General features: G+C 50.3%; 8 protein-coding genes, 1 non-coding gene and 4 pseudogenes across 9 annotated transcripts; 10 read left to right on the forward strand and 3 right to left on the reverse strand.

Moving 5' to 3' along the window:
* Window positions 1-371: 371 nt before the first annotated feature.
* LOC102564252 (olfactory receptor 52B2) lies at window positions 372-1,322 on the reverse strand. Its single transcript, XM_006259091.2, has one exon. It carries the CDS (start codon window positions 1,320-1,322, stop codon window positions 372-374), a length of 951 nt encoding a protein of 316 aa, XP_006259153.2.
* Window positions 1,323-7,659: 6,337 nt separating this feature from the next.
* Window positions 7,660-8,202, reverse strand: LOC132249603 (olfactory receptor 51L1-like; annotated as a pseudogene).
* A 5,108-nt stretch (window positions 8,203-13,310) lies between these two features.
* On the reverse strand, window positions 13,311-13,393 carry TRNAL-UAA (transfer RNA leucine (anticodon UAA)). The gene has a single exon. It is a non-coding gene; the product is annotated as a tRNA-Leu (tRNA).
* A 1,892-nt stretch (window positions 13,394-15,285) lies between these two features.
* On the forward strand, window positions 15,286-16,239 carry LOC102564023 (olfactory receptor 52D1). Its single transcript, XM_006259090.3, has one exon. It carries the CDS (start codon window positions 15,286-15,288, stop codon window positions 16,237-16,239), a length of 954 nt encoding a protein of 317 aa, XP_006259152.3.
* A 9,077-nt stretch (window positions 16,240-25,316) lies between these two features.
* On the forward strand, window positions 25,317-25,954 carry LOC102563563 (dynein light chain Tctex-type 1-like; annotated as a pseudogene).
* Window positions 25,955-33,116: 7,162 nt separating this feature from the next.
* LOC102563321 (hemoglobin subunit epsilon) lies at window positions 33,117-35,608 on the forward strand. Its single transcript, XM_059723475.1, has 3 exons — window positions 33,117-33,263; window positions 33,361-33,583; window positions 35,371-35,608. The coding sequence occupies exons 1-3, from the start codon at window positions 33,172-33,174 to the stop codon at window positions 35,497-35,499; spliced, it is 444 nt and encodes a 147-aa protein (XP_059579458.1). The 5' UTR covers window positions 33,117-33,171; the 3' UTR covers window positions 35,500-35,608.
* A 3,929-nt stretch (window positions 35,609-39,537) lies between these two features.
* LOC106739356 (hemoglobin subunit beta-like) lies at window positions 39,538-55,364 on the forward strand (annotated as a pseudogene).
* Window positions 55,365-68,212: 12,848 nt separating this feature from the next.
* Window positions 68,213-69,927, forward strand: LOC132249068 (hemoglobin subunit beta-like; annotated as a pseudogene).
* A 16,234-nt stretch (window positions 69,928-86,161) lies between these two features.
* On the forward strand, window positions 86,162-87,605 carry LOC106738221 (hemoglobin subunit beta). The gene is made up of 3 exons (XM_059723476.1): window positions 86,162-86,318; window positions 86,434-86,656; window positions 87,363-87,605. Exons 1-3 carry the CDS (start codon window positions 86,227-86,229, stop codon window positions 87,489-87,491), a joined length of 444 nt encoding a protein of 147 aa, XP_059579459.1. The 5' UTR covers window positions 86,162-86,226; the 3' UTR covers window positions 87,492-87,605.
* A 59-nt stretch (window positions 87,606-87,664) lies between these two features.
* Window positions 87,665-90,613, forward strand: LOC132249606 (hemoglobin subunit beta-like). The gene is made up of 3 exons (XM_059725104.1): window positions 87,665-87,759; window positions 88,406-88,781; window positions 90,373-90,613. The coding sequence occupies exons 1-3, from the start codon at window positions 87,665-87,667 to the stop codon at window positions 90,499-90,501; spliced, it is 600 nt and encodes a 199-aa protein (XP_059581087.1). The 3' UTR covers window positions 90,502-90,613.
* Window positions 90,614-108,116: 17,503 nt separating this feature from the next.
* LOC102576565 (hemoglobin subunit beta-like) lies at window positions 108,117-109,808 on the forward strand. The gene is given in 3 exon segments (XM_014606761.3): window positions 108,117-108,208; window positions 108,329-108,551; window positions 109,680-109,808. Coding segments are annotated over 3 exon segments (444 nt in total).
* A 3,476-nt stretch (window positions 109,809-113,284) lies between these two features.
* LOC132243239 (hemoglobin subunit beta-like) lies at window positions 113,285-114,727 on the forward strand. Its single transcript, XM_014605417.2, has 3 exons — window positions 113,285-113,440; window positions 113,556-113,778; window positions 114,485-114,727. Exons 1-3 carry the CDS (start codon window positions 113,349-113,351, stop codon window positions 114,611-114,613), a joined length of 444 nt encoding a protein of 147 aa, XP_014460903.2. The 5' UTR covers window positions 113,285-113,348; the 3' UTR covers window positions 114,614-114,727.
* A 984-nt stretch (window positions 114,728-115,711) lies between these two features.
* Window positions 115,712-119,212, forward strand: LOC102559263 (hemoglobin subunit beta). The gene is made up of 5 exons (XM_006272068.4): window positions 115,712-115,995; window positions 116,261-116,421; window positions 116,805-117,050; window positions 117,128-117,350; window positions 118,976-119,212. The coding sequence occupies exons 3-5, from the start codon at window positions 116,959-116,961 to the stop codon at window positions 119,102-119,104; spliced, it is 444 nt and encodes a 147-aa protein (XP_006272130.1). The 5' UTR covers window positions 115,712-115,995; window positions 116,261-116,421; window positions 116,805-116,958; the 3' UTR covers window positions 119,105-119,212.
* Window positions 119,213-125,757: the final 6,545 nt, after the last annotated feature.

Consider the following 125,757-nt stretch of genomic DNA (forward strand, 5'->3'; position numbering starts at 1 on the left):
CCACCTTCTGGCAGGAGTTCACATCTGGCCTACATCAGGAGGTCATGCATCAGTCAGGTTTGCTGGTCAGGTTTGCTTTGGCCAATGCTTTAGCAAAGCCTTTGTGTGAGCAATATATATGAATCAGTGCTCCAGTGAGGCTACACTGGGCTTTGGATTTGTGACCACTGATTCATTTTCTTGTCTGAAGACCAGGGTTTAGACTTAGGAATGAGTCAGGTAGCTGCAAGTGTCATTTGCTGAAGCCCCAGACAAGGCAGAAACCCCATGACCTACAGCAAAGTTTCCATTTCTTGAACTTCCTCCCCAGCTCTGGTGCAGATGACTTGCATATGGCTTATTTTAACAGGGGTCATACCTTACCACCCCATTCAGAACCACCGTGCTGCCTTGACGAACATGTGGGCCACTCTTTCCCGAATGAGTTTTGTCTTTACTGCATAAACAATGGGGTTCAACATGGGTGGAAGGAGCACATAGAGGTTGGCCAGTAGGATGTGAATGTGATGGGGGATGTTATGGCCAAACCGATGGGTGAAAAATGAGAAAAATGCTGGCAAGTAGAACATGACGATGATACAGAGGTGGGATCCACAGGTACTGAGAGCCTTGAGACGGGCCTCTTTGGATGGGAGCCGGAAGACGGCCCGAAGGATGAGGATGTAGGATACAACGATAAGCACAACATCAACCCCCGGTGATAAAAGCGTGGTTGTGAAGCCATACCAGATATTGACAGCAATATCCGCACAGGCCAATCGGGCAATGCCCATGTGCTCACAGTAGGTGTGCGGCATGATGTGGTGCCCACAGTAGGGCAACCTCCGGAGGAGGAAAATGGTGGGGAACATGACGCAAAAGCTTCTAGCGATGGCAGCCAGCCCTATTTTTGCTATCACCGAATGCCTGAGCACGGCCGTGTATCTCAGCGGGTTGCAGATGGCGATGTATCGATCGAACGCCATGGCCAACAGGATTGTGGACTCCGCGATAAAGCTGATGTGGGTGAAGAACATCTGGGTGAGGCAGGCGTTGAAAGAGATTTTGTTGGAAAGGGACCAGAACACGCTCAGGGCTTTGGGCACCGTGGAGGAAGATAAGATGAGGTCAGCCACTGCCAGCATGGCCAGGAAAAGGTACATGGGCTCATGGAGACTTCGCTCCGTGGCGATGACAAAGAGCAGGGTAAAGTTTCCCAGCAAGGCGATGAAGTACATCAAGCAGAAGGGGATGGAGATCCAAAAATGCAGGTCTTCCATGCCAGGGATGCCGAGCAGAATGAAAGAAGCAGGGTGAAAGCTGGTTTGATTGGCAGACGACATGATGTGATGAGGTTTCCTGCCTGCCTTCCCGTTGATCCCCTTCCCTGCAGATAAAGGCAGTGCTATCACTTGCATTTATAGCTTCTGCTTTGGAGATCATAAGGGCTTTTTCTCTGAGGTCCCCACAGCAACTTCCAAAACCTGCTGAACCCTCCACCGCTACCACCAAGGAGAGGAAGCACCATCCTGCACATTTGTATTGAATACAATAGCAATAAATGTATTTTCCAGGGTGAGCAACACAGAGATGATGTCTGATTTGCTCTGGTTCACATAGCAAACTAGCCCTTCACCTTGGAGCACAACCCAGGAGTCCTGACACCCAGCCCCCCTGCACCCTAGCCAATGCTGCTATTTATTTTATTCCATTTATTTTATTGCACCCAAGCAACAGTGTGTCCTTGTTGCCAAGAAGGCTAACAGCATCCTGGGCTGCATTAGTAAGAGTGTTTACAGCAGATGGAGGGAAATGATTTTTTCTCCTGTATTCAGCACTGGTGAGGCCACATCTGGAGTCCTGTGTCCAGTTGTGGACCCCCCACTACAGAAAGGATGTGGACACATTGGAGAGAATCTAATGGAGGACAATGAAAATGGTTTGGGGGACTGGGGGACATGACTTGTAAGGACAGACTGAGGGAACGAGGTTGATTTAGTCTGGAGAAGAGAAGACTGGGTATTTAACAGCAGCCTTTGACTCCTTGCAGGAGGGTTGCAAAGAGGATGGAGCTGGACTGGTCTCAGTGGGGCCAGATGAGAGGACAAGGAGCAATGGGCTCAGGTTGCAGCAAGGAAAGTTGAGGTTGGATATTAGAAGAAACTTTCTTGCTAGGAGGGTGGTGAAACACTGAAACAGGCTCCCCGGAGAGGTTGTGGACTCACCATCCTTGGAGGTTTTAAGACCCAGGTAGACGAAGCCTTGGCTGGGATGATGTAGTCAGGGACGGACCTGCTTTAAGCAGGAGGTTGGACTAGATATGGCCTCCTGAGGTCCCTTCAACCCTCATTTTCTATGTTTCTATAATCTCACATATTCTTGCCTATTGCTTCCCCATATGGTATGACTCTCACAGATAGTGCCCTCGTCAAGGCAGGGCCTGCATCCCTACCCTATGTTCAGGAGGGTCCCAATCATTAAAAAACTGGCTGTCAAGGCTATTACACAATAAGTGCCAGCTAACAACAATACAAGATGCTTTACAGACCCTGTAGAAGAGGAGACCTATACCCTTATAACCGCATGCCTTGATCCTGGAAGGAGCAGAAGCCAGGGGGAAAATAGATGACCTTTAAGGGCTGGGTAGTGCCAGTGTTTCCAAGGCACAATCCAGCCAGCACAATGAGTGCAGCAGCACTTTACTCACCTCCCCTAGTACTTTCCTTGCTTCCCAGCCAGGTTTCTCTGGTCTGTGCTGATGTTGAGGCTGTTCAAAGGTGAAGCTAGATCAGGTACATCCATGCTGTGCTGCAGTCAGCACAGAGGCTGCAAGGGAGAAAGACCCTGTCTGGAGAGTTTGCATAGGTGATGCTGCTTGTGCAAAGTGAGAGGAAGCAGCTTTTGCTGCTGTCCCATCCCTCCGAAGTGTGAGTGCTTGGAAACAAGGCAGCTCTGGAGATGCCTGGCTGTCCTGACAGTGCTGTACATCTGGTTACATAGCAGTAATTCAGACTTTCCTGCCTTTCACTGAACCCATTGACATGCCCTGCCTCTGAATGGGCTTTCGCTGATAAGACCCAATCACTGCCCACACAAGGTGAGTGTCATAACCCACCTGGGTTGCCAGAAGATAACAGCCTACTAATGCACTGACTGCATCAGCTGAGGGGACCTACAGACAGAGAATCACATAATCCTAGAAAATGAGAGCTGAAGGGACCTCAGGAGGTCACATCTAGTCCAACCCCCTGCTCAAAGCAGGACCAGCCCCAACTCCATCATCCCAGCCAAGGCTTTGTCTACCCGGATCTTCAAAGTCTCCAAGGATGGAGACTCCACCACCTCTCCGGGTAACCTGTTCCAGTGCTTCACCACCCTCCTAGTGAGAAAGTTTGTCCTCAACTTTCCTTGCTGCAACTTGAGCCCATTGCTCCTTGTCCTGTCATCTGCCCCCACTGAGAACAGATTAGCTCTGGTCCAAACCCCATGCAAAGATGGGCAACACCTGCTTCTCTTGAAGCCACACTCAAATCCTATTAGATCTGGTCCCTAGTGCTCTGCTGTCTCCCCTGCGGTCACCTGTCATCTCCCCAAACAAATAGCAAAGCAAACATGACAGGCAGTACTTAAAAAATGAAGGTCTAATTAAAAAAAAAATAGGGCACAGAAAGGGTCAATGACTAGACCAAGGCTGCATAGCAAGGCAGTGGCAGAGTCATGGCTGGCCAATAGAAGATCCTAGCTCCTGCATGAGAAGCAAAGCTGGAAATGAATGCTACCACCCACTTTTTGCCTTCACTGCAAGACACATCCCCTTCCCTTCACTGGCAACTTCATCTGGAAGGGGCTGGGGATGCTTTCCAGAGGTGTAAACATGTTCCCCTTGTGTTTGCACAAAACAGAGAAACACCGTCCCAATCCTATGGAAAGGCTATGTGCTATGAGGAGGTTTGTGAGGTCAGGAAATGCTTGTTGCAGCCAGGTACAGACATTGCACTTTTACTCATATAAGTGATTAGAAACTGGTCTATACCCATAACAGAAAAGAAAGCTGGTGCACATAAACTGGATTAAAATAGCAGAACCCAGTCTAACACTTCCCCCCCTGCTACCAAAGGGCAAATGTGCGCTGTGTTTGCAGATCTAAACTATGCCACTTACAGAAAACTGCATAACTTAGATCAAATCCACCTTGGACTTTTTGAACATCTGTCCCTAGCCTGTGTGTCCTCTCCCCCAGCAGCAATGCTACCAGAGAAGTCTTCTCTGAGTGAGTGGCATCTCCCCATCTCTGAGGCTTGAAGCTGCTTCATCCAGGGCTGCAAATCTCCTGCCTTTTGTTCCCATCCTACCTTAAAAAATCCTACAAAACCCTATATGTATGGTATGATGGGAATAAAACATACCCTACAAAACCCTACGTGTTATCCCTGAGCCCAGACAACTCACCCAGCTCCTGCCCTGGTTGAGAATGAAGAAAACCTCTCTCTGATGCAAGGGGAGCAATAGATGGTGGGGAATCTGAACTGACTCGGTTTTGCAGCTGGGGATATTTATGTTTCCAATTGGAGAGTCCCCATAGGGGACTCAGAGCCTGCTGGGATGCAGAGGGGTCTGGTCAGTGTGATTTTAAACCCTGAGCCAGGTGGTGAAGTACAGCAAGGAGTTAACTCAGCTAGAGTCTGGACTCCTTTCCTGGAGCCTGGCTGGCAATGCATGGAATAGGAGTCACAAAACCACTGCCACCATCACCTTACCTTGTGCTTCACAGCAGGGGTTGGAGATGTGATTTACTGGCTTCAAATGCGTCCTTGATAGAGGCATATGGCTCTTTTCATCTGGGCCCACAGAGAGGCTACACAAGACCCATTTCTAGCCCTAGTCACAAGCCAAGCCCTTTGTCTTATGAGCTGGGGGCTTAGGGGTCTGGCACCACAGGTCCCTAGTCCTACTTTCACTTCCCTCCATGGATATGTGCAATTCAGACGGTACCTGGACCTGATCCCTTGAGCAGGCAGCTGTGTCACAGAGAATATATTGGTTTAAACATTCATCGGCCTTTGCTATTTAGGTGAAACTGAGTGCATTTCCACGGGATGCTTACTTCATAGTAGCCTAATAACACTGTGGAGTAGCGTGCCAGTAAAAAAAAACCATGGTAATACATTATCATGCAGTGTTATTAGGCTACTGTGCAGTAACCTTCCCGAAAAAAAGCCATGCAAGTACTAAACTAAATGCACAGTGACTACTGTGCATTAATGAACCCACTGAGACAGGAGAAGGAAATTCCCACTGCCTGCCTGGCGTGAAATGTGAGGAAGTGAGAGCTGAGCTAGGAATCGGGAAAGGAGAAGATAGACTATGAGAAACAATTGCAATGAAACTAATTACATTAAAATAACTCTCTCCTTGAATATAAGAGCCTTGAGTCAGGAACCCCAATACAAATAGCCTGACTGTCATTAGCTAGACTGTACTCTCTCTTTCTGGTCCTGGGTATGACTGTAAGATGCATCTGATGGGAGGGCTTGTCAGTGGGTTACTCATGGTGGGGGAGCTCCTATAAAATACCACAACGTTGCAGCCTCCAGAGTAAGGAGAGTCTAAGATGCCTCAAAAACTTAGCCGACACTGCCTTGTGGGTACTCCTTGGCTGGAGGAAGGCTAAGGGACATCACCCTGATAGAAATGCACCCTTGCTGATGTTTTAGGCAGGCAGCAGCAGTTCTTATCCATTGCAGAAGCTATGATCATTGAGGCACTGAACATCTGGACTCAATGTGACTTTTGGATTCTGTCTCAATGGTCTAGTGGGGAGACATGGTAGGTCTTGGGCAGCCTCCACACCTCCATATCTAGGTGTATGCATTAAAGGTCTTAGCATGATGGTCCCGGGTCTCCTTACAAGTAGATTCATCAAGCACCTGACTAGATCTCTTATGCATACACATGATCAAGGACTGGGAAGGATAACATGTAATCCCAGCTCTACTAGTGATATGCAATTGGACAAAATATCAGCCTGACACTGCGTGTGATGATGGATGTTAAAAGGGAGGTTCATCACTGGGACTCTCATTGAATTGTTTTAAGTGCATTAGAATCAGGAAGCCTGCCAGAGACTCAATGGGGCCATTGGATGAGCAGAGTGCAAAAGAAGTGTGAAGAGATGAGAAGGTCATTGCTAAAAACTAAAGAGCTCTTTGATTTAGTCTTTACTATGGAAGATTTACTAGAAGCTTTCAACTCCCTGCAGGGGGGTTGCAAAGAGGATGGAGCTGGGCTGTTCTCAGTGGGGGCAGATGACAGGACAAGGAGCAATGGGTTCAAGCTGCAGCAAGGGAAGTTGAAGTTGGATATTAGGAAAAACTTTCTCACGAGGAGGGTGGTGAAGCACTGGAACAGGTTACCCAGAGACATGGTGGAGTCTCCATCCTTGCAGGTGTTGAAGACCCAGGTAGACAAAGCCTTGGCTGGGATGATGTAGTTGGGGCTGGTCCTGTTTTGAGCAGGGGTTGGACTAGATGTGACCTCCTGAGCTCCCTTCCACCCTGAATTTTCTATGCCTCTATGATGTTGGGGAGTTTCCCTCACCAGCACCTTTCATCCCAAGGCACAAATCAGCAGAACTGACCCACACTAAGGTGAAAACAGATAACGTTTTAGATAAAATCAACCAACTGAACTGTAACAAATTGCCAGGATCTCATCGCATTCATCCTAGAAGCCTGAAGGATCTCCAATCTGAAATTGCAGGATTATATACTGTAGCAGGCAACATATCACCAAAAAAAAACCTTAGAATTGGAGGACCTGGTGCCTGTATTTTCATGGGGCCCTAAGGAAGGATGACCTGATGTCCACATGCCCCTCACTAGGCCTAATCATGTGTGTTTTATATCAGTCTGCAGACTGACATACAGATGTACATACCTGTCTGTGGTTATTTCTGTGGTTGTCCAAGGCCTGCCCAACAATTAAAACCTGGGGCAATGGAGCTGGTTGCACTTCTAGCATACAGACTGGGATGGATTCACTTCATTGCAAGTAGGCATGCCTGATTGTGGCTTCTTATCAGTAGTTCATAGGAAGGGTCTAAAAGTGATAGGTTACCATCTTACCAATGGCTCTCACTGCTAGTCATGTCCTGGACCACCCTGGGCATCCCCCTTCTACTCCAGTGCTTCTGCGATGTGCAATGCACATGTGACAAACCAACTCTTGAATGAAATCCCAAACAGGGAGAGCACAAGACATGTAGAACGAGTAAAGGCACCTACATTTATTTTTTGGAGTCCATCATTGTAAAATGCACCCACTCATCTCTTTACAGGGAATTCCTCTTAGAGCCACTGTGACCTCTCCATTTTTCATCCTGACAATTTATTCTCCTCCATTACCAGCAGCATCAGAGGGGACTTGTTTTTATTATTATTATTATTATTATTATTATCTGATTTTTATCTTGACAGTGTCATATCAGTAGTACAAAATCAAAGTAAAGGACATGAATCATAGAGAAAATAAAAAACAGGTCCCCTGATAATAAGTGTTCATTAATAAGGGTAATAGCCTACTATTGCTGCCAGCCAAAGTAGCTAAGGGCTGTACTTTGATACTGCAAGTCCCAGGGGCAAAATGCGTTGAGGAAGGGTGCTGAGGGCTGTCACAGAGGCTTTACAGGGCATCGAGTGTACCAGGCTTCTTGCCTCTTCTGCAATGGAAAGTGCTCAGGATCCCCCTCTGGATCATTTTGGTTTTCATGCTGTAGATGATGGGGTTGAGCACGGGAGGGAGCAGGAAGTGGAGACTGGCCAGGAGGATGTAGAGTTGGGGGGGAAACATGCTTCCCAACACGGTGCATCAAGGACAAGCAGATCATGGGAGTGAAGAACAGCAGGAGGATGCAGATGTGGGAGATGCAGGTGTTCAGGTCTTTGCGAAGCGGGTGGTGGGACGCGATGCTGAGGACAGTCTTCAGGATGAGGACGTAGGAAAAGCGGACAAAGAACAGGTCTAATCCCAATGTGGAGGTCACCACGCAGAGCCCAAGATGCCGTTGACTCTTATGTCTGAATGGGCACGTTTGATGATGTCCGGGTGCAAGCAGTAGGGGTGGGCAAGCTGGTTGGACATGTCGAAATGCAGCCTGGTTAGAAGGATGGGCAGTGGGAGGAGGAAGGAAGGTGCCCGGGAGGCAGTGCTGTTGGGCTCTGCCATGGCGAGCAGCGCAGATCTGCCTCCGTGCCCAAAGAGCAGCCCTGGGATGGAGAGCAGCACAGCAGAGCTCAGGGACATGCAGCATCTTCCTGAAATCCAACCTCAATTTCCTTTTTGGCAGTTTAAGGCCTTTTTTTTCTTGCCCTGTGTTTTCTAGGATCCGTCTCATCCCACCCTACCGAGTAACGATCCACCATGGGATCCACTATGGGATCTCCAATCTGTCCTTTCCCTACCCAGGCCTATTTCCTTCTCCCCCAGTCCTTGCTCCTCTTTCTTCCTTGATCATACTCATAAAGATTGAATAGAAAGTGCATTGATTACTTCAGTCTTATCCTCTCTTTATCCCTTATTTAATTGCCCCCGTCTTCACTAAGGGACCTGCCCATTCCTTTCTTGTCCTCTTACTCCTGTCATGCCTGTAGAGTACTTTCTGCTTGTATTTTTCCAAACTTTGCTACCTGTGTCTTCATTCATGTATGATTTTTTTTCTCTCCATCCTCACAGGATACTGATCTGCTCATCCATCAACCAAGCGACCACTTTTTTGCAGGATTCCTGTCTGAGTTTCAACTCATTGAAAAGTTCGGTGTTCAGCCAGGCCTGTCTTTTGTTCTGCTTGTATCCTTCCTTCCTATAAGAAGAGCTGTTGTGTCATGTATAGGGCCTCCTCAAAGCACAGCCAGCTCTCCTGGGCTCCTTTTCTCCTTAGACTTGCCAACCACTTGCTTGAGTTTATTCAAGTCTGCTTTTGGGAAGATTCCCGCCCCACACCCCAGTTGGGTTACCCACCATCTCTATCAAAACGTTATCCCTCAACAAATCTCAGGAGCTTGCTGGACTGCCTATGCCCCGCTCAGGTCCTGGTAATTAACCTCCCACTCCCCCATCAGTACCAGATCCTTCAATTGGGACACCTCTGTTAGTTGTTTGAAGAAAGTCTCATCCTCTCTGTGGTCCGGTGGTCTACAGAAGACGCCCAACAGTCAACACCTCTGCTGTTCTCCCCTCGTACTTGGACCCAGAGGCTTTCAACAAGCCAAACTCCTGCTTTGTAATGCACCTTGGAACGAGTGGATGTCTCTTAAAAAATAGAGCAGCACCCCCTCCATATCTCCCTTACCTGTTCAAGTCATTCCCATCCACGACAGCAAGCTCGTCATGTCAACTACCCCACCCACTCTCAGTTATCCCAATAGGAACATGATTTTGTGTTGCTATTAGGATCCCCCCTTTTCCCTGCCTATTCCTTACGTCTTTTTGTTGTTCCCTGGATATTATACAGGAGCATTTGCTTAGGATCCTTCACTCTGTATAGTTTCCTGGAGGACCCCTGAAGCCTGCCCAGGGGTAGCTTCTAGCATGGATGGGCTCCCAGACTTGGCCCCACTGGTTTTCCATGCTCCCTTTGCAGAGCTGCCTCTTGGCTTAACTCCTAGAGAGGAGCTTTACCTTGTCCAGGTGATGGAGAGCACCCAAAGTCCCATGCAGGGAAGCAGACAGCTCTTCTGATGGAAAAACAGCATTGATTAGTCCAAAACAATACAGTCAGCAGGGCCCCGAAACCCAGGCTAAGTCCCAAGAAGTCTGTGTCATGTAACAGCCCTCAAGCTTCTCAGGTCTCTTTCCTTCTGCCTTTCTCTCGCATGTGCTATATGTTTGCTCCTGCCCTCCTTTCATCTGCATTCAGGCACTGGGGAGAGCTGGGCTATTGCACCCTGGACCCCAGCTCCGGGGCTGCAATGCAGTCTCTTTTGCATGTCTTTTGCTGCCTTAACCTATGACTAGTCCCCCTGATTACTGAATCCAGGTCGGATGCTCTCACATCCCCCTGCTCCAGCGATGGGAAAATCCTAGAGACATTTTTGGAGATGAAAGCAGTAGGGGCCTATGGAAATGTAGTGAGGGGCTATAGAAATCATGCCAAAAGCCCCTTGGATTTATGATAATGATGAGGGTCTTTTTAGGGAGTTCCCTGTAGATGTCATAAGTGTCTAATTTATTCTCTTCCAAGGTTTATTCTCCTCCAAGCAGTAATCCACACCCTGGACTGCCCCACTCCAGACATACCCCCACCCCTGGGTGCGCACACCTTGCAGGGGTGGGTTCACCTGGGAAGAAGCCAGCAGCGCAGGTGGGACAGGTCTGACTCTATGGGGCCAGACCCTCTTCTGGCTGTGCCAAGGACCAAGCCTGGGACATGTCCCCTTAGCAAAAAGTGCTTCCCCACAGGTGTGAGCGCTCTGCAGCCTCCCCATCCCACACCCTGATCCAGCCCATAAGGGGACAGTGACCACAGCAGAGCCCAAGGGCCATCAGAGGGGACTGCAGGTCCCCAGGGCACCATGCATTACCCCAGCACCTGGGGGTGCAGAAAGCAGCCTTTATTGGACTCATTGCATGGTCTCCTGGCTGACCCCATTGCTATCCCCTTAATCCCAGCTCCACCGCTGCACTGCTGCTCACAGGGTGGTTTTGAGGTCTGTGCTAGGGGGTAGGGGGACAGGATGTGGCCTAGGATGGGTTGGAAGAAGATAAATCTCTCTGTGAGGGTGTCATGGTGCCCAGGGTGCTGGGATGGGGCCATCAGAGCCTGCCTGCTGGGTGCAAAATGGGTAGGGTTGGCCTTGAAAGCTCCCTGCCTCAGTTTCCCACCTCTCACAGGAGGGTGGTGAGGGATCACTGCCTCTCCTTCTACACTGACATCAACTAGGAGTATTGGGACATGCAAACAGGGGACTGAGCCCCAGGTACTTAGCATGACCCAGGGTGCTGAGCAGGGCTCCCAGGGGAACAGCCAGTCCCCTTCCCAACCAGCCAAGCATGGTGTCCTGCTCAAGTTGGCGGCAATACCCTGGGCTTGCCTGGGGCTGGGAGGGGACTTTCCCACCATCCTCCCAGCTCGGGGCTGAGATCTCTGAACATGAGAGATCCTGCAGCATGCCCCAGAGGACTGAGACACCTTTGCAATGCATGTGGGGTCCCAGCACCAGCCCCCCCAGGCCTCTGGTATGCAGGAAACCAGCCTCAAAGATTGAGAAAGGAACCTTATGCAGCACTGCATTATACCTCCCTCCTGCACAGGCCCATCAGGACTGTGCAGTGCATGGTCCAGCCCCAGCTAAGCTCCCAGGAAGTTCAGGACGGAGGGATTTCCCCGCTATGCATCCCAGTCCAACAGTCAGAGACGGTGCAGAGAGTAGGCAGCTCCCCTAGACCCTCAAGCCAAGGCAGACCCCTGGATGTGCCCCCAGCCCTGCCCCTGCTGAGCTCAGGAGAGGGGAAGATACACTGCCTGGAGCGGCATCAAGCTCCAGAGCTGTCCTGTTGGCCTTTGGATGCTGCCTCTCAGGTGCGCACAGCAAACCCTGCCAACCCCAGGGCTCTGGCTGTGGGGGCTCAGCACAGGGAGCAGGTTCTCCCAGGGGCCTGGGGGATGTCTGCTGCCTGGACCAGGCTCAGGGGAGGAAGGCTCCCAGCTGGGGACATGCATATAAACAGGCACCAGGCCACGGAGCTGACTCTCTTTGCAGTCGCCTGGCTGCTGATATCCAGGGTGCCTTGCACACGGGGTCGGGAAGCTCTGCCTAGATCTGCTGCTCCATGGAGTTGGCTCATGCCAAGACGGAGGGGATGCACTGATGGGTAAGTGCTCTGCAGTGATGGAGCAGGCTGTGTAGTGGGTTACTTTGATGCTTGCTCAGAGGATGGCAAGAGCAGGGATGGGATGGGGCAGGACCCTCTTTACTGCTGATATTGCTAATGAACTCCTGAGCATCGTCCCGGGTGATGGCAAGTGATCAATGCCCCATCACGTGCAGCCGGGCGGTCTCTGCCCCAGCAGGAATCACACAGCAGCGGGGCTGGCGGTGGTCACATCGAGTCCAATCCCTGCCGGAGGCAGGATCAGCCCTGTGCAAACCAGCCTAGACACATCCATCATAGAAAACTCAATGCAAGACGACCCTCAAACCTGATACAAGACATTGCACCCAAACCGAATGCAGGGGGATCGCAGCAGCCAACATCCTGCTTCTGTAAAAGGTTGTTAATAGATGCTCGAGAGAGCCTAGGCAGAGGCCATGCCCCTGCTGCATACAAAGCCAAACTCCTCCCTAGTCTGTACCAATCTGACCAGAGGGGAAAATCCCTTCCTGTCCCAAATGTGGCATTGGTATGACCCTAAGAACAGCAGCAAGACCCTCCAGCCAGGACCCTCCAGGTTGAGTCCCAGCAGGATCATTGGCATAGCCCAGTCCCCATCCCCATCCCGGGCTGCAGCAGCACCCAGCACCTCTGGAGGAGGCTTAAAAACTCCTTGATACAAGAAGCAGGGGTCCCTGCTGCCCCCTTTTACCCCCGAGCCCTGAGCATCTCCCAGCACAACCAGTGCTATAAACACCTGCAAAGACCTGTTGCATGCAGCCCTGGCTAGCACAGACCTTGCACCTGACATCCCCCACCCTGCTTCCCCTTACACCCAGTTCTGGCTCTGGCCCCCGCAGCCCCAGTTGAGCGGGAGCAAGGTGATGGCAAGGCTTAAACATGCACAGCTAAAACATGCTCCTGGCCAGGTCATCATCTCCATTTCTTCTTGTACCAACACCGTCCTTTAGTTTAAGAGCTCTTCTGTCTGTGGCCTTCCTCCTGCTGCTGGATGCCCAGGCGGCCATCCTCCCCTCTCCCTCCCAGCTTCCTTGCACAGTCTCAGTCAAGCCTTTTCCTTCTCCCCCATGAGCCAGGCTTTCCACCCCTGGCTCATCCCAACAACCCTTCCCTGTCCTGAGTGTCCCGTTTGGGGATGCAGGGGCCCAGCCCTGGGCACAGGAGCCCAGGTGAGTTCTCAGCAGCCATAAAGTCAAAGAATCAGAGACAACAAGGGCTGGAAGGGACCTCAGGATGTCACATCTAGTCCAAGCCCCTGCTCCAACTGCATCATCCCAGCCAAGCCTTTGTCTACCCCGGTCTTAAACACCTCCAAGTAACCCCTTCAAGTGCTGTACTATACAAATTCACAGATGTTTAGGAATCATCAGGGGCCTGCTCTAAGCAGGAAAGACCTCTGGGGTCAAATAACCCTAGCAAGGTGTGCATACAAAAGCAGGAGCTACCAGGAGTGGGGCTCGAACCCACGCAGGCATACGCCCATTGGATCTTAAGTCCAACACCTTAACCACTCGGCCATCCTGGTGTAGTGATAGCACCTTTTGGGAGAAAGTTTTTCCTAATATCCAACCTCAACTTTCCTTGCTGCAGCTTGAGCCCATTGCTCCTTGCTCTGTCATCTGCCCCCACTGAGAACAGTCCAGCTCCATCCTCTTTGCAGCCCCCCCCCTATAAAATCCCCCTCAGTCTTCTCTTCTTCAGACTGAATGAGCCCATTTCCTTCAGACTCTCCTTACAAGTCCTGCCCTCCAGCCCTGCAACCATTTTCATTGCCCTCCACTGGACTCCCTCCCATGTGTCCACATCCTTTCTGTAGTGGGGGGTACAACATGAACACAGGACTCCAGAGGTAGCTGGTGTGTGGTTGCATTGCATTGACATGCATTTGGGGCAGAAGGCAATTCTCAAGCTGTTAACACCTAATAAACCTAGGCCTACAAGGGACCTTAAGGGCCATTGAGTCCAACCGTAAATGAACAGGATTCCCTGCCTAATCCACAGAGAGACCAATTCCAGCACCGCCCAGTCGTGTCATTCAGCCCCTCTCCTTCTGCATCCACCTCTCTATGAATCAAGGCAGTGAAATCAAGGGGCGTTGGGAACCTCTGCAGCTTTTAGGATTGGGTTCAGGAGATGCCTGTGGTGTCTGAGAGAATGAAAATCACAGGATCATGGGAAAGTCAGGCTGGAAGGGACCTTGTGAGGTCACATCTAGTCCAGCCCCTTGCTCAGGGCAGGATCTTAACCATCTTAACCACATCTGGCCACGTCTTAAACCATCTTGGCCACATGTCCGGCCTACCTGCTCTTGAAAACTTCTAGGGATGGAGTTTCCACAACTTTTCTAGGTGCCTATACCCATGTCTGGCCACCCTCATAGTCCTCCTCATTTCTTGCCTCAGTTTCTCCTGCAGAAGCTGGAGGTCATTGCTCCTAGTCCTGTCCCCTGCAGCCACAGAGAAAAGCCCATCTCCATCCTCTCTGTCACCCCCATTGGGTATGTGAAGACTGTTACAAATCCCCCCTCAATCTCCTCATCTCAGGGCTCAATAACCTGAGGTCTTTCAGGCTTTCCTCACCAGCCTCTAATCCCTTGTGTTGCTCGGTGCTGGGCTCTTTCCACTCTGTCCATATCTTTCTGAAAACGTAGGGCCCAGCACTGGAAACAATAGGGGAGGCTTCCCTGTGCCTACTACATTGGGAGAATCACCGCCCTTGATTTGCAAGTGACCTCTGGTTAGTACAACCCAGGAGGCTATTGGCTTTTTTTTTGCAACCACAGCATACCGTTGGCTCATTATGGGTTTTTCATCTTCGTTATCATCGCTGTTGTTGCAATATCCAGGGGACAAGATTGGGGTCTGATGCTGCTGGGCCCAGGGTAAGAGATAGTCCAGAGACACAAGGCAGGGTCAGGGGAGGGGAGAGGCCAGTCCATGCCCCATAGATCTAACCCCGCAGAATCAGGCCTTCTCGGAGCAAGGCAGAGGGTTTAGGGCCTTCATCTCTATATAATCATGCACCCCCTCCACCTCCCCAGAAATCCACATACAAACCCCACTCCCCTCCACTCATTTCTACCCCCAAACTTCACGTGCGCTCCCAACTCCTTCCCAAGGGATAGCTCATGGACCTTGCACTGCAATTTTCCAAAAAGCTTCTCAACTTTCCAGGTGTGGAGGCAGAAGGAGATAATTTTTTAGTAAACTCCACCAGATTTCCACATTAGCATCTTGGAACATTTTAATTTGGGGAAAAAAGGAACATTTTGATGGGAAGAAAAGCATCCAACAGCCCAAAAAGCCATTCTTGGCCTAAAAGAAATGTCAGGAATATGCTGATTAAGTGCTCCCATTGTGTTTTACTTCCAGTCACATTTGGCTTTCGGTGGCATCTTGCAAGCCATTGGTGGCTGTTATGTCAGCTCTCAACTCCAGCCTGGCCACCCCTTCTGTCTTCCTGCTGACAGGGATCCCCGGGCTGGAAGCAGCCCACGTCTGGTTCTCCATCCCCTTCTGCTCCATGTTCCTGGTCGCGCTCGTGAGTAACACAGCCGTGATCCAGGTTGTGGTGAGGGAGCAGAGCCTCCACAAACCGATGTACATCTTCCTGGCCATGCTGGCCCTCAACGACATCATCCTCTGCTTGGTCATAGTGCCCAAGATGTTGGCCATATTTTGGTGCAACGCAGAGGAGATCCCCTTCGAGGGCTGCCTCACTCAGATGTTCTTCGTCCACGCTCTCTACCTCTCAGAGTCAGCCATCTTGTTGGCCATGGCCTTCGACCGGTACATCGCCATCTGTGAACCTCTGAGGTACACCAGCATTTTGACCACCTCCGTGATAGAGAAGATGGGAGCGGGGCTGGTAGCCAGGAGCATTTGTGTGGTGACACCTGGGGTTTTCCTCCTCAAGGGGTTACTCTACTGCAAGACCAACGTGATCCACCATACGTACTGTGAGAACATGGGCATTGCCAAGCTGGCCTGTGCCGACATAACCATCAACAGTGTCTACGGCCTCATGGCCGCCTTCCTGACTACGGGCTTGGATGCCATCTTCATCGTGGTGTCCTACATGCTGATCCTCAGGGCCGTGCTGAGACTCCCTTCCCAGGATGCCCGCCTCAAGGCTTTTGGCACTTGCGGGGCCCATATCTTTATTTTCTCTGTCTTCTATACACTGGCTTTCTTCTCCTTCTTCACCCACCGCTTTGGCCCCAATGTCCCTCACCATGTCCACATCATCCTGGCCAACCTCTACCTCCTGGTGCCACCCACCCTGAACCCCATCGTGTATGGGGTGAAGACCAAGGAGATTCGGGTTCGGGTGCTCGGCCTCCTTTGTCAGAAGCAAAGCGTCCCCAAATGACCCATGACTCTGGCAGATGAAGCCACACCGGCGTTGGGATCACTTATTTATCCCTGCTGTCTTGTCCTCCTGAGATCTTCTCTCCGAGTGCCTCAGTTTCTACTGATCTCTCCTTATCTCCCCCTTTCACCCTCCCACCACCTGAACCCTTCTTAGGTCAAGGATTTTGGATGCCGTGGCTTCTGGAGCTTACCCCCATTTGAACAAATCATCAGGCCTCCTCCACCATGTCCCTGACTCTCTAGGACCCAAAAGGACCTGCTGGGTCACCCCTTCCAATCCTCATGGACTCCTTCCTTGGAGAAGCTGAGGGTTGAATTCAAGAGCCACTGCAAGGCCCAGGAGCCAGTGGTGCTCCAGCAGGTCCACATGCTAACTGGTCCAGTGGTCCCTTGATCTGACCAGTTCCTAAGCAAAAAGTTTTCATAGTTTCCATTCAGAAGGGATTGGGGTGATGTCCAGCACCTCTTCTCTGATTCACCAGGCCACATCGAACCAGGGCCTGGTGCAAACAGGGAGACTTTTCCCTCTAAGGGCAGCAAAGTAAGAGGCTTCCCAACTGGGCCCTCCCCATGGGGTTTTGTTGATGTGGGCCTGGCAGTGGGGACATATACACTAAGGTGGCAGCCAGGGAGCCATGCAGACCTATCAGGTTTCCAACAGGTGTGGGGGGAGAGTCTGCATGTGTTTATAACACAGGCTTAAAGAGAGGAGTCGTGTCATTTCTCTGCACAATCTGAACCTTTCCAACCGCACCTAGGAGGCAGGGGGTGGCCAAGAACAGGACTTCACATCCTGCAACCCTTTTCATAGGGCCTGATTTGAAGAATTTGCTCAGGTTTTTGGTTGGATCCCTGTTGGTTAAGGACATAGGCAAGCAAGGTTCTTTGAGTAGATGTGATATCTTTTATTAGACCAACTGAGTAGTTGGAAAAAATGTTTTTAAGCAAGCTTTTGGGCGCAGTCACTCTTCTTCAGGCATAGGAAGTCTGCTCATGCCGGCTTCCCCATCTCCCTAGGGAAGGAACAGCTTTAGAGAGGGCCTGTTCTGTGCCTAATGGGTTTATCAGATGAGTGACAAGGGCTGTGTTACTTGCCAGTTATCTGTGCTGTATTATCATATGCAAACACAGCAAGAAAAGGAATACGGTGGAAGGAGACACTCTTTTTTGCTATGCAAACCATGCTTTCTTGGGAATCTTTCCAAATCTGTCTAGCAGGAAAAAACGGTGAAATATTGGGATGGAAGGGGCCACAAGGTGGTGCTGTTATGCACCAAATTGGGCATATTGTTTTTGTTGAGATCTCTCTGATCTCCCAGGTAGAACAACTAACAAATTATCACCCAGTTAAATTTTTACCCTCATTGATGTGCCTCTATCGAGCTCGAGCGTTGCTAGAAAGACCCGACCCCACCCCCCATTACAGACTTCACACCACGGAGAACCCACTGCGTTCCTGAGTCCATTGCTTGATGATGAATTCTCTTAACTAATAAACACAGAGCAGCTTATTTCTGGCTAGAGCCAGACAGAGTATTACATTCATCTGCTAGATTCCTCGTGGCATTATCTCTAGTTGTTTCGCTGACTACATGGGTCGTGCGGTGTTTCTAGGGAAGCAGTGGCTGGTTCTCAGCATTGTGACGGGGGCAGGGGGGAGCTGCTGTATGCAACCAGGCCAGTTGCTTTCTGTCTGCAGTTGTCTATCTAGGCTCAGTTTTGGGGAGCACGTTACTTCTTGGAAGCCCGTCCTTGAGGTTTGCTCTGAGACCTCTGAGAAAGAAGGTCACCTGCCTGCTCTGAGCTATAATGTCTGCTGCTGATTGGGGAATAGAGCATAAATAAATGAGCCACCTGAAGGAAATTCTCAGAGGCCAAGTCATTGTTTTCTCCTCCAAGGAGAGGAGGAGACCTGCAAAGCCCTGAGTGATGTTGTTGCTTGGCAGAGGCAAGAGGGTGCCATCTTCTGTGAAACTTCATTATTCATGTGCAGGAATCCCAGAGACCTCCATATCATTCACATCAGGACTTGTAGTAGAGATAATATCTTTTATTAGACCAGCAAGATTCTTGCAAATATATATATATATATATATATTTTTATTTTATTTTTTTGCAAAGAATTTGTTTTTTGGTTGCAAAAATCATGTTGGCCTAATAAAAGATATCATTTCTACAACAAGTCCTGATTGCCTTTTCCTCTAGACCAGTACAACTACAACCTGGATAACTATCATTCACATAGCTTTTCTTTTGTAGACGTGGGTCATTTGAGCAAGGCCAGCTAATGAATAAGATGTTGTTTCTTTGTTAAAGGTGGGAACCACTGTCAGCACCTTATAATGGAAAATAAGGAGTCATTGCTTTTATTTGCCATCTATTTAAATGGAGAAATAGGGGATAGAAACATAGGAAGGAGGGTTGGAATGTGGTTGCATCTAGTCCAACCCCTGGCTCAAAGCAGGACTAACCCCGACTACATCATCCCAGGATAAAGATCCTGAAAGCGAAGGCAGCAGGGCAGGCCAGAGTTGAATAGGTGTCAAAGTGCAGCAGTACAAAGTAAAACCCCTGGGATGCAAGACACGGGACTCTTCCTACAGACGGGGACACATTCCCAAGGAGCTGCAATGACTGATGTTATGAACAGGCTGATGGCCAATGCAGCTCTGTGGGCAATGAGGGGCCAGGCATTAAAGGAGCTGGGTGACATAGAGACCAGACTGAATATAATTTGGAACTTGTGAATGGCTATTAGATGCCTCCTAGGGATGCATGTGCACGAAGCGCTGCCTTCACCCAAGGGAAAAGAAAGATACTAGGGTTGGAGGCATTAGCTACCAGGAATGAAAAGACCTAGAGTTATGGAAGGACCACGTTATGGGCAGGGGTTGAAGAGACGAGCGACTGTGCTACAACGGTATGAAACCAAACAGTTGTAATAACCAGAGTGCCTTGGTCATAGCTCTGGGAGGTGTGAGCTGCATGTCACAGCAGCCTGGGGATGGATGGGATCACCGGGTCCATCCAATTCAGGGGTGATCACTCCAACACAGACAGAAAGAAGCACTAGTTAAAACCCAAGGAAGTAGCTTCCCTCCTGCCCCCTTCTCCAAATGCTCCGATGCACAAACTGTCCCAAGACCTCACTGCTCCCGGGTTCAGAAACCTCCTTTTATCTTCCATTTCTCTGAGACCAGCTTGGCCCCATGTGTTCGTGTGCCAACACTGCCCTTTAGTGTCAGTGATGCTATACCCTCCTTCGGGCTTTCACCCACGTCCCTGGGGGAGTTGTAGGCATCAGTCACAGCTCCCACCCCACTGCCAACCCTTCCCCTGGTAGCTCAAGGCCAGACCCAGCTTGTAAAGGTGGCAATGAAGCTCCAGCAGCCCTGAGTTGTGCAAACAGAAGCAACCCTGAGAGCAGAGGCTATAACCCCCACCTGTACCCTGACCCACAGCCTCAGGCTTCCTCCCTCTCTCCCTTCACCCTGACTCCTGGGCGGGCCAAGGGCTCAGGGCTGGAGGATGGAGCTGTGAACCGCTGGACTCCCCAGAGTCTGGAGTTGTACCGCAGGGAGTTTCTCTGCTCCCTCAGGGCTCCCAGGACACCTTAGCACAAGGTTTCTGCCCCAGGTAGATGCTGCCAGGGAGTTTGCCTGCAGGGAACAGCGAAGAGAGCTGGACTCAGCTCTTTGGGTGCTTGATGCATCAGCAGAGAAGCAGGGCCGGGCGGCTAAGGGTGCGTCTGGGTAGGAGAGATAACCAACCCCGCTCTTATCTCCCCATCTTTGTCTCTCTCAGTCCCTTGTTTCCCTACATTCCTCCTGCTCCTGCAGCTTCAAGCTTTTGCATCTCTCTCTCTCCTCTTTCCCTATTTTAATGGCAGTATAAGCCATTGCTAATGCTCAGCACTATGGCAGGAATTCAGCCACCCCCAACACAGAGCCAGGACTGATCTGGGCATCTTCCCAGTCCCATGTGGGTCCCATTTGCATGGGATTTCTGTCTTACTCTGTGCCTTGTGCCCTGCTGGCTCTGCACAGGGGTGAGTCTCACCCTTCATCCATCTCTAAGCATGTCCCAGTGGTGGGTGAATACCCCACCCCTCTATTTTACTGGTGAGACACCAAGGAACTGGGCCAGACGCTGCCAACAGGCACGTCCCTGCCCACTGGGGTTGTCCCCAGTGCTCCTGGGGAGTTACCTTGTGTTCACACAGACACAAACCACAGCAGGACCTGGTTCAGCTGGTTCAGGGCACTGAGCAGAGCCAGGTAACAGGCCCACCTTGCTGACATGAAAATGCTGGCTCAGCTGGAGCAGGCAACATGGGGATAGCACCTGACCCCTGCATCTCCTGACTCCCAGCCTGGTGCTCTGGCCACCAGTCCAGGGGGTAGGGTCCTGTCCTGCAATGTAGCTGCCCTCCTTGCTCCAGAGGCTGATACCCTGTGAATGCAACACAAGCCAGTCTGTAATCTCATCATATGCACCATATCCTGAGGAGCTGGGCAGGGTGAGAGGAGGGGCTGGTGAGTGCAGGGGGCTCAGGTCCAGGTGGGTTTCCAGGTGAACCCAGAGCAGTGCCTGGCTTCACCATCCCTCCCGCTTCTGATGCAGGGAGTTCAGCTGAGGGCCAGTCCTGGAGAAGCCCCTGAGAAGAGTGCAATCATTCGGGGAGGCTGATCTGGGCTTAAAGCAAGATGGGACACTTTTGGGGAGGAAGTTTCCTTTGAGAACAGCCTGCTTTCCATGCAGAAACACCACGAAAATCTATCTCTACCCAACCAGGGGGCCTTTGGGACTCTGTCAACCCTTGTCCATATTTATATGAGCAAAGCTCGAGGCTGCCAGTCAGGAAGCCAGGGCTGCCCTTCCAAATCTGCCACTAAGTTTGTACATGGCTTGGAGCCAGCCGGTGACTGCTCTGTGCCTCAGTTTCCCTACTCTTCAGCAGGGAGCAATCACCTCCCAGGCCAGCACCCCCATCTCTCTCTTTGCAGCCATGTGCTGATGGCTGTGAGGTCTCTGGAGCTCAGGCAGTGCAAGAGAGGACTCCATAGTCACATCTACATGTGCTTCCTTTAAGTGGGCTCAGCCTAAAATCACCATTTTTAAGGCATGTTAAGGGTGTGTGTTTACACGTGCATGTTCTTAATGCTCCTTTAAAAAGGTGATTGAAGCCTATGTGAGCCTAAATTTAATATGTGCATAAAATAGTTATCAAAATTAGATGTGAATAACTAAGTCATATTAGCTCATGTGTAGACGTGCTAATGTGCATTAAAGGAGTATGTATCAAAGGATACACACTGCATTGATGTGCTTTAGTGCATCTGCATATTCACTAATGCAACTTAGCTATTCACGCCTAAATTTAATGTGCCTTAATGCTCATTAGAATGTCCACAAGTAGATGCACACTTAAATTGCCTTAATGAGCCTTAAGCAAAGGTGCATTAAGTTTAGGCGTGTGTAAATACACATGTAGACATGCCCTGTGTTTCAGACCTTTGCTCTGTATTCGTTTATTTTCCTGTATTGCTAAGTGAGACCTCGGGTTTTCAAAGCAGTTGGTGAATGTGGGTGCCCACCTTGGAGCACCTGAAAGGCAGATTTTCAGATGGTGCCAAATCCCCTAGAAACTGCCCCCAAACTGCCATGCATTGACCCATGGTGACACACAATGGTGCCTCCTCTTTTAAGCGTGCAAATAATTCAGATGTTTGGAAATAACAAAGCGGCGGGGGGAGGGGGCACCACCCACCCCTGTAACAAGAAAAATAACATTGCTGAAAAATAGACGGCGTGTCTGTGTTTGCAGGGCTAATTTTGTGATGAGTCAGGCCAGTGACGCAGCACATCCAGCATCTGGGTACCTTATCTTCGCCTGAGTCATGTTTCTCTGCAAGCAGGCACGGTTATCGAGGGGCCCCAGGCTCACGGCGTCGGCCGGTACCCCCGGGGCCTGTGGATGGGGTCCCGTGACTCAGCAGGCTCTGCTTCCCCTGCTACGGCCTGAGTTTGCAAAGGCAGCATGCCTCCCCCCTGCCTGGCTGCCAGCAGTCTGTAGGAAGGGATGAAGAAATGACATGATCCCCGAGCAGGAGGAGGGTTGAGTCCCCTATTAAACAGATCCTTCCTGAATCGCGTAGGCAAGGATCCCAGAGTAAACCCCCCTCCCCCCCATGGCAATGATCTGCTGGGTGTACAAAGCCTGGGGTCTGCCCCCACTCCCCTCCTAGCTGGGCACATGGACATCCCTTCAGAAGTGGATACGATACAGACAGCATCAAACCAGCCCCTCTTGGCAGGGCACATGGAGATCCTTTCAGTGTGGGCTCATAAGAAGCAGGTACTATACAGAGACAGCATCAAAGCACATACCTCTAGCATGACCCACCCCTTCCCCTATTCAATACCCTCCCTGGCCTCCACCATCTCTGCGTCAGAGACACCAGAGGAAACCTCTCCAACCCTCTTGTTCAATAGCCCCGGACAGATCCATCAGCCATGAATTAATCCAGTCCCTTGGCACACCAGGCTCTGCTCCCTGCTTTCAACACCTCCTGCAGCAGTGAGTTCCACAAGTTAACGACTCGTTGCTTTTAAAAAGTCCTTTCTTTTGTTCATTTTAAACCTGTCACCTGCTAATGTTAATGGGTGCCCCCTTGTTCTAGTAACAGCTAGGAACAGCAGCTCCCAGGAGAAGAAGGACCCTGTGAGACCTCTTTGGGCTGTGCACAGCTGGGCATATGTACAAGCACCCTACAGCTCAGACCTCAGCTCACCCCAAGACCCAAGGGTCTCCAAGGTGGTTATCCAATTCTCATCCCTTTGAGCTGCTGCAAGCACACCTCAGCCAGGCCAGGAGGGCTGGGGACACCGATGCCCTCGGGAACACAGTCAAAGCAGGGGAACTTGGCTGGCAATAGGGTTTGTGCTACAGACGGGGATGGGAAGTCAGTTCCCAGCTACTCTAGCATGAACAAGGAGTCACTCCATTACTCCTCTGGGTTTGCAGAGGTGCTGGAGCAACAGCTGGGAAGATGGTCTCCCAGCAGGTCTCACCTGCCACCCTGAGCTCAGGGACACCTAGATCAAAACCCTGTCTGTGCCTCTGGCCAGCACAGCGCTGCCAGGTCTTAAAAATGAAGTTATCATATTGGAAGCTCAATTATCATATTTGCTGAAAAACTATCATACACTGAAAAAAACAAACAAACATTCAAATAAGTGTGCAAATAAGCGCTCTTCCTATTTACTTTATATCGCTCACTGTCACTCACCAGGGAGAGAGTGAGCACTGAGTAAAAGTTGAAGCGTCTTTTATTTCCAGGCAAGCAGCCATAAGAAAGTGCTGACAGCAAACGCAAAAGTCAGTTAAGACTCCCCGAGAGTGACTTGGGTTTTGCATGCATTGCATCAATTAGATGCATCAAAATGACCATACATTTTGGACACTTTTACTATTATTGATTGTAGATCATACAAGAGTTGAAATTACTGTAGAAATACAATCATTATTGTACACGTGGCAACACTGGGCCAGCCCAGCTGCTTGCAAAAAGGGGCCTGCTTCTCTGTGGTAGGGAATATGGGGTGGCCTCCCCATACAGACACCCCCAGGGAGGGTGAGGTTGGTACCTGCCCTGTCGCAGAGTTTAACCCTCTCTGAGCTCAGTAATGAAAGCCCCCCTAGTCCTCCTCTTGCTCTCCACAGCAGGGCTGCATAGGGCATGTGTAGGGCTTTGCCCTCCATAGGAGGTGAAACAGGGGCCTCTTTGATCATGGCAGCAGCTGCGAGAGACTTGTCCTAGCAACTGAATGGGTTTGCAAAAGTTATTTTCAGTGACCACTGAGGGATGCATCTGTGCACCGAGAGATGCCCCCCTCCTGAAGCCAGGGTCGTGCTGGGAAGCCTTGAAAGCAAAGACACCTTTGACTTTTCCTGGCAGGAAATGTTTCCCTTTCCCCCTGGACTGGCACAACGGGGGTTTCACATCAGGCGTGTGTAGCACTGGGGAGAGGATGGCCAGGCAGGAGGGCAGCTTCGTGGACACATGTTGAGCTGGACTTTGCATCTGGGAGCCCTCAGCTTTCCTGCATCAGGGGCCAAGGCTGGGGATGGTGCAGCAGGGACTGGTGCTGAAGAGAGAACCTGCAGAATTGGGGGAGGGGGGAGATGTTGCAGAGCTAAGCAGAAGACCAGCCTTGTGCACAAACACACACACACACACACACACCCCTAGTGCAACCTGCAGCACAGCAGGAGACAGGGCTGCATCCTGCTGCTCCTTTCAATCATAGGATCCTAGAGCCATGGGGCTGGAAGGGAGCTCTAGAGGTCCCATCTACTCCAACCCCTGCCGGATGCAGCATCAGCCCTGTCCAAACCCTTCCAGGGCTTCTGCCCTTGCAAGAGCTTCTCTAACCTATTTCTAAAACAACGAGACTGCCCTAAGAAATCCTAAATCTTCCCATCACAGCTACATCATGCGTACGCAACCCCTTACAGTGTTTCATGCACAGGGCTCTTTGCAACCCTAACGGGGCTCCACGTGGATGGGGGTAGCCTGGATCTTTATGAAGTGCACTGTACTCAGTGCTGCTGCTTGCAGACATGAGGTGAGCTGTGTGCTCAGAGGTGTGGCAAAATTCCCCAAGCCCATGGAGATCCCCAGTAACATCCTGCAAGCCACTCCCGCGAGGACTCACGTCCCAAGTTGCTGGGCTGCTGGTTCCATAACATTGCTCCAGACAGAGATTCGGAGACCTACCCAGGTCATGGGTGCTTCCCACCGGGACCATGCACTGACCCATGGGGACACACAATGGTGCTGTTTGGCCTGCTTCTGCCTGCAGTGCATTTATGTGACAATAAAGCAGTGTGCCTCAGTTTCCCCAGCTGACTGGTACACTGGGAAGGAATAGGTTACTAGTGGATCTGTACTGCCTCAGCTCCAGAGAAAGCAACGTGCCACTTTGCACCTGAGCCCCCTTTGAGCCCAGGTCCCAGCACGTGGAGACTCCCTGCTGTTTCAAAGAAGTGGTTGGCGTTGGTGGGGGGGGTAGTTGGAGTGCGGGTGCCATGGACGAGTTCCATTCGGGGGAGGAGACTGCTTTTGTGGTGGACAAAGCGAGTAACATCATTAAAGAGGCCATAGAAGGCGCAATAGGTGGCAATGCCTATCAACACAGCAAAGTAAACCAGTGGACTACAAGTGTGGTGGAATAAACTTCGAGTCAACTTACAAAGCTGGGGAAGCCATTCAAGTACATTGTGACCTGTGTGATTATGCAAAAAAATGGTGCTGGACTGCATACAGCAAGTTCTTGCTTCTGGGACAACTCCAGTGATGGAAACTGCACTGTGAGATGGGAGAATAAGACTATGTACTGTATCGTCAGTGCCTTTGGACTTGCAATATGATTGCCTTGGGATCATTCAGCCTCTTAACCAAGTCTCTTGAATATCAATACTTCCATTCCATGTCCACTCCAAACTATGAAAACACTGAAAAACTTGTTTTTAATATACTTTTTATGTAGCTTTTCAAGCGTAGAAATGTGAAGAACAATTTATATGTTGTTACATGGATTTTGTACTTAATATCACACCAGTGTTGACGCACGGTCTTAAACACTTCAAGGACCTTTTCAAGGTGCTAAAAAAATGAAACCTGCTGCACTGTAAAAATTTTCTTTAGATTTGATTTCTGACACTAACTTTCATACTTTGTACTCTTGGTTAACATTAAATTATTGAAGTTCATAAAAAAAATAAATAAAAAAATAAAAAAAATTAGACTTCAGGAAGGCCTTCGATACGGTATCCCACCCCATACTGGTGAACAAGCTAAGAGGCTGTGATGTGGATGACTACACAGTCCGGTGGGTGGTGAATTGGCTGGAGGGTCGCACCCAGAGAGTCGTGGTGGATGGGTCGGTCTCGACCTGGAAGGGTGTGGGCAGTGGGGTCCCGCAGGGCTCGGTCCTTGGACCGATACTCTTTAATGTCTTCATCAGCGACTTGGACGAGGGAGTCAAATGTACTCTTTCCAAGTTTGCAGATGACACAAAGCTATGGGGAGAAGTGGACACGCCCGAGGGCAGGGAACAGCTGCAGGCAGACCTGGACAGGTTGGACAAGTGGGCAGAAAACAACAGAATGCAGTTCAGCAAGGAGAAATGCAAAGTGCTGCACCTAGGGAGGAAAAATGTCCAGCACACCTACAGCCTAGGGAATGACCTGCTGGGTGGCACAGAGGTGGAAAGGGATCTTGGAGTCCTAGTGCAATTCTGGGCGCCACACTTCAAGAAGGATGCGGATAACCTGGAGAGGGTCCAGAGAAGGGCAACTCGTATGGTTAAGGGCCTGCAGACCAAGCCCTATGAGGAGAGACTAGAGAAACTGGACCTTTTCAGCCTCCGCAAGAGAAGGTTGAGAGGCGACCTTGTGGCTGCCTATAAGTTCATCACCGGGGCACAGAAGGGAATTGGTGAGGTTTTATTCACCAAGGCGCCCCCGGGGGTTACAAGAAATAATGGCCACAAGCTAGCAGAGAGCAGATTTAGACTGGACATTAGGAAGAACTTCTTCACAGTTCGAGTGGCCAAGGTCTGGAACGGGCTCCCAAGGGAGGTGGTGCTCTCCCCTACCCTGGGGGTCTTCAAGAGGAGGTTAGATGAGTATCTAGCTGGGGTCATCTAGACCCAGCACTCTTTCCTGCTTATGCAGGGGGTCGGACTTGATGATCTATTGAGGTCCCTTCCGACCCTAACATCTAATATCTATAAGCTCCAGTGCCAAGCGACTGGTTTGAAAAGGGGACAATCTGGGACAAGGGGGAAAGAGAAAGGCAGCAGAAGAGCTGAGAGTTTGGGGAGAGGACAACCAGGGCTGAGACTCTGCATGGGAGCTGGCTAGGCCCTGTGCCTGCAATGCTGCTGCTGCTGGGTAAATGCTGGTTTTGTTTAAATGTGGGCCATGAGTACCTAGGGGGGAGCAGGGACTGAAAGTAAGGACCTTGGAGTCCAAGGTGCCCGGGGCTCTTCCTCTCTGGGCTGGCATCAGGGGCTGCTCACAGAGCCTGTGCAAGGCTAAGGGGTCCAAAGCAAGTGCCCCCCTGGGGCAATATAAAGCTCTGGACCCACTTGGGGCCAGTACAGGATGGCATTTGGAAAGAACTGCCTGCTGTTGGTTGCAAACTTTCTACCTCCTGGTTTCATGTTGTGACCCCTAGTTCTTGTTTGCTGAGAATAAGGAATAAAACCCTACTGACTTTGTCTTCGCCACTTCGCATTTGTCAACCCTTCTCATGTGCCCCCCTCCAGTGTCTCTTGACCCTGACCAGCCCTAGCCTCTTTAGTTTCTCCTCATGTGGAAGCACTTCCAAACCCCAAATTGTCCCAGTTGCCCTTCTTCAGCTCTCCTATCTCCTGCTTGAGGTGGGCACAGCATTCAAGGTGTGGACTCTCCATGGATGCATAAAGGGGTATGATGATACTTTCACACACACCCCCGTGCTTTTGCTGACGGACCTCAGCTGCAGTGAAACCCGCACCCAGGGAGGTTTCCTCTGCAGACCTGAGTCCTGCTCCAGACCTGCCTAGGAGACCCCCGGTGCAGTCACATCCGGGTTACCTGCACGGGCAAGTGGGGGAAAGCCTCAGCCAGGCACTCGAACATGGCAGAGGGGACCTATTTCTGAGGTAAGGGGCAGAAAGGCACGCAGAAATTGTGGCAGCTTGAATCTGAACCCTTCGTTCAGATACTGCCACTGCAGCGCTCAGATGCAAAGGATGCCAGGTGCAAAGGATGCGATGCTCAGATGCAACCCTCAGGGATGCCTATCAGGCCTCATCCACCCACCCTAGAAGCGAGGGGAAGAAAAGGCACCCGCAATGTATACCCCTGAAGCTGACTGCTGTGAGCCCAGAGCCACGAGGAGGGAGGATCAGACCGTGGGCTACAGCTCAGCCACAGGGCTCAAAGCAAACCAGGAAAGCAACAGGCTGCAGCACGCTGTATCTCTTTGGGCGGCCGCATACCTCATCCCTGGGTCTTTATCAGGCTCTCCAAGGAGCATGGGTGGGGGTGTCTATCTGGCCCTCAACTCCCTGTGTGTGCGGTGCTGGTGAGCTGCTGACAAGTGATAGGAGCAACAGCAAGAGACTGATCTGGCTGCAGTCCGTAGCTGACTCCTTGCAACTGTTGGGTGGTCGCAGGCAGGGGAGGACCGGGGAGCCTTCATGGGATCCTCCGCTCAGGGCCCAAAGGATTTCCAGGCTTGGCATTGAGATCAGATTGAAGTGGCTTAGTAGGTGAAACTCTCCACATGCCCAAACCCATGTTTCTCCCAGGCTCAGGTTTGTCCTACGTGCCCTGAAAGCCAGGTCCCAGGAGGGTTTTCCAGCTGCGGCCCCCATAAACCTTGAATGTGGCCCTGGGTGCACAGGCAAAGAGAGCTGCAGGTGCTTAGCACCCCTGAGAGTCAAGTCCAGGGTGCTTAAACACAAGTTAGACACAAGACCGGCTCCTCTGGGCTTCGATAGACCTAGAGGGGGGACATTTGTAGGCTTGAGGTGGGCATCTGCGCTCTGCTCCTCTGTCCTCCTATTGCCATACGTCTCTCACCCAACGAAATCCATAGCTGGAGGCTTCCTTAGTTCTTTGCACCAGAAAAAAAACTGCTCTGTTATTTTTCTGGAGTCTAAAAAATGGCAACAACTAAAAGCTGGCATTTTCCAAGGGGGGGCCTGAGTCTTTCCAGGGGTGCCTTGAGTCTAAAAAGGTTGAGACCCACTGATCTACAACCTTTAAGGGCACTACAAAGAGCCATGCATTAGTAATAAAATAATACAATGATTTGTAGTGTGGGGGAGATGTTGTAGCCACGATGGGCTAGGAAAGATGCCAGAAGCAAGGATGTTTGTGGGTGATGACGTTTATTGCACCGACTGCTGCACCAACAAACATCCTTGCTTCTCAATAATACGCGTAGCTGTTGCTGTCAGTACCTTCTGGAAATGCAGCCCAAGGAGGGAAAGTGGGTATTTCTGCATCTGTTGTCTCCTAATGTTCCCATCACCATCAGCATAACGTCCCCACTTCGGCTTTTCCACGCTGTTACCCCAAATGTATCGGTGGGCGATACATACCTTCCTGCTATTAACTTAAAACTGACTGCCTGCTCATTTCACAGTGTGGCCCCTCATTCTTGTAGCCTGAGACAGTCGATAATAAATCCCTATTGATTTTCTCTTCACCCTTTAGTATTTTGTAAGCCCTTCCCATGTCTCCCTTCTCTAAACTGACCAAAAAGCCTCTTCGGTCTCTCCTCATACGCAAGCTCCTTTGGGCCACTCATCAGAGCCACTGCAGAAGGAAAAGGCAGGCTCAGGGATCCTTTCAGGTGTGCAGACTGATTTGGGGGCTGCTGTAGGCAGCAAACAGGTGCTACGGGATGAATGATGGAACAAATGGGAGAACCTCACTGTGTCCTCTAGTGCAGCATTGCTCAACCTATGGGTTGTGACCCAAAAGTGGGATGCAAAAATATACGAGACAGTTGCAAACAAGCTTTATAAATGGCTGCAAAAAATTTAAAATTGGATTTTCCTTTTAAGGAGAAAAAATGTGGGTAGCTGTGGCGATTTCCTTGCAGTGTTTCAGCTTGCAAGGGGCTGTTTGGGCCCTCCCCTGCCCTACACACTGGAGGGTCTGGGGGCAGCGGGTCAGGGCTGAGGGGCACTGGGTTGGGACTGGCCATTGCTGTTTACAAATGGGTCCTGGTACAAAAAAGGTTGAGAACCACTGGTCTAATGCAGTCAAACTGTGGCATGAATAGCTGTTCTGCACCGTGCATTTCTGTGTTTTACCCAACTCCCGTATGAGTGCCTGCGTTGGGGGTCATCTGTGTAGTGTAACTCTCTATGCCCTGTTCCTATAAACAACTCCTCTAAAGCCTGCAAGACAATTGAGCCCAGCGGGACGGGGAGCCTGCCTGCCCCATCCGCACAAAACACTGCAGCCAGCAGCAGCCAGCTGTTCAGTGCCCTTATCTGAAGCCTGCAGTCTCCTCTCCTCATCATTATCAGTGCAAAAAGGGGGCAACTGCATGCTTTCTCCTGCCTGTTTTATTTTTAAAACATGAAAGTGAAGAGACTGTTGTGCACAGCTGAAATGGAGAATGAGCATGAGCTGGTGGCATTGGACATAGCAAATGCACTTGCCCTGAAACAGGCAGGGTCCCAGTAGGGCTGAACAGGGGTCGAGCTGTGCAGGTTCAGGGACCCACGCTCACTAATGCGAGCTGAGGATGACTGCTTTTCTTTTCTTTTTAAGTGCAGCCCTTTCAATGTGCTAAATAGGAGGCCAAATCTTGAGGTCTTCCCTGGAGATCAACCCTGCCCCCAGTTCTGCAGGTCCCAAGCCTTTCCTGGGCAAAGCGGCAGATACACTGATTAAATCAATACAGTAAATAAACCCAGGGAAACTCTATAGCTTTCCGTGGCTTTTCTCTGCTGCCAGACCAGAATTCCTCTGACACTTTAACTCATCTCTCACTCAGGCAAAATGCCTGATTTGGCCCCAGGAAAGTCCAAAGTAAGTGATAAAGGTGATGGAGAGGTTGCAAACCAGGTTGCTTAAGCAGATTAGGAGGAACTGGATGGGTTTAGCTTGAAGAAAAGGACCTCTAAAGAGAGGGGCATAATAGTCTGCCATACAGAAGAGGGAGAACCCCTCTCCCTGGCCACAGAGGACAGGACTGCAGTAAAACAGACTGAGAAAGCAGCTGAGAAAAAGTCTTCCTCACCGTGAGAGCAGTGGGATGGTTTAACAGGGAAGCATCTCCTTCCCAGATGGGTCCAGACATAGGGTGGGCAGACATCTGCCTGGGATGGCTGAGGGACAGCATCCTGCATCTGGGCAGGGGTCCAAGCGTTGTCCACTTTCCAGCCCCAAGATCCTACTCTTCCATGCAGGAAGGAGATATAGAGAGGTGGAAACAGTACAAAAAAGATGGTCCTTTTGCCTTGGCCTTTGCATCTTTATTTTCACCTGTGCAAAATGGGTGCACACCACAGTCACTCTGCTCCTGTAGCATTTTCGACCCTCTTTGCATGAGATGCAAAGATCCACACCAGGTACAAAATAACAGAGAGCTGCTACCAATGTTCATGACAGAGCCAAGCTGGCCAGGCCCTCAGCTGCTGGCAAGGGGTCTTCCTTCTCTGATAGTCCTGGACTTTGCTAATTATTATACCAGCCAAGGATGTGGCAGAGTGCATTTTATCTTCCAGAGGGGTCAGGGGCAGCAAAGTGCCCACTCTGCTAATACTGGGGTTAGAAAGTTGTAGCTCTGATGGTCCAGGGAAAGCCCTTGTCTCTGGTATTGCTAATGTTTCCTGAAGTCAGAAAGCAATGCACTGGCCCCACCCGTGAGCACAACTGCAGTGGAGCCATCCATGTACATCTTTGGAGGACCCTTTGAAAGTCCCAAGCACACGGCTGTTTTGCTTTAGCCTCCGCTGCTCTGGGAGGCCGATGTCTGTCCCAGTCCTGTGCAGGATCAGAAACACAGGGCTCAGTCTGATTCACGTGGGGTGAGATCCTTCTCCGTGTTGAAATCACTACAGAGATGCCAAGTGATGTCATGTGAGGATCAGGACCATATGACCACAATGCTTCAGTGAGGCACAGTCAGGGTGGACGTAGGTGAGCATCTGGAGTTACAAACGTGCTGAGCTCCTAGTTGAAAGTGATAGGACCTGAAGGGACTCAGCATCTCTGGGGAATTCCCCCTGCAAAGAGGGCCAGCAAACAGCCCATGAAGCAGGGGGAAGAGATGCTGAGTCCCTTCAGGTCCTATCCTATGTGTACCTCTTTGGGCTTGCTTTCATTTACGAGCGTATCCAGCTGTTTTATCCCAGAGCTCTGGCTAACCACAATGATCAGCACATAGAGGTAAAAGAAAAGCAAATACAACATGCATCTCCAGCCATAGGCAAGAGAAACACGGTCCTCGTTGCATCACATGGAGACTATGAACGGTCTGGAGCAAGCAGCTGTGAGCTCTGCATGGTTTGTGCATTATTTACCCTGCACTTAAGCAAACCGTTTTCCAGAAGCCATTTCCCTGGTGACTTGTTTAACAGTGATTGGTGGTGAGATCAGTGTGGTTAGCCAGATCCTTGCTGGTAAGAAAGCACTTTATTCCCCTTAAAACCACATGTCCTTGCAACCACACACTTTGCCATTTCAGTGAGGAAAATATCTAGCCTGCAGTTTGTCATGAACCCGCAGGCACATTCTTGCTTTCACTTGGGACTGCGATGAATCCTTCACACTACAGATGAAATCAGAGCTGCTGAGTCTGCATGATTCCTTCACAGACACTGCCTCAAAAACAAAATGCAGGCAAAAATTCAATTTGTACCCTAAACTGGATTGCTTAAATGCATATTTGGATGTGCTGAAGTGTCTCACAGCTGCAAGTAAATCCTCAGCTGGAGACTTGACCATCAGAAAGGGAAGCCAAGGGTCAGGGACCTCGTAAGGAGCCACTATACAATGGGGCTGATATCTCTTGGAGGCAGCAGTGTGTGTGCGAGATCTCATGGATGTGTGCATGCACACACAGCAGGGGAAGGGGGAAGGGAGTCAATATTCAAGCCTAAGTTTAGCACATCTGTTGGGCTGGTCCTGAGACCCCCAAGTGCAAAGACCACACCCCAGCACACACTGCCTACTGACCTCTCCTCCGTCAGCGCGGACCCCACCCAGGCCTGACCAATGACCGTGTCAGCCGGGAGTGGGAGAGGGCTGTGGCCAGAGGATAAAAGTGACCTCGGGGGGTCTGCAGCTCAGTTTCTGCTTCCCAACATCACTGCAGCTGCAAGCAAGCTATCTTTTGCCACCATGGTGCAGTGGTCAGCTGAAGAGAAGCAGCTCATCACCAGCGTGTGGGGCAAGGTCAACGTGGAGGAATGCGGTGGGGAAGCCCTGGCCAGGTAGGCTGGTCCCAGGGACCTCTGCTCAGCCCTCACCAGAGGCTTTCTGCACACAGACGTGTCCACCGTGGCTCTGCTTGTGTCTCCCTCTCTCTAGGCTGCTCATCGTCTACCCCTGGACCCAGAGGTTCTTCTCCAACTTCGGGAACCTCTCCAGCCCCACCGCTATCACTGGCAACCCAAAGGTGCGTGCCCACGGCAAGAAGGTGCTCACCTCCTTCGGGGACGCCGTGAAGAACCTGGACAACATCAAGGGCACGTTTGCCAAGCTGAGCGAGCTGCACTGTGACAAGCTGCACGTGGACCCTGAAAACTTCCGGGTGAGTGAGATTTCCAGCTTCTCCCTGGCCCTCTTCAGTCCCCTAAATAGGCCCCTACCACCCTCTCTGGGTTATACAGGAGCTTATACAAGTGTTTGCATTCACATGGGGTGAGATCCTTTGCTGTGTTGAAATCAGTACAACGGTACCAAGTGATATTAAGTGAGGTTCAGGGCCACGTGGCTGATGCCTGGGATGGGATGGTTATGCCCCTCCCTTTAGATCTCCTTTTTTCCAGCCTAAACCAGAAGGCTTAAATGGCCATTGTGCATGTGCTCAACCAAGTGATGCCAAGTACATGCCTGTGTGAGATAAAGTTGAGGGCACTGGCATGGGGGTGAAGAGTGTACGGACCAGAGGCAGTGCTGGGGTTGTGGATGGGGAGGACCTAGCCGGGCCATGTGCCACAGGGATCCAGAGTCAGGAGGAGTATGAGGGGTAGAGGAGATTGGTGGGAGAGAGCCCTGTAAGACATCAAGGAGGGGGGATTAGAGGGCTGAGGAGAGGCACATGGAGACTGTATGATGAGTGGGGGTAGAGTGAAAGGTGGGAAAAAAGTGGTGGAAGGAATGGATGAACAGAGGTGAAAAGGAGGCGAGAAGAAGAGGGGAAGTTTGAGGGTGGTGGGTGAGAGGCCTGTGCCCAGCCCTAAGGAGCAGACAGCAGCCTGAGAACAAAAGGAGAAGAGCCACATAAGCCCAGGCCCCACATAGGCCAGATTCACACCCAACACTTAGGCCTGAGGTGACCTATTGGCCTCATCTTGGCCTACAGACCCCGTGTTGGCCTACAGGCCTTGTGTTGGCCTACAGGCCTTGTTTGGCCTACAGGCCTTCTGTCATCCTACAGGCCTCGTCTTGACCTATGGGCCTTGTTTGGTCTACAGGTCTTGTGTCATCCTACAGGCCTCGTCTTGGCTTATGGGCCTTGTTGGGTCTTCAGGTCTTGTATCATTGTACAGGCCTTGACTTGGCCTACAAGCCCCGTGTTGGCCTCCAGGCCTCATGTTGGTCTACAGGCCTTGTGTCACCCTACAGGTCTTGTCTTGGTCTACAGGCCTCATGTCTAGGGTGGTCATCATAGAGGATAGTCCGGTTGTCCTCTATCCTCTCTTAGTACAAAACTGGACATCTTTATGTCCTCTATTTTTCTCTTCAAGAGAAAAATAGAGGACATAAAGGTGTCCAGTTTTGTATCAACAGAGGACAGAGTAGCAGAAAACTGGAATGTCCTCTATGATGACCATGCTACTCATGTCACCCTTCAGGCTTCTCGTTGGCCTACAGGTCTCATATCAGCCCCAGGCCTTGTGTTGTCCTGGCCCATTGCCCAGGGTGGGGCGACTGGTGAACTTCACTCTGCAGCAATGAAGGGAAGGGTGTCGGGGACTGAAGCAAAGAAAGAAAAGGACGGACTCAGAAGCAGAAATGGCTAAAAGAACATAACCCATATGTGGTAGTGAGACAGCTCTGGCACTCTCGGCAATAGAGTATCTTTCCTGGCAGTGAAAATTCAGCTCTGAAAGGTCTCCTAAACACCAAACTATCTGTCTGTCAAGAGGGCTGGGCTTCTGACTACCTCTCTATTTGACTCTCCTCAAGACAGTATCTTAGCAGTAGCAGAAAGAGGGAGTTAGGGGGGCATATGGGAGACTAACTCATTCAGAGAGGCACCAGCTTCCATCGCCTAGCAGTTAATAGTGAATGCTAGCAGCCCAGACTGGCAGCACTTGGACACAAAAAAGCAGTGCTGATTCCCTGATGCGTCTCTTTTCTTCCCCCATCCAGCTCCTGGGAGATATCCTCATCATCATATTGGCAGCTCACTTTGCCAGGGATTTCACCCCCACTTGCCATGCCGCTTGGCAGAAGCTGGTAGGGGTGGTGGCTCATGCACTGGCTCGCAAGTACCACTAAGGCAGCGGGTGATGAAGAGATCCTGCTTCCTTCCAGGTCTGCTACAGGCCTGGAGATGCCTTCTGGGTACTTATGGGCTGTAACAGTCTAATAAAAACCATGCACTGAAGTGCACATGTCCTTGTGTCTCTGCTGGGAGTGGGAAGGGGCGGGAGGGTCTGGACTTCTGGGGGAGGCCTGATCAGGGAGCTTAGATGTGTCATTAATAGGACAGGATTTGCTGGCTTGCATTCCTGAGTTTTCAGGGTTCCCTGCATGCTAAATAGCATTGTCCTCAATAGCCAGCACCAGGCCTTTCCCAGCACAGCCCTCGCAGGCAGTGACATGCTGCAGAGAGGGATACAGTGCAGAAGAGAAGACTGAATTGAAGAGCCTTCAACTCTCTGCAGGGTGATTGCAAAGAGGATGGAGCTGGTGGCAGATGACAGAACAACGGCAGATGACAGAACAACAGCAAGTCTTTCTCTTGCTAGGGATTATCACCCTCTGCACCTCAGACCTACAAGAAATGTGCCAAAAAATCATGGCCTCTCAGCTGGGGGGACCCTTAGACATAGAGATGGCTGGAAGGGTTTTGATTAACTTGCATTTCATGGCAATGCCCTTTTCAAAATAACTCCAGGGGTATTGGACATTGGCTTTTTTGGGTCACTCTGAGAGTGAGAGAGAGAGAGAAAAGGGCATGCATAAGAACAACAGAGCTCCATCCAGCCCAGTCTCCGGTCCCTCAAAGTGCCAGAGGGGAAGAGTGTTTAAACAGGGCCTGCCCAGGCTCACCCATCCCCTGCCCCTCTCCCTCAACAGCTTCCAGCAGTCATTAGCCTGGGGAGTCCTAATTTGGAGGTTGCACCCTGCATTCCTATGTGCAACCCCTACCCCCGGCCCTGGAGTTAGGGTTAGGGTACGGAGCTGTGGAAGGGAGGGTCCAGCCCTGCACAGTCCAGGACTAAACTCTGCTCTGAGTCAGGCAGAGCAGGGACCTCAACCCACCTGCCCCATGCCCAGCCAGTGCCCCAGCCACCAAGCAATGGTACGAGCAAGCTCTCCAGTGCACAGAGAGCCTTGGACTGGGGCAGCACAGGATGTGGGGGACCAAGCCTATCGAGATTTAAGCAGTCAAAGCCTGTGAAGTGCATCCCTTTGCTCTGCCTCTTTGGGTACCAGCCCCGCCACACATCATAGCCATACCATGACTGCAAGCAGCACTCATGCTTCAGGGCTTTCACTGGTCAGCTGCAGGGGTCAGGAAGGAAAAATTACCCCCTGGTCATGACAGACTAGGTGTATCCTGTATGTGTGGGTGGTTGTGATGGACTATATTCCTGTTCTGTAATGTTTCTAAGTTAAATGGGTTCCCCCCACCCCTCCACACACACCACTGTGATAATGTTGCATGGCTCTGCTCCCCTGACTTTCTCATACACCAATAAAGAACACCTTGAATTGGACCTGGCATTGAAGGTGGGGCTTTTACTAAGTGATTTTTTACCAAGTGGCCCAATTTGTTTATGAAAACCCACCACAGCACCACTAGATTTAGGCCCCGTCACCTGGCCATGTCCTGCTGTTTCTAGTGCCCAGGGGGGCCATCAAAGCCACCCCAGAGCAAAGGACTGCCTTGAAGAGGAGATTCCCCCAGTGACCCAAGGTGGGAAACAAATGCAGGATAAGTCTCAAGAGTTAAAAACAGCCAGGACTGTTAGTTTGGGAGCTGGCCTAGGCATTCATTAATTAATGCTGATGATGCTGATGTGCTGCAAGCTTCACTGCATAGGACTCCAGGTGCTCTCTGTCCCCTTGAAAAGGCAATGCCTCTCTGCAGGAGCTGAACTAGAAAGCAGCTCTCGGAGGGGGCCACAGATGACCGGGGAGGTGCAGGAACTCGAAGGTTGGGTCTCAGAGTCCAAAAAGCCAGGTTTACCCTCTCTAGATGCTTTGCCTGCTCTGGCTTCAGGGGTTACTCAGAGGCTGTGGGGCTGGGGGACTCCCAGGAGAAACCTGCTGGGAAACTGTGACAGGGGATGATTTGCTTTCCCTTGAGATCTCAGAGATGCTCCCTGTCAAACCAATCTCTGCATTTAGGGGCTTGAAGGAGCTTGACTCACAGAGATTTTGGAGGTTTTGTACCTTCCTCTGTGGTGTAGGTTGCAGTTCATCTGCTGGGTTCATCTAAGTATCTCTCCCCTAATCAAGTCCCTGCCATGACAAGCACAGCGCCTTGATCTCTTGCCTTCTTGACCAGCAACACACCCAAAGCAAGGGAATTTGGAAGAGCTGGGACTATTTCATCTGGAGAGCAAAAAGCTAAAGGAGCATTTGCTAACAGGCTGCAAATACCTGATGGAGGGGTCACATAAACTTTTCTGCATAGTTGCAGGAGACAGGACAAAAGAGCAATGGTTTGAAATTGCACCAAGGGAAGGTTAGGTCCACCTATGATGGTGGTGATGAATTGCACCAGACTGCCTAGAGGGGTGGGAATTTGGGGGACATCTCCATCTTTAAGCATTTTGAAGAGTCGGTCGGACAGACACTTGATTGGGAGAGTTTAGACAGGGATGACCAGCCTGGACTGTACGTGAAGGCCTGAGATCCCTACCTGTCCAACTTCTCTGTGTTTCTAAGCTACTGTCAGATAGACCAGATCCCTTGTATTCCTGACACTGTCTTGCTAACGCTGCATCAAAACCTTATCTCAGCAAGCTGTGAGCTTCAGGCCTCCCTTACCCTTCACCCCTCTCTCCTTATTTTAAGGAAGTCTCAGTCTCTGATCAAGTTCCCCCCTTCTGCCTTTTCCTGCAAGGTAACAAGGCTCAGATGGGCTACCAAAAAATATAAGCAGCAGGGATATTCAAGGCCCTTGCAGATCATGCCTGGAAAATGAAAGGTCAAGTATCATGTCTTCCAGGCAGAGAGGTTTAAAGGCAGGTTCAGTGGTAAGGGAATAACTCATGGAGCACATACTCAAATAGTCAAAAAGGACACGGCTGCAGGGAGACCTGTATGGTTGCTGGTGATGAGGTTGTTTTTTTTTTATGTGGCCATGAGTTTCTGATTGGTTTCTATAGACATTCAATGTATAAGGAAGGTATAAAAGATGCACACATCAAATATGTAATGCCTGCATACTTTCCCCTTTGCTAGCCAGTCTGATTAGCCAGTTGGTAGTGGTTCAAGACTTGTCAGTTCAACAGGCAGCAAACCTGGGAAAAAGCCAAACCCTATGGGCCTGGAAAACCCTACCACTGCAATTTCCAAGGTTCATTAGAAGGAACCGATGAGATAATCTAGGCTAAAAATCCTAGGAAACAATTAAATATCATGCGTGTGCATGCTGAGAATGGGCCTGGCCACATGCATAATGCTAGTCCTATGTCATATGTGTCTGCAGGCTGAATCCCATGGGGAAATTGAGGCATGGAGCAGGGCAGGTATTGAACACCAGATGATATGGTGGACCTGAGGTCTCCAGGATGCTTTGGGTGAGCAGGGCATCTCCAGGGTTATAATGTGAGACAACTAGGCCAGAATTTTTCCTATAATCAAATGACTCCAGGAGCTGGAGTTTGGAAGACACCAGGCACTGTGAGATTTATGATTGAATCGAGAGAGCTGGCAGTACTGCAGGCAGACCCTGACTCATGCCTCTCTGGGAGAGGTCATGGGCTGATTTTATTCTTAAAGTGACCTCTACCATTCACAGACATGATGTTCCCATCACCTTTACAACACCTTTTATCTGCTGCTGTGTCCCCTGGGATAGGTAAGAGGTTGAAATGTCCAGGATCTGCAGAGGAGAGCCTATACAGTGCATGTCCTAGGGCCATGTGTGTGTGTGAACATGTGTGTGTTTGCACACATGCACAAAAAAGTGCAACTGCTGTACCGGCAGGTAAAGGGGAGTCATGTTGCCAGGACAGGAGTTCACAAACCCGAGAGAAACTATGGGTGTGTGTAGATGACATGGGTGTTAATGTAGAGCACCTGAAAATTTTAACATGGCTTTGTTTTTGGTGCGGTGCATTTTTTTTGCGCGACATGGCGTTTGTGTTTGCACAAACGGTGCTTTCAAGTGAGTTTAGCCTCACGTGTCATTCCCTGCAGATTTCGGTTGGGGGGGGGGGTCAATTTATACCCTGTAATGTTTTTCTAATGTATTACAACAGGAGGCGCATGTGAACCACCCGGGCTTCCCGGTCCCCGCCCCCAGACTCTCACTGGGAATCTCCCCTGGGCACGGTCATGGTCACCCCCAAATCCTTGTCACTTGCACCCACCTATGCTCAGTCAGTCTGGTGTTTCTCCATCAGTACGTGATCCCAAAGACCCCATCCCAATCCCAAAGACCAGCCACATAAATCCTCCCTCCCATTCCTTTCCCTTCCCATCCCACCATGTTACAAATGCATGTCTTTCATTTGCTGTATCTGCTATGATAACTGCTAGGATATCTTAAAATATTCAGGGTTTAGAGTAGCAGGTGGGTGGGTGGGTGTTTGTTGTCACATGGTTGACTGGCGATTGCTGTCATCAGTGTTGGTGGTGGGGAGCTCTCCTGTTTTTTGGGGGGGGTCCTGTTTTTTGGACTACATTTCCCAGCATTCCTGAGCCCATGGATCTTTGTACAGTTTCCAATAGGGGCCCTCCCATTTCATGCCCAGGTACACCATTAATCTGTTTGTGTCATGCCACATATGGCTTTTGGAGGTGCATTGTGAATTGTTTTATGAATGTTTTTTGAATGTTTTTGAAAACGTGGGTTGCTGTTTGGCTTATTTCCCCCTCCCTCCTACCTGCCTAGCCCACCAAGACCTATAGTTAACCTTCTCACCCACATAGGGGTGGGGATGGGGGGCTCATTCAAATGTGGGTGATGATGCGTAATGCCCCCCACCCCCAAACCACTCCCAGTCTGGAAGCAGCAACCCCCTAGCCCGGTCCAGATTTCCTCCCCCTTCCCCTAACCGTCCTCCCTTCTGCCCCCCATCCGCAACACCGCACGCCCCTGTAGACAGACACAGATTTAAAGTGTAAATGAATTTATTTTAACGTAACCAAGAGAAAGAACAAAGCACTCCTAGGTGCTGTTGTCAGCAATGTATCCTACAAGACAATCTCGCACAAGGGCCGCCCAACCAGCCTCTCCTTGAGGATATCTCCTCGGTCCCTGTGCTGCTGCTGCTGCCCCATGTCTCTGTTGTCTTGCCCCTGCCTGTCATGCTTCTCAGGGCACAGCACTGGGGTGGGAGTGCTGTCTAAACCCTCCCCACAGTTCAGGAACCCCTTCTCATTAAAGCCATCTATGACTTGCTGCAGATTCGCTAGGTGCTTAATTTTGTTTGCAGACATCTCCTTAAGCAGCAGGCATACCTCACGAGTTGCCAGCCCGACCGTGCAGGCAGCCACACCGAACTGGTTCACGAAGTAGTGGAGGCTGGATGGACTGGCCAGTTTCATGATGGCCATTGCAACCCTTGTTTGGTGGGATGGCCCGACACATGTTAGCATCCTGCCTTGTGATGTGTGGCCTCAGCATTGAGATGTTATGGTAGGACATCTCCCTTTTCATTCAGAAGTATCTCCAACCACTGCTGGTTGTTCCAAGTAGTCAGCACGATTTGCTGCCACCCATCCGAGCTGCTCGGGTGGGCCCGCACCGTGCAGATACTGGTCCTCCTCAGGTTTTTCAACAGAGCCCTGTCGGATCCCACTTCTTCTCTTTCTTCTATGTATTCCAAGTCCTCTGGGTACCTATATCTTACTCTTCTTATTGTCATCAATGCTGTTAAAGCAGGAACACAACTTGCCACTGAACACTGTAGCACAGTTCCTATTCTTCTCAAGCATTGCAGCAGTAATCCCCAGGTAAACTGCATTTGCAGAAGCAGTACTGCCAGCTCCTCCTCTTCCTCCTCACCCATGTCCTTCATATTCTCCATGTTGGAGGACTCTTCACTGCATTGTTCTACATCATTGCATATTTCATCCTAATTCTCCATTTTCCCCCTCTTCATCACTAGCAGCTTTTCACTCGTCTGCATCAAGCGGAGAGGCAGGGACTGTAGGTTGTTGTGTGATCTGGAGCTTGGTGTAGCTGCTTTTTCAACACTTCACCCCAGCACCCTGGGACTTTTGCATATCCTTTCATCCTGAGCTTAGCAGCCATTGGTGGTCTGCTGTAATCAGGCTTGCAAACAAAAAAATGTTTTGCCTACTCCTCTCCTGGTAATGTAGGCTACTCAAAACGTTTGCCATTTTAGGGAAAACAGGCTGTGCTTCTGTAATAAAATTATTTTTCACAAGCAGGCAGGTAGGTATCAATGTTTGCAACATCTCAGGCCATTGAGCAGCCATCCCAAAGTACAATGGCCTTATTTACCCCATCCCCAGGTCTTTTTTGTTAACTGGGTACTTCATCACCTTTGGGTGTTTTGAAACTTACAGGTAGTGACTTCAAAATCCTTGGGAATTATCCCAGACACTCCTGCAGGCACAGCTTGAATATAAAGGCATCCCCCCCCAAAAAAAATTGCCAGCCCCCTTTCACAAATTGCTTGTGCTGTTGACCATGAACTGCTTTGCCATGTCTCAGGAAGTCAAGGCCAGAAGTATGGAGTTGATGGCCCAGGAGGCTGATACCTCCATTGCCTGTGGACCCAACTGAAAACAGGAAAAAACTGGAGGACTTAATTGACATTTGGTTGGAGCAAAGGATCATAGACAGGCTTGAAAGTAGGAGGAATAAGCCTGTTTATGTTGAGATGGCAAAAGGCATGCAGGCATAAGGGCACAATCGTGACTGGACCCAGGTCCAGTGCAAGCTCAAGTCCCTGAGATCAGCATTTTACAGAGGCAAACATGCGAGCTCTCATTCTGGGGCAGGTTGCACAATTGCCCCCTTCTATAACAGGCTGGCCATCGTTCTCTCCAAGGATGAGGGTGACAATCCGGGTAGAGAGACTTTCAGCACTGGGGTTGGGCAGGAGGAGGAGGAGAAGGCGGCAGCAGCCCCTCCTGAGGGTGAAACCATGAGCGAGTCCAGCTATACGGAGACTGCTCCCTGCTCCCTGATGAGTGGCAGGAAGAACCATCGGTCACCTTACTCTTAGTGCCACTTAGCCCCTCCATTCCACGGACTATCACAGATGATGAAGCAGAGGAGGTGGAGGGTCAGGAAGAAACTCATGTGGCTGATACATCATCTACTGTTACTGAGACCCAAGACCACGCTGGACCTGATAAGTCTCTTGTAATGTGCCTCTTGCCACTGCCAGGCAATGCCTGGGTTCATGCTGGTTGGGTTTGGGGGGTCAGAGTGGGGAGGAGGAGAAATTAATGTGTAGCTGTAGGTGGGTCACCATGTCCTTTTGGTGGTGGTGGTGCATAATGGGTTCAATAGCTTGTAGTGTAACAGATGCCAAACTAATTATTTGTTTTAATTACTTTTTTGCAGCTAACACAGGCAGCCATGGACATGTTTCCAAAGCAAGTACTCATAAATTTGGGGCAGTACGAGTGGTGCCCCACTGTTGCAGGGTCTGTTTCCGTGCCTGCGGGCATTTTGTGCACTGCATGAGGGGGGTGAGGGTGTATACTTTCCTCCTCTTGGGGGGAAGGCAACCATTGTTTTTTTTCTTTGTTTATCAGCCACCGTGACCCATGGTCACCCAGAACAGTGCCCCGCTCACAGAGCACTGCAGAGATTTTCGCAGCAAGCAGAGATGGTCCCATGAAACCTCGCTCAAGGTTTTGGTGGAGTCCTCAGTAGCCAGAGTGGAAAGCACGGGGGGTGGGGGTGACATGGTGTTTAAGACCTGTTTTGCTTGCACACAAACACAGGGACTTTGTAAACTTTGCAAACTTTTCCTCCTTCTTTTTGCACTCTTTTCCAGCCAGGCACCAGAGTGTTTTTTTCCCCACACCAAAACAAGGCTGGTGGGGGGGGGAGGTGTTGCCCTGCTCAAGCACTATAAATTGGGGAGCAGAGGTCAGGGTGCACATTCGGTGTATCAATGAGGGAGGTTGGGGGTGGGTGAGGAACGACAGTGCAGTGGGGGTAGAGAAGGACTCATCCCAGTCATGAGATTTGACCCTTGGGGGACAGCAATGCGAATCCAGGGTTCAAGGAGACTGCAGGCTGATCAAGTGGGGTACAGGGAAGCTTTGAGTGCTATTTGATGCCCACACCTCTGTGATGTGCAATTCAAAAGAGGACATGGTGATGTGCTACATGCCACCTTTGGTAAGTGACACCTGACACTTGTCTGTGCCCTGAGGGTAGCAGGGTAGTCCTTAGTGGAGTGCAAATAGAAGTGGCTGCCACAGGCACAGCACTTTGGGGACCCCACAAAGATGGGCAGAGTGGATGGGATGACTCCTCAGTGCCACCACTGGCCTCGCATCTGGATGCTCACCAACAACCCTTCCCCACCACCGCAGTATGCAGGATCAGCTCTGTGCAGGGGGGCAGGTAATTTGCCTAAGACCCTGCACCAGTGGTGTACCACGGGTCTCCAGGGCCTGGGGGAGAAGCCTGGGGTGCCACCACCCTCACTCCTGCACACGCCCGAGACAAGATGCCTTCTGTGGTGGTTTTAATGGTCGGGGGAAGTGGGGGGATGAGCAGTGCGGAGTGGTGGTGCCCCTTCGCACCTGCCAATGGTGCTCCCTTTGCATCTGTGCTGGGGCAGCCACGCCATCCACTGCCATCAGTATACCACTGCCCCACACCCTGATAGGTTCATCTCTGTTGGGGGGGATGCATGGTTTAGTTCAAATTTATTGTAAATGAGGCTGGTGGACTTTTATGGGCATGAAGGAAGATGTGCACGGTGCACAAGAGGCACCAATACAAATTCTGATGCTCTTTTTATCCCCCTTCCCTCTGGTTTTTAGATTCCCTTCTACTGCTAGCTGCAGGCTGATTGATCCCTGTCAATGTGACAAGAGGCAGAAAGAGAAATGAAGAACGAGAAGATGAAGAGGATCACAACACTTCCTTCAGGATTCTCTCAACAACTGAACTATTATGCGTTGTAATTATAGTTGACTTTCATCCTGACTTATAATATAATAACAGGTAATACTAATAATAGTAGTCAATAATACTATTAATTCCAATGGTAATATATTAATAAGAGTTTGTAGTAATAGTAATGATGATTTATTAATGGTCAATAATAATTGCAATGGTTCAATTCCTTATCACAGCATTTCAAAGCAGGTAGATCTGCCTTATCACCACAACACATCCTTGGCTTCCAGCATATATATATATATAGCCAATATATGATATAGAGTTATGTTATATAGACTTATAATTACAGTTTGATTCCTTATGATGAGAAAGCAGATACTGAGTATAAGGCAGGTGATTATGCACTCTCCCTACCTCTTTACTCATGGGTTGGGGGAGGAAATGCCAACCTCCTAGTTCAAGCTCCTCCCTAGGTCCCTCTATTCCTGTAGAGAAGAGATATATACCCTTCTGCTTTGCATACTACCTTTACTGAATTTGTCTTACTTCCTCCTCTTGGTTGCTGGCCACAAATACTGCTGAGGCTTCTCTTCTGTGTACTACTTGAATTGTGGAAGTTTTCTTCACAAGCTTTGGCCTGAGCATCAGTTTGAGTATGGTAAGAGTTGCACAAATTTTGCAGATCCATTTCATATTATTCTAGCCCTCCCCCTGGTTGCTGGCCCTGTTTGCTAATGAGTATATTATGGAATTGTAATTAGAAGATTGTTGCTGGCCACAAATGTGGAGGCTTTCTTCTTGGTTGCTGGCCAAGACCTCCATGGTCCGGGTAGTAGGCTCTTTGCCCCGCCTGCCCATCTCTGCCTTACACCTCTCCATTGCACCCTAGTAACTTTCAAATCATCGCTGGCAACAAAGGAAGCTAAGCTGAGCTTTCTTCGCTGGCTTTGGTCTGAGTGTCAGCTCGATTTGCACAAGTTCTGCAGGCCCATTTCATAGTCTTCTCACCCTCCTCCTGGTTACTGGCCATGTCCCAGCAAATTCGGGCTGGGGTAAATGTCTTCTGACACCCACCCACCACTCTGTCACCTTGAGGTTTCTGTCTCCTTGGGTTCCTTTTCTGACTTGAGGAAGGAAGGAAGATTTTAAATAAATAAAGATAACAGAAAGTAGAAAGTCATTTCCCCCCCCCCCCCCCCCCCCCCCCCCCCCAGCAAACACACACACCTGAGCGGGGCCCTTGCTCCCTCCCTAAGCTTTGCGGACAGCAAAGTTTCCAAAATTACAGTGCAGTGGAGAGTAGCATGGCCCAACTCAGCCATCCAGTGGAGTCAGGCCATTCATCACCACCTGAGGGAGCCCCCAGGGGACCATGCCTGGGGGGGGCCCCACCTGAGGGGGGCCCCTTTGGGACCATGCCTGCCCCCCCTCCTTGACCCAGCTGTCTTCCTGCTGGGACATGTTCAGTAACCAGGATGTGGATGCAGGATGCCTCCCTTCCTCCCTCTCCCCCACCCACCCACGGCCCAACTCAACCAGTTGAGTCGGTACATACATCTCCACTGAGAGGGCCCCTAGGGGACTGTGCCTGGGGGCACCCACCTGAAAGGGCCCCTCCCTCCCTACCTAAGCTTTGTGCAGGGCTTTGTTTAGTCTTCTTTCTTGCAAGAAAATGCTGGCTGCATACTATCACTGGCCAAGCATTTTACCTCCCTCTATTCGATAACAGTCCACCCAGTAATGCCATGGCTCCATAAAAGTTGTGCCGTCATCAGTAACCAGGAAGGGCCAGTAACCAGGCTGGCTGGCTTCCTGCCTCCCTCCCTCTCCCCTCCCACCATGCAGCCCTCCATCCATCCATACCATATCAAGGGACCATGGGAGTATATTGTGAATTGGCATTTTATCCTATTGTATTGCATTTGCTGGCAATGGCTGTGCTGTAAAAAAATGTTGAGTAAAAGAAGAAAATAAAAAAATGTCCATATTGTTTTAGCTTTATTGTGATTTTTTTCAAGTGAATTGATTGCAATTCAATTTATTGTGAAAAAAATAAAGATGAGGAACAAAAAATTCTGATTTGTACTTGCTCCTGCTTCATTTCAGGGCATGGACCTGGGAGTGGGGGAGCAGTTTGCATCCAGCCAGGGGCAGAAGTGCAGTAGCTTCATAGGCTGGACACTAAGCTGGTCAAGGCCCATATTTCAGATTATTTGGCCTCCCCTCCAGGCACCTCAATAATATGTCTAGGGATAGCCATCTGCTGCATAACACTTCTGGCCTCTCTATAGGGAGCAGAGTGCTTTTTGAAACTCTGGCCTTGGCTAATTAGCAGCTCGCTGCTTAGTTGAGACCCATCTGATGAGGACATGACAATACCTAGTGTAGGAGAAGGGGGTATTACAAAGTTTTGAATTTGGATGAAAAGAAGTTCTCCCACAATGATGCTTTCTTTGAATACACTTGATTCTGCAGAGGCCTAGAGATAGCTGAAGGGATTACCCCGGGCTGCCTTGGGAGTGCTGCTCCTTGTTTCCCTCTCACCTTCTCCCTGTCCTTTGAGAAGGCTGAGAAGAGAGAAATGGCAAGGGAGGACAAAGCAATCCTGACCAAAATCTTATGAGCTGTCTCCAGGTGGGGAGCAGATTGCAGCTGGGGCGGGCAGTCTGCAAACCCGGCTCCAAAAGGTGCTGCATACAGGATTTTATAAAGAAAACATTGCATCACAAATCAAGCATTGACAAAATCATGTTTGCTTTGCATCTCCAACAACAGTACAGCCTGCAAAGAAAAAACTCAGAAAAAAAAAAGAAACTGTTTTGGAGCTGCGTTAACCCCCACCCCTCTCAGTAACCATGCATATGAAATGCATTATAATGCATTAAAGATTTGCTAAAGTCTTTAAAGACTTGCTAAATTCTAAAGGCCAGGGGGAGGTACATGAATGGAGAGGTTTTGCAGATTGTCTGCTTGCCCGGGGGGGGGGGGGTTGTTTAGTCTTTTTTCTTACAAGACATGCTGGCCGCATGGCACCCTAGCTGACACTTAGCAAGCATTTGACCTCCCTCCCTCTGATAACAGTCCACCCTGCAACTCTTTGCAACTCTTTCCAATAATGCCATGACTCCATCACACGTCCCCCACCACCCCCCAAATACAGCATCCCCACCATGCTGAGGCAGGTGCAGTCTCTGAAAACCAGCCGACCCACCCCCCCACCCCAAAGAAAACATGACACATATATACAGGAAAAATAAAACTGAAAATGCTGCAGCTTTAACAACAACTATATACATCTTAACAATATAAAATATATACAGAATGTAAAAAAAAAATTAAAAACCTTAAAATATCTTACTCTACTCCTCTTCACTTTCTTCATTATACTCTCCTCATCACTGGGCTGTGGGCTGGTTGCCACCCCCAGGACTTCCACCCGCAAAAGTTTTCTGCAAGGAGAAGGAAAAACAGACGTGATGTGCCCATCACCTTTACAATTGGTATAGTCCCTTTATAACTTTACTCGAGCATAGCTGAGCTCACAGACAGACATTTTTTGCAAAAAAAGGGAGTTGTGGAAGCCTTCACGATGAGTTGTTTTTTTTTCCTAGAATCATAGGGTGTGCCTACATGTTCATTTAAGTGAGCCTAAATTTAACGTGCATTAAGCGGGTTTGGGCAGGTGTCTACATGTACAGACGTTAAAGCGCATTAACACATGCATTTGTCCCAAGTCAATCCACATGCACAGTGTTAATGTGCTTTAACGTGTTTACATGTGCGTTAATACACTTTAACTCTTCACACCCAAATTTGATACCTGTATTTGTAGGTATCAAATTTAGGCATGAATAACCTAAATTCACCATTTTAAATGTTAATTAAGGACACACATGTATAGACATGCACCCTTAATGCACATTAGCTTAGGTTAATGAGCATTAAATCATCACATGTAGACACACCCATAGAATCATAGAAAATGAGGGTTGGAAGGGACCTCAGGAGGTCACATCTAGTCCAACCCCCTGCTCGAAACAGGACCAGCCCCAACTACATCATCCCAGCCAAGGCTTTGTCAATCAGGGCCCTAAAAACCTTCAAGGATGGAGATGCCACCGCCATTCTGGGTAGCCAATTCCAGTGCTTCACCACCATCCTCATGAGATGGTTTTCCTATTATCTATCCTAAGCTTCCCTTGATGAAGCTTGAGCCCATTGCTCCTTGTCCTGTCATCTGCTCCCACTGAGACCAGCCCAGCTGCATCCTCTTTGCAGCCCCCCTGAAGAGAGTTGAAGGCTGCTATTCAATCCCCCCTAGTCTTCTCTTCTGCAGTCTAAATCAGCCCTCAGCCTCTCCTCACCAGTCCTGTCCCACATCCCCCAAACCATCTTTGTTGCCCTTTTGTTGTTGGATTTTCTCCAAATTGTCCACATACTTTCTGTGGTGGGGTGCCCAAAACTGGACACAGGACTCCAGATGTGGCCTCACCAGTGCCAAAGCAGAAGGGAAGAATCATTTTGCTTGATTTTCTGGCAATGCTGTTACTAATGTTTTTTGGACTGGCCTTGTGGAAAAGGTGCTAAGCTGGGACTCAAGGAACAGGGTGCAATTCCTGGCTCTGCCACACAGCTCCCCAGGTGGACTGGAGTGAGTCACTTCACTTCCCCTGGCCTCAAGTCTCATGAGATATTCATGAGGCATCTTCTTCCCCCTCCTTTGTATGTCTTGTTTGGGGTGGAGGAAGCATCTCTTTGGCCTCTCATAGCTACACATCCTTAGCTGACTCCTTTTTCAGAGCCATCGTTTTGATACCGGGTCCTGCTTCTGAACCAGGGAAAGGGCAGCAGCTTGCCCCAAGCCTACTCAGGGGTCATAGAGAGGGAATGGCTGGACCCCTGCCCCCTGTGCAGTTAAGGGGATTTCCTCACCCAATGCTAACCCCCCTCAGGAGGCTTCCCTAATCCCCTCAGGCAGTGCACCCTGTCCTGCCACATGCCATCAGGCTTTGTTTAGCCATTGATTAGGTTTGCTAAGGCTCAGCGTGGCTTATGCTGGAACCCAAAATGTATGAAACAAAACTAGACCCCCAAACCAAAACCTCCTCTGCACCCATGCCCGCTCCCTCCTTCTTGCTGCCCCCTTGCCCAGTGCCTCTTGCTAGTCCTTACCTTGATCCCCCACAGCACCCTTCAGCAGCCTGGGTCCACATCTCTGTAGGTGCTACAGACTGGCCAGGCCCTGCTCTCTCAGTTTGGGCCTCAGCTTGCCACCACTGTTGTGCCCAAAGGCTTTCAAAAACCAAGGACTGCACATCTTCATTTCCCCACAGTGCTGGGTGACGGTGGCATCAGGCACAGCAAGGTGAGATCCAAGGCCTGGCACCTGCCTCAAAGGTTGACTGGGCAAAGCCAGGAGCTCACTGGAGGCCCAGCCTGGGAGAGACCTGACTTTCCTGTGTGAGGAGCTGGACACAAAAGACGTTGGTGTGACAGAGATGGGGGAAAGGGCCTCTTTTGCCCCTGGGCACATGTCCAAAAATGCTATCTCCCTCCAGGCAGCTAGGATCCCACCCAAATGCTGCCAGAGGCCACTTCCATAGAGAATAGAAACTGAAACTAGTGAATAAAAATCCCTGATATTTGGATGCAGCGATGAGTTCCTTATGCAGCTGATGCTCCAAGCTTATCCCCGTGCTTGTCAACAGGGCACAATTCACTGCCCATGAGAAGGGGCTCATCACCGACCTCTGGGGCGAGGTTGATTGGACTTGGTCAGTCATGATGCTCTCATCAGTTAGGTCCAGAGCCAGGGCATGAGCTGAGTTGGCACCTACTGGGGAAGCTGCTGTCTCCCCATGCCAACCAGAAACAGTACATTCCTCATGCCTATGCCTCTGTTTACCGCTCGCTCTAGGCTGCTGGTTGTCTACCCTGGACCCAGAGGTATTTCAGTTACTTTGGTGACCTCTCCAATGCCCAGGTCATCATCAACAACCCAAAAGTCAAGACACATGGCAAGAATGTGCTCAGCTCCTTTGGGGAAGCTGTGAAGCACCTGGATGGTATCAGGGCCACTATACCAACCTGGGCAATCTGCATTGTGAGGAGCTCCATGTGCACCCCCAGAACTGCCAGGTGAGTGATGCTCACAGCATGCTTTGAGAATAGGATGGAGATGGATCCAAGGAAGTGGAAAAGAGCTTAGGGAAATCATGTGAAAAATCTTTTGGGGCAGAGATTCATATCAGTTGTGGGGACGGGGGAATGGGAAAGGGCACATGGGATGAATGGCCAGGCAGTTTGGTGTACTTAGAGGCAATGGAAAACTGTAGGAGGAGAAGGGGTGTTTGGGATAACCAGAGCACCTGCAGAGTGTGAACAGGGAATACTCACAGCAAGCATGGGAGGAAGCCACAGGAAGGTCCAGAATGAAGGGAACATGCAGGGGCTGGAGGAGGAGGAGGAGTGGAGATATGGGAAGTGAAAATAGAAGTAAAGCAAAGCCAGCATGGAGGATATGGTTAAAGCAAGGGCAGGCAGAGGAGAAAGCAAAGTGAAAGCCCGTGCTGGAAAGGGGAGAGGGCTGAGCTGGGGAAGGAGAGAGGGACAGAGAGCTTCCAGAGGAAAGGACCAGATGTAGAAGAGGAAATGCAAGATTTTATAGGACCAGAATGCAAGAAATGTGGGTATTGCCAGAGATGCTGCAGGACAGAAGTGTGGGGATGAACCCTGGACATTGATGGAGCCTGGGACTGCCTGCCTGCATTTACTGGGGTTCAGTTTGTCATGGTGCCATAGTGGAGGAAGGGGAAGCCTTGTCATTCCCCACCCCCCCCCGACCATTTTCTTTAAAGAGGAAGGGATGGGAAAATGGAACAAAGCAGGAGACAGGATGAAGTATAAAAGGAAAGATCATTCCAGCCTCCATGGCCTGCATTGTGTCTTGTTGGCTGGCACAGCTCATGAGATGCTCTCCTGTCTGCAGCATGGCCCTGATTTCCCTGATGCTGGAACAATGATTTTATCCCAGGGTGCTACAAGATGCTTCCAAGGGTGCTCTGGGATGCCATTCAGTATTGGCACTATTCGATGTGCCCAAAATCTTAAAAAAAAAAACAAACAAAAAAAATTACCAACTATTTAGTTGGTCTAATAAAAGCTATCACATCTGCTCAAAGAACCTTGTCTGCTTATGTCCTTAGACCAACACAACTACAACCAACAATGCTAAAACACCTACACACAATTCACAAGAGAAACCCAGAGATTTCAAATAGGAATCTGCAGGGTCCAAAAGCATCCTGCCCTGCTGTGGTCCCTGAGGTCTTTACAACTGAAGGATTGCTCTAGTATTTTTCCATCGTCATAAAATGACTAGTCATCCATGTGGGTTCAAATGACACAGCCAGGAACAATCCTGGCCAGGTCATGAGTCACTACAGGGCTCTGGACTCAAGGGGTCATGGGCACAGGTATTTATCTCCTTGGTCCTCCTGGGTGCAGGTCATGGGTACAGGAAGCATATATGCATAGAAGAAGTGAACAGAAGACTTTGGCGCTGGCACTACTGCGAGGGCTTTGGTTTCTTCTATCACAGCACACAGTTCAGGGACTGTGGCCGATTGGAAAGAGGTGGCATCCACCTCATGCTGAAAGGGAAGGAGCTTTTCTCACCTGGATTGGTGGACCTCCTGGATAGGGCTTTTAACTGAGATAACCAAGGGACAGGCCATCCAATACTAGTACAAGCACAAGAAATGGCAACTATGGAACCAGTAAACCAGGGAACAACAGGAAGCATATTCTAACATCAGCTGAAGGACAGGATTTTCCACAGCACACCAGGAAGCCTAGGGCCTCCAATGACAGGCTTAGCTGCCTGTCCACAAATGCCAGGAGCATGGAGAACAAGCAGGAGGAACTGGCCCTTCTCCTAATGAACAAGCAATATGATCTCATTGGGATTGCGGAGACCTGGTAGGACTCGACCTATGATTAGACCACAGGTATAGAGGGCTACACCCTGCATAGAAGGGGTTGCATAGGGAAGAAGGGTGGAGGAGTTGCTTTCTATGTGAAAGAGCATTACGCCTGCCTAGAAGTAGAGATTGGCAACAAAGAAGAGTGACTTGAGACCCTCTGAGTCAAGATATGGGGAGAGTACAGGGAAGGGTATCAATTGATTGAATCCTTGATTTTAGGAAATCTGACTTCCACAAGTTTAGGAGATGGGTTGGCAAGGCCCTATAGGACCATGTTCCAGTGAGGAAGGGAGCACAAGAAGAGCATTCATTCCTGCAGGAAGTGATCCTAGGAGCACAAAGGAAGTCCATTTCTTGTCATAAGAAAGGCAGCAAAAGGGCTGGGAGGCCCCTTTGGTTCAACAAGGAAGTCATGGGCCTCCTGAAATTAAGAAGAGAAGCTTACAAGGAATGGAAGTCAGAAATTACCACAAAAGAGAAGTACTCAGCAATAGCCCGCACCTGTAGGGAGTGAATCAGGAAAGCAAAGACACAAACCAAATACAAATTGGCAACCAGAATCAAGGATGACAAAAAGTCCATCTTCAGATATGTAGGAAAATGGGGAAAAAATAAGGGAAACACAGGGCCTCTAGTAAATGAAATGTGATGACTGATGACACTCAGGACAAATCGGAACTCCTAAATGAATACTTCATCTTGGTATTCCACCAGTCCAAGGATGTTAGCCTGCTTGACAGGATACAGGATGATCAAGGTGGGGGTGACCACCATCCCATAGTTGGCAAAAATCTTGTGGGGAACACCTAGAGCCTGCATATCTACAAGTCAGCAGGACTGGATGAACTACACCTGAAAGTGCTAACAGAAGTGGACAACATCACATGAGTTATGGCAAAGTTATTTGAAGACTTGTGATGCACAGGAGAGTTCCCAGAAGACTGAAAGAGGGCCAATGTGATGTGATGCCTATCTTCAAGAAAGAGAAGACCCAGGGAATTATAGGTCAAACAGTTTGACCTCAATCCCTGGTAAAATCCTGGAGAAAATTAGCAATGAATCCATTATTGGTAGGCTAACAGAAAACAGTATTCTAATGGACAGCTAACATGGCTTCATTGAAGGCAGGTCATTCCTGACCAACCTCATTTCCTTCTAAGATCTGGTAACTTGCCACCTGGATAGGGGAAATGAGGTTGATGTCATATACTGGGACTTCAAAAAGGCCTTCAACATAGTCTCCCATGATGTCCTCATGGTAAAATTGGGAAAATACAGTCTTGGGGTTCTGGGGGAGCATCTGTTCACCAAGATACACCAGGGGACGACAAGAAACAATGGGCACAAACTGATTGAAGATTGCTTTGGATTGGAAATAAGGAAAAACTTCTTTACAAGTCGAGTGCCAAGGGTCTACAACAGTCTCTCCACAGAGGTGATTCAGTCACCCATCCTGGTGATCTTCAAAAAGCATCTTGATGCCCATCTTGCTAGTGTCATTAAACCCTAGCAGTCTTTCCTGCCCAAGTTCAGGGGGGGTGGACCCAATGATCTTGTAAGGTCCCTTCCAGCAGCTAACATCTATGAATATGTTAGGGAGACAATATGTGGATTTTCAGGAAGCATTGAATCTGCAGCTGAATAAAGGCATGACCTGTGGCTTAGCAGAGCTGCTGACCACAAGGCAGAATTATATCTAAGCCAGCCATTTGTTTATGCTAACGAACTATCTTAACCATGTCAACCATTTTCTGAGGAAAAAGCAGCAAGTGAATCTGTGTGAGTCTGTCTGCTGTGAATGAGGTGACATTTTAGGAATGTGGAAGATGGTACAACATGAGACAGAAAAACAGACTAGAATGTGAAAAACAACATGTAATTGGTAACAGAACCCGAGATGAACATATGCAAAAAGGTGAGTGGTGATTAGTGAAGAAGCCTCCAGAAGCTTCCAAGTTTTGGTCAAAGTCCGCCCAATGACCGAAGAGCAGGAGTCAAGGTCTTAGACTTGCGCTCATAGCAAAAAGATATGAAATGCATAAAATGCACAGGCTATTCCATGCTAATGAAGCAAACAGTAAACAGAGGAGGAGCTTGAGATAGGAGGAGAAATGGGTGGAAAATAGGAGGGGCGAGGGTAGAATGAATGTTAATAAGTATAAACCAAAGTGTATCAATGCGGGAAAATCTGTTGTTCAGTGCAGATCCCCTGTTTGCTGCTTTTTTGGGGCCTGGCCCAAAGCTGTCTCCATTCTGAATAAAGCTGTTGTGAGCAATGTGTGCTGGTGTTTGCTCCCTGCTTGCTCTGGCTAATGAGTAACAGGACCCATGAACAATTGGATTGTCGTCTCCCTAGTCTCTGGGCGCGGCATGGAGTCGGGGTAGAACAGAATCTATGAGTGAACGCTCAGAGCTGGTATTCTCCAAGAGAGGCCTTGAGTCTCATAAGGGGCTTTTGAGTCTACCAAGGTTGAGAATCCCTCATCTGGACATCCTGGACCTGGGGTTTAAAGTGACTTAGTCCCGGGATAAGATACGATATTCTCTCCCTTTTGTTCACCTTTTTTAATCCAAAGGCCGCCACAGAGGTTCACAAAACCACATGTTTGTTTGTTTGTTTGTTTGTTTGTTTGTTTGTTTGTTTTGGGGGGGGTTCTGGCTAGCTTAGTACTTCACCATAACCCCTGAGCCCCAGTCCACCATGCCAACCTCTGAACACACTGACACAAAAGGGGTTCAGTCGAGGGCTCAGGACTGTTCTTTCTTCCCCTCCAGCTCCTGGGAAACTTCCTCATCCAAGTCCTGGTTACCCATTACCCCACAACTTCACTGTGGAGGCCCATGCTGCCTACCAGAAGCTGGTGAAGGTGGTGGCTGGAGGTCTGGCCTATGAGTACCACTAAACCAGGTGGAAGCAAGCACACGAGGAAGGGATTCTGATTTCTTCTGGACCTCACTGGGTGCCCCATGGCTCCTGATGGGCTGCAATGAACAAATAAACACTGTGCACCTCAAGCTGTAATAAAATCCTGTGCCTCTATTGGGCTAAGTACAGACAGTCAAAAAGCCTGAGGGTGCAGAGGAGAGCCATGCACATGATCAGAGGTCAGGAAAGCAGACCTTATGATGAGAGGCTGAGAGCTATGGGACTCTTCAGCCTGGAAAAGCACAGGCTCAGGGGTGATCTGGTGGCCACCTATAAGTTTATAAGGAGTGCTTACCAGTGTCTGGGGGAACATCTGTTCACCAGAGCACGCCAAGGGATGACAAGATTGAACGGTCACAAACTCCTCCATGACTGTTTCAGGGTGGACATAAAGAAGAACTTCTTTACTGTCCGAGCCTGCAAAGTTTGGAATAGGTTGCCGCTGGAGGTGGTTCAAGCACCTACTCTGAACACCTACAAAAGACATCTAGATGTTTATCTTGCTGGGATCCTATGATCCCTGCTGACTTCCTGCCCCTGGGGCAGGGGGCTGGACTCAATGATCTTCTGAGGTCCCTTCCAGCCCTAATGTCCATGAAATCTATGGATATATTCAGAGATTAAACTTTGCAGAGATTAAACTTCAAAATGGCTCCACACATTTTTTACCTTTGGTTCAATGCAGCCACATGCTTGCAGTGGCTCAGGACAAAATTTAGGCGGCACTACAGCATACCTCTCTGGTTTGTAGTCAGTATGGGCTGTTTGCTTCCTGTTCCTGCTGTCCCAGAGCTCTCTGGGATTTGCAGTCCAGTATCACAGAAGCAGGACTCTCCAAGGTTGTTCATCACTTCCTCTTCCTGTTTGCAGGTTCCTCTGGGTTTTCTAGTCTTTGGTTGCAGCCAGCTGTAGGTTTCAGTAAGTTTAGCATCAGGGCAACTCTGTACTCAAGGGAAGGTGGGTTTAGCAACCCCACCCCCAGCACCAGACCCCAGCTGGTGTTTGCCTGGAGGGGAGGGGGGTAGTCTCTGACTGCCCACCTCCAACCCTTCTTGTTGGAGCAGACAGCTCAGCCCAGCCCAGGGCTGGAAAGCATGCTGGGATGCTGGGGGACTGTGATTTAACTTGAACCAGGAAAGGTCTGGGACAGAAGTTTCATAAACATATGCATTTCATAAACCAGGTTCACTCCCTACAGGTCCAGACCAGTGCAGAGTATTCCTCCTTTGTGGTGGATTCAGCCTTCCATCCACTATATGCCTTTCATTTTAATCACAGGAATCCCACTAGTTTCCTGCAGAGCCAAGGGGGCTGCTGTGCCCTTTTGCTGCCTTTCCTCTGAGATGGGATAGACATTGCTTATGCTTTCAGGATCACTCCCTTGAGGAGCAACCATTCCTCAAGTGGTAACAGCAGGGGAGGAGGCAACAAGAAAATGGTGGTGGGGACATAATTCATGAGCATGAATAGGCCTTTCCTCAGTGGGGTGGCATGAAGAGGAGTTCTCCACAATGTGGAAATGGCATCCAGCTGGGTTTGGCCTTGGCCTGGGGCTTTTCTGTTGGCAGGGATGGATTAACTGTGACTTGGACAAAGGGGTAAAATGCACCCTGTTCAAATTTGCAGATGACACTAAGATGTGGGGTGAAGTGAGCATGCTAGAAGGAAGGAATGGGCTGCAATCAGATCTGGACAGGCTACAGGGGTGGGCGGATGAGAACAGGATGGGTTTCAACACTGACAAGTGCAAGGTGCTGCACCTGGGGAGGAAGAACCAGCAGCACACCTACAGGCTGGGGAACTCCCTTCTCGTCAGCACAGAGGCAGAAAAGGATTTTGGAGTCATTATTGATGCCAAAATGAACATGGGCTGCCAATGTGGGGATGTGGTCAGGGAAGTTAACCACACCTTGTCATGCATCCACAAATGCATCTTGAGCAGGTCCAAGGAGGTGATCCTCCCCCTCTATGTGACACTGGTCAGGCCGCAGGTGGAATACTGTGTCCAGTTCTGGGCACTGCACTTCAGGAGGGATGTAGACAGCATAGAGAGGGTCCAGAGGAGGCCACTCACATGATCAGGGAGCAGCAGGGCAGGCCCTACAAGAAGAGGCTATGGGACCTGAACCTGTTCAGTCTCCACAAGAGAGGCTGAGGGGGGACCTAGTGGCCTGTTACAAATTAGTCAGGGGGACCAGCAGGCATTGGGGGAGTCCCTGTTCCCCTGAGCACTACCAGGAGTGACTAGAAATAACAGTCACAAGCTGGCAGAGGGTAAATTCAGACTAGACATCAGGAGGCGCTACTTCACTGTCAGGGCGGCTAGGATCTGGAACCAACTTCCAAAAGAAGTGATGCTGGCTCCTACCCTGGGGGTCTTCAAAAGTAGGCTGGATTAACAACTTGCCGGGGTCATTTGACCCCAGTACTTTTTCCTGCCCATGGCAGGGGGTCAGACTTGATGATCTGCACAGGTCCCTTCCTACCCTACCAACTATGAAAATATATGCATAGCATGAAATGTCAGCAATGACCCCCTGGCCCTGTGGCTGCCCTGCCCTGAAGCCTTGGGCAGATGCTCCCTTCAGGTGGATGAGCAAGGCAAGCGTGCTTGGCTCAGAGAAACACCTGGGGGGGGGTGGGATCTGGGTGTGAGACCTGTTGTCCATCACCAATGGCTATACTGGTGGAGAATAGGGGGAGCCCTGGCTGGTGTATAATGAACCTGGAGAGGGACATGGCACATCTATCAGGTCCTTCATAGACTCATAGGGTCAGAGCAGTAGGACTGGAAGGGAGGTCACATCTAGTCCAACCCCTGCTTGAGACAGGATCAGCCCTGTCCAAACAAGCCCAGGCACATCCATTGCCCAATCTCTGAGCAAAACTATAGTCACCCCTGGTACAGTACCTGCATCACACCTGAACCCGCCCCAGGTAAAGCAGAGGGACCACAATAGCCAATGTCCTGCTGCTGTAAAAGGATGTTAATATAAGCTCAAGAGATCCCAGGAAGATGCCGTGCCCCTGATACAGAGGAAGGCAAACCCCCCAGTCTGTGCAAATCTGAGAATGAGGGAAAATCCCTTGTGCAGCCCACACTCAGGGGAGCTGGTAAACAGCCTTAGGTAGGGTCCTCATACTAAAATCCTCCTAATGGTCCTGTGATGAGGACTATAATTTGGGATGGGAGGGATAGGCAGGGAATGGGAAAGCAGGTACTGGGATAGTGGCCAGGAGGTTCAGGGCAGCTCCAGTAAGAGGCAGAGGGCAGCTGCAGGGAAGGTGGGTTAGGGGTAACCCGAAGATAGGGAGAGGGTGCAGTGGGATTATCCATGGGATGGATTATCAGGTGTTGGGGATGAAGCTGCAGGGAGGTGGGGAATGAAGAGACTGTAGGCTGGAGGAGGAGTGCAGAGGTTTAATGCAGGCCAGGCAGGAATGGGGAGTGAAAGTTATGTGAAAGCAGTTTCTGGGCAGGAGCAAAGTCTGAGCCAGGGGATTCATCTTTGCACTCCCTGGTTTCCTTTTGTCAATCATGTGTAGGGATTTGCACACCCAACGGTGCTAACATTGCACACCCCCCTTCAGGGATCTCATGGCAGTCTGGTTGAGAATCACTGCCCCAATGAGTTTACAGGTAAAACCCACCACAAATCTGGCCTCCAAGGTGATGGCTTCCAGGACAGGAGTTTGTCCAGTTCCAACCTTTTTCTGCTACATGGAGGGGGGAAAGGAAGTTGGAATGAGTAGAAAAATGGAGCAGAGATGGGGATGAAAGGAAGCTGAAGGGAAATGCATTTCCCCTCTCTCTGGTCCTAAAAGATTCCCACTGGTGCTGGCCCTGTTTGCAAGCTGCTCTTCTGATGCCTGCAGGAAGTGATACACAGTGCTAACCATACACAGTGCTAGTCACCATGAAACACAGCCCCTAGCTCAGTACTAAATAGGCATGATGCCCAGGCCCCTTTTTATACCCCGATCAGCACAACTCTGTGTTACAACATGCACGTCCCAGTTCTCAATATTGTGCCCTGCTTTGGGATGTGCATTGGCTGGAAAGGGATGTAGACTAAGGGTACCTTCCTCCAGGGGTCATGTGTTGAATTTCAGTCCATGCTGGACTCTGGAGATGCATGTGGTGTTTGCACCAGTCTTGCCGTCTGACTCTGGTAGTGTTGGGGATTAGGTGTTGCCAGTCACATCTGGCTTCCTCAGTTCCGAGGGTTGACTCATGCTATCAGGATGGCATCTACTACACCTTGTTGTTAAAATAAAGAGATCACAGGCTCTGGTTCATAGTAACAAATGCTCAGCCAGGTTTATGGTCTGCAAAGAAGCCTGGGCACTAACAATCATGACCAAATGATACACACCTAGATTAGATTCACATGTGATATTAATGTGAAACAAAGCCCCTAGCTCAGTACTAAGTAGTTAGATCTCCCAGGCTCCTTTTTATACTCTGATCACCACACCTCCATGTTACAGCATACACATCTTCTCACTAGTTACAAAAACATCTTTAGGTGCCATCATTCGCATCCAGTTCTCACCAGGTAATGTGACCTTTAAACCAGAGAGGGAAACCTGATTACCAGGTCACCCGGATCCTGTCTTGGTGCCCTGTACCAGTCTGATCCACTGTTTTCCATCTCTTGGCCTTTGGAAGCTTCTATGAACCTTCATTTCCACTTAAACCATGAATGATATCCTTAGTTTTGGACAGCAAGACCTTTTGCTGCTGCTGTTACTAAGACCTCTGTGTGATTTGTAAATGTATTGATCAGTCATGGTAATTCATACTCCGGGAAGGCCTACACCTCCAGTTAGCTGCTCTTTTTCACACAGACCTGGTGGATATGAGGTACCTACTCCTTAGCTGCAGGGTTCATTGATTCTGTGGGTAATGATGGTTGGAAGTAGGGGTGAACCCGTAGTTCAAAAACAAAGGGTTTTGTCTAACTGAGGAGTGTTTGTGGTTGTTTTATGTGAATTCTGTGAGTGGTAATGAGGAGGACCAGTAATCATGATGGAAATCCAGGTAGTAGCAGAGGTACTGCTCCAAGATCTGGTTTATACCTTCAGCTTAGCAATTTCTCTGGGGATAGAAGGGAGCTGAGAGGCAAGTGCAGACTCGCCATGACCATAAGGCTTTGCAATACCACTGGGAGACAGATCATGATCCTTGGTCAGATACAGTACAAGCTGGGCATCTGTGGAGCTGTACCACATGGTCTAACCAGAGGCTTTGGTTTTTGTTGTGAAAGGAAAGCTAGTACATGGGAGGTAGTGAGTTATCTTGTTAAGTTGATTCGTCATAGTCAGGATCTTACAGACATAAAAGGGAGTGTTAAAGTAGCTAGAAACCTCTTTGACACCCTCAACATTGCAACTGGCTAGAGAGAAAGCAATGCACTTTCCTGACTGTTGTTCAACCTGGTGTTGGAACAAATTGTCAGATCAGTAACTGAAATTAAAGAAGGGGTCCTACTTGGGGGATTGCACGTAATCTAGACACTGTATGCAACAACACTGAAGGACTTGTTACTATGTATACAGACTATGTATAAGGACTATGTATACTACAGACCACCAAACCAGGGGGAGGAGCTTGATCTGGAGTTCTCTTGAGAACTGGAAGAAGCCATGCACGCATGGGCCATGGTAGTCTTGGGAGACTTCAATTACCTAGACATCTCTTGGGAGGAGCACTCAGCCAAGTTAGACCGGTTGCATTGCTTCCTGAACTGTATCAAAGAGCTCTACCTGACTCAGGAAGCACACGGGCCAACCAGAGGTAATGCTCACCTAGACTTGGTCTTGGCCAAAGGATACTATCTGGTGAGTGTCTTGAATATAGAGGGTAGCCTGGGTGACAGCAAACATTAAAACATCATGTTCACTGTCCTTCACAAAACAGGCAAATCAGCTACCAGGGATAAAGTTTTGGACTTCAAAAAAGTAAATATCAGAGCAATAGTAGGGGAAGCACTGTGGGACCAGGGACTGAAGGTGAAAGGAGTACATGATGAGTGGTCACTCGTCAAGCACACAGTCCTCAAAGCATAAAAAAAGTCCATTCCCATGCAGAGGAAACATAGCAGAAGGACTGGTAAGCCCTCTTGGCTTGATAGGGATATCACGGTCCTCTTGCAAAAGAAGAAAGAGGCATACACACAGTGGAAGCTTGGGACAGCCCCCAAGGAGGACTATACAACAACAGGCCAACACTTGTACGGAGCAGATTAGAAAGGCTAAGGTGGCGACTGAATTTAAACTAGCTACAGAAATCAAGGGCAATAAGAAGTCCCTCTTTAGGTATGTAGGGAACAGGAGGAAAATAAATGGAAGCATGGGACCATTACTTAAGAACTCAGGACAGCTTCTTACCAACACTCAGGATAAAACTGAACTCCTAAATGAGTACTTTGCTTCAGTATTTCACCAGACTAAGAGGAAAATCATACTAGATAAGGTTCAGAATGGGCACGGTGGGAATTCCTATGGTTGGTGTTGAGCTGGTGCATGATCAGCTAGAAAAGTTAGACATTTATAGGTAAGCAGGACTGGATGAACTTTATCCAAGAGTGCTGAAGGAGCTGGCCAAAGTCATCATGGGACCTCTGGCAAAACTCTTCCAAAACTTGTGGTGCTCAGGGGAGGTCCCTGCAAACTGGAAAAAGGGCCAAAGTTGTCCTCATCTTCAAGAATGGGAGGAGAGAGGACCTGGGCAACTATAGGCCAATTAGCCTAACCTCCATCCCAGGGAAAATCCTGGAAAAATTTATCAAGGAGTCTATGTGTGATACGCTTGCAGAATGCAGGATCCTGAATGATAGCCAGCATGATTTTTGTCATTGGCAGGCCTTGTCTTACCAATTTCAGCCCCTTCTATGACCAGGTAACTCACCACCTGGATAAGATAGAGGAGGCCAACATTGTATACCTAAACTTCCAAAAGGCCTTTGATCTGGTATCCCATGATGTTTTCACATGAAAATTGGAGGATTGTGCATTTAACTACTCACTAGCCAGGTGGGTAGGGAACTGGCTGCAGGGTAGGACCCAGAGAGTCTTAATGAACAGATCTGTGTCATCCTGGTAAGAAGTGGTGTCCCTCAAGGGCCCATGATTGGTCTAGTGTTTCTCAATTCTTTATCACTGATTTGGATGTGGGGGTGAAGAGCTCACTCACCAAGCTCATGGACAACACCAAGTTATAAAGATAGGCTGCAGATACAGGTGGACTTAGACAGGCTGGCAAGTTGGGCAGATTGGAGCCAGATGAAGTTCAACACTGAGAAACGTAAAGTGCTCCATCTGGGGACAAACAATCACCAACATACTTACAGGATCAATGGTGCCAAACTGACCAGCACCATGTCTGAAAAGGACCTAGGGATAATAAGAGACCACAGCCTGGACATGAGCCATCAGTGCGATGCTGTAGCCAGCAGGGCATATAATACCCTGGTGTGCATATGGATACATCTCAAGCAAAACCAAGGAAGTGATTCTTCCACTCTACTCATCACTGGTGAGACCACAGCTGAAGTACTGTGGCTAGTTCTGGGCCTCTCACTTCAATAAGGACATGGAAAAACTTGAGAAAGTCCACAGAAAAGCCACTCATATGATTAGAGACTTGCACAGCAAGCCATAATAGGAAAGGCTGAAGAACCTGGGCCTCTTCAGCCTAAAATAAGAAGACTGAGAGGGGACTTGGTAGCAGCTTACTGCTACATTAGGGGAATAGATATATCAAGGGCTCAGTGAACAACTATTCATGAAGGCACCCTTGGGTAAAACCAGGAGCAACAGCCACAAACTCCTGGAAGACCATTTCACTCTTAACATTAGGAAAAAAACTTCTTCACAGTCAGGGTGTCCACACTGGAATAAACTCCCTCCAGAGGTGGTGCAATCGTCCACCCCAGAAACCTCCAAGAGGAGATTGGACGGTCACCACTCTGGGGTCTCCTGACCCCAGTTGTCTTTGCTGCCTAGTGAAGGGGGGCTGGACCCAATGTTCTTGTGAAGTCCCTTCCAGCCCCTGACAATCTATGAATCTATGACTCTAGCCTGGATGTCGTATACAACAAGACTAAAGGACCCTGTAGAATGTATAAAATTTTAGAAAGTACAGCCAAGAGAGTAAGGCTTCTAGTGAGCAGTGAGAAAACCAACTCTGTGGAGGTCATTAGCAAATATAGAACTGAAAGAGTAAAACAAGACCTTTTTATGGGAAACAACAGTTTCCAGACATTCCAACAATTCAAATATCTTAGATCATTGTTGACTGACCACCAAGATGAGCAGGGGAATTATTGCAAGGATCCAGAATGGGAATAAAACAGCCATAGTCCTTAACAGGTTTCTCAGGTCCAAGATACTGTCCAGAAGAATGAGAGTGCATCTAGACAACACTATTATTAGACTTATAGTGATGTGTATGAGTGAGGCTTGGTGCATGATGTTGAAAGACCAAGAAACTGATTGGTTTTGAAAATAATATTCTCAGGAAGATAGCTTGACCAATGAAAGGCTGGTGGAAAATGAAGGCAAAGTAGCACTGAACTATGAAATACCATGGAACAGCCCCTCATTATAAGTGTGGTACATGCATGGTGGTTAGTGTGGAGTGGCCATGTGGTGAGAACGGGGGAATCAAGAAACAAAAAAATTATCTATAATTATCAACTTATAGGACTATGACCTCAAGGTTGGCCTCACCAACAGTAGCTGGACAACATCAGAAGAGACTGGAAGGTACTTAAGGTAGGACAGGACTGGGTGTAGTAAAATCTCCTGTTTGTAATAGTTCAAGTGCCAAGTAGGAGCTTGGATTGGGAGCCTCTATGCAAATAAATGGTGAACTGGGGGCAGGTAAAATGTAATAGTTCATTTTGTCCAGGTTAGGCACAGGTAAAGGTTGAAAAAGCCTTTTCTCTGATGGCAAGCAGGATGTAGTAGTAGTAGTACATTGCAAAACCCCTCTCTCCCATTCCCCCTTCCCCCACCCCTGGGCTTAGTTGGCTAACATTGTATTTCCTGTAACCTAGTTGCATTTCCCTCCTCACCCCCATCCCTCTACTGTTGGTCCCTTGCTCGGGCGATCTGTATTTCCCTACCAGCTTTGTCATCTTTTTTTGGATTCACAATCCTAAACATCTACTAATGAAAGTCAATATTTCCTTCAGGTTATGAAGTTTTGGGGGTGAGCAGGGTTTTTTCCACTGTGCCTCTTCCACTTGCAGCCTCCATCTTCAAAGGCTTAGGAAGTTCTGAATCAGAAGCTGTGCCCCTTGAATGTGTCCAGTCCCTTTGCAAATCTGGCTAAACTGTTGGCTTTCACAAGATTTGAGATGGGCAGCGCCACATGAAATCTAGGGAAATAGCAGACTGATGTAGATGACAAGGAATTATGAGAGGTTGGCGCTTCTGTTGAGTTGTTTTTAGTGTGGGCATGCATATTACAGGAGCCCATATGCTGTCCTATACAACTGTAGCCATCAGAAGTAGCAGGAGTTGAGTTTATATGTTTGGGGGTTTCTTTTTCCATTCCAGGGTGCCCTGCCAACAGTGCCATGACTTAAACACAGGAGGGACATCCTAGCTGGGCCAGAGGGCATGTAGATCCTTCCCCTAGTAAAATAAGGCCATTTTTGATGTGATGCTGCTTCTTTTCAGAGAGAAATTGCTCCACTGGGGGTATGTCTTCCCTGGTGGCTGTGCAGAGCAAGGAGAGCAGATGTGATGCAGTTGTGGGGCTTTAGGATAGGGCTAGATTCTGATGAGTCCATGTCAAACTTCGCCTTTTAGGAAAGCACACCTGCCCTCCCATTTTTGGGCCTGGGCTGATTTGCAATCTGGATGTCAAACTGTGAAGAAAAAAGGACCTTCCAGACCTGTCTCTAGTTGAGAGATGTTGCCTTTCCAAAATATTCTAGTTTTTGTGGTCAGTTAAGAACTGATTCATGTGGATATGCATGTAAAGAAGATCTCATGAGTTTTCCAACAGACCGAGGGGTCATGTTGGTTAAATCAGGGTAACCCCAGGATCATGGGGTAGTGTAGGCATAAGATTGCCCCCAAATGAAGTTCATTGTGGTGCACCTGATTGAAGGTGGCACTATTCCACTCTAGGGAACCAGATGGAGGAAATGAGCTGTCTATGGTCCTGATTAAGTCTGGCCTGCACCATCATAGATTCATAGATTCATAGATGTTAGGGTCAGAAGGGACCTCAATAGATCATCGAGTCCGACCCCCTGCACAGGCAGGATAGAATGCTGGGTCTAGATGACCCCAGCTAGATACTCGTCTAACCTCCTCTTGAAGACCCCCAGGGTAGGGGAGAGCACCACCTCCCTTGGGAGCCCGTTCCAGACCTTGGCCACTCGAACTGGGAAGAAGTTCTTCCTAATGTCCAGTCTAAATCTGCTCTCTGCTAGCTTGTGGCCATTATTTCTTGTAACCCCCGGGGGCGCCTTGGTGAATAAAACCTCACCAATTCCCTTCTGTGCCCCCGTGATGAACTTATAGGCAGCCACAAGGTCGCCTCTCAACCTTCTCTTGCGGAGGCTGAAAAGGTCCAGTTTCTCTAGTCTCTCCTCGTAGGGCTTGGTCTGCAGGCCCTTGACCATACAAGTGGCCGTTCTCTGGACCGTCTCCAGGTTATCTGCATCCTTCTTGAAGTGTGGCACCCAGAATTGCAAGCAGTACTCCAACTGCGGTCTGACCAGTGCCCGATAGAGGGGAAGTATCACCTCCTTGGACATATTCGTCATGCATCTGCTGATGCACGATAAAGTGCCATTGGCTTTTCTGATGGCTTCGTCACACTGCCGACTCATGTTCATCTTAGAGTCCACTAGGACTCCAGGATCCCTTTCCACTTCCGTGCCACCCAGCAGGTCATTTCCTAGGCTGTAGGTGTGCTGGACATTTTTCATCCCTAGGTGCAGCACTTTGCATTTCTCCTTGTTGAACTGCATCCTGTTGTTTTCTGCCCACTTGTCCATCCTGTCCAGGTCTGCTTGCAGCTGTTCCCTGCCCTCCGGCATGTCCACTTCTCCCCATAGCTTTGTGTCATCTGCAAACTTGGACAGAGTACATTTCACTCCCTCGTCCATGTCACTGATGATCATGGTAAGGCCATTTGTAATGCTCAACAATGGTTTCTTGAATGAAGATGTCAGCTGTTCATGTGCACATATGCACATGCAAAGAGTTATGTCCAAATATGCTGTGGCTGCAAGTGTAGGGTCAGTGGGGTCCAGAACACAGCTCTTGGGTGCAAAGGAATGAAGGCCCACAACTGCTAATATAGTCTGGGCCCCAGGAGCCCAGAAGCCCTTCTCTTCAACTGGGCTGAGCCCAGGACCAGGGCTTCTCCATGGGAAGTGATGGACTGACAGCACCCACAGACCAAAGCCAGGCTGCTGTCTCCAGGGGTCCCAGACAGGGCTGCTCCCACCACACCTATAAGCCAAAACTGTAGCCTAAGTAACTGAGGCATCTCCTTTCCCCAGGCATGAGGAAGCTGGGCAGATTTAGGCACCCTTCATTCAACTTTAGGAAGAGTTCATCACAAGAAGCCTTTTGGGCAGGGAAAGCTGGGAGGTTAGCAGGATCTTGCAGTGGATGCACAGGGCTGGTCCTCAGGAATGCTTGGGTCAGATCATGTCTCTAGGGCAGGTCACATCCTAAGAACACAGAAGGATGAAAAGTGCAACCTTGGGTCAGAGAGGGAAGAGGAAATGTCTCCACTTGTTCTGTTCAACAGCTGTGAATAGATGTATCATCAATGAATCTGTCTAGTCCCTTTTTGAACCTGGCTCTGCTATCTGCCCCCACCACCTCCTGGGGCAATGAACCCCAGAAGTCAAGCACATGTTGCACAAATAAACACTTTCTCTTGTTAGTTTTAAGCCTGCCTCTTCCTAATGTCAGTGATGCCTCCTCAGTCCAGTGTTCTGGGTGAACAACAGGTCCATGGTCACTTGGTCTACACCCTTCATGATTTTATAGACCTTTATCACATCCCCCCTCAACCTTCCCCTTTCCACATGAAGAGTCCCAGCTTTTTAGTTTCTCCTTGTATTGCAACTGTCCCAGACCTTGATCATTTTGGTTGCCTTTCTCTGTATTTTCCCCCAATTCTACTACATTTTTGTTGAGATTTGGAGACCAAAACTGCTCACAGTATTCAAGATCTGAGTATACCATAAACTCCTACAGCAGCATGACAATCTTCTCCATTTTGGTCTCAATGCCCTTGATGATGCCCAACATTTTATTGGCTTTTCTTGAGATGTTGTTTTTAGAGAACTATCTACAATGACTCCAAGGTCTCTTCCCTGAGTTGTAACAGCTAGTTCAGTGCCCATCATTTGTCTGGTCTGGATCCTACAACATGCAGGCAGAACTCTAAAGATTGCTAGTGTATGCCTGGGACCTGTCTCCTATATCCAACATTAAACAAGTGACAAAATGACCCTACCTTTGCATGTCTTGCCTTCTGTGCAAAGCCTAAGAGGCAGGATGACCCCCTCTGTGTCCATGTGGGTTATACTGCAAAGGGTAGTGACTCCTTTCTTTTGTTGAGATCTGGGTATGAAGAAGAAGCACTGAGTAATGGGAGTCTTTACACCTGCATGTATTCCAAATATGATATATCCTTTTTGTTTGACCAATGCCCAGGCTGCCTGAGCTAAGAAGGGGCCAAAACTAGTGCATAAAAACTCCGAGAGCCACTTGGGTGCAACTATGGGTTCCTTACGCAGCTGATGCTCCAAGTCTATCCCTACATTTAGTCCCATGATTCACTTCAGTGACCATGAGAAGGAGCTCATCACCAGCCTGTGGGGCCAGGCTGATGTGGAGAACATTTGTTCTGATTTCCTCATCAGGTGGGTCCAGACCCAGGGCACGAGCAGAGTTAACACCTCCTGGGGAAGCTTCTGCCTTCTGCCACTCCCACCAGAGATGTTGCCTTCCTTAACCCTATGTTTCTCTCTTGTTCTCTCTAGGCTGATGATTGTCTACCCTTGGACCTGGATGTATTTCCATCACTTTGTTAACACCCATGATGCCCAGGCCATCATCCACAATCCACAAGTCAAGTCTCAGGGCAAGAAAGTGCTCCATGCATGTGGGGAAGCTGTGAAGCACCTGGACAACATCTAGGACCCCTTTGCCACCCTGAGCAAGCTGCACTGTGAGAAGCTGCACATGGACTCAAGGTGAGGGATGCTTATGGCTTGCCTTCAGGATGCATGGATGGGAATTGGAAAGATGGCTCTAGGGAGCTGATAAACCAACTTAGCCTAGGTGTCATACATGTCCTCCATATCTCCTGAGACAGGGACCTATGTTTGGGGTGGAAAGGTGTGTTCAAGATGAGTGGACAGGAGGTTTGGGATAGCTGAGAGTGAGGCAGAGAGCAGCTGGGGAAGGTGCATTCAGAGTAAGCAGAACATAGGGAGTGTGCATGGTGAATATCATGGGATGGAGCCTCTGAAGCGGGGGAGAAGGTGCAGTAGGAAAGACAACAAGGTAAGCAGAGGCTGAGAGAGGGGTGGAGGAGTCAGGTAGAAAGGGGAAGGCAGCAGGGAGGGTGAGCAAGAAGTTAAAACAGGTGCAGCAGGGACTTCTGTGAAAGCAAAGTGAAAGCAGTCTCTGGGCAGGAAACAGGAGAGGGGGTTAGTGAAGGACGGGAGAAGAGGAAGGACTGGAGAGGGATGAGGAGATGGGGACACCAGGCTCTGTCATGTAGGAAACCGGGCCGATCTCTGAAGTTCAGGCATCCCTGGGGAGGGTCTGGCTGCTGAGGGTCCTGCTGGCCTGTGTCTAGCTCTGACAAAGCCACAGAGCAGCTGCCGGCTTTACCACTAGCAAGATAATCCCTGGCGTTAATGTGCTCTACATCCACCTTGGGATTTCCTGGGGTCACCTTGGGAAACCACCATGTAAAACCCACCCTAAATCCCATTTCCAAGGTGAGGATTTTCAGGACTTGACCTCAGTCGGGTCCACCCCTTTCCTGGAAAGGGAACGGAAAGGGAGCTGAAGTGGGGTGAAAGGAGGCTGAAGGGAAATCTATTTACCATCTCTGGCCCTGGGAGATCCCTCTTGGTAGTGGGCCTGTTGCCAGTTGCACTCCTGATACCAGCAGGAACTCGATTTCCCTGCGGTGAGGCAATATGGTGCCAGCTTTGGGGTGTGAACTGCCTGGGTCCGGGGATTGGGATGGGGACAAATTTACCTCCCCTCTGAGGAAATGTGCTTAATTCAGTTAGTGGGACCTTCCCCATTCATTTGCACAGAAACTCACACTCCAAGCACCCACTTGTCACCAGGACTGACTGAGTCAGGGCTATTCTTTTTTCCTTCTCCCATTCCAGCTCCTGGGAGACATCATCGTACTAAGCCTGGCTGCCCACCAACCCCACAACTTCACTGTGGAGGTCCACGCCACCTACCAGAAGCAGGTGAGGGCAGTGGTTGAAGCTCTGTCCTCTAAGTGCCACTAAACCAGCTGGAGGGTAGCATGGGATGAAGAGATGCTGCTTCCTCCTGGGGCCCATTGGTGCCACTGATTTCATTGTGCATATCAATTGCTAATGAGTCTCTGTGTCTCTTTGGGTGCTTGGGGCAGCCAGGGTCTTAGGAAAGGAGGAGACTATAGGTGAGGTATGGTCCTTAAGAAAGATTGCCAGAGTCCTTTTCAGCTGTTGTACTGGTTTATTCCCCAGACAGAAGTTTTCATCTCAGGTACACACTGGGCTCTCTCTCCCCTGGGGTATCTGCCTCCATCAACACAAAGCCACGGAGCACCCTCTGCATTCACTAGTGAGATAATCCCTGATGTTTACATGCTCCACATCCAGCATAAAACCCACCCCGAATCCCATCTCTGAGATGAGGGTTTCAGTTACTTGTCTTCGATCAGTTCCATCTTTTTCCTGCTAACAAGGGAAAAGGGGAAGGAAAATGGAGCTGGGGTCAGGGTGAAAGAAGGCAGAAGGGAAACATAGTTCTCATCACTCCAGCCCTGTTGGTCTAGGCCCTGTTGCCAGCTGCACTCCTGATGCTAGCATGGCCTCAATTTCCCTGCAGCAAGGCAATGCTCTGCCTGGCTTTGGGGTTTTATAGATGCATAGATTGAAGGGGCTGGAAGGGATTTCAGAAGGTCATCAGGTCCAGCCCCCTGCACAAAGCAGGAAGGACAGCTGGGGTCAGATGACCCCATCAAGGTGACCGTCCAGTCTCCTCTTGAAGATTTCCAGGGCAGGTGATTGCACCACCTCTGGAAGGACCTTATTCCACAGCCTGGGCGCACAGACTGAAGAAATGTTTACTCATATTGAGCTTGAAATGGTCTTCGAGGAGTGTGTGGCTATTACTCCTGGTATTTCCCAAGGGTGCCCTGGTGCACAGTTGTTCACTGAGCCCTTGATATATTCCCCTGATGTAGTGGTAAGCTGCTACCAAGTCCCCTCTCAGCCTTCTCTTTTTTAGGCTGAAAGGGCCCAGATTCCTCAGTCTTTCTTCCTATGGCTTTCTGTGCAAGTCTCTGATCATACAGGTGGCTCTTTTAGGACTCTCCCAAGCTTTGCCACATCCCTGTTGAAGTGCGGTGTCCAAAAATGGATGCAGTACTCCAGCTGCGGTCTCACCGATTCTGAGTAGACCAGGAGAATCACTTTCTTGGTTTTGCTGGAGATACTCCGCATGATGCATGCCAGAGTATTATTTGCCCTGCTGGCAACAGCGTTGCACTGCCAGCTCTTATTCATACACCCCAAGTCCCTTTCATTCTTGGTGCTGGTCAGTTTGGCACTGCCAAGTCTGTAGGTGTGTAGAGGATTGTTCATCCCCAGGTGGAGCACCTGACATTTCTTGACATTGAACTTAATCAGATTCTGATCTGCCCAACTTGCCAACCTGTCTAGATCCACTTGTATCTGTAGCCTATCATCAAACGTGACCACGCTTCCCCATAACTTGGTGTCATCCGCAAACTTGGCCACTGAGCTCTTCACCCCCACATCCAAAGCATTGATAAGGATGTTGAAAAGTACTGGATTGAGCACCGACCCCTGTGGGACAATGTTGGCCACTTCTTGCCAGGATGACAGATCTGTTCATTAGGACACTCTGGGTCCTACCCTGCAGCCGGCTTCCTACCCACCTGACTGTCTCACAGCTGAGCCCACAATCCTCTAATTTTCTTGTGAGAACATCATGGGATACCAGATCAAAGGCTTTTTGGAAGTCAAAGTATACAACATCAACCTCTTCTCTCTTATCCAGGTGGTGAGTGACCTCATAGTAAAAGGAGATGAGGTTGGTAAGACAAGACCTGCCTGCAAAAAAGTCCTGCTGGGTGTCATTCAGAATCCTACTTTCTGCAAGACTATTGCACATAGACTCTTTAATGATTTTTTTCCAGGATTTTCCCTGGGATAGAAGTTAGGCTAATTGGTCTATAGTTACCCGGGTCCTCCTGCATCCCCTTCTTGAAGATGGGTGCAACATTGGCCCTCTTCCAGTACTCAGGGACCACTCTAGAGTGCCATGAGTTTTGGAAGAGTTTCACCAGGGGCTCCATGATGACTTCGGCCAGGTCCTTCAGCACTCTCAGATGGAGTTCATCCGGTCCTGCTGATGTATATATATCTAATTTCATTAAATGATCACAGACCAGTTTTATAGCAATAGTAGGGAGGCTGTCATTCCTTCCCTGCTTATTCTATACCCTATCTGGCATGATTTTCCCCTTGTCTTGGTGAAATACCATAGCAAAGGAGTCATTCAGGAGTTCAGTTTTCTCCTGAGTTCCGGTAACTAGCTGTCCTGAGTTGTTGAGCAGTGGCCCAACACTCCCATTTTTTTTCCTCCTGTTCCCTATGTACCTAAAGAAGGACTACCTGTTGTCCTTGATTCCTGTTGCTAATCTAAGTTCACTTGCCACCTACTCAACACTAGCCTATACCTGTAGGGAGCAGTCCAGAAAAGCCAAGGCAGCAACCAAACTCAGGTTAGTCCCTGGAATCAAGGATAACAAAAAGTCATTCTTCAGATATGTGGGAAGTCAGAGGAAGAACAAAAGCAACATTGCCCCCCTGTGAGATCAGTTGGGGCAGCTGAAGTCTGATACCCAAGAAAAAGTCAATCTCCTAAACGATTACTTTACATCAGTTTTGCACCCACCTAAGCTGGTCACGCTGTCAGACAGGACGCAAAGCAACCAGGGCTAGGGAGATGGGCCCACAATTGATGTAGATCAAGTGAGAAAATACCTCGAGAAGCTTGACATCCATAAATCCATGGGCACAAATGGATTACACATGAGAGTTTTAAAAGAGCTGGCAGACATCATAGCATGCCCTATGGCCAAGATATTTGAAAGCTCATGGTGCTTGGATGAAGTACCAGAAGACTGGAAAAGAGCCAAAATGGTCCCAATCTTCAAGAAGGGGAAGAAGACCTATCTGTCTGATGTCCCTCCCTGGAAAGATTTTGGAGAAAATTATCAAGGGATCCAACTGCAACAGGCTAATGGAAAGCAACCTGCTGAATGCCAGCCAACATGGTTTTATTACTGGAAGGTCTTGCCTGAACAACCTCATCTCCTTCCATGACTAGGTGACGCATTGCCTGGACAAGGGAGATGAGGTTGATGTCATTTATCTGGATTTCAAGAAGGCCTTTGACTTGGTCTTCCATGATGTCCTCACAGCCAAGCTGGGGGACTGTGGCCTTGACCATCTCATTGTCCAATGGCTGGGGAATTGGCTCTGGGGTCGGACCCAAAGAGTTGATGAGAACAAGTCAACATGGTGCAAAGTTACCAGTGGAGTTCCCCAGGGCTCAGTGCTCAGGAGAGTACTCTTCAATATCTTTATTAATGATCAGGATTCGGGCATCAGATGCAGACTGGCAAAGTTCGTGGATGAGATTGCAAGTGTGTCCAGGTTGGCCTGTATCCCCAGCCCATCCTCCAGCGTGACCACCTTCCCTTATAGTTTAAAGTGGGCAAACCAAAGCCTGATGGCATTCAACGTAGAGAAATGCAGGGTACTCCACCTGGGGAGAAAAAATGAGCATCATGCTTATAGGCTTGGTCACACTATGCTTGCTAGCACCATGACTGAAAGGGACTTGGAGGTCTTGATTGACCACAAGATGAACATGAGCCCCCAATGCAGTGCCGTGGACAGCAGGGAAAACCAAACTCTACCGATGCATCTTTAACAAAACCAGGGACGTCATCCTCCCACTTTATTTGGCCTTAGTGAGGCTACAGCTAGAGTACTGTATCCAGTTTTGGCCCTCCCACTTCAGGAGGGATGTGGATAAGCTCAAGAGAGTCAAGAGGAGAGCCACTCATATGATCAAAGGCCAAAAGAGCAAGCCTTACAAAGAGAGGCTGAGGGACATGGGACTCTTCAGCCTGGCGAAGAGAAGGCTCAGGGGGGATTTGGTGGCTGCCTATAAGTATATAAGGAGAGGTGCATCAGGAACTGGGAGAACAGTTGTTCACCAGGGCTCCCCAAGGGATAACTAGGTCTAATGGTCACAAACTCCTAGAAGGCTAATTCAGACTCAATATAAGGAAAAACTTCTTTACAGTCTGAGTGTCCAAGGTCTGAAACAGACTCCCCCAGAGGTGGTGCAAGCACCTACTCTGGACTCGTCCAAAAGGCATTTGGATGTTTATCTTGCTTGGATCATCTGATCCCTGCAGAATTCCTGCCTCTGGCGGGGGGTGGACTGCATCCAAGGATTTTGTGACCTGGTCATAGAAGGCCACCAGGTTGGTGTGACAGGACCTGCCTCTAATGAACCCATGTTGGTTGCCTCTAAGCATAATCTCCCCTGCTGGTCTCTCACAGATGTGCTCCTGGATAAATTTCTCAAAATGCTTCCACAGGACTGAGGTAAGACTAACGGGCCTATAGTTTCCTGGGTCCTCCTTCCTCCCTTTTTTGAAAATGGGGACCACATTGGCCCTTTTTCAGTCATCAGGCACCACACCAGAGCACCACGAATGCTTGTAAAGCCGTGCCAGGGGTCCCGCAATGACCTCTGCTAATTCCCTCAGCACTCTGGGGTGGAGATCGTCAGCACCAGCTGATTTGAACACATCTAGTCCCTCCAGGAGTTATGTAACTAGGGTCTCACTGACCCCGGGCCTGTCTGGAATCCCAGTGGGGGGTGGGGGGGATGTCCCTGTCCCTGTCCATGCTCAGAAAAATGGAAGCAAAGAATCTGTTAAAGAGTTTAGCTTTGTCATCTGGTGCTAAAACCAAATTACCAAGCATGCCCTGCAGAGGCCCCACATTATTTGGTACTATCTTTTTACCAACTATGTATTTCATAGATTCATAGATTCATAGATGTTAGGGTCAGAAGGGACCTCAATAGATCATCGAGTCCGACCCCCTGCATAAGCAGGAAAGAGTGCTGGGTCTAGATGACTCCAGCTAGATACTCATCTAACCTCCTCTTGAAGACCCCCAGGGTAGGGGAGAGCACCACCTCCCTTGGGAGCCAGTTCCAGACCTTGGCCACTCGAACTGGGAAGAAGTTCTTCCTAATGTCCAATCTAAATGTGCTCTCTGCTAGCTTGTGGCCATTATTTCTTGTAACCCCCGGGGGCGCCTTGGTGAATAAAACCTCACCAATTCACTTCTGTACCCCCGTGATGAACTTCTAGGCAGCCACAAGGTTGCCTCTCAACCTTCTCTTGCGGAGGCTGAAAAGGTCCAGTTTCTCTAGTCTCTCCTCGTAGGGCTTGGTCTGCAGGCCCTTGACCATACGAGTTGCCCTTCTCTGGACCCTCTCCAGGTTATCCGCATCCTTCTTCAAGTACGGCGCCCAGAATTGCATGCAGTACTCCAACTGCGGTCTGACCAGCGCCCGATAGAGGGCAAGTATCACCTCCTTGGACCTATTCGTCATGCATCTGCTGATGCACGATAAAGTGCCATTGGCTTTTTTGATGGCTTCGTCACACTGCCGGCTCATGTTCATCTTGGAGTCCACTAGGACTCCAAGATCCCTTTCCACCTCAGTGCCGCCCAGCAGGTCATTCCCTAGGCTGTAGGTGTGCTGGACATTTTTCCTCCCTAGGTGCAGCACTTTGCATTTCTCCTTGTTGAACTGCATCCTGTTGTTTTCTGCCCACTTGTCCAACCTGTCCAGGTCTGCCTGCAGCTGTTCCCTGCCCTCCGGCGTGTCCACTTCTCCCCATAGCTTTGTGTCATCTGCAAACTTGGACAGAGTACATTTCACTCCCTCGTCCAAGTCATTGATGAAGACATTAAAGAGTATCGGTCCAAGGACCGAACCCTGCGGGACCCCACTGCCCACACCCTTCCAGGTCGAGACCGACCCATCCACCACGACTCTCTGGGTGTGGCCCTCTAGCCAATTCGCCACCCACCGGACGGTGTAGTCATCCACGTCACAGCCTCTTGACTTGTTCACCAGTATGGGGTGGGATACTGTATCGAAGGCCTTCCTGAAGTCTAAGTATACGACATCCACCCCTCCTCCTGTGTCCAGGCATTTCGTAACCTGGTCATAGAAAGACATTAGGTTGGTCAGGCACGATCTGCCCGCCACAAACCCGTGCTGGTTTCCCCTCAGCATAATTTGCCCTGCTGGGCTCTCACAAATGTGAGCCTTGATAATTTTTTCAAAGACTTTGCCAAGGATGGAGGTGAGACTGACTGGCTTATAGTTGCCCAGGTCCTCCTTCCTCCCGTTCTTGAAAATGGGGACCACGTTAGCCCTTTTCCAGTCCTCCGGAAAATTTAAAAAAGGACTTCTTGTTATCTTTGATCCAGGTCACTAGTCCCAGTTCCATCTCTGCCTTAGACTTCCTAATAGCGCCCCTACAATCTCAAGCCAAAGAGGTATAATCCTCCTTGGTGATGGCCCCACCCTTCCATTTGGTGTAAACCTCCTCTTTGGCTTTGAGGCATTTCTGGATGCTTTTGGTGAGCCATGGGGGCTTTTGAGCACTCTTGCCCCCTTTGATCCACATGGGGATTGTCACATTTGGGCTTGGAGGATCATCTCCTTAAGGAACGACCACTCTTCTTAGACTCCCAACTCCCCTCCCCTCCGGGACCTCCTTGCCTCCCCGACTAGTCTACTTAATTCATTGAAATTTGCCTTCCTGAAATCCAGGGCTGCTGCATTGCTGCAGGCCTTTGACACCCTGCGATGGATGGTGAATCTCAGCAGAAGATGATCGCTATCATCCAGGTGGTCAAGCACCTGCAGTCCCCTCACCAGATTTCATAGATTTCATAGACATTAGGGCTGGAAGGGACCTCGGAAGATCATCGAGTCCAGCCCCCTGCCCAAAGGGCAGGAAGTCAGCTGGGGTCATAGGATCCCAGCAAGATAAGCATCCAGTTTCATCTTGAAGGTGTTCAATGAAGGCGCTTGAACAACCTCTGGTGGCAGGCTGTTCCAGACCTTGGGGGCTCGGACAGGAAAGAATTTCTTCCTTATGTCCAGCCTGAAACAGTCTTGTAGTAGTTTGTGACCATTCGACCTCGTCATCCCTTGGGGCGCTCTGGTGAACAAACGTTCCCCCAGATACTGGTGGTCACCCCTGATAAACTTGTAGGTGGCCATCAGATCACCCCTGAGCCTGCGCTTTTCCAGGCTAAAGAGCCCCAGGGCTCTCAGCCTGTCATCATAGGGTCTGCTTCCCTGACCTCTGATCATGCGCGTGGCTCTTCTCTGGACTCTCTCAAGCTTCTCCACATCCTTTTTGAATTGTGGAGCCCAAAACTGGACGCAGTACTCCAGCTGCGTCCTCACTAAGGCCGAGTACAAGGGGAGAATGACGTCCCAGGATTTGCTTGAGAAGCATCTATGGATGCAAGCCAGCGTTTTGGTCGCTTTACTAGCCGCAGCATTGCATTGCAGGCTCATGTTCATCTTGTGGTCAATGATGACCCCCAAGTCTCTTTCTTCCTTAGTGCTAGCCAACATAGCACTGCCGAGCCTATAAGGATGCTGCGGGTTTTTCTTCCCAAGGTGGAGAACCTTGCATTTATCGGCGTTGAACACCATCAGATTCTCATCCGCCCACTTGCTGAGCCTGTCCAGGTCAGCCTGGATCATCCGCCTGTCTTCTGGTGTGGATGCTTTGCCCCAAAGTTTGGTGTCATCAGCAAACCTGGCCAGTCCACTTCTGACTCCAGTGTCCACATCATCAATGAAGATGTTGAACAGTATGGGTCCAAGGACAGAGCCCTGGGGGACCCCACTGGTCACAGGACACCACGATGAGTGACTTCCATCAATTACTACCCTCTGGGTCCGACCCCGGAGCCAATTTTCCAGCCAGTGGATCGTGGAGGACCCAAGGCGACAATTGGCCAGTTTCTCCAAGAGACGATCATGGGACACCAGATCGAAGGCTTTTTTGAAGTCAAGATATATGACATCAATCTCATCTCCCTTGTCCAGGTGATAGGTCACCTGGTCGTAGAAGGAAATGAGATTGGTCAAGCAAGACCTACCCGCAACAAACCCGTGCTGGCTATCCCTTAAGATGTTGGCGTTGGCCAGTCCATTAAGGATGGCCTCCTTAATAAACTTTTCTAAGATCTTCCCCGGGATAGAAGTCAGGCTGATGGGCCTATAGTTAGCCAGATCCACTTTCCTCCCTTTCTTGAAGATAGGCACCACATTGGCCTTTTTCCAGTCTTCAGGCACTACACCAGAGCACCAAGAGTTTTCAAAGATCCATGCTAGAGGCTGGGCTATGATGCTCGCCAGCTCCTTGAGTACCCTGGGGTGAAGATTGTCAGGGCCGGCTGACTTGAAGGTATCCAGCTTCTCAAGATGTTCCTTCACGAAGTCAGCATCAATGGAGGGCAGGGGATCACCCTCACCCGGACTTCCCGGCCCTGTAGCGGACATGGGCGTCCCATGGGGCTGATGAAAGAGCAACGCAAAGTACCTATTTAATAGGTTGGCTTTTTCCTGGGCGTCAGTTGTCAGTTGCCCCATCTGGTTCAGCAGGGGTCCAACGTTGCTCCTGCTTTTTCTCCGGCTCCCCACATATCTGGAAAAGGACTGTTTATTGTCCTTGATGCTCAAAGCTAGCTGGAGTTCAGTTGCAATCTTGGCTTTCCTGGTCAGCTCCCTACAGGACCGGACCAGTGCAGAATAATCCTCCTTGGAGGTGACTCCCATCCTCCATCCTTTGTAGGCCTTTCTTTTTAGCCTCAGGAGGTCTGCTAGGTCCCTGGAGAGCCAGGGGGGCTGCTGTGCCCTCTTGCTGCCTTTCCTCCGAGATGGAATAGACTTAGTTTGTGCATTGAGGATCGCTCCCTTGAGGAGCAGCCACTCTTCTTGAACTCCCCTCTCCCTGTGGTCACAGTCCCTTAGGGCCTCACTGACAAGCCTCCTGAGCTTGTCAAAGTCGGCTTTCCTGAAGTCAAGGACTTGCGTGTTGCTGACCGACTTGCCAGCTTTTTGGCGGATGGTGAAGGTGATCAGCTCGTGGTCGCTGTCACCCAGCTTCCCATCGATCACTAGGTCGCCGACTAGGTCATCCCCAGTAGCCAGTACTAGGTTGAGCAGCGCTTTGCCTCTCGTTGGCCCATAGACTTCTTGAGTCAGGTAGAGGTCATCCACGCATGAGAGGAAGCTCTACAACTGCTCAGATTTTGCTGAGCGATCCTACCATGAGATGTCTGGGTAATTGAAGTCACCCATGACAACCATGGTCCTGGAGCAAGCTGCCTCAGCCAGTTCCTGGGCAAACTCCTGGTCAAGCTCAGGACTTTGGGTGGGAGGTCTGTAATAGACTCCCACCATTGTGTCCCCTGTGCCCTGTTCCCCACGGATTTTAACCCAGAGGGTCTCCAGCCGTCCACCCTGGTCGCCAATATTGGCTTGCAGGGACACGTAGCTTTCCTTGACATAGAGAGCTACACCCCCGCCCCTTTTCTCTACACGATCCCTCCTGTACAGGGTATAGCCATCTATCCCCGTGGTCCAGTCATGGGTGGAGTCCCACCAGGTCTCCGTGATCCCTATGACATCGTAATTGTTTGCACTGAGCAGGAGGATGAGCTCCTGCTTATTCCCCAAACTCCTGGCATTAGTGTACAGGCAGGCAAGTGCCCCCTGGGGGGCTCCTTCCTTGCCCACAGATTTTACCAGGGCTGGGGCTGGGGCTGGGGTGGGCTCCCTTGAGTGCCGTGATCCCCTGGCTTTGCAAGGATTGCTCAGCGGGCCAGCAGTGGCGGTAGTCCCCCCGTCCCCCAAAGGGCTTAGTTTAAAGCCTGGTGGAGCAGGTCAGCCAGTCTGGCTGAGAAGAGCCTCCTCCCTATGGGAGAGAGGTGGAGGCCATCTCTTCCCAGCAGCTCGCTGCCTCTCTCGCCAAAGAGCGGGCTGTGGTCATGAAAGCCAAAGCCTTCCTGATGACACCAGCGCCGCAGTCTTTGGTTGACCACATAGATTCTCCTGTCCCTTCTCAGCCCATAGCTTGAGACTGGGAGGGTCGATGAGAACACCACCTGTGCCCCCAGACCCTTGAGCCCCGCTCCCAAATCCCTGTAGCGCCTCATGACCTGGCTGGGAGTGCTCCAAGCTGTGTCATTGGTGCCCACATGAATAAGGAGCATGGGATAGTGGTCTGTGGGTTTGAGGAGCTTGGGGATCCTCTCCACAATGTCCCAGATGCGGGCCCCTGGGAAGCAGCAGACTTGCCGGGCTAAGGGGTCGGGGTGGCAGATTGGCCCCTCCGTCCCCCTCAGGAGGGAGTCTCCCACAACAAACACCTTACGTTTTGTCTTGGGGAGAGCAGGGGCGGTAGCTGCAGTTAGGCCCATGTTGCCCGTGGGGGCCAGCAACTCAGCAGGCTCTGCTGGGGCAGCAAGAGGTGTGTACCTGTTGCTCAGTTCTGGTGGGGGAGGGGCCTTGGTGCGGTGGGCCTTAGGGCCCTTGACCACCTTGGTCCATGCCCCTGGCTGGACACAGCAGGAGGTCCCAGAGTCCTCCTTTGGCATGGAGGGAGACTGTGATCTACCCTCTGCCTCCCAGGAGAGAAGAGCCTGGCAGTAGGAGTCTATCTCCTGCTCGCAGTCCCTGATGGCACGCAGTCTGTGGACTGTGGCCTGGAGCTCCTCCAGCTGGCGCGCCAGAGACCCCAAAAGGGAACAGACCCCACAAGGGGAGGTCGCCATGCTCCCAGGCCCCAGAGCCTGAAAAAGGGACAGGCAGCCCCCGCAGCCGAGAGCCAGGGGCTCCATCTGCGTGGAGCCTGGAACCAGGGGCTCCATCTGGGTGGCCGTCTCTGAGGTGCCAGAGGGGGGGGCTGAGGAGCCCGAGGGGACCCTCGGGGTGTGGCGCGTGCCCATCTGTGTCATGCCTCTGGTAGGCTGGCTATGGCTGGGGCTGACTACCCTGGGGGTGCGCAGGCAGGGTCCGGCTCCCTCCCGCACACCCTCCTGCGCAAACTCCGTGCTAACTCACGTGCCGGCAGAGAAGCGCGCTTGTTTGCGCAGCCTGTTCTCACGGCTCCGGTCGCGTGGCTCCCTGGGGGGGCTGGGCGAAGTAGGGGCCGGGGCGGGGCTTGACCCGGCCCGGCTCCACTCAGCCGCCACCTCCCACGCACACACTAAGGGGTTAGCCCCCTCTCTCCACGGGCCCCGCTTACCCCGGCTGTGCTGGGGGTCAGCGGGGGGCTCCGCGGCTGCTGGAGGGTTTCTGGGGGGCTTTGGGGGAGCGGGGGCGCAGCGAGCTTTCACCCTCACGTCTCTCACCGCTCCCGCGTCTAACTGGGCTTTTTCCCGGTCAGCGGGCCCTTTTAAACTGCGTGTGCGCAGTGGGCCTGCCGTCGAGGAAGCTGCTCTTAGGGCAATAAGGGGGCCCTGCCCGGGATTTGGGGGACCCTGCCTTACTGGAGATTGTCACCTGTGGCCAGGACCAGGTCCAACAAGGCATTTTCCCTAACCTCCTGGGTTAGATGGAGGTCCTGTAGCTCAGCTAGGAACCTTCGTGAGCAGTCAGACCTGGCCAACTGCTCTTCAAGCAGATGTTCGGGTAGTTTAGGTCACCCATGATAACCACGTCCCTTGACTTAACTGCCTTGGATTCCCAGTCCACTCTTCTCCCTGGTTAGGTGACCTCTAATAGGTCCCTTTCCCCCTGACCCCCTTGTATTCTGACCCAGAGCACTTCTGTCTGCCCCTCCTCTGACCCAGTGCTGTTTGCAGAGGATGTGTAGTGCTCTTTGATGTAGAGCGCCACACCCTGACCTTTCCTCCCTGTCCTTTACCACCTGTACAGCTTATAGCCCTTGATGTTTACCACCCAGTTGTGCATTGGATCCCACCAAGTTTCAGTGAGCCCCACTATGTCTGGGTTTGTGTTAGCTAGCAGGAGGACAAGTTCCTCCTGCTTGTTCCCCATACTGTGAGCATTAGTGTAGAGGCATGTAAGGCCTCCTGAAGGTGTATGCACCTCCCCACCTATCCCTGGACTGTCCAGGCCCCTGTCTCTTAACTGGGTATTTCTTGTGCTCGTCAACTGACTTGACTGGGCTGTTCTTGTGGGTGTCTCTTGGTTTGGTGTTCTGTGGCTCCCTTGGCCCTCTTCCTCCCCCAGTGAGCCTAGTTTAAAGCCCTCTGGAAGAGATCAGTCAACCTGGAAGAGAACATACACTTACCTTTGGGGGAGAGGTGAAGCCCATCCTACCCGAGCATGTCTCTTGTTCTGAAGTGAGGGTTGTGGTCCAGAAAACCAAACTCTGCCACAAGACACCATTCCCAAAGCTGCAAGCTGATGTCCTTATTGGAGGGCCAGATGAGCCTGGAGATCCTCTGTGCAACATCTCAGATGCAGGCACCAGGGAAGCAGCAGATCTCATGGGCTAGGTGGTCCAAACAGCAGAGGGGACCCTCAGTGTCCTGCAGGAGGGAGTCCCCCACCACCTGGAAGGGTGTGGGCAGTGCCGACCTGGAAGGGTGTGGGCAGTGGGGTCCCGCAGGGCTCGATCCTTGGACTGATACTCTTCAATGTCTTCATCAGCAACTTGGACGAGGGAGTGAAATGTACTCTGTCCAAGTTTGTGGTTGACACAAAACTGTGGGGAGAAGTGGACACGCCGGAGGGCAGGGAACAGCTGCAAGCAGACCTGGACAGGTTGGACAAGTGGGCAGAAAACAACAGAATGCAATTCAACAAGGAGAAATGCAAAGTGCTGCACCTAGGGAGGAAAAATGTCCAGCACACCTACTGCCTAGGAAATAACCTGCTGGGTGGCATGGAAGTGGAAAGGGATCTTGGAGTCCTAGTGGACTCCAGGATGAACATGAGCCAGCAGTGTGACAAAGCCATCAGAAAAGCTAACGGCACTTTATCGTGCATCAGCAGATGCATGACGAATAGGTCCAAGGAGGTGATACTTCCCCTCTATCGGGCGCTGGTCAGACCGCAGTTGGAGTACTGCGTGCAATTTTGGGCACCGCACTTCAAGAGGGATGCGGATAACCTGGAGAGGGTCCAGAGAAGGGCCACTCACATGGTTAAGGGCTTGCAGGCCAAGCCCTACGAGGAGAGACTAGAGCAACTGGACCTCTTCAGCCTCTGCAAGAGAAGGTTGAGAGGCGACTGTGGCTGCCTATAAGTTCATCACGGGGGCACAGAAGGGAGTTGGTGAGGTTTTATTCACCAAGGCGCCCCTGAGCGTTACAAGAAATAATGGCCACAAGCTAGCAGAGAGCAGATTTAGACTGGACATTAGGAAGAACTTCTTCCCAGTTCGAGTGGCCAAGGTCTGGAACGGGCTCCCAAGGGAGGTGGTGCTCTTCCCTACCCTGGGGGTCTTCAAGAGGAGGTTGGATAGTCATCTAGCTGGGGTCATCTAGACCCAGCACTCTTTCCTGCCTATGCAGGGGGTCGGACTTGATGATCTATTGAGGTCACTTCTGCCCCTAATATCTATGAATCTATGAAAACCACCACCACCCTGCACTTCCTCTTGGAGGTGGCAGCATGCTGCTTACCTTCCTCCTCCTCTGTTGTCACCATCAGAGCCTCCTCATGCATGGGGAGTGGAGCATATCTGTTGTGTTGGGCCAGGGGATGAGCCGCCCTGGCTCTGCATTTCCTGGAGCATGAGGTGACTCATTCAAGTAGCTCCGGGTGGGTGTTCTTGGTTAGCCTTCTCATCAGCCACCATCTGTATCTGCTTCTCTTCTTCCTTCTTCTGGAGACAGGCCTGGCAGTAGCCATCAATGAAGTCTTCATGGGCCCTGATGGTGCACAGCTGGCAGCACCCCCCCCAAAAGTGGGGGGCACCCACTTCATGGGCCCTGATTGTGCACAGCTGGGGGACATTACCCCCAAAAGTGGGATGCCCCCCTGCCCAGCTGCCAGTAGCTGTGCCTGGCAGGCCTCACAGTCTGGGGCCAGGGGTTCTGTCTGGGTGTGGGTCAGAGGCATGAGCTCCACCTGGGTGGATATCTCGGTGGTGCGGGCATGATGAGCCACCACCATGCTTGGGAGTGAATTCATGGCCCTACCTGGTCCCAGCAGCTCCTTTTTGGGCTTCTGGCCTCAGGCTGCTCACTCAGACCAGCTCTCCGATCAGCTAGTGAAACCTGCCCCCAGTTCACCATTCATTTGCACAGAGGCTCCCACTCCAAGCTCCTACTTGGCACCATGACCTTGGAGCTCCTGCCCTCTGTGCCAGCCTCTCAACAGCCTGGCACAGCACGTGCTGCTCAGTACTGACTCAGGGCCATTCTTTCCTCCTTTACCCATTGCAGCGCCTGGGAAACATCATCATCCTAAGCATGTCTGCCCACCACCCTGACAACTTCACTGTGGAGGTCCACACTGCCTACCAGAATCTCTGTCCTCTGAGTACCACTAAATCAGCCAGAGGGAAGCACAGGATGAAGAGATACTGCTTCCTTCTGGGTCTCATTGGTGCCCCCTGGTTTCTGATGGGTTGTAATAATTAAATAAAAACCGGTTTATGATAATCTGTAATGAGTCTCCTATCTCCCTGGGTGCTCGGGGCAGCCAGCGTCTTAGTGGAGGAGGAGACTGGAACTGTGGATTGGTTCTTGAGAAGGACTGCAAGACTCAAATAGGAGTCAGTTGTGCTAGGGACAGGCAAAGCAACCTTTTTCCACTTTGGAAAAGAGGTAGGCAGTCTTAAACCATTGGCCCACCCATACCTAACTTCTCCAGCCTTAGAGCAGAGACCCCTGGCAAGAGAAAAAACACCTCATCCATGCCCTTCCCTCCTGTTATGATGGGACTGGGGTGCTCAGCACCAGTTATACCTGTGATACCTGTGCAGGTGAGGGAGGGGGAATTTCCTCTACTCTGCAGCACATACCTCTGTGCCCCATACCTTCATCCCCTTCACCCCACACACACATTAAACACTGCAAAGATGTGCAGAAGGGCCCAAGAACCAGGCCCAGAAAAAGGGCTAAAAGATTCGGGGCACACTGGCATGAAGGGGAGTTTGTACAGCCATCATCCCAAAAGACCCGGGGAGCATGGGATCCAAAAAGGAGCCCCTGGGTGCAAAGGAATAAAGGCACAGGACCTCTAACGGAGCCTGGGACTGAGGAACCCGGGAGCCTTCCTCTTCAGCTGGGCTTTTCCATAGGGAGTGATGGATTGACAGCACCCAGAGAACAAAGTCCCATCTAGTCCAACCCCCGGCTCCAAGCAGGACCAGCCCCAACTACATCATCCCAGGCAGGGCTTTGTCTTTAAAACCTGCAAGGAGGGAGAGTCCATGACCTCTCTGGGTAGCCTGTATCAGTGCCTTACTACCCTCCTCTGGAGAAAATTTTCCCTAATAACCAACCTCAACTTCCCTTGCTGCAACTTGAGCACATTGATCCTTGTCCTGTCATGTGCAGGGATCCTGGTTTTCTCAGATTTAAAAAAAAATAAAATCTGCAATTTTTGTTTAAAAAGAAGTAACCCTAAATCCACATTTTTCCTAGATTTAAATGAACCACCACTAATTTATAAATATACATATAGTGGTGTTTCATTTTAATCATGGAAACGTGGATTTGGAGTTCTTTTTTTAACCAAAAATTGGGTCATTGGTTTTTTTGTTGTTTTTTTTTTAAATCAGAGAAAACCAGGATCCCTGGATCTGCCACCACTGAGACCAGTCCAGCTCCATCCTCTCTGCAAACACCCTGCAGAGAGTAAAGGCTGCTATTCAATCCCCCTCAGTCTTCCCTTCTGCAAGCTAAATCAGCCCAGTTCCCTCAGCCTCTCCTCACCAGTCATGTGCCCCAGCCCCCAACCATTTTTGCACCATTTGTACAGTCACCTCCTACTGTACAAATCCTTTGCTGCTCTTGGTCTCCCCTAGCTGTGCCTATACAGCTGCAGCCACAAATGGCAGTGACTCTGTGCTCCTGTCTTCCTCTGATACTTGCATGTGAAGAGGAATGAACAAGAGAAGTAGTTGAAAGTTGGGTCCAGCGAGGTTGGGGTGGTGGGGGTAGCACCTGTGCCTGAGCCCAAAGGAGCATGTTAGCACTCGCTGGGGCCAAGAGCTGTTCTGAGAACAAACAGGGAAGGAGCAGCTCTCTTTACACCTGGCCACGGTCCAAGAATGGTTTCTCCTCCCACTTGGCTGCAGCCCTCCCCAAAACATGACCAATCTCCAAGCTGCCTGAGGTGAGGAGGGGCCAGACTACTGGATAAAAAGCCTTGAAAGGTGCTTGGACTCAGCTTCGGGTTCCTTACTCAGCTGATGCTCTAAGACAACACCAGGACTCCTCACTATGGCATCCTTCAATGCCCACGAGAGGAAATTCATTGTTGACCTGTGGGCCAAGGTCGATGTGGCCCAATGCGGCGCTGACGCCCTCAGCAGGTAAGTCCAGACCCAGGACATGAGCTGAGCTGGCACCTCCTGGGGAAGCTGCTGCCTCCACAGGGATGTGGCATTTACCAGGTTTGTGTCTCTGCTTGTGTCTCCCTCTGCCTAGGATGCTGATTGTCTACCCCTGGAAGAGGAGGTATTTTGAACATTTTGGAAAAATGTGCAATGCCCATGACATCCTGCACAATTCAAAAGTCCAGGAACATGGCAAGAAGGTGCTGGCCTCCTTTGGGGAAGCCGTGAAGCACCTGGACAACATCAAGGGCCACTTCGCCAACCTGAGCAAGCTGCACTGCGAGAAGTTTCATGTGGATCCCGAGAACTTCAAGGTGAGCGGTGTGCATGGCTTGCTTGCAGGCTAGGATGGACGGGCATTCATGAGAGATCATTCAGGGAGCTGGTAATTAATTAAGAAATGCACATGAAATACCTCCTGGTGCCCCCTGAGACAGGGACTCCCTTTCAGGGGGGGAAGGTATGTTCCAGGTAGGTGGCCAGGAGACTTGGGGCAGTTCAGCCAGAGGCAGGAGATGACAGGAGGCAAAGCACATCTGAAGGAAGTTTTGTTCAGAGTAATCAGAGTGTGCAGAGTGTGTGGAGATGGAAATATCCATGAAGGCAGCTGAACAGAGAATGAAGAGAGCAGCCCAAGGTGGAGAGGTAGGAGGAGAAGAGGGAGGAAGGGGGTAGGGGTGCAATGCAGTTAATGCAAGCTCTGTCAGGAAGTAAAGCAAAAGCAGAGGAGGGGAGTGAAACCAGGTGGGAAAGGATCAGAGAGGAGATGTCCACCATCATGCCATGCTTTGGAGCTTGCGCTGGCTTGATTTTAGAAAGAGGAAAGTGGACGCAGGTTCCCTTCCTCCCGAGGAAACGTGCTGAATTCAGCTGGTGGCATCAACCCCCACTTTGGGCTCTGTGAGCTCCTCCCCAGGACTGCTGGGCCTCTTCCCCCAGGGCTAACCTCTGCAACGTGTGGGGCTGGAGGTTGCAAATTTGGGCTGACTCCGGGCTCTTTTCTCCTCCTTCTCCTCCCAGCTCCTGGGCGACATCATCATCATTGTCCTGGCTGCCCACCACCCCGAAGACTTCAGTGTGGAGTGCCACGCCGCCTTCCAGAAGCTGGTGCGCCAGGTGGCTGCTGCCTTGGCTGCTGAATACCACTAAACGTGCCGGAGGGAAGCACACGACAAAAAGATGCTGCTTCCTCCTGGGCACCGCTGGGTGCTCTGTGGGCTCCACTGGGCTGTAATCATCAAATAAAACCCATGCATAACCATCTGTGATGAGTCTCTGGGTGTTTGTGGGTGGTGGGAGGAACTGGGAGAGGGCTGGTGTGCATGAGGGTCCTGGGCAGCCTGAATGTTGCACTTATTCCCCAGGACAGCGGGAGGGAAGATTCAGACCCGTCACTGCTGAAAGCACATGGGAACACGTGCGGGGATACACACACACATGCAAACACACGCTGCTCATAGAAGCAAAAAGGCAGCTAAAGGGGGCATCGAAAAACAGCCCAGCAGACAGCAGCTTTGTGCATGGACCTGCTGTTTCAGTCACACATAACAGGTCTATCCCCTCTCACCATCCTTCCCTCCGGAGGAAGCTAAGAGACCCTCTGCCACCCCCTGCTCTCCCTCCAAATGGGTGTTGGGATATGAGCATGCTCTAAAAGGTATTTAGCAGGTTGAGGGGCATTCAGCTTCTCCCCCCAGTTTTACCCTACAAAACCTACTCATATCACAAGCTCAGCGCCGGAGCTGCAAGACACGGACACTTGCACTGCGCAGGGAGTTGGTGTGCTCTCCCCCAAGGCCGGAAAAAAGCGTACATTGCACGGCTACTGCAGAAACAGCACCTCCTGATGAAGGCAAATGCAAAGACATCCAGAAGCCATTCTCCATGCTAGGGGGATGATCCCCTGGTGCCTAGTCTCACAGGAGTCTCCCAACTGGCATCATAATATTAATAACTGGTGGTGAAAAGAGCTGGGGGCTCAAAGCGAGTCTGCCTGCATTCACAACCGTGTCTGTAGGCTAACGGGTATAACAGCTGCGCCTGTGATAAATTGTGGAGGATAGGGGCTCCTTACCCCTGGACTGCATCCAAGTATGCTATCTCCTCCCATGCAGCCGGGGTCCCTTCCTAGAAAAGACTCAAAACCTGTTACCAAAGATTAGGAGGAGCTGGGGAGCTCGAGGGTGGGGGCTCTACTTGTGTCTCCCTATTTCTAGGCTGCTGTTCATCTACCCCTGGACCAAGAAGTTTTTTCTTCACTTCGGGAACCTCTCCAGCCCTACCGCCATCATAAACAACCCCAAAGTGCGTGCTCATGGCAAGAAGGTGCTCACCTCCTTCGGGGAAGTTGTGAAGAACCTGGACAACGTCCATGCCCAGTTCTCCAAACTGAGAAAGCTGCACTGTGACAAGCTGCACGTGGACCCCGAAAGCTTCCGGGTGAGTAAGGTTCACCCACCCAGTCCAGCTATAGACGGGCCGTGCATCCTCTAAAACTGGCAACGGGTCTGAGCTTTGGGATTGACTCTACAGGGACCCTGGTTTGGGGCAGGGAATGGAGAGGCATGCTTAAGGTAAGCAAGCAGAGGGAAGCTGGGGTGCTGGAGGGGGATCATGGCATATCCAAGGCACCCCAATGGTATGGGGGCGGTGCAGAGTGGAGAATCCCTGAGATTGCAGCCTCAGGGGTGATGCAGAGAGTCTAGGATGTGCAGAGAGTGATGGGAAGCAGGAGGATGGAGTGGAGCCGGGTAGGGAAAGTGAAGGGAAAGGCAGGGGGTGATGGCAGGGAGGTGATTTAAGCCTTGCAAGTGTGTGGAGATGGGAAAGTATGTCAGGAGAAAGGGGATGGAAGGAGAAAGGATAGGACAGGGACTGGAGAGGCGCTGGTACACCCGTGGATAACAGAGAGCAGCTCCCTGCAGCACCATGAGGTTTCACAGGGGAATTTGTCAGGGTCATTTGGGGGGTGGGGGTACTCACAGGGACGGTGTCCAGTTTTGAGCCCCCGTTCTGCAGACAAATTGCAGAGAGTCCAAGGCAAGGAAAATGGGTCCAGAGGGCAAGGAAAATGGTTTGGGGACTTGTGAAGAGAGACCGAGGTAAATGAGCTGATTTAGTCTGCAGAAGAGAAGACAGAGGGAGATTGAATAGCAGCCTTCCCCTCCCTGCAGGGGGGCTGCAAAGAAGATGGAGCCTGGCTGGTCTCAGTGGTGGCAGATGACAGGACAAGGAGCAATGGGCTCAGGCTGCAGCAAGGGAAGTTGAGGTTGGATATTAGGAAAAACTCTCTAGGAAGGTAAAAAAGCACTAGAACAGGTTCCCCAGAGAGGTTGTAGCATTTCCATCCTTGGAGGTTTTGACGACCCGAGCAGACAAAGCCGTGGCTGGGATGATGTAGTTGGGGCTGGTCCTGTTTGGAGCAGGGGGTTGCACTAGATGTAAGCTCCTGAGGAAACAGAGAGCAATGGGGCTGGCGGTCACCTCTCATCCAAACCACTGCCAGAGGCAGGATCAGCCTTGTCCAAGCCAGCCCACACAAATCCAGTTTCCAACCTCTTAGCAAAACGACCATCAGGCACAAGCACAAGGCATAACACCTGACCAGCGTCCTGCTGCTACAAGGGTTGTTCATATATGCTCCAGAGAACCAAAGAAGAGGGCCAGGAGATGGCTAGGGCACCATTATCCCAGCCTCTGTGGCCCAGATGGCATCCTACATGTGCTGGCTGAGCCTGAGAGCTTCTCTCCTCTCCACTTCCCTGCAGCCGGTCCTCACATGCCTTGCTTCGGTGTTCAGAGTGAAAAGGGGAATAAGCTGCAGTTACAAGGGGAAATATTCCTGTACATTCCCAGTCAGGTATCAGGCCCTACAAAGCCTCAGACTCCAGGCTCTGTCTGCCCCAAGACCCGCGGGGACCTCCTTTCGGGAGCAACCAAGCTCCTGCCCCTAGTGCCAATCTCTAAACACAGTAAAGGGGGGTGCCAAACAATGCTGACCCACGGCTATGATTGCTCACATCTCTTTCAGCTCCTGGGAGACAACATCATCAATGTCCTGGCCTCTCACCAGCCCTGGCAATTTTCCCCTTCCTGCCACACTGCTTTCCGGAAGCTGGTCCAAGAGGTGACCCATGCGCTGGCCTCCGAGTACCACTAATCCAACCGGAGGCATCCGACCTCCTCTCAGGCACAGCTCCTTTCTCAAAAGGGCCCCTTGCATTTTGATGGGCTGTACCCATCAAATAAATATTATCCATTGCAATTAGAAACATCTCTCCAGGTCTCTGTGGGTTATTTGGGCCAGTAAGGAGCCAAAGTTTGCTGTCCAAGTTTGCAGATGACACAAAGCTATGGGGAGAAGTGGACACGCCGGAGGGCAGGGAACAGCTACAAGCAGACCTGGACAGGTTGGACAAGTGGGCAGAAAACAACAGAATGCAATTCAACAAGGAGAAATGCAAAGTGCTGCACCTAGGGAGGAAAAATGTCCAGCACACCTACAGCCTAGGGAATGACCTGCTGGGTGGCACAGAGGTGGAAAGGGATCTTGGAGTCCTAGTGGACTCCAAGATGAACATGAGTCGGCAGTGTGACAAAGCCATCAGAAAAGCCAATGGCACTTTATCGTGCATCAGCAGATGCATGACGAATAGGTCCAAGGAGGTGATACTTCCCCTCTATCGGGCGCTGGTCAGATCGCAGTTAGAGTACTGCATGCAGTTCTGGGCACCACACTTCAAGAAGGATGAGGATAACCTGGAGAGGGTCCAGAGAAGGACCACTCGTATGGTTAAGGGCCTACAGACCAAGCCCTACAAGGAGAAACTAGAGAAACTGGACCTTTTCAGCCTCCGCAAGAGAAGGCTGAGAGGCGACCTTGTGGCTGCCTAGAAGTTCATCACGGGGGCACAGAAGGGAATTGGTGAGGATTTATTCACCAAGGAGCCCCTGGGGGTTACAAGAAATAATGGCCACAAGCTAGCAGAGAGCAGATTTAGACTGGACATTAGGAAGAACTTCTTCCCAGTTCGAGTGGCCAGGGTCTGGAACGGGCTACCAAGGGAGTTGGTGCTCTCCCCTACCCTGGGGCTCTTCAAGAGGAGGTTAGATAAGAATCTAGCTGGGGTCATCTAGACCCAGCACTCTTTCCTGCCTATGCAGGGGGTCGGACTCGATGATCTATTGAGGTCCCTTCCGACCCTAACATCTATGAATCTATGAATCTATGAAAGATGCTGAAAGAGCAGGAGCAAGGGGCTGCAAGATGTCTCCTGAGTAGGCAACAATATGATGCGCTCTTAGTTTCCTAAGGGTGGCAGAGATGGGAGGTGTGGGCCCGTGGAAAGCTGTGTGCTGGCGCAGTCACACCCCCTTTCCTTCTTACATCACCCAAACTTGAAAAACAACTGCCTGGGAAGGGTACCTGGGAAGGGTATAGATGCTTCCTCAGCCTTATGAAGGGTATTTATACCCCAAAGTTTGCTAAGAGGATTATTTCCAACAATTTGAGTTGGTCTAATAAAAGATATCAGATTTACCCAAAGAATCTTGTCTGCCTATGTCTTTAGACCAACACAGCTACAATCTACATCCCTGGGAAGGGTACCAGCATTTCTAGACACGGCGTGATAAGAGAGTTGCTTGACTTCATGGCTCATTGGCATATCCCTCCACTGCACAGGTGTTAATGACCCTCTTCCCTTTCTATTGGTCTTGATGTTGCACCATTCACACTACCCTTTTTTTTTGTGATTTAGCCATGCCTGGTAATCTCATTCATTTTATACATTCATTTTATAGCCCTGGGGAGTGTTTTTAGTTCAAACTAAAACCTTTACTCAGGTGTGGTCATACTAACTCAGGTTTAGAAATGACTGACAATGAAGGATTGAAGGCACTGCCCAGATGCTCAAGAAGGCATGAGTTTGTTTTCTGAATCAGAAAAAGAGATGCTCAGTTAACTGTAATGACTACAGGACTAATGAGGCTAATGAGGCTCCAGTGAGAGGCAGAGGGCAGCTCCAGGGAAGGTGGGTTAGGGGTAAGCAGAAGATAGGGAGAGGGTGCAGTGGGATTATCCATGGGATGGATTATCAGGTGGCGGGGATGAAGCTGCAGGGAGGTGGGGAATGAAGAGACTGTAGGCTGGAGGAGGAGTGCAGAGGTTTAATGCAGGCCAGGCAGGAATGGGGAGTGAAAGTTATGTGAAAGCAGTTTCTGGGCAGGAGCGAAGTCTGAGCCAGGGGATTCATCTTTGCAATCTCTGGTTTCATTTTGTCAATCATGTTTAGGGATTTGCACACCCAACGGTGCTAACATTGCACACCCCCCTTCAGGGATCTCATGGCAGTCTGGTTGAGAATCACTGCCCCAATGAGTTTACAGGTAAAACCCACCACAAATCTGGCCTCCAAGGTGATGGCTTCCAGGACAGGAGTTTGTCCAGTTCCAACCTTTTTCTGCAACATGGAGGGGGAAAGGGAACTTGGAATGAGCAGAAAAATGGAGCAGAGATGGGGATGAAAGGAAGCTGAAGGGAAATGCATTTCCCCTCTCTCTGGTCCTAAAAGATTCCCACTGGTGCTGGCCCTGTTTGCAAGCTGCTCTTCTGATGCCTGCAGGAAGTGATACACAGTGCTAACCATACACAGTGCTAGTCACCATGAAACACAGCCCCTAGCTCAGTACTAAATAGGCATGATTCCCAGGCCCCTTTTTATACCCCGATCAGCACAACTCTGTGTTACAACATGCACGTCCCAGTTCTCAATATTGTGCCCTGCTTTGGGATGTGCATTGGCTGGAAAGGGATGTAGACTAAGGGTACCTTCCTTCAGGGGACATGTGTTGAATTTCAGTCCATGCTGGACTCTGGAGATGCATGTGGTGTTTGCACCAGTCTTGCCGTCTGACTCTGGTAGTGTTGGGGATTAGGTGTTGCCAGTCACATCTGGCTTCCTCAGTTCCGAGGGTTGACTCATGCTATCAGGATGGCATCTACTACACCTTGTTGTTATAATAAAGAGATCACAGGCTCTGGTTCATAGTAACAAATGCTCAGCCAGGTTTCTAGTCTGCAAAGAAGCCTGGGCTCTAACAATCATGACCAAATGATACACAGCTAGCTTAGAGGCATATGTGATATTAATGTGCTCCCAGGCTCCTTTTTACCTCCTGATGACCACAACTCCATGTTACAGCATACACATCTTCTCACTAGTTACAAAAACATCTTTAGGTGCCATCATTCGCATACAATTCTCACCAGGTAATGTGACCTTCAAACCAGAGAGGGAAACCTGATTACCAGGTCACTCGGATCCTGTCTTGGTGCCCTGTACCAGTCTGATCCGCTGTTTTCCATCTCTTGGCCTTTGGAAGCTTCTATGAACCTTCATTTCCACTTAAACCATGAATGATATCCTTAGTTTTGGACAGCAAGACCTATTGCTGCTGCTGTTACTAGGGACTCTGTGTGATTTGCAAATGTATTGATCAGTCATGGTAATTCATACTCCAGGAAGGACTACACCTCCAGTTAGCTGTTTTTTTTTCACACAGACCTGGTGGATATGAGGTACCTACTCCTTAGCTGCAGGGTTCATTGATTCTGTGGGAAATGATGGGTGGAAGTAGAGGTGAACCCGTAGTTAAAGAACAAAGGGTTTTGCCTAACTGAGGAGTGTTTGTGGTTGTTTTATGTGAATTCTGTGAGTGGTAATGAGGAGGACCAGTAATCATGTTGGAAATCCAGGTAGTAGCAGAGGTACTGCTCCAAGAAACAATGGGCCCCATGGGACTGGGAGCAGGGGGGCAGCAAAGGCACCAGTCGCAGGGCTCAAGTGCCTATATACTAATGCTAGGAGCATGGGGAACAAGCAGGATGAACTAGCGCTCCTGCTTGCACTAAACAACTATGACTTAGTGGGGCTAACAGAGACCTGGTGGGATTCATCCCATGACTGGGTGGTACATACTGAGGACTATAGATTGTATAGAAAGGACAGGTCGGGGAAGAAAGGGGGGGGGGGGTTGCACTTTATGTCAGTGAGCAATACACATCAACCCTCATCAAGACAGAATCCGAGGTTGAGGAAGTAGAAGGATTGCGGGTTAGGCTACATGGGGGGCAAGGAGAAAGGGATTTGGTGGTAGGGGTCTGTTACAGACCCCCACACCAAGGGGAAGAAATAGATGCGGGGCTCCTGAGGCAACTCTCGGAGACCATAAAAGCTAGAGAGGCGATAGTCATGGGGGACCTAAACTACCCTGACATCTGCTGGGAGACGCAGACAGCAAGGTCCCATCGCTCACGCAGGTTTCTAACTTGTGTACAGGACCTCCACCTGACACAGGAGGTGCATGGTCCCACTAGGGGGAATGCCATACTGGATCTGGTATTGGCAATGGGAGATGACATGATAGGGGACCTCCAGATCGGTAGCTATCTGGGAGACAGTGATCACATTATAATAGAATTCAACATAAGACGGCGAGTGGGTAAGGTAACTAGTAGGGTGAAAGTGCTAGACTTTAGGAAAGCTGATCTCATTGCACTCAGGCGATTAGACAAGGAAGCACTGCAGAGTAGGAATTTTGATGGGATGGGTGCCCAAGAAGGGTGGCTGTGCCTAAAGGAAACGATCCTTTGGGCACAAAGCAAGACGATCCCCGAGCGAGGCAAAAGAGGGAAAGGGGCCAGGAGGCTTCCATGGCTGACCAGAAAAATCCAGGGCAGCCTAAGGGCCAAAAGGGGAGCACATAAAAAGTGGAAACAGGGTGAGATCACTAAAGATGAATATACCTCCTCTGCTCGTGCTTGTAGGGAGGCAGTTAGGCGGGCCAAAGCTACCATGGAGCTGAGGATGGCAACCCAAGTAAAGGACAACAAGAAATTGTTTTTTAGATATATTGGGAGTAAAAGGAAGGCCCAGGGAGGAATAGGACCGCTGCTAAATGGGCAGAAACAATTGGTGACAGATAGGGGGGACAAGGCTGAACTCCTCAACGAGTTCTTTGCCTCAGTGTTCCTAAGTGAGGGGCACGACAAGTCTCTCACGGGGGTTGTAGAGAGGCAGCAGCAAGGCACCAGACTTCCATGCGTAGATCCTGAGATGGTGCAGAGTCTCTTGGAAGAACTGGATGCCTTTAAGTCGGCAGGCCCGGATGGGCTCCATCCCAGGGTGCTGAAGGCACTGGCCGACATCATTGCAGAGCCACTGGCGGGAATATTCGAACGCTCGTGGCGCACGGGCCAAGTCCCGGAGGACTGGAAAAGGGCTAACGTGGTCCCCATTTTCAAAAAGGGGAGGAAGGAGGACCCGGGCAACTATAGGCCGGTCAGTCTCACCTCCATCCTTGGTAAAGTCTTTGAAAAAATTATCAAGGCTCACATTTGTGAGAGCCCGGCAGGACAAATTATGCTGAGGGGAAACCAGCACGGGTTTGTGGCGGGCAGATCGTGCCTGACCAACCTAGTCTCTTTCTCTGACCAGGTTACGAAATGCCTGGACACAGGAGGAGGGGTGGATGTCGTATACTTAGACTTCAGGAAGGCCTTCGATACGGTATCCCACCCCATACTGGTGAACAAGTTAAGAGGCTGTGATGTGGATGACTGCACAGTCCGGTGGGTGGCGAATTGGCTAGAGGGTCGCACCCAAAGAGTCGTGGTAGATGGGTCGGTCTCGACCTGGAAGGGTGTGGGCAGTGGGGTTCGGTCCTTGGACCGATACTCTTTAATGTCTTCATCAGCGACTTGGACGTGGGAGTGAAATGTACTCTGTCCAAGTTTGCAGATGACACAAAGCTTTGGGGAGAATTGGACACGCCGGAGGGCAGGGAACAGCTGCAGGCAGACCTGGACAGGTTGGACAAGTGGGCAGAAAACAACAGGATGCAGTTCAACAAGGAGAAATGCAAAGTGCTGCACCTAGGGAGGAAAAATGTCCAGCACACCTACAGCCTAGGGAATGACCTGCTGGGTGGCACAGAGGTGGAAAGGGATCTTGGAGTCCTAGTGGACTCCAAGATGAACATGAGTCGGCAGTGTGACGAAGCCATCAGAAAAGCCAATGGCACTTTATCGTGCCTCAGCAGATGCATGACAAATAGGTCCAAGGAGGTGATACTTCCCCTCTATCGGGCGCTGGTCAGACCGCAGTTGGAGTACTGCGTGCAATTCTGGGCGCTGCACTTCAAGAAGGATGCGGATAACCTGGAGAGGGTACAGCGAAGGGCAACTCGTATGGTAAAGGGCCTGCAGACCAAGCCCTACGAGGAGAGACTAGAGAAACTGGACCTTTTCAGCCTCCGCAAGAGAAGGTTGAGAGGCGACCTTGTAGCTGCCTATAAGTTCATCACGGGGGCACAGAAGGGAATTGGTGAGGATTTATTCACCAAGGCGCCCCCGGGGGTTACAAGAAACAATGGCCACAAGCTAGCAGAGAGCAGATTTAGATTGGACATTAGGAAGAACTTCTTCACAGTTCGAGTGGCCAAGGTCTGGAACGGGCTCCCAAGGGAGGTGGTGCTCTCCCCTACCCTGGGGGTCTTCAAGAGGAGGTTAGACGAGTATCTAGCTGGGGTCATCTAGACCCAGCACTCTTTCCTGCTTATGCAGGGGGTCGGACTTGATGATCTATTGAGGTCCCTTCCGACCCTAACATCTATGAATCTATGAATCTAGGAATAAGATCTGGTTTATACCTTCAGCTTAGCTATTTCTCTGGGGATAGAAGGGAGCTGAGAGGCGAGTGCAGACTCGCCATAACCATAAGGCTTTGCAATACCACTGGGAGACAGATCATGATCCTTGGTCAGATACAGTACAAGCTGGGCATCTGTGGAGCTGTACCACATGGTCTAACCAGAGGCTTTGGTTTTTGTTGTGAAAGGAAGGCTAGTACATGGGAGGTAGTGAGTTATCTTGTTAAGTTGATTTGTCATAGTCAGGATCTTACAGACATAAAAGGGAGTGTTAAAGTAGCTAGAAACCTCTTTGACACCCTCAACATTGCAACTGGCTAGAGAGAAAGCAATGCACTTTCCTGACTGTTGTTCAACCTGGTGTTGGAACAAATTGTCAGATCAGTAACTGAAATTAAAGAAGGGGTCCTACTTGGGGGATTGCACGTAATCTAGACACTGTATGCAACAACACTGAAGGACTTGTTACTATGTATACAGACTATGTATAAGGACTATGTATACTACAGACCACCAAACCAGGGGGAGGAGCTTGATCTGGAGTTCTCTTGAGAACTAGCAGAGGCCATGCACGCATGGGACATGGTAGTCTTGGGAGACTTCAATTACCTAGACATCTCTTGAGAGGAGCACTCAGCCAAGTTAGACCAGTTGCATTGCTTCCTGACCTGTATCAAAGAGCTCTACCTGACTCAGGAAGCGCACGGGCCAACCAGAGATAATGATCACCTAGACTTGGTCTTGGCCAAAGGATACTATCTGGTGAGTGACTTGAATATAGAGGGTAGCCTGGGTGACAGCAAACATGAAAACATCACGTTCACTGTCCTTCACAAAGCAGGCAAATCAGCTACCAGGGATAAAGTTTTGGACTTCAAAAAAGTAAATATCAGAGCAATAGTAGGGGAAGCACTGTGGGACCAGGGACTGAAGGTGAAAGGAGTACATGATGAGCGGTCACTCGTCAAGCACACAGTCCTCAAAGCATAAAAAAAGTCCATTCCCATGCAGAGCAAACATAGCAGAAGGACTGGTAAGCCCTCTTGGCTTGATAGGGATATCACGGTCCTCTTGCAAAAGAAGAAAGAGGCATAAACACAGTGGAAGCTTGGGACAGCCCCCAAGGAGGACTATACAACAACAGGCCAACACTTGTACGGAGCAGATTAGAAAGGCTAAGGTGGCGACTGAATTTAAACTAGCTACAGAAATCAAGGGCAATAAGAAGTCCCTCTTTAGGTATGTAGGGAACAGGAGGAAAATAAATGGAAGCATGGGACCATTACTTAAGAACTCAGGACAGCTTCTTACCAACACTCAGGATAAAACTGAACTCCTAAATGAGTACTTTGCTTCAGTATTTCACCAGACTAAGAGGAAAATCATACTAGATAAGGTTCAGAATGGGCACGGTGGGAATTCCTATGGTTGGCATTGAGCTGGTGCATGATCAGCTAGAAAAGTTAGACATTTATAGGTAAGCAGGACTGGATGAACTTTATCCAAGAGTGCTGAAGGAGCTGGCCAAAGTCATCATGGGACCTCTGGCAAAACTCTTCCAAAACTTGTGGTGCTCAGGGGAGGTCCCTGCAAACTGGAAAAAGGGCCAAAGTTGTCCTCATCTTCAAGAATGGGAGGAGAGAGGACCTGGGCAACTATAGGCCAATTAGCCTAACCTCCATCCCAGGGAAAATCCTGGAAAAATTTATCAAGGAGTCTATGTGTGATACGCTTGCAGAATGCAGGATCCTGAATGATAGCCAGCATGATTTTTGTCATGGGCAGGCCTTGTCTTACCAATTTCAGCCCCTTCTATGACCAGGTAACTCACCACCTGGATAAGATAGAGGAGGCCAACATTGTATACCTAAACTTCCAAAAGGCCTTTGATCTGGTATCCCATGATGTTTTCACATGAAAATTGGAGGATTGTGCATTTAACTACTCACTAGTCAGGTGGGTAGGGAACTGGCTGCAGGGTAGGACCCAGAGAGTCTTAATGAACAGATCTGTGTCATCCTGGTGAGAAGTGGTGTCCCTCAAGGGCCCATGATTGGTCTAGTGCTTCTCCAAATCTTTATCACTGATTTGGATGTGGAGGTGAAGAGCTCACTCACCAAGCTCATGGACAACACCAAGTTATAAAGACAGGCCGCAGATACAGGTGGACTTAGACAGGCTGGCAAGTTGGGCAGATTGGAGCCAGATGAAGTTCAACATTGAGAAACGTAAAGTGCTCCATCTGGGGACAAACAATCACCAACATACTTACAGGATCAATGGTGCCAAACTGACCAGCACCATGACTGAAAAGGACCTGGGGGTAATAACAGACCACAGTATGAACATGAGCCATCAGTGCGATGCTGTAGCCAGCAGGGCATATAATACCCTGGTGTGCATATGGATACATCTCAAGCAAAACCAAGGAAGTGATTCTTCCACTCTACTCGTCACTGGTGAGACCACAGCTGAAGTACTGTGGCTAGTTCTGGGCCTCTCACTTCAATAAGGACATGGAAAAACTTGAGAAAGTCCACAGAAAGGCCACTCATATGATTAGAGACTTGCACAGCAAGCCATAATAGGAAAGGCTGAAGAACCTGGGCCTCTTCAGCCTAAAATAAGAAGACTGAGAGGGGACTTGGTAGCAGCTTACTGCTACATTAGGGGAATAGATATATCAAGGGCTCAGTGAACAACTATTCATGAAGGCACCCTTGGGTAAAAGCAGGAGCAACAGCCACAAACTCCTGGAAGACCATTTCACTCTTAACACTAGGAAAAAAACTTCTTCACAGTCAGGGTGTCCACACTGGAATAAACTCCCTCCAGAGGTGGTGCAATCGTCCACCCCAGAAACCTCCAAGAGGAGATTGGACGGTCACCACTCTGGGGTCTCCTGACCCCAGTTGTCTTTGCTGCCTAGTGAAGGGGGGCTGGACCCAATGTTCTTGTGAAGTCCCTTCCAGCCCCTGACAATCTATGAATCTATGAATCTATGACTCTAGCCTGGATGTCGTATACAACAAGACTAAAGGACCCTGTAGAATGTATAAAACTTTAGAAAGTACAGCCAAGAGAGTAAGGCTTCTAGTGAGCAGTGAGAAAACCAACTCTGTGGAGGTCATTAGCAAAAATAGAACTGAAAGAGTAAAACAAGACCTTTTTATGGGAAACAACAGTTTCCAGACATTCCAACAATTCAAATATCTTAGATCATTGTTGACTGACCACCAAGATGAGCAGGGGAATTATTGCAAGGATCCAGAATGGGAATAAAACAGCCATAGTCCTTAACAGGTTTCTCAGGTCCAAGATACTGTCCAGAAGAATGAGAGTGCATCTAGACAACACTATTATTAGACTTATAGTGATGTGTATGAGTGAGGCTTGGTGCATGATGGTGAAAGACCAAGAAACTGATTGGTTTTGAAAATAATATTCTCAGGAAGATAGCTTGACCAATGAAAGGCTGGTGGAAAATGAAGACAAAGTAGCACTGAACTATGAAATACCATGGAACAGCCCCTCATTATAAGTGTGGTACATGCATGGTGGTTAGTGTGGATTGGCCATGTCGTGAGAATGGGGGAATCAAGAAACAGAAAAATGATCTATAATTATCAACTTATAAGACTATGACCTCAAGGTTGGCCTCACCAACAGTTGATGGACAACATCAGAAGAGACTGGAAGGTACTTAAGGTAGGACAGGACTGGGTAGAGATAGCTCATGATAGGTGGGAAAAAGTAAATAAGTAAGGATCCTTACTTATTTACTTCAGCCACCAGAAGTAAATAAGGATGATAGAAACAGCAAAAGAAGATAAATGTAAGAACATAAGTGATGCCATAGATTGGGTCAGACCGTAGCTCCCTCTTGCACAGTCTTCTGTGTCATACAGCAGCAGAAAGCAGAGTCTGAATGGGAGAGTGACTTGGGGGTGGCCAGGTACCCAGGTTGTAGCCATATTGGTCGAGGCGCAAAAAGAATCAAAACTTGTGAAAGAGGTGATATCTTATATCAGACCAACTAGATATTTTCAAACAAATTATTTTATTTATTTGCAAGCTTTCAGGCACACTCACAGATTCACAGAACTTAAGGCTGGAAGGGACCTCATGAAATCATCAAGTCCAGCCCCGCCCCACCCCGCTCTGGGAAGGAAGGACTGCTGGGGTCAAATAACCCACTAATGTGTGCATCCAGTCTCCTTTCGAAGATCTCCAGAGTAGGTGCCTTCACCACCCCCACTGGGAGTCTATTCCAGAGTCTGGCCATATGAACCATGAAGAAGTTTTACCTTATATCCAGTTTGAAACCTTCTACTAGAAGTTTATCACCATTGCTCCTGGTTTTCCCCTGGAGTGCTTTGGTGAATAGTTGTTTACCTAGCCCCTGATGCTTTCTCCGGATATATTTGTAAGATGCCACCAAATCCCAACAAAGTCTTCTCTTTTCTAGGATGAATTTCCCCATATCTGTCAGTCTTTCCTTGTATGACTTGCTCTTCAGGCCCCTAATCATATGAGTGGCTCTTCTCTGGACCCTCCCAAGCTTCTCCATATCCTTCTTGAAGTGCAGCGCCCAGAATTGGACGCACCTCTCATCTTTCATCAGGCATAGGAGAAAGCAGAGCTTGTAAAAGTTCTCCTAGGTAGAAATGAAAATTTGTGTTTTACAGGAAAGCTGAAGGTGTGGTAAAATCTCCTGTTTGTAATAGTTCATTTTGTCCAGGTTAGGCACAGGTAAAGGTTGAAAAAGCCTTTTCTCTGATGGCAATCAGGATGTAGTAGTAGTAGTACATTGCAAAACCCCTCTCTCCCTTTCCCCCTTCCCCCACCCCTGGGCTTAGTTGACTAACATTTTTTTTCCTGTAACCTAGTTGCATTTCCCTCCTCACCCCCATCCGTCTACTGTTGGTCCCTTGCTCGGATGATCTGTATTTCCCTACCGGCTTTGTCATCTTTTTTTGGATTCACAATCCTAAACATCTACTAATGAAAGTCAATATTTCCTTCAGGTTATGATGTTTTGGGGGTGGTCAGGGTTTTTTCCACTGTGCCTCTTCCACTTGCAGCCTCCATCATTGAAGGCTTAGGAAGTTTGGATTCAGAAGCTGTGCCCCTTGAATGTGTCCAGTCCCTTTTTCGAATCTGGCTAAACTGTTGGCTTTCACAAGATTTGAGATGGGCAGCTCCACATGAAATCTAGGGAAATAGCAGACTGATATAGATTGCAAGGTATTATGAGAGGTTGGCGCTTCTGTTGGGTTTGTAGTGTGGGAATGCATATTACAGGAGCCCGTATGCTGTCCTATACAACTGTAGCCGTCAGAAGTAGCAGGAGATGACTTTATATGTTTGGGGGTTTGTTTTTCCATTCCAGGGTGCCCTGCCAACAGTGCCATGGCTTAAACACAGGAGGGACATCCTAGCTGGGCCAGAGGGCATGTAGATCCTTCCCCTAGTAAAATAAGGCCATTTTTGATGTGATGCTGCTTCTTTTCAGAGAGAAATTGCTCCACTGGGGGTATGTCTTCCCTGGTGGCTGTGCAGAGCAAGGAGAGCAGATGTGATGCAGTTGTGGGGCTTTAGGATAGGGCTAGATTCTGATGAGTCCATGTCAAACTTGGCCTTTTAGGAAAGCACACCTGCCCTCCCATTTTTGGGCCTGGGCTGATTTGCAATCTGGAAGTCAAACTGTGAAGAAGAAAGGACCTTCCAGACCTGTCTCTAGTTGAGAGACGTTGCCTTTCCAAAATATTGTAGTTTTTGTGATCATTCAAGACCTGATTCATGTGGATATGCATGTAAAGAAGATCTCATGAGTTTTCCAAAAGACCCAGGGGTCATGTTGGTTAAATCAGGGTAACCCCAGGATCATGGGGTAGTGTAGGCATAAGATTGCCCCCAAATGAAGTTCGTTGTGGTGCACCTGATTGAAGGTGGTACTATGCTACTCCAGGGAACCAGATGGAAGAAGTGAGCTGTCTATGGTCCTGATTAAGTCTGGCCTGCACCATCATGGTAAGGCCATTTGTAAGGCTCAACAATGGTTTCTTGAATGAAGATGTCAGCTGTTCGTGTGCACATATGCACATGCAAAGAGTCATATCCAAATATGCTGTGGCTGCAACTGTAGGGTCAGAGACATGTATGCACAGGGTCCAGAACACAGCTCTTGGGTGCAAAGGAATGAAGGCCCACAACTGCTAATATAGTCTGGGCCCCAGGAGCCCAGAAGCCCTTCTCTTCAACTGGGCAGAGCCCAGGACCAGGGCTTCTCCATGGGAAGTGATGGACTGACAGCAACCACAGACCAAAGCCAGGCTGCTGTCTCCAGGGGTCCCAGACACAGCTGCTCCCCCCACACCTATAAGCAGAAACTGTAGCCTAAACAACTGAGGCAGCTCCTTTCCCCAGGCATGAGGAAGCTGGGCAGATTTAGGCACCCTCCATTCAACTTTAGGAAAAGTTCATCACAAGAAGCCTTTTGGGCAGGGAAGGCTGGTAGGTTAGCAGGATCTTGCAGTGGATGCACAGGGCTGGTCCTCAGGAATGCTTGGGTCAGACAATGTCTCTAGGGCAGGTCACATCCTAAGAACATAGAAGGACGAAAAGTGCCACCGTGGGTCAGAGAGGGAAGAGGAAACATCTCCACTTGTTCTGTTCAACAGCTGTGAATAGATGTATCATCAATGAATCTGTCTAGTCCCTTTTTGAACCTGGCTCTGCTATCTGCCCCCACCACCTCCTGGGGCAATGAACCCCAGAAGTCAAGCACATGTTGCACAAACAATCACTTTCTCTTGTAAGTTTTAAGCCTGCCTCTTCCTAATGTCAGTGATGCCTCCTCAGTCCAGTGTTCTGGGTGAACAACAGGTCCATGGTCACTTGGTCCACACCCTTCATGATTTTATAGACCTTTCTAACATCCCCCCTCAACCTTCCCCTTTCCACATGAAGAGTCCCAGCTTTTTAGTTTCTCCTTGTATGGCAATTGTCCCAGACCTTGATAATTCTCTTCCATCCTACTAGTGAATGGATGCGGAAGACGGCATGAGAACTGCATCAGAGAGACCAACTGGCGGCTTCGGCAGTGGTGTCTCGAGGCAGGCTTCGGCTTCCTGGACAACGACCCACACATTACGACGAGGGACATGCTCAGCTGGGATGGGCTTCACCTGTCCCCCAAAGGTAAGTGTGTGCTTTCTTCTAGGTTGGCGGATCTCCTCTGGTGGGCTTTAAACTAGGCTTGTCGGGGGGAGGGGAAGATGAGGGCGGGGGAAGCATGTGGCACCCACAAGGACAGCCCAGCCTGAAGAAAGAGAGCATTGGGAACCTGAAAGCCATGGGGAGGCCAGCACTACGGCACAGGTAAGAAATGAGAAGTTAAGAAACAATGGGCCCCTTGGGACTCGGAGCGGGGGGGCAGCAAAGGCACCAGTTGCAGGGCTCAAGTGCCTATATACTAATGCTAGGAGCATGGGGAACAAGCAGGATGAACTAGCGCTCCTGCTTGCACTAAACACCTATGACTTAGTGGGGCTAACAGAGACCTGGTGGGATTCATCCCACGACTGGGTGGTACATATTGAGGGTTATAGATTGTACAGAAAGGACAGGGTGGGGGAAAAAGGGGGGGGGGGTTGTGCTCTATGTCAATGAGCAATATACATCAAACTTCATCAAGACAGAATCAAAGGATAAGGAAGTAGAAGGATTGTGGGTTAGGCTACATGGGAGGCAAGGAGAAAGGGATTTGGTGGTAGGGGTCTGCTACAGACCCCCACATCAAGGGGAAGAAATAGATTTGGGGCTTCTGAGGCAACTCTCGGAGACCATAAAAGCTAGAGAGGCGATAGTCATGGGGGACCTAAACTACCCAGATATCTCCTGGGAGACGCAGACAGCAAAGTCCCACCACTCACGCAGGTTTCTAACCTGTGTACAGGACCTCCACCTGACTCAGGAGGTGCATGGTCCCACTAGGGGGAATGCCTTACTGGATCTGGTATTGGCAATGGGGGATGACATGGTAGGGGACCTACAGATCGGTAGCCATCTGGGGGACAGTGATCACCTAATAATAGAATTCACCATAAGACGTTGAGTGTGTAAGGTAACTAGTAGGGTGAAAGTGCTAGACTTTAGGAAAGCTGATCTCAATGAACTCAGGCGATTAGTCAAGGACGCACTGCAGAGTAGAAGTTTTGAAGAGATAGGAGCCCAAGAAGGGTGGCTGTGCCTTAAGGAAACGATCCTTCGGGCACTAAGAAAGATGATCCCCGTGCGAGGTAAAAGAGGGAAAGGGGCCAGGAGGCTTCCCTGGCTGACCACAGAAATCCAGGGCAGCCTAAGGGCCAAAAGGGGAGCACATAAAAAGTGGAAACAGGGAGAGATCACCAAAGACGAATATACCTCCTCTGTTCATCCTTGTAGGAAGGCAGTTAGACGGGCCAAAGCTACCATGGAGCTGAGGATGGCATCCCAAATAAAAGACAACAAGAAATTGTTTTTTAGATGTATAAGGAGTAAAAGGAAGGCCCAGGGAGGAATAGGGCCCCCTACTAAATGGGCAGAAGCAATTGGTGACGGACAGGGCGGACAAGGCTGAACTCCTCAACGAGGTCTTTCCCTCAGTGTTCCTAAGCGAGGGGCACGACAAGTCTCTCACTGGGGTTGTACAGAGGCAGCAGCAAGGCGCCAGACTTCCATGCGTAGACCCTGAGATGGTGCAGAGTCACTTGGAAGAACTGGATGCCTTTAAGTCGGCAGGCCCGGATGAGCTCCATCCGAAGGTGCTGAAGGCACTGGCTGACATCATTGCAGAGCCACTGGCGGGAATATTTGAACGCTCGTGGCGCACGGGCCAAGTCCCAGACTACTGGGAAAGGGCCAATGTGGTCCCCATTTTCAAGAAGGGGAGGAAGGAGGACCCGGGCAACTATAGGCCAGTCGGTCTCACCTCCATCCTTGGCAAAGTCTTTTGAAAAACTTATCAAGGCTCACATTTGTGAGAGCAGGTTACGAAACGCCTGGACACAGGAGGAGGGGTGGATGCCGTATACCTAGACTTCAGGAAGGCCTTCGATACGGTATCCCACCCCATATTGGTGAACAAGTTAAGAGGCTGTGAATTGGATAACTACACAGTCCGGTGGGTAGCGAATTGGCTGGAGGGTCGCACCCAGAGAGTCGTGGTAGATGGGTCGGTTTTGACCTGGAAGGGTGTGGGCAGTGGGGTCCCGCAGGGCTCAGTCCTTGGACTGATACTCTTTAATGTCTTCATCAGTGACTTGGACGAGGGAGTGAAATGTACTCTGTCCAAGTCTGCGGATGACACAAAGCAATGGGGAGAAGTGGACATGCCGGAGGGCAGGGAACAGCTGCAGGCAGACCTGGATAGGTTGGACAAGTGGGCAGAAAACAACAGGATGCAGTTCAACAAGGAGAAATGCAAAGTGCTGCACCTAGGGAGGAAAAATGTGCAGCACACCTACAGCCTAGGGAATGACCTGCTGGGTGGCACAGAGGTGGAAAGGGATCTTGGAGTCCTAGTGGACTCCAAGATGAACATGAGCCGGCAGTGTGACGAAGCCATCAGGAAAGCCAATGGCACTTTATCGTGCATCAGCAGATGCATGACGAATAGGTCCAGGGAGGTGATACTTCCCCTCTATCGGGCGCTGGTCAGACCGCAGTTGGAGTACTGCATGCAATTCTGGGCGCCGCACTTCGAGAAGGATGCGGATAACCTGGAGAGGGTCCAGAGAAGGGCCACTCGTATGGTTAAGGGCCTGCAGACCAAGCCCTACGAGGAGAGACCAGAGAAACTGGACCTTTTCAGCCTCCGCAAGAGAAGGTTGAGAGGCAACCTTGTGGCTGCCTATAAGTTCATCACGGGGGCACAGAAGGGAATTGGTGAGGATTTATTCACCAAGGCGCCCTCGGGGGTCACAAGAAATAATGCCCACAAGCTAGCAGAGAGCAGATTTAGATTGGACATTAGGAAGATCTTCTTCACAGTTCGAGTGGCCAAGGTCTGGAACGGGCTCCCAAGGGAGGTGGTGCTCTCCCCTACCCTGGGGGTCTTCAAGAGGAGGTTAGACGAGTATCTAGCTGGGGTCATCTAGACCCAGCACTCTTTCCTGCTTATGCAGGGGGTCGGACTCGATGATCTATTGAGGTCCCTTCCGACCCTAACATCCATGAATCTATGAATCTATGAATTTGTGTTGTCTTTCTCTGTATTTTCCCCCAATTCTACTACATTTTTTTGAGATTTGGAGAGTGAAACTGCTCACAGTATTCAAGATCTGAGTGTACCATAAACTCCTACACTAGCATGACAATGTTCTCCATTTTGGTCTCAATGCCCTTGATGAAGCCCAACATTTTACTGGCTTTTTTTGAGATGGTGTTTTTAGAGAACTATCTTCACATTGAGATGGTGTTTTTAGAGAACTATCTACAATGACTCCAAGGTCTCTTCCCTGAGTTGTAACAGCTAGTTCAGTGCCCATTATTTGTCTGGTCTGGATCCTACAACATGCAGGTAGAACTCTAAATATTGCTAGTGTATGCCTGGGACCTGTCTCCTATATCCAACAATAAAAAGGTGACAAAATGACCCTACCTTTGCATGTCTTGCCTTCTGTGCAAAGCCTAAGATGCAGGATGACCCCCTCTGAGTCCATGTGGGTTATATTGCAAAGGGTAGTGACTCCTTTCTTTTGTTGAGACCTGGGTATGAAGAAGAAACACTGAGTAATGGGAGTCTTAGGGTGTGGGAAGTGTGTCTGGGTAAGTTCAGAAGAGCACGTTACCACTTGCTGGGGGTAAAAGCAGTTCTGAGAATAAGCAGGAGAGGACTAGGTCCCTTTACACCTGCATGTGTTCCAAATATGATATCTCCTTTTTGTTTGCCAAATGCCCAGGCTGCCTGAGCTAAGAAGGGGCCAAAACTAGTGCATAAAAGCCTCCAAGAGCCACTTGGGTGCAACTATGGGTTCCTTACGCAGCTGATGCTCCAAGCCTATCCCTTCATTTAGTCCCATGATTCACTTCAGTGACCACGAGAAGGAGCTCATCACCAGCCTGTGGGGCCAGGCTGATGTGGAGAACATTTGTTCTGATTCCCTCATCAGGTAGGTCCAGACCCAGGGCACGAGCAGAGTTAGCACCTCCTGATGAAGCTTCTGCCTCCCGCCACTCCCACCAGAGATGTTGCCTTCGTTAAGCCTATGCTTCTCACTTGTTCTCTCTAGGCTGTTGATGGTCTACCCTTGGACCCGGAGATATTTCCATCACTTTGTTAACATCCATGATGCCCAGGCCATCATCCACAATCTACAAGTCAAGTCTCAGGGCAAGAAAGTGCTCCATGCATTTGGGGAAGTTGTGAAGCACCTGGATAACATCTAGGACCCCTTTGCCACCCTGAGCAAGCTGCACTGTGAGAAGCTGCACGTGGACCCCAAGAACTTCAAGGTGAGGGATGCTTATGGCTTGCCTTCAGGGTGCATGGATGGGAATTGGAAAGAAATGGCTCTAGGGAGCCGGTAAATCAACTTAGCCTAGGTATCATACACCTCCTCATATCTCCTGAGACAGGGACCTCTGTTTGGGGTGGAAAGGTGGTTGAAGATGAGTGGACAGGAGGGTTAAGATAGCTGAGAGTGAGGCAGAGAGCAGCTGGGGAAGGTGCATTCAGAGTAAGCAGAACATAGGGAGTGTGCATGGTGAATATCATGGGACAGAGCCTCTGAAGCGGGGGAGAAGGTGCAGTAGGAAAGACAACAAGGTAAGCAGAGGCTGAGAGAGGGGTGGAGGAGTCAGGTAGAAAGGGGAAGGCAGCAGGGAGGGTGAGCAAGAAGTTAAAACAGGTGCAGCAGGGACTTCTGTGAAAGCAAAGTGAAAGCAGTCTCTGGGCAGGGAACAGGAGAGGGGGTTAGTGAAGGACGGGAGAAGGGGAAGGACTGGAGAGGGATGAGGAGATGGGGACACCAGGCTCTGTCATGTAGGAAACCGAGCTGATCTCTGAAGTTCAGGCATCCCTGGGGAGGGTCTGGCTGCTGAGGGTCCTGCTGGCCTGTGTCTAGCTCTGACAAAGCCACAGAGCAGCTGCCGGCTTCACCACTAGCTAGATAATCCCTGGCGTTAATGTGCTCTACATCCACCTTGGGATTTCCTGGGGTCACCTTGGGAAACTACCATGTAAAACCCACCCTAAACCCCATTTCTGAGGTGAGGATTTCCAGGACTTGACCCCTTTCCTGGAAAGGGAATGAAAAGGGAGCTGAAGTGGGGTGAAAGGAGGCTGAAGGGAAATCTATTTACCATCTCTGGCCCGGGGAGATCCCTCTTGGTAGCGGGCCTGTTGCCAGCAGGAACTTGATTTCCCTGTGGTGAGGCAATATGGTGCCAGCTTTGGGGTGTGAACTGCCTGGGTCCGGGGATTGGGATGGGGACAAATTTACTTCCCCTCTGAGGAAATGTGCTTAATTCAGTTAGTGGGACCTTCCCCATTCATTTGCACAGAAACTCACACTCCAAGCACTCACTTGTCGCCAGGACTGACTGAGTCAGGGCTATTCTTTTTTCCAACTCCCACTCCAGCTCCTGGGAGACATCATCGTACTAAGCCTGGCTGCCCACTACCCCCACAACTTCACTGTGGAGGTCCACGCTGCCTACCAGAAGCAGGTGAGGGCAGTGGTTGAAGCTCTGTCCTCTGAGTACCACTAAACCAGCCAGAGGGAAGCATGGGATGAAGAGATACTGCTTCCTTCTGAGTCTTGTTGGTGCCCCCTGGTTTCTGATGGGTTGTAATAATTGAATAAACACCAGTTTATGATAATCTGTTATGAGTCTCCTATCTCTCTGGGTGCTTGGGACAGCCAGGGTGGTAGTGGAGGAGGAGACTGGAGCTGTGGGGTTTGAGCTGGAGCTCAAATAGGAGTCAGTTGTGCTAGGAACAGGCAAAGCATCCTTTCTCCACTTTGGAAAAGAGGTAGGCAGTCTTAAATCATTGGTCCACCCATACCTAACTCCTCCAGCCTTAGAGCAGAGACCCCTGGCAAGAGAAAAAACACCTCATCCATGCCCTTCCCTCCTGTTATGATAGGACTGGGGTGCTCAGCACCAGTTATACCTGTGATACCTGTGCGGGCGAGGGAGGGGGAATTCTCTCTACTTTGCAGCACATACCTCCATGCCCCATACCCTCATCCCCTTCACCCCACACACACATTAAACACTGCCAAGACGTGCAAAGGGGCCCAAGAAACAGGCCCAGAAAAAGGGCTGAAAGATTCAGGGCACATTGGCATGAAGGGGAGTTTGTACTGCCATCATCCCAACAGACCCGGGGAGCATGGGATCCAAAAAGGAGCCCCTGGGTGCAAAGGAATAAAGGCACAGGACCTCTAACGGAGCCTGGGGCTGAGGAACCTGGGAGCCTTCCTCTTCAGCTGGGCTTTTCCATAGCCCGCTACAGGGCCGGGAAGTCCGGGTGAGGGTGATCCCCTGCCCTCCATTAATGCTGACTTTCTGAAGGAACATCTTGAGAAGCTGGATACCTTCAAGTCAGCCGGCCCTCACAATCTTCACCCCAGGGTGCTCAAGGAGCTGGCGAGCATCATAGCCCAGCCTCTAGCACGGATCTTTGAAAACTCTTGGCGCTCTGGTGTCGTGCCTGAATACTGGAAGAAGGCCAATGTGGTGCCTATCTTCAAGAAAGGGAGGAAAGTGGATCCGGCCCACTATAGGCCCATCAGCCTGACTTCTATCCCGGGGAAGATCTTAGAAAAGTTTATTAAAGCGGCCATCCTTAATGGACTGGCCGACGCCAACATCTTGAGGGATAGCCAGCACGGGTTTGTTGCGGGTAGGTCATGCTTGACCATTCTCATTTCCTTCTACGACCAGGTGACCTATCACCTGGACAAGGGAGAAGAGGTTGATGTCATATATCTTGACTTCAAAAAAGCCTTTGATCTGGTGTCCCATGATTGCCTCTTGGAGAAACTGGCCAATTGTCGCCTTGGGTCGTCCACGATCCACTGGCTGGAAAATTGGCTCCGGGGTCAGACCCAGAGGGTATTAATTGATGGAAGTCACTCATCGTGGTGTCCTGTGACCAGTGGGGTCCCCCAGGGCTCTGTCCTTGGACCCATACTGTTCAACATCTTCATTAACGATGTGGACACTGGAGTCAGAAGCGGACTGGCCAAGTTCGCCGATGACACCAAACTTTGGGGCAAAGCATCCACACCAGAAGACAGGCGGATGATCCAGGCTGACCTGGACAGGCTCAGCAAATGGGCGGACGAGAATCTGATGGTGTTCAATGCCGATAAATGCAAGGTTCTCCACCTTGGGAAAAAAACCCCGCAGCATCCTTATAGGCTCGGCAGTGCTATGTTGGCTAGCACTAAGGAAGAAAGAGACTTGGGGGTCATCATTGACCACAAGATGAACATGAGCCTGCAATGCAATGTGGTGGCTAGTAAAGCAACCAAAACGCTGGCTTGCATCCATAGATGCTTCTCAAGCAAATCCCGGGACGTCATTCTCCCCCTGTACTCGGCCTTAGTGAGGCCACAGCTGGAGTACTGCGTCCAGTTTTGGGCTCCACAATTCAAAAAGGCTGTGGAGAAGCTTGAGAGAGTCCAGAGAAGAGCCACGCGCATGATCAGAGGTCAGGGAAGCAGACCCTACGATGACAGGCTGAGAGCCCTGGGGCTCTTTAGCCTGGAAAAGCGCAGACTCAGGGGTGATCTGATGGCCACCTACAAGTTTATCAGGGGTGACCACCAGTATCTGGGGGAACATTTGTTCACCAGAGCGCCCCAAGGGATGACGAGGTCGAATGATCACAAACTACTACAAGATCATTTCAGGCTGGACATAAGGAAGAATTTCTTTACTGTCCGAGCCCCCAAGGTCTGGAACAGCCTGCCGCCGGAGGTGGTTCAAGCGCCTTCATTAAACACCTTCAAGATGAAACTAGATGCTTATCTTGCTGGGATCCTATGACCCCAGCTGACTTCCTGCCCTTTGGGCGGGGGGCTGGACTCGATGATCTTCCGAGGTCCCTTCCAGCCCTAATGTCTATGAAATCTATGAAATCTATAGGGAGTGATGAACTGACAGCACCCAGAGAACAAAGTCCCATCTAGTCCAACCCCCGGCTCCAAGCAGGACCAGCCCCAACTACATCATCCCAGCCAAGGATTTGTCTTTAAAACCTGCAAGGAGGGAGAGTCCATGACCTCTCTGGGTAGCCTGTATCAGTGCCTTACTACCCTCCTCTGGAGAAAATTTTCCCTAATAACCAACCTCAACTTCCCTTGCTGCAACTTGAGCACATTGATCCTTGTCCTGTCATGTGCAGGGATCCTGGTTTTCTCAGTTTTGAAAAAAAATAAAATCTGCAATTTTTGTTTAAAAAGAAGTAACCCTAAATCCACATTTTTCCTAGATTTAAATGAACCACCACTAATTTATAGATATACATATAGTGGTGTTTCATTTTAATCATGGAAACATGTGAATTCGGAGTTCCTTTTTTTAACCAAAAATTGGGTCTCTGGTTGTTTTGTTTTGTTTTTAAAATCAGAGAAAACCAGGATCCCTGGATCTGCCACCACGGAAACCAGTCCAGCTCCAACCTCTTAGCAAACACCCTGCAGGGAGGTGAAGGCTGCTATTCAATCCCCCTCAGTCTTCCCTTCTGCAAGCTAAATCAGCCCAGTTCCCTCAGCCTCTCCTCACCAGTCATGTGCCCCAGCCCCCAACCATTTTTGCACCATTTGTACAGTCACCTCCTACTGTACAAATCCTTTGCTGCTCTTGGTCTCCCCTAGCTGTGCCTATACAGCTGCAGCCACAAATGGCAGTGACTCTGTGCTCCTGTCTTCCTCTGATACTTGCATGTGAAGAGGAATGAACAAGAGAAGTAGTTGAAAGTTGAGTCCAGCGAGGTTGGGGTGGTGGGGGTAGCACCTGTGCCTGAGCCCAAAGGAGCATGTTAGCACTCGCTGGGGCCACGAGCTGTTCTGAGAACAAACAGGGAAGGAGCAGCTCTCTTTCCACCTGGCCACGGTCCAAGAATGGTTTCTCCTCCCACTTGGCTGCAGCCCTCCCCAAAACATGACCAATCTTCAGGCCGCCTGAGGTTAGGAGGGGCCAGATTACTGGATAAAAAGCCCTGAAAGGTGCTTGGCCTCAGCTTCGGGTTCCTTACTCAGCTGATGCTCTAAGACAACTCCAGGACTCCTCACTATGGCATCCTTCAATGCCCACGAGAAGGAATACATTGTTGACCTGTGGGCCAAGGTCGATGTGGCCCAATGCGGCGCTGACGCCCTCAGCAGGTAAGTCCAGACCCAGGACATGAGCTGAGCTGGCACCTCCTGGGGAAGCTGCTGCCTCCACAGGGATGTGGCATTTACCAGGTTTGTGTCTCTGCTTGTGTCTCCCTCTGCCTAGGATGCTGATTGTCTACCCCTGGAAGAGGAGGTATTTTGAACATTTTGGTAAACTGTGCAATGCCCACGACATCTTGCACAATTCAAAAGTCCAGGAACATGGCAAGAAGGTGCTGGCCTCCTTTGGGGAAGCCGTGAAGCACCTGGACAACATCAAGGGCCACTTCGCCAACCTGAGCAAGCTGCACTGCGAGAAGTTTCATGTGGATCCCGAGAACTTCAAGGTGAGCGGTGTGCATGGCTTGCTTGCAGGCTAGGATGGACGGGCATTCATGAGAGATCATTCAGGGAGCTGGTAATTAATTAAGAAATGCACATGAAATACCTCCTGGTGCCCCCTGAGACAGGGACTCCCTTTCAGGGGGGGAAGGTATGTTCCAGGTAGGTGGCCAGGAGACTTGGGGCAGTTCAGCCAGAGGCAGGAGATGACAGGAGGCAAAGCACGTCTGAAGGAAGTTTTGTTCAGAGTAATCAGAGTGTGCAGAGTGCGTGGAGATGGAAATATCCATGAAGGCAGCTGAACAGAGAATGAAGAGAGCAGCCCAAGGTGGAGAGGTAGGAGGAGAAGAGGGAGGAAGGGGGTAGGGGTGCAATGCAGTTAATGCAAGCTCTGTCAGGAAGTAAAGCAAAAGCAGACGAGGGGAGTGAAACCAGGTGGGAAAGGATCAGAGAGGAGATGTCCACCATCATGCCGTGCTTTGGAGCTTGCGCTGGCTTGATTTTAGAAAGAGGAAAGTGGACGCAGGTTCCCTTCCTCCCGAGGAAACGTGCTGAATTCAGCTGGTGGCATCAACCCCCACTTTGGGCTCTGTGAGCTCCTCCCCAGGACTGCTGGGCCTCTTCCCCCAGGGCTAACCTCTGCAACGTGTGGGGCTGGAGGTTGCAAATTTGGGCTGACTCCGGGCTCTTTTCTCCTCCTTCTCCTCCCAGCTCCTGGGCGACATCATCATCATTGTCCTGGCTGCCCACCACCCCGAAGACTTCAGTATGGAGTGCCACGCCGCCTTCCAGAAGCTGGTGCGCCAGGTGGCTGCTGCCTTGGCTGCTGAATACCACTAAACGTGCCGGAGGGAAGCACACGACAAAAAGATGCTGCTTCCTCCTGGGCACCGCTGGGTGCTCTGTGGGCTCCACTGGGCTGTAATCATCAAATAAAACCCATGCATAACCATCTGTGATGAGTCTCTGGGTGTTTGTGGGTGGTGGGAGGAACTGGGAGAGGGTTGGTGTGCATGAGGGTCCTGGGCAGCCTGAATGTTGCACTCATTCCCCAAGACAGCGGGAGGGAAGATTCAGACCCGTCACTGCTGAAAGCACATGGGAACACGTGTGGGGATACACACACACATGCAAACACACGCTGCTCATAGAAGCAAAAAGGCAGCTAAAGGGGGCATCGAAAAACAGCCCAGCAGACAGCAGCTTTGTGCATGGACCTGCTGTTTCAGTCACACATAACAGGTCTATCCCCTCTCACCATCCTTCCCTCCGGAGGAAGCTAAGAGACCCTCTGCCACCCCCTGCTCTCCCTCCAAATGGGTGTTGGGATATGAGCATGCTCTAAAAGGTATTTAGCAGGTTGAGGGGCATTCAGCTTCTCCCCCCGGTTTTACCCTACAAAACCTACTCATATCACAAGCTCAGCACCGGAGCTGCAAGACACGGACACTTGCACTGCGCAGGGAGTTGGTGTGCTCTCCCCCAAGGCCGGAAAAAAGCGTACATTGCACGGCTACTGCAGAAACAGCACCTCCTGATGAAGGCAGATGCAAAGACATCCAGAAGCCATTCTCCATGCTAGGGGGATGATCCCCTGGTGCCTAGTCTCACAGGGGTCTCCCAATTAGCATCATAATGTTAATAACTGGTGGTGAAAAGAGCTGGGGGCTCAAAGCGAGTCTGCCTGCATTCACAACCGTGTCTGTAGGCTAACGGGTATAACAGCTGCGCCTGTGATAAATCGTGGAGGATAGGGGCTCCTTACCCCTGCACTGCATCCAAGTATGCTATCTCCTCCCATGCAGCCAGGGTCCCTTCCTAGAAAAGACTCAAAACCTGTTACCAAAGATTAGGAGGAGCTGGGGTTAGCGTATCTGAGTCCCCAAGGGGGTATTTGGCTATGGGTTCCTTACACGGCTGACACCCCAAGCCTGCCCCTTATTTTTTACCATGCTGCAAGGGTCCAGGGAAGAGAAGTGGCTCTTTACTGGCCTGTGGAGCAAGGCTGATGTGTCCAGAGGCAGTGCTGAGGCCTTTAGCCTGGAGCATTTCAGGAGCTGGTGCTTTCTGGGGAAGCTGCCGCCTCTTGGGGGATGATGCCTTCAGCTTGCCTGCATTTCTGCTTGCATCTGCCACTTTCTAGGCCAATAGTTATCCACCTTTTTGAGGGCATTTGCAGAGCCTTAAAAGCTTTCAAATGGAGGTGCAGACTCCTTTGAGTGGTAAGTGTGGGTATTCACATGCTTTTGATTGATTGTATTCATACCCTTTACACCTAGTTTGCAGACCCCCAGGAGTCCTGGGACCACAGGTTGAAAACCAGGCTGTGATCATCCACCCCTGGACACAGGCTTCTGGTCCAGATGTTTGATCAACTCCCCCTGGGCCCAGAGGGATGTTGCTAGCTTTGGTGACTTCTGCAACCCCACTGTGGCCAAAACCCACCATGGTCTGTGACTATGGCAAAAAGGTGCTCTCTTCTTTCAGGGAAGCTGGAAAGCCTGGATGGCATCAAGGGCTACATCACTGCCCTGCACAAGTGATACCAGGAGAAGCTTTCTGTGGACCCCAAAGGCCTCAAGGCGAGCAATGCACCTGGGTTGTTTTCAGTCATTCACGAGGGACAGCTCAGGAGATTCGTGGTGTAGGTAAGAAAAATATTCTGATGGTTCTTGTGGCAGAGATCGGTTTTGGAGGGGATGGGATAGCGAGTGCAGGATGAGTGGCTGAGAGGTGGGAGGCAGAGGGCGGCAGCGGGGGTGGAGGTGTGAGCAGCGTAACTGAAGCATAGGGAGATTGCAAAGTGGGAATATCTGGGCCCTGTCTGTGCTGTGGGCTCATGACCCAATTGCTAGCCTTGGAGGAGAAGGAAATACTGGCTGCCAGGCAGCTGAGGCCTGGCATGGATGCATTCAGCCCTGTACTGTCAAGGAACCAGAGGCCAGAGCTGCTTCTGCAAGCAAACAGCAGGGAGCGAAGGAGCTCCTTGCAGGGGGGAATGCATCCAAAACCACTATCTCCTCCCCTGCAGCACGGATCCCTCCCCAGACACGACCCAGGGCCCTGGCGACTGATTAGAAGTGGAGTTTATCGTGCCCTAAGTGCCGAGGGCGGGGGGGGATTTGGGCTGAGCAACCGGTCCCTTATGCAGCTGCAGCTCCAAAACAACCAGCTCGCTCCTCACCATGGGGCGCTGGACAGCAGAAGAGAAAAGGCTGATTACCAATCTTTGGCGCAAGATCGACGTAGCCGAATGCGGGGCTGATGCCCTTGCCAGGTAGGGCATCCCTTCCACGATCCCCGGAGATGGGGAGCTCGAGGGTGGGGGCTCTGCTTGTGTCTCCCTCTTTCTAGGCTGCTGATCGTCTACCCCTGGACCAAGAAGTTTTTTCTTCACTTCGGGAACCTCTCCAGCCCTACCGCCATCATAAACAACCCCAAAGTGCGTGCCCATGGCAAGAAGGTGCTCACCTCCTTAGGGGAGGCTGTGAAGAACCTGGACAACGTCCATGCCCAGTTCTCCAACCTGAGCAAGCTGCACTGTGACAAGCTGCACGTGGACCCCGAAAGCTTCCGGGTGAGTGAGGTTCACCCATCCAGTCCAGCTATAGACGGGCCGTGCATCCTCTAAAACTGGCAATGGGTCTGAGCTTTGGGATTGACTCTACAGGGACCCTGGTTTGGGGCAGGGAATGGAGAGGCATGTTTAAGGTAAGCAAGCAGAGGGAAGCTGGGGTGCTGGAGGGGGATCATGGCATATCCAAGGCACCCCAATGGTATGGGGGGGGTGCAGAGTGGAGCATCCCTAAGATTGCAGCCTCAGGGGTGATGCAGAGAGTCTAGGATGTGCAGAGAGTGATGGGAAGCAGGAGGATGGAGTGGAGCCGGGTAGGGAAAGTGAAGGGAAAGGCAGGGGGTGATGGCAGGGAGGTGATTTAAGTCATGCAAGTGTGTGGGGATGGGAAAGTATGCCAGGAGAAATGGGATGGAAGGAGAAAGGATGGGACAGGGACTGGAGAGTCACTGGTACACCCGTGGATAACAGAGAGCAGCTCCCTGCAGCACCATGAGGGTTCACAGGGGAATTTGTCAGGGTCATTTGGAGGGGGCGTTGTCACAGGGACGGTGTCCAGTTTTGAGCCCCCGTTCTGCAGACAAATTGGAGAGAGTCCAAGGCAAGGAAAATGGGTCCAGAGGGCAAGGAAAATGGTTTGGGGACTTGTGAAGAGAGATGGAGGGAAATGAGCTGATTTAGTCTGCGGAAGAGAAGACAGAGGGGGATTGAATAGCAGCCTTCACCTCCCTGCAGGGGGGCTGCAAAGAGGATGGAGCTGGGCTGGTCTCAGTGGTGGCAGATGACAGGACAAGGAGCAATGGGCTCAGGCTGCAGCAAGGGAAGTTGAGGTTGGATATTAGGAAAAACTCTCTAGGAAGGTAAAAAAGCATTGGAACAGGTTCCCCAGAGAGGTTGTAGCATCTCCATCCTTGGAGGTTTTGACAACCTGAGTAGACAAAGCTGTGGCTGGGATGATGTAGTTGGGGCTGGTCCTGCTTGGAGCAGGGGATTGCACTAGATGTGACCTCCTGGGGAAACAGAGAGCAATGGGGCTGGCGGTCACCTCTCATCCAAACCACTGCCAGAGGCAGGATCAGCCCTGTCCAAGCCAGCCCACACAAAACCAGTGTCCAACCTCTTAGCAAAACGACCATCAGGCACAAGCACAAGGCATAACACCTGACCCAGCCACAGGGAAAGTAGGGCACCACAGAGGCCAGAGTCCTGCTGCTACAAGGGTTGTTCATATATGCTCCAGAGAGCCAAAGAAGAGGGCCAGGAGATGGCTAGGGGGCCATTATCCCAGCCTCTGTGGCCCAGATGGCATCCTACATGTGCTGGCTGAGCCTGAGAGCTTCTCTCCTCTCCACTTCCCTGCAGCCGGTCCTCACATGCCTTGCTTCGGTGTTCAGAGTGAAAAGGGGAATAAGCTGCAGTTACAAGGGGAAATATTCCTGTACATCCCCAGTCAGGTCTCAGGCCCTACAAAGCCTCAGACTCCAGGCTCTGTCTGCCCCGAGACCCGCGGGGACCTCCTTTCGGGAGCACCCGAGCTCCTGCCCCTAGTGCCAATCTCTGAACACAGTGATGCGGGGGTGCCGATCCGCGCTGACCCACAGGTGTGATTGCTCCCATCTCTCTTTCAGCTCCTGGGAGACATCATCATCAACGTCCTGGCCGCTCACCAGCCCCGGGAATTTTCCCCTTCCTGCCACGGTGCTTTCCGGAAGCTGGTGCAAGAGGTGACCCATGCGCTGGCCTCCGAGTACCACTAAACCAACCGGAGGCATCCGACCTCCTCCCAGGCACAGCTCCTTTCTCAACAGGGCCCCTTGCATTTTGATGGGCTGTACCCATCAAATAAATATTATCCATTGCAATTAGTAACATCTCTCCAGGTCTCTGTGGGTTATTCGGGGCAGGAGGGAGCCAAAGTTTGCTGAAAGAGCAGGAGCAAGGGGCTGCAAGATGTCTCCTGAGTGGGCTCCTAGTTTCCTAAGGGTGGCAGAGATGGGAGGTGTGGGCCCATGGAAAGCTGTGTGCTGGTGCAGTCACACCCCCTTTCCTTCCTACATCACCCAAACTTGAAAAACAACTGCCTGGGAAGGGTACCTGGGAAGGGTATAGATGCTTCCTCAACCTGATGAAGGGTATTTATACCCGAAAGCTTGCTAAGAAGATTTTTTCCAACAATTTGAGTTGGTCTAATAAAAGATATCAGATTTACCCAAAGAATCTTGTCTGCCTATGTCTTTAGACCAACACAGCTACAATCTACATCCCTGGGAAGGGTACCAGCATTTCTAGACAGGCAGCGATAAGAGAGTTGCTTGACTTCATGGCTCATTGGCATCTCCCTATTTCCTGCTAATCTCTCCACTGCACAGGTGTTAATGACCCTCTTCCCTTTCTATTGGTCTTGATGTTGCACCATTCACACTACCCTTTTTTGTGATTTAGCCATGCCTGGTAATCTCATTCATTTTATACATTCATTTTATAGCCCTGGGGAGTGTTTTTAGTTCAAACTAAAACTTTTACTCAGGTGTTGTCATACTAACTCAGGCTTAGAAATGACCGACAATGAAGGATTGAAGGCACTGCCCAGATGCTCAAGAAGGCATGAGTTTGTTTTCTGAATCAGAAAAAGAGATGCTCAGTTAACTGTAATGACTACAGGACTAATGAGATGATCTTTTTTGACTATTTTTTTGCCTTATTAGTTGTGGAGTTTGGGGGGGGGGGTTAATTTTATATACACTCTAGCAAATTAGTGCACATGCCAGTAGTTATATTTGTTTTGACTTTGATCTTAAACTGGATAATATAATGCTGCTGTATTGGTAAAGCTTCTAGTTTCCCTTTAACTGGAGAAAAATGTGTGTTGTGTTCCAGGGGACGATGCATCTCACCGTGTGCACCCCCTCTTCAAAATCCTACGGCCTCCCATGGCCATAGTGTATCATGCAGGTGGTGTGTTTGCATGGATGCTTATGCTGTTTCTGGCAGGGCCAAGTCCTTTGCCTGTGCCTCCCTCTGGGATGGGGAGCACCGTCTGTTGCTGCTGAAAGCCTTTTCCCTGCCAGGTTAATAAAGGCACCCGTGAACGCATTCGTCAACTAAAATAAAAGGCCCGAACGATGTTCACTGCATCCAGGTGTGCAGCAGATGGCTTTTTCTCTCCCACATCCTTCTCACAAACTTAGCTGGCAGGACCTGGGCCATCCCAATGCCTTATACAAGCCAAAGGGGAGAGGAGTAATCCCAAGTCCCCTGCCCTCCCCTCGCTTGGGGACACTCAGCACCCATACACTGCTTGAGACACGGGAAGAGCTATGCATGGGACGGGCTATATCCTGGTGCTGTGCATGCCCTTGCTGTCCCCCACATACACATACACACACACGTGTGCCATGCCAAAGCCATGCAAAAGGGTCCAAGGCAGATGCCACAACCCACGGTCCCTATACCTTGGGCATGTCCCTTTGCCTCTTACATCATGGCTGTGCAGCACCTAGCACAGGAAAAACCTGCTCTCTGGGGATACTCCAAGCTACTGTCATGCAAATTATTAAGCTTTATTCTTCCACCCTTTGCAGTATCCTTTCCTTGAGACAGCATCTGCCTCTTCCTCTGAACCTCAACAGGACGGAGCCTGCATCTCAGTCATGGCTTCTTGTTGTTACCATGACACTAGCAATTAATAATAATTAACAATCCTGGGAGACCCAGATGAACCCAAGCCTGGCAGGGTCTAAATTGGGATAAGAAGTGATTAAATACATAAATAAAGGCTTTTCCTGGAACTGATGATCCAAAATTGCGAGATTATACACCCAGAACTGTGTCCTTGTGCCCCAAGGGAAAGCAAGTCATGCCTGCCCATTACAAGAAAGGGTCCCAGAAATCTGGGGACTCTTGGAGGCCATTATTTGGGTGATCACATGAGATTTACACATAAATCCCATGTAATGGCCTACCATGGGGTCTCTGCACAAGGACGCACGTCTGACGCAGGATTGAGGGGTGCATGAGTATAGAAGTAGGACGACCTAAGCTTTTTCCCCCCATGAACATATTGCCCCAAAACACTGGTCTCAGGCTTACACTGCCAAGGGACTGTGCACGCTGTGAGCCCTGAAGAGGAATCGTGGTTAGCCCAAGGGTCCTGAAGGGTGCTTTGGCTCAGCAACAGGTCCCTAATGCAAGCAAACCTGTTCTCCTGGCACCTTTCCCTGGTGCATTAGCAAAGACAAGCAGCTCATTACCCCTCTGTGGGGCACGATCCATGCAACTGTGGTCCTGACCCCATTGCTAGATAGGCCCAGCCCCGGGACAGCTGTCCAGGTGCATCCTGATCTGGGGAAGTTCACAGAGGCATGAGTCATAGAAAATGATGGCTGGAAAGCCTGAGACCTTGTCTATGATTTCATGGCTTGATGAGAACTGCAGGGTGAGTGAGGCTCTTGACTGATCATCACCTTGCCCGTCCCTGGAAAAGGGTCAGTATCAAGGGCAGCTATTTTTGCCGTGGAGGCATTCGTAGGGAAGTTGCCAACAGAGCACAGTCCCATCCCCTCCTGCATGTCATGTCTTAAGCATCTCCCTGTGATGTCTGATCTAGGCGTAAGGATACTTATGTTGTACCACAGGGTTTTCCCATGCTGCTTGCCCCCATCCCCAACCCTCTCCCCTTTCTGCTCCATGTATCATGTGCTAAGCCTCCCTCAGAGGTGCTGGCTGCAATCAGGCTGGGGATGGGGACTGGGCTGTGCCAATGCTCCTGCTGGACTCAATCCTGCAGGGTCCTGGCTACGGGGTCTGGCCTCTCTACTCAAGGTCAGACTGATGCTGAATTTGGGGTCAGGAACAGATCCCCCCCCCCCCCCAACCCTGGTCAGACTGGTTTGGAGTGGGTGGGTTTTGCTTTCCTTTGCAGCAGGGAGAGGAGGGGGTAGTCTCCATCTGGGATCTTTTGATCCTATATTGACAACATTTTATAGAAGCAAAACATTGGCTCCCTTCCGATGCTCATTTCCTATGATTTTTATGATCCTCTGGCTGATGAGATGCTTCCTGTGTCCTGTCTGAAGGCTGCTGCTCTCCCACACGCCTGTGTCTCACAGCAGCACTGGATCTCACGGGGTTTATTGCTGGGCAGGAAATGCAAGTGGGCCCCTCCGGCAGCGGGGAGGAAATCCTGAGATCAGTGGGAAAGAAAGAGTAAGGGAAGAGAAGAGGAGGTCCTGGAGCAAGGGCAAGGAGGTAAGAGGGAAGGAGAGGGAAGGCAGGCTGGAAAGTTAAGGGTATGCAGACCAGGGGTGACAGCAGGTCCGGTCACAGTCACGGCAGGGGTGAAGGGAAAAGCTGAGGATGAGGAAAAAGACGAGGTGAAGCAGTTGCACAAGGAGGGAGAGCCAGTAACCAAGCCCCTGGACCGAGGGGTTGAACAACAGGGGAGTGACTGCTCTCCTGGATTAATAACCTGGAAGAAAATGTTGTGATGTGCACCCTGCTCATGTGCCTCCATGCCCTTGGCTTGTGTCTGCCTAGGAGAGACCCTCCAAGGCAGCAAGGAGGGGGAGAGAGAGGAATCCCATCAGCAAAAGCCCCTGAGGCAGGGAGGGATGCTCTGCTCCGGGCTCCTCTCTTTGCAAGGGCAGCAACGTGGGTGAAGCTACGCAGAGGTAGGCAGCTGTGATGCAGGAGAAGATCAAGTCCAGAAGGCCGTGTTTCCCTTGTAAAGCCCACACCTGCACCAGGCCAGACCAGTTCTGCTAGAAAAATATGACTGCTAATATTTCTCAATGGGATGTCACAAGAAAGGGGTTGAACGGTGTGGTTCAACGCTCCAACTCCAGCTGGAGTTATAAACCCCCATGTAGTTGGAGGGCTACGCTTAAACACGGGCCTGGTGTGCTCACACCGGAGCAGGGAGGACAGGTGGACAAGGTCCTTGTCCTGGCTGCCCAGCACCCCAGGGAGATCGCCCTTGAATGCTGCGCTGCCTGGAAAAGCTCATCCCTGCAGCAGCCCTAGAGAGTCACCAACCCAGAGGGAAGGAGGATGCCCCAGAAAGAAATTGCCAACTGCTTCCCGTGCTCCTTTGCACCCCTGGAAATGTCCTCCTGGTCCTGACAGGTGGCAAGTAAAAGCTATTGACCATATTTTAATGCAGTTCCTGGTGTATCGCAGGATACAGGGGAAACTCAGGGACCCCCCCCCCACTCCTACCCTGTCTCTAACTGAATAAACAGGACCCTTGTTGCAGAAGGGATGATTTTAAACAGCCAGCATGCTGCCCCTCAGCAAGTAGCTGACTCACCAGGGCTAAGCAGCCAGGGTTGGGTGGGGGCAATGCACAGATAAACATTTGAAAAGGCCTCTATCATGACAGGGCCAGACTTTGTTTATTATAGTCCTTCCCCCTACCCTTCAAGGAGTGCTTTGTGCACGTGAATAGCTTCTAGCAGGCTCCAGGAGGGATGAGAGTGTGTGTCTGTGTGTGTGTGTGTGTGCGCACGCGTGTGCACGCTGTTATTCAAGTGTGCAAGGGTCTGCAGGATTTGGCCCCAGACTGCCTGTCAGCAGCTCTGGGTATGGGAGGCAGTCTCCGTGCTGCATGCACAGAGCCAACTATTGCAATATGGCTCTCTGGATGAACAGAGACGACAGTATTTTTTTAAAAAGAAAGAGAACTGGGAAGAAGAAATGCAGCTGCCATCTTTAGCAATAGTTGCTTTTGTTCCCTCCCTTCTGAGCTTCCTTCCTATTCACAATGCTGCAGACACCCAGTACCCCCACCCTGCATACAGTAAAGAAGCTAAGCAGGCAGTCACCATCTCCCTGCCCCCCTAAGCCCAGAAAGGACTCCAAGTCTCCTGTGCTAAACACAAGCTGGTGGCCAGTGCCCCTATAATGCATGCCCCACACTTCTTCCCACACACACAAATCAGAGGAAGGGGTATATAGCTGTCAGTCCCCAGCAGACACAGACATTAACACACTGTACATTCATTTCTCCAAGGGTGATGAAGGGTGTTTGTACCCAAAAGCTTGCAATTAAATATTTTTTTTTTGCAAACATCTTATTGGTGTAATAAAAGATATCTTATCTCTACTACAAGTCCTGATTGCCTTTTCCTCTAGACCAATACGGCTACAACCTGGATACCTGGATTCATCTCTCCAAGGTGCATGCAGTGCCCCTGCTTGGCTGCTCGCTATACTCTCAGATGCCTATGGTCACACATATCCAGCTGAGGCAGTTATATAAAACTGGTGGAAACAGGCAGAGAAAGCTGAAGACTAAAAGACTGAAATAATGCAAGCAAACGCAGTGCTGGGACCACACCTGGCAAACATGGAGCAGGGTACTAGGAATCAAGGGACCACAACAGATCAACAAAATAATACAGGTCCGGACTTCCACCCAGCAAGTCTTTATCATCAGACGCTTCAGGGGTGGGGACTGTAACACCTGGAGGAGATGATTTGGGGGGAGACTGGAGTGAGTTGTACCATCCTGACACCAATGCCCTGGCCCCTGGGACCCGCTGTGATATCACAGGAGTGCCACGAGCCTGATCCTGGGAGAAACCCTGACCGCATAGGGACCCCTTGCTGGTCTTCCCCATCTCTCTCTTGTTGCAGCAAGTCTTTCTGAGCAGGCCAAGATAACCAGGCACGGTGTAGGTCTGCTGCGAGCCCATGGCCATGAGTGTTGTCTGAAGCAGCCTTGTGCTGCTACACCCATGCCAAGTGTCTGGGGGGCTGATAAGGCCGAGTGCTTGTGCCTGACTTTCTCCAGCATAAAGCTTGCAAGCAGGACTCGGCCCCAGACACAGACACTGCACTTTCCCCCTTAGCTTTTTTCTCTCTCCCCTCTTCTCTCCAATGAGGACAACAGCACCGACAGCAGCTCCAGCCTGCATTGACTTTTCCTCTCCCCCTGCCCAAAGAACATGTCTTGCTATCCTTAATATAACCTAAAAGCCTGTTACACAGGGGATGGAAGGTCCTTAAAAAGCCTTTCTTCAGCTGAAGGGAACAGGGGCCGTTGTCAAACTGAAGGTCTTACAGCATTGCAGTTGCTTTCCCTGGTTTTGCTGTGTTTTTAATGCATGCTTAGGAAAGATCTTTTTCTGTGGTTTTCCCCTGAACCCATGCAGCCAGAAGTCTGCAAAAACAAATGTCAAAGCCTAATCTAGGTGTTTAGCATAGTACAGGGCCTGGGTAATATTACCACTCTTGTGTCTCTGGCCTCTGTTATTAACACAGCATTGGCACTGCATGGTGTGGCCCCAAGCCCCAGCTCTTCCTATGCCACCTGCACCAAAACCCAGTCAAACCAGTACCAAGATGACTATTGGCTTCAGCTGGTTTTGGATCAGAACCACAATCTCTGTGTTTTGAGTGGAAATTGCAC

Source organism: Alligator mississippiensis, chromosome 1 (assembly GCF_030867095.1).
Source record: "Alligator mississippiensis isolate rAllMis1 chromosome 1, rAllMis1, whole genome shotgun sequence".
Classification (NCBI taxonomy): domain Eukaryota; kingdom Metazoa; phylum Chordata; order Crocodylia; family Alligatoridae; genus Alligator; species Alligator mississippiensis.

Coding starts and splice junctions, on each gene's coding strand:
- LOC102564252 (XM_006259091.2), bottom strand. CDS start 1,322: ATGTCGTCTGCCAATCAAACCAGCTTTCACCCTGCTTCTTTCATTCTG.
- LOC102564023 (XM_006259090.3), top strand. CDS start 15,286: ATGTCAGCTCTCAACTCCAGCCTGGCCACCCCTTCTGTCTTCCTGCTG.
- LOC102563321 (XM_059723475.1), top strand. CDS start 33,172: ATGGTGCAGTGGTCAGCTGAAGAGAAGCAGCTCATCACCAGCGTGTGG. Junction 33,264..33,360: donor GGTGGGGAAGCCCTGGCCAG/GTAGGCTGGTCC, acceptor CCCTCTCTCTAG/GCTGCTCATCGTCTACCCCT. Junction 33,584..35,370: donor TGGACCCTGAAAACTTCCGG/GTGAGTGAGATT, acceptor TCCCCCATCCAG/CTCCTGGGAGATATCCTCAT.
- LOC106738221 (XM_059723476.1), top strand. CDS start 86,227: ATGGCATCCTTCAATGCCCACGAGAGGAAATTCATTGTTGACCTGTGG. Junction 86,319..86,433: donor GGCGCTGACGCCCTCAGCAG/GTAAGTCCAGAC, acceptor CCCTCTGCCTAG/GATGCTGATTGTCTACCCCT. Junction 86,657..87,362: donor TGGATCCCGAGAACTTCAAG/GTGAGCGGTGTG, acceptor TTCTCCTCCCAG/CTCCTGGGCGACATCATCAT.
- LOC132249606 (XM_059725104.1), top strand. CDS start 87,665: ATGAGGGTCCTGGGCAGCCTGAATGTTGCACTTATTCCCCAGGACAGC. Junction 87,760..88,405: donor CTGAAAGCACATGGGAACAC/GTGCGGGGATAC, acceptor TGTGGAGGATAG/GGGCTCCTTACCCCTGGACT. Junction 88,782..90,372: donor TGGACCCCGAAAGCTTCCGG/GTGAGTAAGGTT, acceptor CATCTCTTTCAG/CTCCTGGGAGACAACATCAT.
- LOC132243239 (XM_014605417.2), top strand. CDS start 113,349: ATGGCATCCTTCAATGCCCACGAGAAGGAATACATTGTTGACCTGTGG. Junction 113,441..113,555: donor GGCGCTGACGCCCTCAGCAG/GTAAGTCCAGAC, acceptor CCCTCTGCCTAG/GATGCTGATTGTCTACCCCT. Junction 113,779..114,484: donor TGGATCCCGAGAACTTCAAG/GTGAGCGGTGTG, acceptor TTCTCCTCCCAG/CTCCTGGGCGACATCATCAT.
- LOC102559263 (XM_006272068.4), top strand. CDS start 116,959: ATGGGGCGCTGGACAGCAGAAGAGAAAAGGCTGATTACCAATCTTTGG. Junction 117,051..117,127: donor GGGGCTGATGCCCTTGCCAG/GTAGGGCATCCC, acceptor CCCTCTTTCTAG/GCTGCTGATCGTCTACCCCT. Junction 117,351..118,975: donor TGGACCCCGAAAGCTTCCGG/GTGAGTGAGGTT, acceptor TCTCTCTTTCAG/CTCCTGGGAGACATCATCAT.